The sequence below is a fragment of the Haliotis rubra genome, unplaced genomic scaffold (assembly GCF_003918875.1).
Source record: "Haliotis rubra isolate DU_JTF1 unplaced genomic scaffold, ASM391887v1 Scf698, whole genome shotgun sequence".
Lineage (NCBI taxonomy): Eukaryota > Metazoa > Mollusca > Gastropoda > Lepetellida > Haliotidae > Haliotis > Haliotis rubra.
Window position 1 is genome coordinate 381,928 of NW_025767410.1, and position 144,179 is coordinate 526,106.

The window sequence follows — 144,179 nt, forward strand, 5'->3', positions numbered from 1 at the left end:
CTTCACGCAGCTAACATCACTGGTGGAAACATTACGTTTATGTTTTACGACGGTTAAAATGTGTCATTTCGACTCACAAGTTTTCAGCGACACGGTAACGTTCGTAATGTTTACATTCCCACAATGCAATTGTGGAATGTCGCTTGACTACTCAACTTCCTCTGGATGTACTGATCTAAACTTACGTTGGTAGTAGAAATGCAACGTTCATATTGCCCCATATGGTTTACGTTAATGACAGATGTAATTAAAATAATTCAGAGAAGATATTTAATCCGAACGTAAACCGTCATCAAACTGTTATCATTTGTTTTTTTCTGGTAACGTTCGTCTTAACGTAGGGGGCAGACACAACAATAGAACAGCGCGCCAGTTAGCCCTGTGCGAGGATTCTTAATTTAGGTCACCGACACCGTCGTTTGTTTTCTGCCTTAAATTAATCGTAATTATCTTTAGAAAGTATTAGTAATACTACCGTTGTGTCAAGACGTTACCAGTGTTCAACGTTGCGAAAACGTTGTGTATTAGCTTAGCATGTATATTCATATCGACATAGTATTCTAGATAGTATTCTCAATTTTGTAAATGAGGAATAAATTGTCCTACTTCGTTCTACAAGGCCTTACTGTAGTGTGTGAACGGGGACTGTCCATTAGTATAGGACCCGCCGATGTTGGTCAATTGGGAAAGGCGTTGAAAAGGTGTATTGATTGGATACAACAGACGCCCGAGATAAGGAAATATCTGCATTCAGATGACGTATGGCGTTTGGTTCTGTCCTTATTGACACTCGGTTCCTAACTTCACCAAACTTGAAAAAGATTTCTTATTTGTGGGGACAAAACATATTTTGCTTGATGGACAATGGACCTTGTGGTATTTGTCAACTAATTCAAAATCGGCTTCTTTTAGTTTTTCTGTCAACTTATTGTCAAAACACATTCTGTATTCTGTTATGCCACCTTCTTGAGTTTTGATAGGAAAACATTTATAAACATCTTCATCATTCTGTCCTCATGATTACATTATTATTTACAATCTCATTAAAATCATATCCTTGTTTCGGCTTCCAATAAATATAGATCTGAGGACATCCCATTTCCGATCACATCGGAACGACCATAAATCTGACCAATCAGAGCGTCGCTTACACAGGAAACTGACAGTCGGAATGTGTTTTCTAATCATGTTATCTCGAATAGTTAAGACGACATATTCCGAACGACGGTGAAAATGACGGCTTATTCGTACGACCAGATCAGAAACTTCAGTAAAAATAATCGGCTATCTCCCGTCAGTAACTGTTGATTATTAAGCATTTGAAACGCAAGAGACTTTCAACAGCACGTGAGAAATATTGCCATAAAATATCGATGATCTATTGGACATTGCAGAATTTTCGTTTGTTTTCAAATTTCAAATCGATATGGCTAGTGAGTTTAGTTTTACACCGCACTCAGCAATATTCCAGGTATATGGTGGCGGTCTGTAAATAATCGAGTCTGGACCAGACAATCCAGTGATCAACAGCATGAGCATCTATCTGCGCAATTGGGAACCAATGACATGTGTCAACCAAGCCAGCGATCCTGACCACCCGATCCCGTTAGTCGCCTCTTACGACAAGCATGGGTTACTGAAGGTTCATTCTAACCCGGAGTTAGGAAAAGGTTGTTCTCACGTATCCCGGAATGAGATGTCTCCGGATCTTTGTTAAGTCACAACGAGGACTAAGACGTCTTTTTATTCAGACTGTATCACCTATTATAGTCCGTTTGATTTAATTTAAGACTGATGAATTTCTCACTAACACAAAATCCAATAAATGCAACGAGATCAAATTTTGCAGTCACATGAAATAGACAGACCAAATCTGATGATTTATCTCATAATTGTTGACACCCGAATAAAAAAGTTGTTTAACAAACGATCATTATTTCGTTGTCACTTTTCGCTATTTCTTACGAGGGGGACTATTTGCTGGTAGAACAGCCAGATGTGCGAGTTGTACATGTGAAATTGAAATTTCACTGCACACGCTTGTTGATTACCTGGCTGTTCTACCAGCAAGTTATCCCCCCTCGTAAGGAATAGCTAAAAGTGGCAACGAAATAATGATCGTTTGTTAAACAACATTTTTATTCGGGTTTAAAATAATGAGATAAATCATCAGATTTGGTCTGTTGATTTCATGTGATTGTTCAAAATTTGGTCTTGTTGCAATCATTAGATTTTGTGTTAGTGAGCAATTCATCGGTCTAAAATGAAATCAAACGGACTGTAGTCCGAACCTCTTCATGTATTCTTCGGGAAGATCGTGAACTTTTGTCAAATACATATGATGAGTTGAAACTGCGGTATATATGATCACATCTAATGGTTAAACTTCTGGTTTATTCTAATTCAGAGAAAAAGTCACCGTTACTGATACTCGAGGAATGCAAAGCCCAGAGGCAACCAGGTACTCGGATTAGTCGAACTATGCCTTGTAAACCATACACTGCTGAAACAAAACACGCATTTAAATATAGTTTTTATTTGAAAGCACCACTGGAGTAAGATCCATTGTTACTTTTCAAATGTTTTAATTGGTATGATGATGATATATGTTATTCTTTTAAGGTGGTGGGTTGAGACACTTTTGTAACTGGTTATATCATTTTCATGTCAAGACACGCCAATGCCAAATGCTTCGAGTCTTACAACTGCATCGTGTCGTACTTCTGAAAACTGTATTTTTTACATTTCAAACCACTGTTTTATCGTGTATACCCAGTGGAATCGGTTTGGGCTGATATTCGAGACTTATTTTATCATTATTTTTTTTTATTCCAGTCATGAGAAACCAAGGGCACCCTTTTAAGACCGAATTAATATTAATTTTTATATTGTCTGTGGAATGGGATATATATTGTGAAGAAATCAAAAACACTTAACCGAATCTCCACAAATGTATTTTTCGCTCACTACATCATGCTCTCTGCTTCTCGTTAGCACGCATGTACCTACCTGTAACACATTCCCTTTTATCTATATTTGTTTCTTTGTTTTGATGTAATTAGTGGTACATAGTGATTGTCGCACACGTCATTGGTTCTTTCTGTTTTCATTATCTTTTTTTACATCATCTGTCAATTTATTTTGTTTATTTGGTTCCTACTTTCACATTATGAGAGAGTACAAGTTAATATTGAAACAACCATCAATAAATGTATTCTTTGTTCTAAGAGGATAAGTAGTTTTAACCTTTAAAAAGTGCCGGTATCCGACAGATATAGACAGACACCGCTCTAGTAGTTTTTATAGGAACTGTATAAACACCAGTAGATACGAGTTTCATAACCCTTATGACCTTTGGATGAGTTTTAACCTCATGCTGACTATTCTACATTAATTTTGATATAAACAACAAGGGAGAGATCCAACAATATATCATCCAAAGCCGATCTTCTAACTTGACTGTAAAATGTATAGTAACAGAGAGATTACTAACGTCATTTGAATGTGGCGTCATGGTATCTATGACGTCACAAAGCAATGTGATGCGATATCACTTGATCTCTTGTGGAAGGTGGAACAGGATCTGTACACGGGGCTTCACATGGCGTTTGGTTGCTTCAAAGCAAACGATTAACGATAAACGATTAACATACAAATAAAATCGTAATCGACGAGGAAACAAACGATTTTGTTTAAAAGATAATAATTATACATATTAGTATCAGGATTTTGAATGATAATTTAATTTGAAATGACCACTTTGACTTTTCTGTTTTATACATTGATTGAGGATCTCTGTGTTAGGCCATTAAATGTTGATACATAGTGATTGGCAGGCAAATATATTTTTGAATCTTACAAGTCATATATTAGGTATAGATATACTAAAGTGCAAGCCTTTTTTGGTGAATAAAACATGGTTTTTATTCCCGATATATGAACACTCGGGGGTATTTATCGCCAAGACATATACGTTCATGTTTTAAAATAAATTTACAGTTAAGCCATAATTATATTCATAGTATAAGATGAAATAGGATAAAATTACGTTTAGAGTTTAGGATACACGGATTAATACTGCAATGTGCTAGCGCGTGCGTTTGTGTTTGTTTGTTTGTGTGTGTGTGTGTGCGTGCTTGTGCGTGCGTGCATGCGTGGGTGTGTGGCTGACAACTTAAACTAGTTCGGACGTCAGTCGACGTTATAATGCTAGCCCATTGAGATACTTTGTCACATATTTAAAAACGCGAATACCACCATAAGACATAGTATACTGACTGAGCCGAGAAATCCGAGTTAATTCTTTGTACATAACGGTCAGCAACAACTACATCTGTTGAACTCATTTCATAGCAGCAGGTAGGGATCGAACCAGCGACTTTCTGGGCAGACACTCTATCCACTAGACCAGGGAGGCGGTCTGTGGACTTTAGAAATCGCGCAGGAAAGCAACGGATGAGTAAACCATCTAACCTGTCACAGCGACAAATCACTTGTATCCATGTTTGTTTGTATATTGACCTCATTAACATATTTGTCCAATCGTAATATCTAGATCACCACACTGGTTGCTTTACATCGCTGACACTGTCCTCTGCACGATGTACTGATATCCAACGTTTGTTTTCAACCTACAGGCTCCAGCCTACACTGGTTTTAAGGGAAATCGGCGCGGTGAGAGATGATGATTATGATGAAGATAATCATGATGATTATGATGTCAGGATGGACAGTTTTTACACGGATTACCAATTTCTATGGATCATTTGTGGCGAAAGACATTGTGCGTCCACTCGATGCATGCCTCACTGCTGGAGCAGGTATTGTCCGTGCTAAATGTGCCTTGCCAAAATGATGGTACCTGACAGAAGACCGTGTCCGGTTCCAATTGATTGGTAACATACTGTTGCTTTTTTAGACTGAATCAAAATACATGCATTTGTGAAAGCGTGTTTAAATTAACCTGTGGTGTTTTTAATACAATTGGATCTGTTACTTGTGAAGTTTAATGTCAATTTGACGTCTCTTTGCCCTCTGCATATTCAGTTTCCATTTGTCCAGGAACGTCATCAGTCCAAGTACATCTGGCATCACATGCACCACCTTAAAGCCAACAAGCGATGGTAGTTGCAATGTTGTCTCTCCTACGAGCTACCATTTCCCGAACCAAATCAGACCTAAACTTGCTTTATTGTGTATCCTGTCGAATCAATCACGTTAACTCCAACATTGTGTATGCTGTCGCACAGACAGACAATCACTCATTCACAGTCTCTTGAACCAGATCAGACCTAATCTTGCTTTATCCCGAATCACGTTAACTCCAACATTGTGTATGCTGTCGCGCAGACAGACAATCACTCATTCACAGTCTCTTGAACCAGTTCAGACCTAATCTTGCTTTATCCTGAATCACGTTAACTCCAACATTGTGTATGCTGTCGCGCAGACAGACAATCACTCATTCACAGTCTCTTCGAAATGTCGGTTAAATTGTGTTCGCGGCAACGAAAAACGGGACGCAGCTATTCTCAGACTGTACTTACCAAATCGGTCTGTACAAGGTACAATCTGTACAAGGTAGGAATGCATATTTATTACTATCCATTTGCATAATTACTGGTTCGATTTGTATATGCAGTTTTCACATCCGACAGACACATACGAGCGAATCTTTTTGTATCATTTGAATGTTACTATGGCGATGTTGTTCAGCAAACAGAAACAAACGTTGTATTGAACATACTGAGTATATATTACATATACTGAGGGACAAAAATAAGGGATCACATGAAAGCACGTGTTCCTTTATTTTTTCCCAGATCTTCTTCACAAGCTTTGCACCGCGCAGCTTATGAAGAAATTGGGAAGAAATCAGGGAACACTTGAGCTTTCATGTGATCCCGTATTTTTTCCCTCGGTATATGATATGGTGTTAATCTTGCACTTTGTTTTTCAAGGCTTTGCCTGTTGTTTCTCGTTATGAAATATATATATATAATTTATATGGAGTTAACAGTTATCAGTTTCTGGTTACTGTAATTAAGTAATTTATTGAGGTCGATATTTGATACTTAAATGTTTGTGCTTTTGAAAGTTTTAATATAGATCATTATGCATTATAAATCCGTCTTTTATGAGTTTTTTGCAGCTTAGAGTTTATCGTTACCTACGATATGACGTTTTTCTTGCTGTTGATTGTTTAGATATTTATAACCTGTTTTTGATAACCGTTATTGCTATACTGCTGTATGTAACCTCCTGTACAAAAAGGTTTCGTTAATATTTCTTTAAAAATCTAATTCTCGTTTGTATGATTTGATATTTCAGTGTGTCATATTCTAGTTGTCAATCGACATTAATATTACCCGGATAAAACTTATCCGTGGTCATTATTTCCACGTCAAAATATGATCCTGTTTATATACGTCTCGATTAAAGTAATGTCTGTTCCTTATTCGTGCTTTCGTTGCTACAAATACACACGATCGATCTGTTTGGGTTCTTTTAAAATGCAAACACCTCCGGAATCCAAACTCAAATAATTATTCATCATTATATAAGCAATGGAATGTGACTTTTGGCACTGCGTGTGGTGTCCAAAGAGACGAAATGCATGTGGCGGATCGTCTGTGTATATGGTGTCTGAAATGAGGTACGCCATAGGATGAACCTTTCACGTGAGTGGTGTCTGAGATGAGGTACGCCAGAGGATGAACCTTTCACGTGAAATGAGGTACGCCAGAGGATGACCCTTTCACGGATGAACCCAGAGGATGAACCTTTCACGTTAGTGGTGTCTGAGAAAGGTGAGGTACGCTGATAGGGTATGAACCTTTCACGTGAGTGGTGTCTGAAATGAGGTACGCCATAGGATGAACCTTTCACGTGAGTGTGTCTGAAATGAGGTACGCAACAGGATGAACCTTTCACGTGAGTGGTGTCTGAAGTGAGGTACGCCATAGGATGAACCTTTCATGTGAGTGGTGTCTGAAATGAGGTACGCAATAGGATGAACATTTCACGTGTCTGAGAGGTCAACATGTCTGTCTGAAATGAGGTACGCCACAGGATGAACCGGTCATGCATGTGAGTGAGCACGGTTTTACGGCGCTTTTAGCAATGTTCCAGCAATATCATGGCGGGGACCACCAGGAACGGACTTCACACATTGTACCCATGAACCCAATCGAACCCTGGTCTTCGGCGTAACGAGCGAACGCTTTAACCACACCGCTACGTTTATGTGCATGAATGGTGTACAAAATGGGTCTGACACCACATGCAATCGTCCGTATGAAAGATGTCAATGTGGTGACTTACGCAAAATGGCTACGTCTTATGATAACTACGTTCTAAAGATATGCGGAACAATCGTCCGCATAACTACGTACGATTCAAAGCGGAACGAGATGTCAAAAGATGCAATGGAACGAATGACTTACGTACAACTTATTTGCGGAACAATGACTGACTGGCAATGCGGAGAATGACTTAGTTTTACGCCGCTTTTTAGCAATAGTCCAGCAATATCACGGCGGGGACACCAGAAATGGGCTTCACACATTGTGCCCATGTGGGGAATCGAACCCGGGTCTTCGGCGTGACGAGCTTATTTACAAAGAGATGTATGCGTTTGAGTAAGTGATTCATGTATATTTGTGTCAAAATGAGGAACGGTGGGGATCTGTATTCTGACCTCGATCCCAAAGCAATCCAAACAAATAAGGAAATCATGGTTGTGAGTGTCTTGAACAGAATCTGATCAAGGCACACCCGGCCCTTCAAACCCCTTTGCTTGGTATTGTGCTGACCAATCCCTTGCTGAAGACAGAGCACATACACGCACATGGCGTTCAACATGTTTTATTTGACAACATAATATACAGGTTTATATGTCTGTATTCAGATAGACCCTGTGTGCCCTTAGAGCACCTCATTGTGTTACCAGACAGCACGTCAAACCTCAAAACTTATTGATAAATATACATTACATTGTTTTTTTATCACATCATATCACATAATCTCACCCCGAGATACTTCGGGATATCCAATTTTTGAAGGTCCCCAATATTACTGATAACATATTTCTCGTCATCTTCAATCTTGTACTCATTTCGCAGAAAAACAAAATCTTAGCTCTTGGTAATCTTTCCAATTATTCTCATCACCTGACAGATCCTGAAATGACATAAATCCTATTTCACATGAAAAGCAAACATTGTAATAAGAATGCATTTTCTTCAATATCTGCGTTATTAAATTTCTGACATTACTTAAGCATTAAACAGGAAATGTTCTAACTCTACTTAATGAGAATATACAATTTTTGTGATATATATGCTGTAATTAAATACTAAATACTACTTCTTTATATATCTGGCAAAGAGCACCAGTAATTATTAAGCTGTGTTAGAATGGCCACTATCAACCTGATCGCAGCCTCACCAAGAAAGGTTCTTACAGTAAGCAAGCAGTGCTGGAGCTACTGCCAAATACGACAGTCTATAGTTTCAGTGGGCCCACAAACAAATTAAATCACACACCGACCGTTTAGGTAGCACTACATCATCTTTGTCAAGCACCCTGGCCTTGCATGTGGAAAACTCAGTAAGCCATGACTCAAGAAAGAAGAACGACTCACCAGTCGTCCTTGGAATCTTTTCACTAAAATATAGGAACTTAAATGCTCAACAACAATTAAGTTAAGAACCACCCCAATATTCAATATCTAAGTATTATATTGATCATGATATGAACAATTATATTCTTTTATTTTGAAAATGGGGTGGTCCATAACTATTTCTGTTGAGTATGTATAACCTACACATAGCATTAACATCTACCCGGGAACTTGAAGGCCAAGGAGCAAGGAAAGTCAATTTTCTTTGTGATATATCATTTATAAGTCGTTTAGTATCACTGTTAATAGACTTGACTTTAATTATTTAGTGTAGGGCTTTACTTCAAGAACACTGGCAATGAATCATAACCTGGTTGGTTACCATGGTTACAGTTTCAGTAGAGTAGACGTAGCAGTTCACATCATAAAAAACTCAATCAATCTACAGGGGTGGAAATAACCCATTGCCCGACGTCCGAGTCTAGTGTTTTTTTTCTGTCGGGAAAGCAAATTTGTATTTCACACTGTACTGGTGTCCAGTTGACTTTCCAATGTTAATTATGTTGTTTATTTAACAAATCAACAAGAAAACGGATGGTATAGTGGAAAAAGTATCAAGGCAAGTGATTTTACATATGCCACTGTACCGGAGTACACTAGCAATTTTAAAGTTATTTCCACCCCTGATCTACCTGTTAATTATCCTCCAAATTACAAAAGTATCCCTATTACGGAGAGCTTCAATTCTTGATATCATTGTAGCACTACGTTGAACAATTGTCATCATAATAGCCCAACAGATGGCTGCGACTGCCTTTTGCAAATGACGCCTGGGTCGTAACGTTACCAACGCTTTTTGGAATGGGAGCCCTGTATAATGACGAAATGGAGTAGTGCACTATATTGTAAAATTGGATGATTATTTTAATTACATGATCTTCAACATGTTTACAATTCTTGCAAATACATTGTAAAATCAACATTATTGTGCATCCCTTGTGATGCAACATATTCTTTTCTACATCATTCTATTCTACATTTCTCATACAGGAAGCACTACTCTGTATCATGTAAAGCCCTGGTATCCTTGTACCTTGTTATTTATTTATTTATTATTTATTATAGGATATTTATATAGCGCACATATCCACGCACTGGTGCATGCTCAAGGCGCTGGTATTTTTTCCCTCAATCATTGGATGTCAATCTCAACGGCACATCGCATTATCAATCTCAACTCCCTGGGGAGTATACAACACTTGCAGCCACTAGGCGCACCGAGTTATTGTGGCTTTCTCATCCTAACGAGGTTTCCGACACAAAAAAACAGCTCCACACAGAATAAACAGCCCTTTTCAGGTACTGCACTACATGAACACGTCAGGTCTAGGTGTGCTCAACTGGATTGGGTTTTAATAATTACGATGTATTTTTTGGCTTCTTTGTCCAGAAACTGTCTCCATAAAAAGGTCGAAATCTACACATCTGTTCCAAATATTACCCTTTAACCTGTTTCATATTGTGTGGTGTATCATGTAACCGCTACTTTTAACGTCACATAGGGCAGTCCGTATAAAACACCAATATACCTGCAGCCTGAATTAATCAATACTTGTTTGCGCCATCACCTGTGACAACATTATTACATGAACACATGACACCATCATATATAAAACTCTGCTGGACTCAACTGAACCAACATTTTACAACCTTGTAAACACACAACATTAAGTACAGTAAAAAGGACAAATAACTGGTAATTCTCTTCACCAAAACATACCTAATTCATAAAGCAATAAACATATTTCTACAGACTACATCAGCTGAGAGAGTGAGTGAGTGAGAGTGAGTTTAGTTTTACTCGGCGGCGTCTGTAAATAATCGAGTCAGACAATATTAACAGCATGAGCATCAATATGTCAGCTGGACCACCTTCTTACGACAAGGTAGGGCTGGGATGATACTCTTGTTTCCTAAACGGGTAAACTTTTTAAAAGAACAAAACAACACAAGATGCTAATGTTCACATTTAGTTTTGGATATGACCACATTCTTCCTGATCTTAGGACAAAGATAAGCTTAAGGTAATTTCAGTGCAAGCATGACCAGATCATTTTACACACCACCTAAATATGTTTGCTTGAGTAAAACAATCACCAATAAATTACTTCACACTAAACTCGTGAATGAGTGAGTGAGTTTGGTCACTCACCAGACTACCCCACCCCACACTCTTGAGACCAACAGCAGGTAATCGGGTGGGCTGGTACCCTGGTCTTAAATCTGGACCAATCCCATCCCTACTGAGAATAAAGCATTATTGTGAAAACAAGGTCCCTTTATGGAAGAACATCCAAACATCACTGTGTAGCCATTTCATTGACAAGCTTTAAACTTTTCGATAAAAAAGCACCTTTTGGGCCTTTTGTTACTTTCATAACATATTAATTACAAAGAAAGTTGACTCTGTGAGCCAGTCAGTTATTTCAGGTGTAAGATTAATGACTACACATAGAGTTAGAGCATCATTACATTTTATAATTACACACTAACCTAATGTTTATTGGGACTTGAATATATAACAAACACTATTGCTACACCATGTTGATATCATTCACAGGGGAAATAGTTAAATACAATCGCATATTTGTGACACAGAAGTGTATTGCTGTTGGAAGATATGTGACGTTCACTAAAATATTTTAGCTAAATGAGATCTATAAGTGAATGACCAGATGAAGTGAGGATGAGTGACTGAATGTTATTTTATGGCAATGACGGGACAATGACGTATAAACCAGCGCCATGTTCCAAACAACAGTCTTATAGCTAAGATTGTTGTAATAGCTCTGTTTGTGAGTGAGTGAGTCAGTGAATCAGTTTAGTTTTACACCACTTTTAACAGCGACAAATCACTTGTATCCATGTTTGTTTGTATATTGACCTCATTAACATATTTGTCCAATCGTAATATCTAGATCACCACATTGGTTGCTTAACATCGGTGACACTGTCCTCTGCACGATGTACTGATATCCAACGTTGTTTTCAACCTACAGGCTCCAGCCTACACTGGATTTAAGGGAAATCGGCGCGGTGAGAGATGATGATTATGATGAAGATAATCATGATGATTATGATGTCAGGATGGACAGTTTTTACACGGATTACCAATTTCTATGGATCATTTGTGGCGACAGACATTGCCCGCCCACCCGATGCATGCCTCACTGCTGGAGCAGGTATTGTCCGTGCTAAATGTGCCTTGCCAAAATGATGGTACCTGATAGAAGGCTGTGTCCAGTTCCAATTGATTGGTAACATACTGTTGCTTTTTTAGATTGAACCAAAATACATGCATTTGTGAAAGCGTGTTTAAATTAACCTGTGGTGTTTTTAATACAAATGGATCTGTTACTTGTGAAGTTTAATGTCAATTTGACGTCTCTTTGCCCTCTGCATATTCAGTGTCCATTTCCACCCCAGGAACATCATCCGTCCAAGTACATCTGGCATCATATGCACCACCTTAAAGCCAACAAGCGATGGTAGTTGCAATGATGTCTCTCCTACGAGCTACCATTTCTCGAACCAGATCAGACCTAAACTTGTTTTATCCTGAATCACGTTAACTCCAATATTGTGTATGCTGTCGCGCAGACAGACAATCACTCATTCACAGTCTCTTGAACCAGATCAGACCTAAACTTGCTTTATCTCGAATTACGTTAACTCCAACATTGTGTATGCTGTCGCGCAGACAGACAATCACTCATTCACAGTCTCTTGAACCAGATCAGACCTAAACTTGCTTTATCCTGAATCACGTTAACTCCAACATTGTGTATGCTGTCGCGCAGACAGACAATCACTCATTCAGTCTCTTGAACCAGATCAGACCTAAACTTGCTATATCCCGAATCACGTTAACTCCAACATTGTGTATGCTGTCGCGCAGACAGACAATCACTCATTCACAGTCTCTTGAACCAGATCAGACCTAAACTTGCTTTATCCCGAATCACGTTAACTCCACCATTGTGTATGCTGTCGCACAGACAGACAATCACTCATTCACAGTCTCTTGAACCAGTCGACCTAAACTGCTCCCGAATCACGTTAACTAACATTGTGTATGCTGTCGCGCAACAGACAATCACTCATTCACAGCTCTTCGAAATGTCGGTTAAATTGTACTACGGCAACGAAAAACGGTATTCTCAGACTGTATGTACCAAATCGGTCTGTACAATCTGTACAAGGTGGGAATGCATATTTATAACTATCCATTTGCATAATTACTGGTTCGATTTGTATATGCAGTTTTCACATCCGACAGACACATACAAGCGAATCTTTTTGTATCATTTGAATGTTACTATGGCGATGTTGTTCAGCAAACAGAAACAAACGTTGTATTGAACATACTGAGTATATATTACATATACTGAGGGACAAAAATAAGGGATCACATGAAAGCACGTGTTCCTCTATTTTTTCCCAGGTCTTCTTCACAAGCTTTGCACCGCACAGCTTGTGAAGAAATTGGGAAGAAATCAGGGAACACTTGAGCTTTCATGTGATCCCGTATTTTTCCCTCGGTATATGATATGGTGTTAATCTTGCACTTTGTTTTTCAGGGCTTTGCCTGTTGTTTCTCGTTATGACATATATATATATATAATTTATATGGAGTTAACAGTTATCAGTTTCTGGTTACTGTAATTAAGTAATTTATTGAGGTCGATATTTGATACTTAAATGTTTGTGCTTTTGAAAGTTTTAATATAGATCATTATGCATTATAAATCCGTCTTTTATGAGTTTTTTGCAGCTTAGAGTTTATCGTTACCTACGATATGACGTTTTTCTTGCTGTTGATTGTTTAGATATTTATAACCTGTTTTTGATAACCGTTATTGCTATACTGCTGTATGTAACCTCCTGTACAAAAGGGTTTCTTTAATATTTCTTTAAAAATCTAATTCTCGTTTGTATGATTTGATATTTCAGTGTGTCATATTCTAGTTGTCAATCGATATTAATATTACCCGGATAAAACTTATCCGTGGTCATTATTTCCATGTCAAAATATGATCCTGTTTATATACGTCTCGAGTAAAGTAATGTCTGTTCCTTATTCGTGCTTTCGTTGCTACAAATACACACATTCGATCTGTTTGGGTTTTTAAAATGCAAACACCTCCGGAATCCGAACTCAAATAATTATTCATCATTATATAAGCAATGGAATGTGACTTTTGGGACTGCGTGTGGTGTCCAAAGTGACGAAATGCATGTGGTGGATCGTCTGTGTATATGGTGTCCGAGATGAGGTACGCCATAGGATGAACCTTTCACGTGAGTGGTGTCTGAAATGAGGCACGCCATGGGATGAACCTTTCACGTTAGTGGTGTCTGAAATGAGGTACGCCATAGGATGAACCTTTCACGTGAGTGGTGTCTGAAATGAGGTACACCATGGGATGAACCTTTCACGTGAGTGGTGTCTGAAATGAGGTACGCCACAGGAGGAACCTTTCACGTGAGTGTCTGAAATGAGGTATGCCTTAGGATGAACCTTTCACGTGAGTGGTGTCTGAAATGAGGTACGCCATAGGATGAACCTTTCACGTGAGTGGTGTCTGAAATGAGGTACGCCACAGGAGGAACCTTTCACGTGAGTGTCTGAAATGAGGTATGCCTTAGGATGAACCTTTCACGTGAGTGGTGTCTGAAATGAGGTACGCCATAGGATGAACCTTTCACGTGAGTGTCTGAAATGAGGTATGCCTTAGGAGGAACCTTTCACGTGAGTGGTGTATGAAATGAGGTACGCCATAGGATGAACCTTTCACGTGAGTGGTGTCTGAAATGAGGTACGCCATAGGATGAACCTTTCACGTGAGTGGTGTCTGAAATGAGGTACGCCACAGGATGAACCTTTCACGTGAGTGGTGTCTGAAATGAGGTACGCCATAGGATGAACCTTTCACGTGAGTGGTGTCTGAAATGAGGTACGCCATAGGATGAACCTTTCACGTGAGTGGTGTCTGAAATGAGGTACATCATAGGATGAACATTTCACGTGAGAGTGGTGTCTGAAATGAGGTACGCCACAGGATGAACCGGTCATGCATGTGAGTGAGCACGGTTTTACGGCGCTTTTAGCAATGTTCCAGCAATATCATGGCGGGGACCACCAGGAACGGACTTCACACATTGTACCCATGAACCCAATCGAACCCTGGTCTTCGGCGTAACGAGCGAACGCTTTAACCACACCGCTACGTTTATGCATGTGGTGTATGTACCCTTATGAATAGTGTGGTGTACAAAATGGGTCTGACACCATATACAATCGTCCGTACGTTCTAAAGATGTCAATGCGGAACGAATGACTTACGTACAACTTATTTACAATGACTGACTGGCTGAGTTTAGTTTTACGCCGCTTTTAGCAATAGTCCAGCAATATCACGGCGGGGGACACCAGAAATGGGCTTCACACATTGTGCCCATGTGGGGAATCGAACCGGGGTCTTCGGCGTGACGAGCTTATTTACAAAGAGATGTACGCGTTTGAGTAAGTGATTCATGTATATTTGTGTGAAAATGAGGAACGGTGGGGATCTGTATTCTGACCTCGATCCCAAAGCAATCCAAACAAATAAGGGAAATCATGGTTGTGAGTGTCTTGAACAGAATCTGATCAAGACACATCCGGCCCTTCAAACCCCTTTGTTTGGTATTGTGCTGACCAATCCCTTGCTGAAGACAGAGCACATACACGCACATGGTGTTCAACATGTTTTATTTGACAACATAATATACAGGTTTAGATGTCTGTATTCAGATAGACCCTGTGTGCCCTTAGAGCACCTCATTGTGTTACCAGACAGCATGTCAAACCACAAACTGTTCAACTCTTCACACATCTCAAAACTTATTGATAAATATGCATTACATTGTTTTTTTATCACATCATATCACATAATCTCACCCCGAGATACTTCGGGATATCAAATTTTTGAAGGTCCCCAATATTACTGATAACATATTTCTCGTCATCTTCAATCTTGTACTCATTTGGCAGAAAAACAAAATCTTAGCTCTTGGTAATCTTTCCAATTATTCTCATCACCTGACTGGTGCAGCCTTAAGAAGACACTTTAACAGATCCTGAAATGACATAAATCCTATTTCACATGAAAAGCAAACATTGTAATAAGAATGCATTTTCTTCAATATCTGCGTTGTTAACTTTCTGACATTACTTAAGCATTAAACAGGAAATGTTCTAACTCTACTTAATGAGAATATACAATTTTTGTGATATATATGCTGTAATTAAATACTAAATACTACTTCTTTATATATCTGGCAAAGAGCACGAGTAATTATTAAGCTGTGTTAGAATGGCCACTATCAACCTGATCGCAGCCTCACCAAGATCGGTTCTTACAGTAAGCAAACAGTGCTGGAGCTACTGCCAAATACGACAGTCTATAGTTTCAGCGGGCCCACAAACAAATTAAATCACACACCAACCGTTTTGGTAGCACTACATCATCTTTGTCAAGCACCCTGGCCTTGCATGTGGAAAACTCAGTAAGCCATGACTCAAGAAAGAAGAACGACTCACCAGTCGTCCTTGGAATCTTATCACTAAAATGCTCAACAACAAAAGTTAAGAACCACCCCAATATTCAATACATGTATGTAAGTATTATATGGATCATAATATGAGCTATTAAATACTTTATATTGAAAATGAGGTGGTCCTTAACTATTTCTGTTGAGTATATATAACCTATACATAGCATTAACATCTACTCGGGAACTTGAAGGGCAAGGTGCAAGGAAAGTCAATTATCTTTGTGATATATCATTTATAAGTCGCTTTAGTATCACTGTTAATAGACTTGACTTTAATTATTTAGTGTAGGGCTTTACTTCAAGAACACTGGCAATAAATCATAACCTGGTTGGTTACCATGGTTACAGTTTCAGTAGAGTAGATGTAGCAGTTCACATCATAAAAAACTCAATCAATCTACAGGGGTGGAAATAACCCATTGCCCGACGTCCGAGTCCAGTGTTTTTTTCTGTCGGGAAAGCAAATTTGTATATCACACTGTACTGGTGTCCAGTTGACTTTCCAATGTTAATTATGTTGTTTATTTAACAAATCAACAAGAAAACGGATGGTATAGTGGAAAAAGTATCAGGGCAAGTGATTTTACATATGCCACTGTACCGGAGTACACCAGCAATTTTAAAGTTATTTCCACCCCTGATCTACCTGTTAATTATCCTCCAAATTACAAAAGTATCCCTATTACGGAATGGGGGAGCTTCAATTCTAGATATCATTGTAGCACTATAAGTCTACTTTGAACAATTGTTGTCAAAATAGTCTAACATATGGCTGTGACTGCCTTTTGCAAATGACGCCTGGGTCGTAACATTACGAACACTTTTTGAACACTTTTTGGATCGGAGCCCTATATAATGAGGAAATGGAGTAGTGCACTATATTGTAAAATTGGATGATTATTTTAATTACATGATCTTCAACATGTTTACAATTCTTGCAAATATATTGTACAATCAACATTACTGTGCATCCCTTGTGATGCAACATATTCTTTTCTACATCATTCTAGTCTACATTTCTCATACAGGAAGCACTAGTCTGTATCATGTAAAGCCCTGGTATCCGTGTACCTTGTTCCGACACAATAAACCAGCTCCATACAGAATACACAGCCCTTATCACGTACTGCACTACATGAACACGTCCGGAACACGTCAGGTCTAGGTGTGCTCAACTGGATTGGGTTTGAATAATTACGGCTTCTTTGTGCAGAAACTGTCTCCATAAAAAGGTCGAAATCTACACATCTGTTCCAAATATTACCCTGTAACTTGTTTCATATTGTGTGGTGTATCATGTAACCGCTACTTTTAACGTCACATAGGGCAGTCCGTATAAAACACCAATATACCTGCAGCCTGAATTAATCAATACTTGTTTGCGCCATCACCTGTGACAACATTATTACATGAACACATGACACCATCATATATAAAACTCTGCTGGACTCAACTGAACCAACATTTTACAACCTTGTAAATACACAACATTAAGTACAGTAAAAAGGACAAATAACTGGTAATTCTCTTCACCAAAACATACCTAATCCATAAAGCAATAAACATATTTCTACAGACTACATCAGCTGAGAGAGTGAGTGAGAGTGAGTTTAGTTTTACTCGGCACTCAGCAATATTATAGCTATATGGCGGCGGTCTGTAAATAATCGAGTCTGGACCAGACAATCCAGGGATCAACAGCATGAGCATCAATCTGCGCAATTGGCAGTCAGCGAGACCATCCGATTCTGTTTGCCGCCTCTTACGATAAGCATAGGTTGCTTGTCTTCATGGGTACCATCAGCTGAGCAGTTGGGCTGGGATGGTACTCTTGTTTCTTGGGACCTAAATGGTACCATCAGCTGAGAGGTAGGGCTGGGATGGTACTCTTGTTTCCTAAACGGATAAACTTTTTAAAAGAACAAAACAACACAAGACGCTAATGTTCACATTTAGTTCTGGATATGTCCACATTCTTCCCTATCTTAGGACAAAGATAAGCTTAAGTTAATTTCAGTGCAAGCATGACCAGATCATTTTACTCACCACCTAAATATGTATGCTTGAGTAAAACAATCACCAATAAATTACTTCATACCAAACTCGTGAATGAGTGAGTGAGTTTGGTCACTCACCAGACTACCCCACCCCACACTCTTGAGACCAACAGCAGGTAATCGGGTGGGCTGGTACCCTGGTCTTAAATCTGGACCAATCCCATCCCTACTGAGAATAAAGCATTATTGTGAAAACAAGGTCCCTTTATGGAAGAACATCCAAACATCACTGTGTAGCCATTTCATTGACAAGCTTTAAACTTTTCGATAAAAAAGCACCTTTTGGGCCTTTTGTTACTTTCATAACATATTAATTACAAAGAAAGTTGACTCTGTGAGCCAGTCAGTTATTTCAGGTGTAAGATTAATGACTACACATAGAGTTAGAGCATCATTACATTTTATAATTACACACTAACCTAATGTTTATTGGGACTTGAATATATAACAAACACTATTGCTACACCATGTTGATATCATTCACAGGGGAAATAGTTAAATACAATCGCATATTTGTGACACAGAAGTGTATTGCTGTTGGAAGATATGTGACGTTCACTAAAATATTTTAGCTAAATGAGATCTATAAGTGAATGACCAGATGAAGTGAGGATGAGTGAATGAATGTTATTTTATGGCAATGACGGGACAATGACGTATAAACCAGCGCCATGTTCCAAACAACAGTCTTATAGCTAAGATTGTTGTAATAGCTCTGTTTATGAGTGAGTGAGTCAGTGAATCAGTTTAGTTTTACACCACTTTTAACAATATTCCAGCAATATCATGGCGGGGGGACACCAGACATGGGCTTCACACATTGTACCCATGTGAGGAATCAAACCCAAGTCTTCAGCGTGACAAGCAAGTGCTTTAACCACTAGGCTACCCCTCCGCCTGTTTCGACACAGTCTGTGGTTGTTGCATTGACATCACCTCACAGAACAGGACACGGTGTAACTCTGTCACAAGCAAATCTCCCACAATAAGCTATATCACGGTGTGTTGGCTTAACGTGGGAAGACAGTGACGCAAGTGTCAGACATTGACCAGCACGGTGAAACCCAGGAGTTAGGTGCTGGCAAACCTACAATCAATCCCAGAGAATCTGGATCTGAACCTACAACCACAAGTTTTGGTGTGCCAAAGGGACACATCTCTGTACAACAAACTGTAGCACCTTTGACCACTGGGCCACCAGGAAACCGAATCCTACATGCCGAAGAGGCATAACTCTGAACGTGACGGTGAGTTTATTTTTTCACCGCCTTTGCAATATTCCAGCAATATCACGGTGGGGACACCCAAAATGAGCTTCACACATTGTACCCATGTGGGGAATCGAACCCAGGACTTTGGTGTGGCGAGCAAACGCTTTAACCACTAGGCTACCCCACTGCCCCAACTCTGAACGTGAAGACCTGTACACCACGTGTAAAGCTTGACTGGTTTACCATGACTATGATGATCCTACATGATAGCCTATAAGCGTAAAGGTCAAGGCAAGATCAAATGATTGGTTATATGTTTCATAAATATTACACACAAGCCAGAGACTAGAGCAAAATACCGTGCTTTTGTGGAAGCGTGTTGACTGGCATGTGTTCATCTTGTGCCGTGACCACTTAAAGTTCAATAGAAGAATGTCACAAAAATATGAATTCTGTAATCTGTGGAACACATTACAATAATCAGTAAACATAAACACAGTTCATTGGAATGAAGCAGATTAAGGACATTATTCCTTCATTTTAGGTTCACAGCTTCCGTTAATTAATTAACTTTCTATTGCTATGAGTACAGAATAAGTCATTTACATCATGGTGATGTTACCATGGTAACGAAAACAAACAAAAACAAGGTAACAACACTAAGCAAGACAGCGTAACAATGCTTTCTGTAACAAAGAAATAATTATGATGATAAATATCAATATGTACAGACTATGTTAAATATTGTCTCAAGTAGGTGATGACACTATGAGGTTACTATCTACATGTGTCATGACACAAGGAAGTGGCCATCAACACAATGTCATGACACAAGGAAGTGGCCATCAACACAATGTCATGACACAAGGAAGTGGCCATCAACACAATGTCATGACATGAGGAAGTGACCATCAACACAATGTCATGACACAAGGAAGTGGCCATCAACACAATGTCATGACACAAGGAAGTGGCCATCAACACAATGTCATGACATGAGGAAGTGACCATCAACACAATGTCATGACACAAGGAAGTGGCCATCAACACAATGTCATGACACAAGGAAGTGACCATGAACACAATGTCATGACACAAGGCAGTGGCCATCAACACAATGTCATGACATGAGGAAGTGGTCATCAACACAATGTCATGACACAAGGAAAAGGCCATCAACACAATATCACGACACAAACGGTGGCATCCAGAAATAAGTCAAGCCACCAGAAGATGAATGTCAACAGGCTATGACCCATGAGGTGGCTGTTGATCATGAGAAAGGTCATGACACAAGATGTGGCTGTCCACAAAGGTCATGACACAAGATGTGGCTGTCCACAAAGGTCATGACACAAGGATGTGACTGTTCACAAAGGTCATGACACAAGATGTGGCTGTCCACAAAGGTCATGACACAAGACGTGGTGGTTGTCACAAAGGTCATGACACAAGATGTGTCTGTCCACAAAGGTCATGACACAAGACGTGGTTGTCCACAAAGAAGTCATGACACAAGGTGTGACTGTTCACAAAGGTCATGACACAAGACGTGGTTGTTCACAAAGGTCATGACACAAGATGTGGCTGTCCACAAAGGTCATGACACAAGATGTGGCTGTCCACAAAGGTCAAGACACAAGACGTGGTTGTCCACACGAACTCAAGACACAAGCCTCAACATGCAACTGAACGTATGTGTCAAGACATTTGCATTCATTTGTAATGATTCATGACTGAAGACTAACGGTGAACTATCACAGTGCTGGCAAACAAGTTCCTCCTGACATTTTGAATAGCAATAATAATATTTACCCATGCAAACCTGGGTAATGGCTACTACAATCAACTCATATATGAACAGACTACACTGTGCAGACTGCATAGAAAGTGCAAGTGTTGAGGAGCATCTATCAGAATACTTGTCTGAATATATACAGCTAAAGTCAACCTTGTATCTCACATCACAGAAACTTGTGGAGATCTGACAACAAAGCAGCTGTGTCGAGTCTAGTTTTGAGTATTGAGTTATCTCTTCTCCCGTGTATGGCGTGCAATGTTCCGGGAAGACTTGTGTGATTTGTCCTGCTTGGTGTTCACAGGTGACTTCTTCTTGTAGAATCTCTCGAAAATACTGAGCAGCTGCGTCTCAACATCTCCCAGGTATGGCCTCATGGTTGAGTCTCTCTCCCAGCACTGCTGCATCAGGTTGGTACACGCCTCGTCAAACGTCGACAGCTTCTCAGGACGCAAGCCTGTAATACAGAACACCTCAAATAATGAAAGGCATCCAAATCTAAGGGAGATAACTTAGCACATAGAAGAAAATGAACAGAATCGTTTTCAACATTAAGTTCATCAAGGGAGGGACAGCAGGGTGAGGTGACGAGGTGGGGTGGGGTTAGGTGAGGTGGGGTGGGTGAGGTGAGGTGAGCTGGGGTGGGTGAGGTGAGGCGAGGTAAGATAGAGGGTGAGGTGGGGTGGGTGAGGTGGGGTGGGTTTGGGGCGAGGTGAAATAGGGTTCTAATAGGGAGCCATCGCTCCAATGACAATTCAATATACTCCTGACCCTTATATCACATAACTGACATTTTAACAGTAGTAATTTTACAGCATTTTTCCATCAGTATCAACCCTTGGCGAGACAACAGAGTGCTTCACACACTGTACTAAAACACAGAATCAGCCAAGTTCTTTTATATACAAAGCAACATTAAAAAAAACACAGCCAACACCTCTACCAAACCAGAAAAATCTCTACACAGTTCAGAAATGAAAACATCCACTTTGGAAGACTTCTATCGTGATTTGCTGTCTGAGATGACTGACCACTGTCCATCCTCACCTCCCCCATCCATCCCTTCAGATGTGACGTCCCTTGATGGACCATTTGGGAGGAACTGGGTATTGGATGTTACACGTACGAAGCCAAGAGTGAGTGAGTTAATTTTATGACGCTTTTATCAATATTCCAGCAATATCGTGGCAGAAGACACCAGAAATGGGCTTCACTCATTGTGGCCTTGTGGGGAATTGAACCAGATCTTCGTAGCGACAAGCAAAAGCTTTAACCGCTATCAAAGACAAGGTATTAACAAAGATAACGCATGAGTTGGGAAATGAGTTTAACCAGTTTGGAATCATTAACTGACATATGCTGCATCATAGATTATAGTATGATAATATTATTATTATTATTATTGATTCACATCAGACCTTTCGTAAATTGCCTACCTTTCTTGACTGACTGCCAGAGATGGTCTTTATTTGCACACTGCTCGAAGGCTGTGGGTAGTTTCACGTGACCAGCACAGATATACCAGAACAGGATACCAAACGCATACACGTCCACACTGTTGTCATAGCGACCAGTGAATAGTTCCGGCGCCATGTGTATAGGTGTGCCCACAATACTGCCACTCATCATGGCTTCAGGTTTACAGAAGCCGAGATCGGTGATCTTCCCACGGTTGTCACCGTCAAGCTGGGAAGAAAAATATCAATATTTGTTTGTTAGTTGTTTACCACCATGCACAGTAATATTCCAGCTGTACGTCTGTTTTAAGGAATAAAGTCTTGGTTCGACACTCCAGTAAGTCATATCAGGAGCATGAACTGACACAAATGGGATACAAAAAGTGTCTCTGAGTCTGACCACCTGATCATGTCAGTTGCATCATCTGATAAGCATGGGCTGCTGAAGATCAACTGGGAGTGAGGCAGTATTCCCCATTTATAAAATAAATGATAAGTCAAAAGAATTATGTCTGAACATTTAACACACCAAAACTGAAACAAAACAATAAACCCAAGGACAAATCCCCACACTGCACATTCACCTGTGAATGATAAGTAAACGTAATATTCCAGCTGTACGCCTGTTTGAAGGAATAAAGTCTTGGTCCGACACTCCAGTAAGTCATATCAGGAGCATGAACTGACACAAATGGGATACAAAGCTTGCCTCTGAGGCTGACCACGTGATCATGTCAGTTGCATGATCTGATAAGCATGGATTGCTGAAGATCAACACTAACATGGATCTTCATTAGAGTGATTCCCAACAGTCCACGCGAGTCAGTACCTAGAACCATTGATTGGGTATAAACTCAGCAGCTGTTCCTGGTCATTGATCAGTTGCTTATCACTTCGACAAGTCAGTGAGTGAGTGAGTATGGTTTTACGCCAATTCTACGCAATATTCCAGCAATATCACAGCGAGGAACACCAGAAATGGGCTTCACAAATTGTACCCATGTGGGGAATCAAACCCGGGTCTTTGGAGTGACAAGTGAACGCTTTAACCACTAGGCTACCCCACCGCCCCACTTCGACAAGTATTAAATGTATATCACATCATGTTGGAGACATGATGGAGGAAAGCCAAATGTGACTCAGATGTCGAAACTTTGTAATCTTGTGAAACCTGTGATCATAAGTAATATGGGTTCTAAACACCCACGTGACTCAAGGGATATAACTCTGCATCACTATGATTCATAGCATGTTCACATGACCATACGAACACCTGTACAATATCAAACATATGATGCACACACCTGATGTGACTGAGAGAGTGACTGAGAGAGTGAGTGAGTGAGTTGAGTTTAACGCCACACTCAGCAATAACCAGCTATATGGCGCAAGTCTGTAAAATAATCAAGTCTGGAACAGACAATCCAGTGATCATCATGAGCATCGATCTTCGCAACTGGGATACGATGACATATGTCAACCAAGTCAGCGAGCCTGACCACGGGATCCCGTTAGTCGCCTCTTATGACAAGCACGGGTTACTGAAGACCAATTCTAGCCCGGATCGCCATGGGTACAATGTGATTGAGTCTGGACCAGCCACACCAAGGGCTGAAAGCAAGAGCTACAGACCAGTGGCCTTGAATACATATAACATATGCAAGGAGTTTCCTGTATACTCACAAGCACATTCTTGAGTTTGATATCCCTGTGAACCAGTCCCTGGCTGTGAAGGAATCGGATCCCCTCCACCACATCAATGGCTATTTGTAACCTGGAAAACAAAACATCTTGTTGCAGAATAACCTGACTCACAATAAACATGGGAAGGAGAAGAGGGCTTACAAACATGTGTCTCACTCATCCCTGCTGATCCAGTCTAGTCGCTGTTTAATGGCGGTGTACAGATCTCAGTGTACAGATCTCACTCTACACATACCTGCTGATCCATTCAAGCTCCTGTTTAATTGCGGTGTACAGATCTCACTCTACACGTACCTCCTGATCCAGTCCAGACACTGTTTAATGGTGGCGTACTGATCTCAGTGTACAGATCTCACTCTACACGTACCTCCTGATCCAGTCCAGACACTGTTTAATGGTGGTGTACTGATCTCAGTGTACAGATCTCACTCTACACGTACCTCCTGATCCAGTCCAGACACTGTTTAATTGCGGTGTACAGATCTCACTCTACACGTACCTCCTGATCCAGTCCAGACACTGTTTAATGGTGGTGTACTGATCTCAGTGTACAGATCTCACTCTACACGTACCTCCTGATCCAGTCCAGACCCTGTTTAATGGTGGTGTACTGATCTCAGTGTACAGATCTCACTCTACACATACCTCCTGATCCAGTCCAGCCCCTGTTTAATGGTGGTGTACTGATCTCAGTGTACAGATCTCACTCTACACATACCTCCTGATCCAGTCCAGCCCCTGTTTAATGGTGGTGTACTGATCTCAGTGTAACGATCTCACTCTACACATACCTCCTGATCCAGTCCAGCCCCTGTTTAATGGTGGTGTACTGATCTCAGTGTACAGATCTCACTCTACACATACCTCCTGATCCAGTCCAGCCCCTATTTAATGGTGGTGTACAGATCTCAGTGTACAGATCTCACTCTACACATACCTCCTGATCCAGTCCAGCCCCTGTTTAATGGCGGTGTACAGATCTCCGTGTACAGATCTCACTCTAAACATACCTGCTGATCCAGTCCAGCCCCTGTTAATGGTGGTGCAGATCTCAGTGTACAGATCTCACTCTACACATACCTCCTGATCCAGTCCAGCCCCTGTTTAATGGCGGTGTACAGATCTCAGTGTACAGATCTCACTCTAAACATACCTGCTGATCCAGTCCAGCCCCTATTTAATGGTGGTGTACAGATCTCAGTGTACAGATCTCACTCTACACATACCTGCTGATCCAGTCCAGCCCCTGTTTAATGGCGGTGTACAGATCTCCGTGTACAGATCTCACTCTAAACATACCTGCTGATCCAGTCCAGCCCCTGTTTGATGGCAGTGTACAGATCCCGCTGGAGTCTGTCCATGACAAGCAGGACAGCAGGAGACATTCCTCCACCATACATGTAGTCAATCACAGAACCACGCAGAGACACAATCCGATCATGTTCTGGTATATTCCTGAAAGAGAAAAACAGACATTTCGTATTATATGTCAGTTACTGAGTGAGTGAGTTTAGTTTTACGCCCCACTCAGCAATATTCCAGCTATATGGTGGCGGTATGTAAATAGTCAAGTCTCGAGCAGACGATCCAGTGATCAACTGTCAGTTACTGAACACAAGAGCATCACATCATAGCACTCAATGACAACTGGAATGGTGTTGTCAATACATAATGCCTTTTAGAATGCAGTCAAATGAAAGATATCTTATACAATCATCCCTTGCAATAACGCCCTTTGTGATACCGCAGTTTCAGTTAAACCACTGAGTAATCTGTGGCTCCTATAAAAACATACCCAAAGTTCCTCAGCGATCACACACCTTTACGTCATCAGAAATAGCCAATCAACAAATCTGCGGTTGTGTCAAGTTAATCATGTATTTGGAATACACTTTCTCAGTTAAGTACAGATACTAGTACCTTGCATTTGAGTCCTATCTGATATTTGAACCCACACCCTCAGAGTAAGGCACTTAATTGTCAGTAATCCAACCCACACAGCTGCTGCAACTTCCACAAAAATGGAAATCTGGTAGTGTGTGGATCACGTCTCCTGTGTTCCCCTCTGACAGGTGTGAGATGGCAAGACACTACACAACAGGATAACACTACAATGTAGCTGTACAAACTCTCACTCATTGTTTTACAACCTGTGTTATACAGACATTGCCGAAGCTATCACTACACATCAGGAACACACTACAATGTAGCTGTACAAACTCTCACTCATTGTTTTACAACCTGTGTTATACAGACATTGCTCACTTTGTGTAGAAGAATTCCAAGGCCAGATCATTCCAGTGTTTGTCATCAGGGGGAACGACTGACTTGATGGCGCAGGGGGCGTGTCCTGCCCAGGAATCACATGCGTATACGACGCCATACTGGCCACGCCCAACCTCTCGCCCCATCTGAGGCATTCCTGTACATGAAGAACACAAACATAACTTCTGTGTCATTATGCTGTCATTAGACAAAAGCTTTAGCAGTATGTGAAACTTGACAATATATGATGTTCATCATTGTTCTTCCTATCATCAAAATATCAGTTTCTACCAAGAAGCCTTCCACATCTTTAGAGATCTGCACTCCACTCAGGGGAAACAACATCAACCATCTGCCATACGATAAAATGACCTTGACTCACGACACAACACACCATCATTGACTCACAACAGAACACAATATCTTGACACACAACACAATATCTTGACACACAACAACACAATATCGTTGACTCAACATAACACAACATCCTTGACTCAACATAACACAATATCTTTGACACAACATAACACAACATCCTTGACTCAACATCACACAATATCCTTGACACACAACACAATATCTTTGACACAACACAACATCCTTGACTCAACATAACACAATATCCTTGATGCACAACACAACATCCTTGACTCAACATAACACAATATCCTTGACACAACACAAAATCCTTGACACACAACAACACAATATCACTGACTCAACATAACACAATATCCTTGACACACAACACAATATCCTTGACTCAACATAACACAATATCCTTGACACACAACACAATATCCTTGACACACAACAACACAATATCCTTGACTCAACATAACACAATATCCTTGACACACAACACAATATCCTTGACACACAACAACACAGTATCCTTGACACACAACACAATATCTTTGACTCACCGTACAACACAAAATCTTTGACTCACCATACAACACAAAATCCTTGACTCACCATACAACACAAAATCCTTGACTCACCATACAACACAAAATCCTTGACTCACCATACAACACAAAAACCTTGACTCACCATACAACACAACATCCTTGAGCGAGGTGCTCTCCAGCGCTAGTTTGGCCACTTTGGGAGCATGCACCTTCCTCAGCTTCAGCCTCTGCTCCTCTATCTTGTCCAGACGCCCTGTGTGCTTCATCTCCAGTTGCTTCAACGCTGACAGAAACGCCTCATGTGACTTGTTCAAGCGGTCCTTTATCTGGGAGGAAATACTCTTTGCTAACCTGAAACATGTATAATATATTTACACAAACAGAATAAACACATACAATATGTGGGTAAGCTATTCATCACTTAAGGCAATATGCCAGCATATTCAGGAACAAAAGATAAACAGTCATTTTTACCCTTGGTACCAAAGAGGGCACATTAATCAGCATTGTGTATCATTGAGATTAAACTCTCCACATTTCACGCAATCAGATCTCTCATGTAACACAATCAATTCTCACCTGCCACGCAATCAACTCTCACCTGTCACACAATCAGATCTCACATGTAACACAATCAATTCCCACCTGTCAAAACATTCAACTCTCACCTGTCACACAATCAACTCCCACCCGTTAAAAATATCAACTCTCACCTGTCAAAACAATCAACTCTCACCTGTCAAATTATCAACTCTCACCTGTCACACAATCAACTCTCACCTGTCATACAATCAACTCTCACCTGTCACACTATCAACTCTCACCTGTCACACGATCAGCTCTCACCTGTCACACAATCAACTCTCATCCGTCAAAACAATCAACTCTCAACTGTCACACAATCAACTCTCACCTGTCACACAATCAACACCCACCCGTCAAAACAATCAACTCCCAACTGTCACACTATCAACTCTCACCTGTCACACTATCAACTCTCACCTGTCACACAATCAGCTCTCACCTGTCACACAATCAACTCTCACCCGTCAAAACAATCAACTCCCAACTGTCACACTATCAACTCTCACCTGTCACACTATCAACTCTCACCTGTCACACAATCAGCTCTCACCTGTCACACAATCAACTCCCACCCGTCAAAACAATCAACTCTCAACTGTCACACTATCAACTCTCACCTGTCACACAATCAGCTCTCACCTGTCACACAATCAGCTCTCACCTGTCACACAATCAACTCCCACCCGTCAAAACAATCAACTCTCAACTGTCACACTATCAACTCTCAACTCTCAACTGTCATACAATCAACTCTCACCTGTCACACAATCAGCTCTCACCTGTCACACAATCAACTCCCACCCGTCAAAACAATCAACTCTCAACTGTCCAACAATCAAACTCTCACCTGTCACACTATCAACTCTCACCTGTCACACTATCAACTCCCACCAGTCAAAACAATCAACTCTCAACTGTCCCACAATCAACTCTCACCTGTCACACTATCAACTCTCACCTGTCACACTATCAACTCTCACCTGTCACACAATCAGCTCTCACCTGTCACACAATCAACTCTCACCAGTCAAAACAATCAACTCTCACACAATCAACTCTCACCTGTCACACAATCAACTCTCACCTGCCACACAATCAACTCCCGTCTGTCACACAATCAGCTCTCACCTGTCACAGAATCAACTCACACCTGTCACACAATCACCTCTCACCTGCCACAGTCAGCTTTCATCTGTCAAACAATCAACTCTCACCTGTCACACAATCATCTCCCTCATCTGTCACACAATTAACTCCCACCTGTTACACATCTGCTCTCACCTGTCTCACAATCAGCTCTCACCTGTCACACAATCAACTCTCATCCGTCAAAACAATCAACTCTCAACTGTCACACAATCAACTCTCACCTGTCACACAATCAACTCCCACCCGTCAAAACAATCAACTCCCACCTGTCACACTATCAACTCTCACCTGTCACACTATCAACTCTCACCTATCATACAATCAACTCTCACCTGTCACACAATCAGCTCTCACCTGTCACACAATCAACTCCCACCCGTCAAAACAATCAACTCCCACCTGTCACACTATCAACTCTCACCTGTCACACTATCAACTCTCACCTGTCACACTATCAACTCTCACCTATCATACAATCAACTCTCACCTGTCACACAATCAACTCTCACCTGTCACACAATCAACTCCCACCCGTCAAAACAATCAACTCTCAACTGTCACACTATCAACTCTCACCTGTCACACAATCAACTCTCACCTGTCACACAATCAGCTCTCACCTGTCACACAATCAACTCCCACCAGTCAAAACAATCAACTCTCACCTGTCAAACTATCAACTCTCACCTGTCACACTATCAACTCTCACCTGTCCCACAATCAACTCTCACCTGTCACACAATCAGCTCTCACCTGTCACACAATCAACTCCCACCCGTCAAAACAATCAACTCTCAACTGTCACACAATCAACTCTCACCTGTCACACTATCAACTCTCACCTGTCACACTATCAACTCTCAACTGTCAAAACAATCAGCTCTCACCTGTCACACAATCAGCTCTCACCCGTCAAAACAATCAACTCTCACACAATCAACTCTCACCTGCCACACAGTCAGCTCTCATCTGTCACACAATCAACTCTCACCTGTCACACAATCAACTCCCACCTGTCACACAATCAGCTCTCACCTGTCACACAATCAACTCACACCTGTCACACAATCACCTCACCTGCCACACAGTCAGCTCTCATCTGTCAAACAATCAACTCTCACCTGTCACACAATCATCTCCCTCATCTGTCATACAATTAACTCCCACCTGTTACACATCTGCTCTCACCTGTCACACAATCAACTCTCACCTTTCACAAAATCAACTCTCACCTGTCACACAATCATCCCTCACCTGTCACACAATCAACTCTCACCTGTAACACCATCAGATCTCAAATGTAACACAATCAACTCTCACCTGTCACACAATCAACTCTCACCTGTAACACCATCAGATCTCAAATGTAACACAATAAACTCTCACCTGTCACACAATCAACTCTCACCTGGCCTCACTGAGACTCCCAAGCATGTCTGCTGCCACCTTCTTCTTCCAGTCAACATCAATCTTGGGAGGTGTCTTCCACGGCATTGACTGAACCATCTGCAGACAAACAAACCACCACAGTCATCAACATGTTCGGAACATGTAAATGTATGACAATTCTGTTGTCTTAGGCTTTCAGTTGGTACTCCAGCTTGATACAGTAATCTTTCTAGATTATCTCCAGAAACAGGTTCCATAAATGTGAGAATTGCTGTGAAATTTATATCAATGGATCACAGAAAATAAGTGACGACATCGGATACTTGCAAAAGGGTTAATCATGGTCAGTCGTCATTCGTTTACAGAACAACCTTCACAACCAGCAAACAACTGTACTTGAGTTGTAAATCCTTTAGAACATTAATACAGTAGAGTATTTAATTTAAAAATAACCCAAGCGAACAACCAAATATATATTTGGTCAATGATTGTTCATCCTTCCACTGATAACTTAACTCAGGGCACAAACTGGAGGGCACAAACTAGCAACAGACATATATCCAAGATGAAAGTTTCTAAAACACTTAGTGTCAAGAAAATAGGTGTGATCCTGAGTTCCCCTACCTGCTTCATCCTCTCCAGCAACACCTTGATCAGGGACGAACTGGACCTCACGGTGATCTCCACCTGATATGCCGCATTCAGAATCTGGCAACAAAACCACATAATCTTGTCATAATCCATCGGACATAATCCATCAAATCACAGCCAGTACATGAGTTGGATGGAGAATATAGACACTGCAAAAATCAATAAAGTCATTTCAAGCATCAATACATGCTCTTCATAACATACAGGATAGAGCCAGACGTACCTGTTTGAGAGCATCTGTCGTTTTGGCCCCTTCTGGGTTTTCCTTGTCCAAGCACTCTAAGCTCTCCAAACAACGGGTCAATGTCCCTGTTAATGTCCATGCATGAATCAGTGGTGGCATAAGATGTGGCAAAAACATTGGGTATGTTACAATGCACTCGTGTATTCAGTGACTCGAATCATATCAAATGTTTGATCAGCATTCTAGAAGTTGATGAGTCAATGAGAAAATATACAACTTAACGGGTAACAACTTCTTGTTCACTGCACAGAGTGAAGTTGCCGTGTAGATTCTTACACAGTTTTCAAGCTTTTCAAGAAGTTGTTATCCATAAAGTTGTCTGCTTTTCTATCTAATCGTATCCCTTCACAAATTCAATTTGTTTTTTGCAGTCATAAGAATCGAATATTCATGAAATATTATTAAAAAAGGAGTGTTTTTACTTCAAATTTAGTTTTCTTTGATGGGCATTTTAAAAGTTGAGTTGATGAAGAATAATGACAATTATTAAGGATATACAACTTCTTTTTTTCTGCCTATGTCGAAACGTCGCCTCCACAGAATAAAAGAAGGTGTATGTCCATAATAATTGTCATTATTCTTCAAATTTAGGGTTATTTATCAAACCTAGGTATGTAAAACAGTATATATCCAAGCCAGGCATGATAATAGTCAACACCGTCAAATGTTTAATTAGACAGTAATGCTGTCATTGGTTATTGCATTGTCATGATAAACGAACACTGTCAACACGGTTCAAAACATATCAAAGACATTTTTGGTAATTGTTTCACTCCATTATAATGCATAATACATCAACTGCTGGCGTCCACACCTTAACCACTAGACATTGTACCCACATGCCCTGGTTTTCGCATGAGAAATAACAGAACTTCAAAAGGCATAAGTTTAGCATGTGTTGATAAGAATAATAAGCAAACAGAATCTCAAATGGAGTTATATTCTGGAAACAGTATGTGATGGACAAACGGACAAGTGAACAGATTGACATTCCCCTATCCCCTTCCAACTTTATGGCATGGTGTAATAAGCAGGTGTCCACAGTGAAATGCATCTCATGTTTCAAAAGGACACACTATTTCTCATTCACAGGTTTAAATAAGTGGACATTTTAGTCAGTAAACTCATAAATAAAGTATATCAAAGAACATTGTATGATAGGCATTGTAATATGACGTACATTACATCTTCAAAATGGCCATTAACGCTAACACATGCTGTCTTGAGCCTTTAGGTTTTCATGTGTATATGTTTCAGTTTGTAAAGGTGCGCTACCACATAAAAAAAGTTCCCACATCAGAATGATAACTCTAGTATATCCAGTTTTCGACCTAGCTTACAGCAAAACAATCTGAATGAAGCCTTGTGCTGCATTGATGTCAGTGAACATGTCTATCGGAGTCGAAACTACATGACTTCAACACAGAATTAGCACATACGACAGGCTCAGCCTGATTTTGAGCATATATATGTTTGGTAATGTATGGTAATAGTAGCATATGGAGTTCCATCTCCTTTTTCTGTTATGAATAAAACAATGACTGACTGGCATGTAGACTCAGATTTGGACCAATTGCTTATATCTGTCAAATAAAGGTCTCTAATACAAAACATTTAATCTATCTCAAGTATAGAAATATATTTATCATCTTTAAACGTGAGAAAATATAGAACTACGTTGTTCATCTCATGATTTATTCATAGAAACAGGCAGACATTGGCATCAAAAGGGAATTTAGAATAAGTAAACTGTGTAATTTAACCTAATTGAAGATGAATATCATTTTCTCCTATGTTCAGCTTACGACTCTTTGAGAACCAAGTGTTTAAAAGCTATTGCTTCATAACATCTATAAATTTGTGCCTTTTGTTAAACCATTCAAGCCAACAATACTTTGAACGATTGTCTATGTACTTACATTATGTATTTTTTACACCGAAAATACCTACTTTGTTAAATGTCTACTGCCTAAATTACACTACAACTGTACTACAGGCCTGTGACCTTTACAGTGCAGAAAATATAGATGATAAACTCAGCGTCATGCTACTGGAAGTATGCCATATTTAGAAACAGCCACAACCTGTCGCTACAGGAAAACACTGTCGAGTAGAGAACAAACATTGATCTAACTGAACAAATGAAAACATGCAGCATGACGTGATCATGACACAGCACGACAGTACAATGTCAACATGTCCGGCACAGTAGCTGACTCTGTCACAGGTTGTAGTACCTATTAATAATGGTGTGTTAACTGTATATGCCTCATATGAGAGGAAAGGTCGCATTGACCCAGGTTTTGATTGGTGAAATTCACAACTGTGGGTATGGTGTTGATAATATAAGTAAAACTCGTCACTCCATCTAAATTTGCTAGGATTTGAACCTAGGACAGGCAGACACTTGCACAGGAGAGAGAAATGATTGTTTGTTTTTGTTTGTTTTTAAACACCACACACAGTAGTATTCCAACGATATAGCAACGGTCTGTAAATAATCAAGTCTAGACCATACAATCCAGCGATCAAACAAGTCAGTGAGCCTGACAACCCGATCCCATTAGTTGCCTCTTACAACAAGCATGGTTGCTGATTCCTAACCTGAATCTTCACTATGAATAGAAAGTTTATGTAATAAAGTAATTATGAATTATTTGGTTCCGAAAAGTACACTCATTACATTACATGACCCTCATATTTCCTGGCAGGATCCATGACATTAGTAACAGTGGGTCCTCTGGACTTCTAGTACTGTAGGGGCGGTGGGGTAGCCTAGTGGTTAAAGCATCTGCTCGTCATGCTGAAGACCCGGGTTCGATTCCCACATGGGTACAATGTGTGAAGCCCATATCTGGTGTCCCCCGCCGTCATATTGCTGGAATATTGCTAAAACCGGCGTAAAACCATCCTTACTCACTCACTCATTCCAGCTTTGTAGGTCAAGACAAAACCTGGTCGAAGCCCGCATGTAAAATTAGAATAAACTGAAACAATGGAGTACTGATAAACTAACATCATCAAGTCTGCACGTATCCTGTATGAAATGTGTGGCAGTGGATAGGCTACAGAGTAAGGCCCAAAAATAAATGTTGTGGTTCCGATTTCCTACATTTCAGAACTAGGGTAGGTAGGTAGGTTTTTTGTTGTTTTTTTGCAAAATATTTTTACATTACTCATGTGTCAGAAAATAAATTTAATTTATTATGTGGTGAGTAAAATTGTTAGGCTCAGAGGGAATATTTAGGGTCGGTCGGGAAATCGGAACCACAAGCTTTTTTTTTTAGGCCTAAGTGGCATGTCTAAGATGTCAAGTTTGTGTCTGCCGGGGGGAGAAGCAGGTAAGTCAACTTGTGGTGGGTTGAGTGGGAGGATAAGGTCAATGTTCAAGAAACAGTCACACCCACGTTACAGGTTTACCATGGAATACACTATCATCCACCAGCCGACAGCTTACCACAGCAGATCAGTCATGTGGAGCAAACACACAGGTCAAGGCCAGGCACCCTGCAGTGAACTCTAACCACTGTTAGCACACACTACAGGGAACCGCCCGAGGTAATGCTGTTGTCCCATACAAAACACTGCAAATCATGTAAATTAACTAACACATTCTTGTCATATCACCCTCATCTTTCATGCTTGGTTTCCTGTATGAAAATATCTAAAAAATGTCAAGTATGTATTCTGTATGAAGCTAGCACAGATTTATAACATCTATAACTGAAGTCTCAGGCAACAAGACAAATGTCAGAGAGGGGATATTAAAAGGATAAACTTTCCCAAGGTACCATTCACCTGTCCCAATGCCAGTCAACTGTACCAGTCTGGTGTCCCAATGTCCCAGTCAGGTGTCCAAATGTATCAGTCAGGTGTCCCAATATCCCAGTCAGGTGTCCCAATGTCCCAGTCAATGTACCAGTCCGGTGTCCCAATATCCCAGTCAGGTGTCCAAATGTATCAGTCAGGTGTCCCAATATCCCAGTCAGGTGTCCAAATGTATCAGTCAGGTGTCCCAATGTCCCAGTCAGTCATCCCAATGTCCCAGTCAATGTACCAGTCAGGTGTCCCAATGTCCCAGTCAGGTGTCCAAATGTATCAGTCAGGTGTCCCAATGTCCCAGTCAGGTGTCCAAATGTATCAGTCAGGTGTCCCAATATCCCAGTCAGGTGTCCCAATGTCCCAGTCAATGTACCAGTCCGGTGTCCCAATATCCCAGTCAGGTGTCCAAATAAATGTATCAGTCAGGTGTCCCAATGTCCCAGTCAGGTGTCCCAATGTCCCAGTCAACTGTACCAGTCCGGTGTCCCAATGTCCCAGTCAGGTGTCCAAATGTATCAGTCAGGTGTCCCAATGTCCCAGTCAACTGTACCAGTCCGGTGTCCCAATGTCCCAGTCAGGTGTCCAAATGTATCAGTCAGGTGTCCCAATATCCCAGTCAGGTGTCCCAATGTCCCAGTCAATGTACCAAATGTGTATCAGTCAGGTGTCCCAATATCCCATTCAGGTGTCCCAATGTCCCAGTCAACTGTACCAGTCCGGTGTCCCAATGTCCAAGTCAGGTGTCCAAATGTATCAGTCAGGTGTCCCAATATCCAAGTCAGGTGTCCAAATGTATCAGTCAGGTGTCCCAATGTTCCAATTTATTGTCCCATTCAATATTCACAATAATCTGGTCTGTCAATGTCCTATTTAACTGTCTATATGTCACAATGTTCTAATAAGATGTCCCAGTGTCCAAATCAACTGTCACTATGTGCCAATTAAGAGTCCCAATGTCCAAGTTAACTGTCCTTAAAAATGATCAAGTTCCACTAGGTGTCCCATTATCCTGAACAAGTATCCCCGAATCCCGATGAACTCAATTTGATGTCACAAGGAGCCAATCATCTGTCCCCATACCAATACTGAGAAAGTGTAATCCAGATATAACATTTGTTACATTCTAATCAAGTTTCACAATGAGCCAATCAGCTCTTGCCAAGTACCAATTAAGTGTCACAATGTCCCAATCACATGCTCTTGAAATTTTACTGTACAATGAGAAGTGTGACCACATACCTGTGGGGATGGTGAGGTAGCCTAGCGGTTAAAGCATTCCCTCGTCATGCTAAAGACCTGGGTTCAATTCCCCACATGGGTACCAGGGCTACAGATAAGGGGCGTACGGGCGTAATGTACGCCTCAAAATCAATTAAGTACGACATAATATAAGATTTCAAGCGTATATCGTAATGCACATAAATACCTTTGTACGCCTAACATTTAGTTTCCGTGCATATCGCGTGCAAATGTAAATCTATTTCGATAAATAGTTGTCAAGTTTATTTTGCCAAACACGATTTGACACATGAGGAAACCCCGACAGTAGGAATCACTTGTGTTGCCATGCAACAATATGCGTCACTATTTTTCGATTGGCTAAAAACTACACTGTTCCTATTTATATCGGACCTGACATTTCGCGCATCACACGGTCGCTCAGTTATTTCTCACGCGTCTTCAAATACAAATACATGGTTGGAAATAGTGATCAATGAATCGTCCAGACAAACCACATCACCAACTCGCTCACACAAAAACATGTCAGTACTCCTTCAAAATTCTCAGTACACCTCCACTTGCAATATGATGTGTAAGTACACTCGCACCCCCAAAAGTTATCTGGAGCCCTGGGTACAATGTGTGAAGATCGTTTCTGGTGTCAGCCGCCATGATATTGCTGGAAAATTGCTAAAAGAGACGTCAAACCATACTCACTCACTCACTGACGCACATACCTGTGTAGGAGTCCCGGAGGATGTCGATGGAGCTGATGAGTTTCCCGGCCACTGCATGATTGAGTCGACTGAGGACCAGTTCCTGGATTTGACCTGTACACATCTTCAGACCCTTGCTGGTCTGAATCTGACCGTTCTCATCAATGTCAACACCTGCAATATCCATGGCAATATCCATACAACATACTTCATGAATGTTAAAAAACACCCCTGGGTTTAAGCTCACATGTAAATGTCATATTCAGGATAAGGATTTCTTTAAAGCATGGATTGATATTATAACCAAACCTGATGCTCCGAGAACAAAAGATGTGAATACATTTGACATTGTGCATGAAGGGAGCACCCACAAAATCAATAATGTTGAAGCCAGCTTCAAAAGCAAGCAAACATATTATTGGTAAGACTGACAGGATTGCACCTGCACCAACCAAATTCCTCCTGCAACCAACCAGCTGTCAAAAGCAAAACAAACATATTATTGCACTGTCATCAACCAACTGACAGGCACTGTCATCACCCAACTAAACCCTCTTGCACTGTCATCACCCAACCAAATTCTTGCACTGTCATCACCAACCAAACAAATCCCTCTTGCACTGTCATCAACCAACTAAACCCCTCTTGCACTGTCACCAACCAACCAAACCCCTCTTGCACTGTCATCACCCAACCAACCAACCAAACCCCTCTTGCACTGTCACCAACCAACCAAACTTCTCTTGCACTGTCACCAACCAACCAAACCCCTCCTGCACTGTCACCAACCAACCAAACCCCTCTTGCACTGTCACCAACCAACCAAACCCCTCTTGCACTGTCACCAACCAACCAAACCCCACTTGCACTGTCATCACCCAACCAACCAAACCCCTCTTGCACTGTCATCAACCAACCAAACCCCTCTTGCACTGTCATCACCCAACTAAACCCCTCTTGCACTGTCATCAACCAACCAAACCCCTCTTGCACTGTCAACCAACCAACCAAGCTCATCTCCTGCACTGTCACCAAAACCAACCAAACCCTCCAAACCCCTCTTGCACTGTCACCAACCAACCAAACCACTCCTAATAACACTGTCACCAACCAACCAAATTCCCAACCAACCAAATCCTCTTGCACTGTCATCAACCAAACAAACCATCAACCAACTCTTTCACACTGTCAACTAAACCAACCAACCAAACCCTCTTACACTGTCATCACCAACCAACCAAACCCCTCTTGCTCATCAACCAACCAAACTGTCATCACCCAAAACCCCTCTTGCACCAAACCAACTCCTCTTGCACTGTCACCAACCAAAAACTCCTCCTGCACTGTCAAACTAAACCCTCCAAACTGTCACTAACCACACAAACTCCTCCTGCACTGTCATCAACCAACCAAACCCTCTTGCAAAACCAACCAAACCCTCTTGCACTGTCACCAACCAACCAAACTCCTCTTGCACTGTCACCAACCAACCAAACCCCTCTTGCACTGTCACCCAAACAAACTAATCTTGCACTGTCACCAACCAACCAAACCCCTCTTGCACTGTCACCAACCAACCAAACCCCTCTTGCACTGTCACCAACCAACCAAACCCCTCTTGCATGCACTGTCACTAACCATCCAAACCCTCATGCACTGTCACTGACCAACCAAACCCTCTCTTGCACTGTCACCAACAACCAAACCCCTCATACTCTAACAAAGTCATCCACTTAACCAATGCCCTCTAGCACTGGCTGCTTCCAAAACAACACCATTTGCAATGAACTCACTCATAAAGTCATATTCCCCAGCTTCTTCAACAAGCTCGTCTTTCATGTTAGAAATGGTCACTGATATCAGAGATTTGATCTCATCCAGTTTTGACACCGCCATCTTGAGGAGGGACTTGTAGAGCTCCTCCTCTTTCTCCTTGGCGAAGTCCAGCTTCTTTGGGGTGATGAGCATGTCGCGGGCCATGTCAAACGCGGACATGATGAACATATTAAGGCACCTGGTGTGAGACTGGTTCAACACTGTTGATGCATTGATCAGATAGCTCTGAAGTGTCCTTCTTGTAAATAGTGCAAACTTTTGGTTAATCTCTTGAAATCGTTCTATGTATTCACTTTCACCTTCATAGTAGTCCCGAGTTAAGGATTTTCTAACCGGCATCTTTCCCGCAACTATATCACTAAGGTATCCAAGCTTACACAGTTGCTGGTACGCCAAATTTGATGACACAAACGACATATTTTTAAAGCCTTGGGACAAGTCTTTGTTTCCTGGCCATTTTGAAGTACTTGTTTGAAGTTCATAGGAAGATGACAGTCTTATTTGATGGGTTGGCGAACCTGGAGCCCCATCAGGTGGGTCCGTATCAACTGTCCTTGACCCAGGGGGAGGAACTCGTACAAAGAACACAGGACGAAAATTTGTGACCTTCCCGAGTTCACTCAGTTCATTTATATCCTGAAAAAGCAGAAATGATGTTGGTTAGTTGAGATAGAGTTTTCAACAAGTAACTTACAGGGGGAAATAACTTTAAAATTGCTAGTGTACTCCGGTACAGTGGCACATGTAAAATCACTTGCCCTGATAATTTGTCCACTATACCGTCCGTTTTCTTGTTGATTTTAAAAAAAAAAAAAAAAATTTACATTGGAACATCAACTGGACACAGGTACAGTGTGATATACAAATTTGCTTGCCCGACAGAAAAAAACACTGGACTCGGACGTCGGGCAAAGGGTTATTTCCACCCCTGACTTATCTCGCATAAGTTGAGAATGATCTGGTTGGTTGGTTTGTTGTTTAACCTCACACTCAGCAATATTCCAGCTATATGACTGCGGTCTGTCAATGATCAAGTCTGGACCTGACAATCCAGTGATTCAACAGCATGAGCATCGATCTAACTCTAAGCAATTGGGATAAGATGACACGTGTCCACCAAGTCAGCAAGCATGGTCACATAATTCCGTTAGTTGCCTTTAACGACAAGCATTGGTTGTTGAAGATCAATCCTAATCCGGATCTTCACGGGTTACTTGAGAATGAGACAAAATATACAAAAATTATGCCAGGGAAGCCTGTACTTTTATTTAGAAGAGGCTGCACAGAAAATGCACAGAAAATGCTGTATCAAGTACTCCAGCAATGTATAGAGAACATTGTGTATATATATATGCTCACACACCTGGGGGTGCTGGTGTTTCCTCTGTTCTTCTCCAGGTTTCTTCACAGAACTATTGCACTGTGGGTGATATGCCAGGGAATATTAATAAATTGCTTCTAAGTATGTAACAGTTTAAACATGAAGTGTAAAACCTTTGTCAGCTTTGTGTGTATTTCAGTGTTGTTACTTTGAGACTCTTTCAGTGTTGTCACAACCCTAGTGTACAGTACACAACCCTGTGCACATGGAGAACAAATAGGTGCATGACCAGATGGTGGCCACAGGAATACGTGCAAACACCTACCCTGTGTACAGCAACGTGCAGTGTTCTTCTCAACGTGCTGGACTTCTGTCCCAGTACAAGCTGTGAATGGGTACCTCGTTAGGATGATATTCTGGCTCTAGTGGCTGCAAGAGATGTATACTCCCAGGGAGTTGAAATTGATAATACTTTCTGTGGCGTTGAGATTGACATCCAATGATCGAGGGAACAAATACCAGCGCCTTGAGCATGCACTAGTTGCCTGGATATGTGCGCTATATAAATATCCTATAATAAATAATAATGAAGTGGAAATTGAAGTATTACTTTTGAGAATGTATAGAGTGTTGAAAATATATAAAACATGTTTAACATGAAGTGGATACCTTTTATACCTTTTTGAAAATGAACTGTCTCATGTCAATTATATGCTCCGTAAGCACATTGTACTTATATTCCACTTGAATTCTAAAATGTTTCATGTGTATTTGTAAGCAAGCAATGATAATATTATTATGTTATGCTGAAATGACCCACGTACTTTACTCACACATACTGATGTCAAACTGATGTGTGGGTATGCAGGGGTAGCCTAGTGGTCAAAGTGTTCCCTCGTTATGCCAAGACCCGGGTTCAATTCCCAACATGGATACAATGTGTGAAGCCCATTTCTGGAGTCTCCCGCTCTGATTTTGCTAAAAGCGGTGCAAAAATAAAACCTCACTCACTCTGGGTATGCCTCTTTGCACTAGGAATGTATCTGGTGCTATTATTATTTCAACCATGCCACTCCACAAGACAAGCATTTTGTACCCAGTACATAATAGTCCGCTGTTACCTCCCCTTGCAAGTTGAACAACCTGACATAGTTTCCTACATTAATAATCTGGTTTAATCAAGATAACAATAACATAATTAGGAGCTGATGAGTACATGTCAATCAAATGAAACTTGATTCAAACAAAGGGACATCGTATATCTGTCTTCATATATCCATTTCCATTGTTGATGAATATTAAATGAAAATTTACAATATAGATGATGGTGGTACAGCTAAAACAATAGGTGAAGTGAGGTGAAATTGGGTTTAACGCCGTGCTTGAGAATATTTCGCTCATATGACGACGTGCATGCGTGTGTATGTGTATGTGCAGCTGCTTGTACTAGCCCAGACTAAAGCTGGTTTTATAGTGCTAGCTCACTGAGATACCATGCCGCAGTGAAGCATGAATACCCCACTCAGACACATTATACTGACTCCGAGCCGACCAGTCCTTGTTGTACCCATTAATGCCGGGCACCAGGAAGGGACCAACAAGTACCATATTTTAACGTCTTTTGGTATGACGCGGTCGGGGATCGAACCCGCGACCTTCCGCTCTCTGGGCGGACGCTCTAACCACTACACAAAGGAGGCGGTCTTGATGAATATTAAATGAAAATTTACAATATAAAGGATGGCGATACAGCTGAAACAATAGAGGTCTGCATTGTTTATTCCAATACACAGATACCAACAACAAAGGACTCAAAATAACCACATTGTTGTCAACATCATTGGCAATAGCAAACTACACAATGAGATATCTGGCCCACTTACATGACAAACGGTTACGCACTAGTTACAGCGTTTATGTAGTTCAACATCGACACAAACAGATCGCAGATATACAATCTATGAATGTGTGACATCAGTCACACACGGTGACTATCACTATAACAATGACAATAATCTCTACACCAGGGATTTACAGGACGTCCTATACTCATAAAATTTACAATGAACGCGACTGAATTTATTAGCGCGTCCACAGGGACTCAGAAAAAGTCCATATGCTTTTTGTAAAAATTCCAATCAAGTGACAGTAAGTTATCACTGAGTTTGCTACTAGCTGGGTTATGGTATTATTGGAATTTAATTACTGTAACAATGTGATGATCATGATACACAATACAATAACAGTATTGATAATAATATTTAAGTGTCTTGGATCCCCATTTTGTTGGCCAGGACCCCTGAATATTAAGAATATGAGTCCCAGGAACCCTCAAATACAGGAATCGAGGTAAATCACTGCTACAACTACTGCTACTTGGCACATTTCCAGTATTCTTTGATCATGGCTTCAATATATAAAAGCAAACTATTCACACAAAAAAAACCTACACAATTCCTCAACAGAAAGTTTTGAAATGCTGATGTAGATACATATCAAATTTACTGATGGAAACTGTGCAGCCAAGAAACTATGTAGCCAAGCGTAAAATTTCCATATTGGTTTTCTTCCTAAAATGGACATACACACACAGGGTTTTACCTCGACTCACAAAAATTATTAGCCTTAAGGGTCCTTCTGGCATTGTGAAGGTCCTGTGAAGTAACTGTGTAGAGAACTTTATGTTTTAATAATTTCTTTAGAGCTTGAAATGAACCATTGATCATGTGAACTGATGGGTGAAATGTTGCGTGCAACTGCTCTGAAAGAACAACCAAACACTAAGCAGAGTCATAGAGTGAGTGAGTGAGTGAGTTTAGTTTTACGCCGCTCTCAGCAATATTCCAGCTATGTGGCGGCGGTCTGTAAATAATTGAGTCTGGACCAGACAATCCAGTGATCAACAGCATGAGCATCGACCTAGGCAATTCAGAGTCATAGATGTGTTGGGGTACAGTGAATAATACTGTGCATCCCTCTGGACACAGTGAATCTTTTTCTGCGTCCATTCTCTACATTTGTGGGTACTGGACGCACATTTGCACGTCGCGTAAAACCATGACACATCTGCAATAGTTCAAATATGCTCTTACAAATCTACAACAAATAATGAACTCTAGGTTTCTGAAAATGACAAGATTCTCAGAATGTTCCTGGGCCATTTTTTCAAGACACCGTTAAAGGAATTAACAAACTTCAACTGTTTTGTCTGTGACCTTGACATGTTTTACATCTAATGTTCAAACTACTTCAGTTTGGTTTGTTGTTTAGCGCCGCTCTCAGCAAAATTCCAGCTACATGGCGGCAGTCAGAAAATACTCAAGTCCGGACCAGACAATCCAATGACTGACAACATGAGCATTGTTCTACGCAATTTGGCAAGTCGAAGTTAAAGCACTTTCTTTTTAGTGTATTTTCTTTTCTTTTAAAAACTTCCTTTTTTCATAAAATTTGTTTATTTCTGAGAGAAAGTCTCTGGTCTCTCTCTTTAATGTATTTTATTTTCATTTAAAAACTCTGTTTTTGTTAAATATGTTCACTTCCAAGACGAGATGTTAGGCCATATGTCTCCCTACGTTGAATTGTCAAGGGTCAACGTTACTCCCTGGATTGACATTCCAAGGTCAGCCATCAGCCTCGTATCACACAAATGACTCAATCTGACAGATTAATTGCAATCAGGATTGTGACTTTTGACCCTGGCCACACCATGGTCTCCTTTCTCAACTCACACAGAATCTGTGACAAGTGTATCCTTGGAAACAAATGTGCTGATATGAGCAAAAGAGCCACATGAAAACAAATTTACAGACATTGTGTCTCTTTACATGTGTACCATACAATATGTCTTCATGACAACATGTTGACAAGAATGTAACCTTGTCAAAAAAGAGATGGCTGCGGTTAGAATATAGGTCCCCGACCTGTAACATGAGGCCACAAAATGGATCAGGTGGGCAGACAAGATGACTTGTTAAATTACATCTCCCAACTGTATCGTACTGACCCATGCTCATGAGATCAATCACTGGACTATCTGGTCCAGATTCAAATTTCAATTATTTTCTGTTTGTTTACACACTGTTGTCATATATCTGAAATTTTATTTTAGGTACTGAGTGAGAGAGTGAGTGAGTTTAGTTTCACGCCGCACTCGGCAATATTCCAGCTATATGGCGGCGGTCTGTAAATAATCGAGTCTGGACCAGACAATCCAGTGATCAACAGCAAGAGCATCAATCTGCGCATTTGGGAACAGATGACATGTGTCAACCAAGTCAGCGAGCCTGACCACCCGATCCCGTTAGTCGCCTCTTACGACAAGCATAGTCGCCTTTTGTAGCAAGCATGGGTTGCTGAAGACCTATTCTACCCCGGATCTTCACGGATCTTTTAGGTGCTGAACAATACAACAAAGAACCAAATAGCAATATTCCAGCAACATCACGGCAGGGGACACCAGAAATAGGCTTCACACATTGTACCCATGCGGGGAATTGAAACCGGGTCTTCGGCATGACGAGCACACGCTTTAACTACTAGGCTACCTCAACGCCCCAACATAATTAGAAAAATACATGTGAATATAACTTGCGCAGACAAATTGCATTCAGGCTATATGGTTATATAACACAGTACAATATTTCTTTATGTAACATTAGCCACTGATAAGATTGATTAAAAATACTCTTTCAGGATTTTACTTGATGCATGAGAGTGCATCTTGTTCACATAAATGTATAGAGTAACGCAGAGAGAAATATATTGCATCACGAGGACACAGAATTATGTTCATTGTATTCAATTCTTGACAAGAGATATACGGTAAACGCCCTGTCATTATGAAATCTTCAGGTACAGTTCAGCACACTAGCTCATTACTTTGCACAACATCCATATGCTCTGTAGGGGGACCTTTGAAATTAATTTGGGGGGTCATCTGGAACCAAGGTCTTATAGGTCAAGGTCATTCTTTTTACAAAAATCATTAAAAAATGGAAATAAACATTTCAACAGATTCTAATGTCACTGTCAATGTCATTGTCAATCTATGTCAAAACATCACCTATACAGAATCAAGAAGTATATCCATAAAAAAACTGTCCTCATTCTTCATCTCCTCAACTTCTAAAATGCGAATCAAAGAACACATGCAAAGAGTTTGGGAAGCAATTTTCATTCCACCTGAAAGTATTTTCTTCATAAACATCACATAAAATGATTATCTGGGAAAATATTTTCAGATAATTCCCAAATTTCTGTATTATTTTTGTTTGCATGTATTTATTGTAGAATATGACAAAAATTGCATAAAATTAAACAGGATACAGATGAAAAATTTAGCTTTCGTCCCAAACATCCTTGTCTGTCAGATCCGGACATTGAGCCTTCCACAAGATAAAATCAGTGTTCTACATTCACTTGCCCTTCACAAGCCTTCATTTGTCCTGCAATGATTAGACTTATGTATAGTCTCTGAATATATAATTTTGATGCTAACAAATAATCCCATTTAAAATTAAAAGAAGCTTCAGTGAGATGGGATATTCAGAACCTGAGGAAATCTTGCTTCATTTAGGTTGGTTGCTTGGTTGGTTTGATGTTTAACCCCACACTCAGCAATATTACAGCTATATGGCAGTCTGTAAATAATCGACCGCCTCCGTGGTGTAGTGGTTAGAGCGTCCGCCCGGAGAGCGGAAGGTCGCGGGTTCGATCCCCGACCGCATCAAACAAAAGACGTTAAAATATGGTACTTGTTGGTCCCTCCCTGGCGCTTGGCATTAATGGGTACAAGGACTGGTCGGCTCGGAGTCAGTATAATGTGTCTGAGTGGGGTATTCATGCTTCACTGCGGTATGGTATCTCAGTGAGCTAGCACTATAAAACCAGCTTCAGTCTGGGCTAGTACAAGCAGCCGCACATACACATACACACGCATGCACGTCGTCATATGAGCGAAATATTCTGAAGTACGACGTTAAACCCAATTTCACCTCACCTCACCTGTAAATAATCAAATCTGGACCAGACAATCCAGAGATCAACAGCATGAGCATCGATCCACGCAAATGGGATACGATGACATATCAACCAAGACAGCAAGCCTGACCACCCGATCCTGTTAGTCACATCTTACAACTAGGCAGAAGGGAAAATAATAGGTTCAGGGACTGTAGGACAGACGACCAGACAGATATATGGTGAACAGGTTCAGACATACAGTGTGTTTGACAGCTGATGCAGTAGGATATATGATTCTGCTTCACACAGTGTACACCTGTCCATCCCTTGTCCTTCTTCACAGTTACAAATACTGGGGTCCACTTGACAAATCCATGAAACATGCTTCACTGAAAACCTGACTTGATCTGGCCTAACAGTCCTGAAGGGGTAAGTCCCATTATAGTGGTTGGGACTCACTGTCTGGGACAAAACAACGAACATTGAGAGCACACATGAAAGACAGATACTGTATTATATAACAAGCACAAAGGGCTCTTTGAGAAAACTGACAAGCGTGAGAAGGATGCAATTTAAACACAAGTGAGACACAGATGGGGTAGCTGTCGGGACGGGTAGACAGATATGTAGCCCAGTACATGTCTATACACAGATGGGGTAGATGTCGGGGTGGGTAGACAGATATGTACCCCAGTACATGTCTATACACAGAAACGTACCCTAGCCAAAATTAGAATACAGAAATGTACCCCAGAACGAGTCCATTCGGCATTGCACAATTTTCTTGAGTGGAACTTTCATACTGTATGAGATTTATTTGATTGCGTTATATAAGAAACGAGCATACACAATTTTGAATATTTCGCATTGCACAACATCACTCACAATCAGGCTGACTGACTGACTGAGTTTGGTTTTTTTCCGCTTTTAGCAATATTCCAGCAATATCACGGCGGGAGACACCAGAAATGGGCTTCACTCATTGTACCCATGTGGGGATTCGAACCCGGGTCTTCGGCGTGACGAGCCAACGCTTTAACCACTAGACTACCCCACCCCCACAATCAGGCGAAGGGGAAGTACAGCATGAACCGGTCTCAGTAAAGTATGTCTTCTAATAACATGGGAGCCATGCCAATTTACACCTGTCAGAGGGTAACACAAAGAATGTGATCTGTACTCTCAGTTGTCAGACTTCCATGTTTGTGGAAGCCACGGGGGCTGAGTGGGTTAGATCGCTGACGATTTGGTGCCTCACTCTCAGATTCAAACCAAAGAGTTCCAGAATCTGTACTTTACAAATAAGATCTGTTACATTTGACCACTTTCCAAAAGGTTATATTTTTTGTCAGAACGGTTACTAAGTGAACAAACTTAATCAAAATGTCTATGAAACTAAAATATTTTGCTAATAGTTACAAGTCATTTTTACATTACTTCTTTATTGATGTGATTTCTTTAAAAATGTCCAAATAAACAAGTAAATCCTGTGACACGTTTAAATATTAATTACATAAGAGTGTAGCAATTGTTCGGGAGCTTTTAATGCCACTTAATCCTGCGAACATGGTAATTTTACTGAATCTTCACAAAGTAGGTAAGTTGTATCTAGAGTATCTACTGTATTTTGTAATCTGTGACCTCTTATCATGACATCCCTGCCCATCAGAACAGCCCACCACCCTGTCCAAATACCCGAGAGATAACCTGAACTTGACCCTGTATGAAGTTAGCTACAAACCCCTTCACTTATCTTATAGTGCTTGCCATAGTACTTACTCCCAGAAACACAGCTCAAACAGGCAGAGATTGTATCAACATCATAATTCCTCCTTAAGCTTAAGCCGTTGTTAATCATTCATATAAAGACTTATCATCCAAGAATTCGTTACGGTAATATTCTGATAACTAGGGATGGGACTATCCAGGTATGAGATTTAGGTCTCAAAAATTGGATAACGGATAAGTTGGAGCCCAGGCAAAAAGGTATTTAGATACACATGGTGGTGTGTGGTCTTGTGCATAGTGTTAGGAATTGGTTGAAATCTCACAATTGATGATTGGTTCAATACCAACGACCAATCATCGAAAAAAAATTGGTTAACGTGATTTCTTAGATTTTCCTATTCAGGTTGTAATTGCAGATAAGAAAAAAGAAATTTGGTTCTCTGTTGTTGTTTTTAGAAACTGCAAAAATTACAGTTGCAGATTTCACCTCCAGTGTAAAATGATTCAGTTCCAGTGTAACATTAACTTCTCAACTTTTCAGAAAGTGAAGTGAGTTTTCTTAGAAATAAACACGTTTTCAGGCCCTGACAACGTCCTAGATATGTTCCATCATCAAGTATTTCAAACTCTATTACAGCGGTTCCAAAATCGTTTGTGTTCGATTATGAGAAAATGTGATCGATTGCTTGGTCGTTTGGCCACTGCGACCAATCTTCGATTATTTCAATTAATCAGACCACCACTACTTGTGCATGGAGCTCAGGTCACAAATCAGTTCAAGTTGAGTAATGTTGGTTCTGGCGTGTCCTTGGAAGGGTGACCATGTTTGGCCGCTGGATTCCTGAGTCTTTCCAGGACTTGTGTCCAGCCCCACAATAAAGCACATGGTGTCTCCACTTAGGCATGATTAGACTAAAGCTTAGTCTCTGATTATATATAATTTTCACTGTAACAAAAAAAAACATTTAAATTGAAAAGGAGCCCCAGGGTGACCAGAGATTCGAACCTGGGGAAATCTAGACTTGCTTCATTTAGGGCTTTCGCATTGTAGGGAGGGCAAGGTTGTTGGGAAAAACTGGTGGTTCAGGGACTGTGAGACACACTAAGACATGTTAGGCAAGTGCATTTGTTGAAAAGTGCCTCTGTTCACCCAAAAGAAATAGGTATCCGGTGGGATAAGTCATATTACTACTAACATTTTAGCACCTCACAGACAGCATGGGTTATCCAGGGTAATAATGTCAATTATGTTGCATGCACTTAGAGCATACCCATGCGGCGTGGAGTTCAGGCTATATATAAGTCGCCTTATTATCATCATATAATGAATACACTGAGTTTGACTGAAAGTAGTCTGTCTCACACATTATTTTCCCTCCCTGCCATGCTGAATTCCTAAGGCCAAAAATAAAAATATGTCTGTTTCCGGTAACCCGACCAACACTATCCTATGTTTTTTCTGAGACTAAACATTAGTCTAGATCAAAAGCTCTATCTTTACTTAAAAATAAAAGTCAGAAGGAATGCATGCACAATGAGAACAGTCTGCGAACATCAGTAGTGAGTGAGTGATGACGGTTTTACGCCGCTTTTAGCAATATTCCAGCAATATCACGACAGGGGGACACCAGAAATCAAACATTGTACCCATGTGGAGAATCGAACCCGGGTCTTCGGCGTGAGGAGCGAACGCTTTAACCACTCGGCTACACCACCGCCCCCGAACATAAGTAACTTTCACAGTAACCTGGATCCATCAGACCAGATTACCCACTCAACCCACTGACACACACAGCAACTATGTCTGATAGTGATTCTTTACCCGTAACAGATTTGTCATATCAACACCTTTGCGTAGACTTGCTCAAGTTTCCATGGTAATAATTGATAGTTCAAATAACAATTTCTAAAAAACATAAATAAAAAGAACCAATTGTCCCTCTGGCATCCTTACTGTCCGCTCATCTAGACCTGGCTCTTAAAGGATAGAATTACTATACATCCATGGGCTTAGCATTCAGTACAGCCTTGGAGCAAAGCTACACTTTTGGCTGCCAAGTTACTGTTATCAGCCATCAGACCCTTGGACATATGTGGGCTGGACGATACATGTGATAACCTCTATTACATGACGTTATAAGTCCCTGTTATCATCATCTTCAGACAATGTATCATGTCTTGCACAGACACTAAACCATGTTAACACAGGACAGAATTACTGAGAGGTTGTCACCGCTGAATAATTAATCAAATTTATACAACATCAGCGTTTTTGCAGCAAACTTCAAATTGGTTCCCAAAATTCGGGGTCAACAGGATGCAATTCCTTGACCATACTGACCATTACCAATACCATTTTATGTTCATTATTAGAAGGGCGGTAGGGTAGCCTTCTGATTAACATGTTTGCTTGTCACGCCAAAGACCCGGGTTTGATTCCCCACATGGGTACAGTGTGTGAAGCCCATTTCTAGTGTCCCCCTACCTTGATTGCTGGAACATTGCTAAAAGGGGCATACAGGGCTACAGATAAGGGGCGTATAGGCGTAATGTATGCCTCAAAATCAATTAAGTACGACATAATATATTGCGTATCGTGCAAATGTAAATCTATTTCGGATAAATACTTGTCAAGTTTCTTTTGCGAAACACGATTTTAAACATGAGGAAACCCCGACAGTAGGAATCCCTTGCATTGCCATGCAACGATATGCGTCACTATTTTTCGATTAGCTAAAAACTACACTGTTCCTATTTCTATCCAGTCGGACCTGACATTTCGCACATCACACGGTCGCTCAGTTATTTCTCACGCGTCTTCAAATACAAATACATGGTTGGAAATAGTGATTGATGTATCGTCCAGACAAACCACATCACCAACTCGCTCACACAAAAACATGTCAGTACTCCTTCAAAATTCTCAGTACACCTCCACTTGCAATATGATGTGTAAGTACACTCGCACTCCAAAAGTTATCTGGAGCCCTGGGCATACACTAAACTCACTCATTATTAGAGCAGACAAAAAAGATCCAACCAGCGTGATCTGCAAGACATTGACTCTGTCCATTGCTATGGTGGACGCTCTGGTGCGTAAAATGTTTAAAATGGATTCCATACAGGGAATGAAATAGTACTTAATTTGCATGCCATGGCACACTATAAATTGATAAGGCAACAAAGAACTATTTTCAATGTTCCTTGTGGCATGACTGATATTGTAAAAGATAACGGTGGCACTCTCAATCGCACAGATTAACATGGGCACGGACGTTTTTAATACCAATGCGCATAACAAGAAACCCTGTTATGGAAAATGACAATTTGTGGGATAGTTTATGGGTGCAGGACACCTGAAGCTGAAATATTCTGTCTTGATAGTGTTTAGGAAATCCAGCTCTCAAGTTTACAGCTTTACACGATGCTTACTGATTTATCAAATAATAAATTGAAATGACATAATTGTGATGTTTTAAGTTTAACTGGATCATCAAAAGGTATGGCCATACATATTTTCACAAAGGCACACATAAATTATCTGATTGTGCCCTATGGCACCTTCGAAAAAAGTGCATTTCTGACTGTCTATTTGCATGTGGATGTGACTATTACAATGTTGAAATATATTTTTCATTATTTTTCTTGCAGTGACAAATCAGTACAAAATGACATAATTGTGATGTTTTAAGTTTAACTGGATCATCAAAAGGTATGGCCATACATATTTTCACAAAGGCACACATAAATTATCTGATTGTGCCCTATGGCACCTTCGAAAAAAGTGCATTTCTGACTGTCTATTTGCATGTGGATGTGACTATTACAATGTTGAAATATATTTTTCATTATTTTTCTTGCAGTGACAAATCAGTACATTAAACTCAAAGCATTTTAGAACATTTTGCTTTCTATGCATTCAAACCTAATTTACTTGCATTACTTTCACTTTCAACAAATCTCAGGTATATACAGTTATGAGCTGAGCATACAAGATGAAACTGCATTTTGCGTGACACATTCTCGGACATGTGACAAATGTCCCAGACCAGTTGGGTGTAATACCACTCTGAGCAATATTCCCGATATATTCAGGGGTGGAAATAACTTTAAAATTGCTAATGTACTCTGGTACAGTGGCACATGTGAAATCACTTGCCCTGATAATTTTTCCACTATTACGACCGTTTTCTTGTTAGATATTTTAAATAAACAACATAATTAACATTGGTCAACTGGACGCCGGTATAGTGTGATATACGAATTTGCTTGCCCGACAGAAAAAAACACTGGACTCGGACGTCGGACAATGGGTAATTTCCATCCCTGATATTGAGTGTAAACTTGGTGTGAAAGGTATCCCAGCAGCATGATAAGCAATGCAGGTCAAAGGCGATGTCATCCTTGGTGGAAAAGAGATGTTGAAGACAGCCATCAAGTCACCAGAACAAGTACTCTGTGCGAGATGGAATCTTGATTTGGTACCCCATCCCTAGGGGTGGGTATTGCAGGGAATTTTCATACTGCGATATATTGCGATACGAAAGCATGTATTGCGATATGTATTGCAATATATTGCAAGAAGTTTATTTTAACAAAAAACTACTTATAGTCGAGTTAATGCTTCATTTATAAAGCCAAAACACAACAAAATCACAATGCTTGATTGGGCTTTAATAAAAACTTTTAATCATGACAAAATAAAAATGTCAATAATGTTTGGCACAAATGAAACAAGGAAAGGAACAATTTAAAAACGGAAATATCTGAAGATTTCTGAGTGTTACGAAGTTTTTCGATTGCATGTCAAAATACCGGTTTTCGATCAGCGTATCGCAATATGTATCGTTTTCATGTCTGAACCGGTAAATACCGGTAAACCGGTTATATTGCGCAGTCCTACCCATCCCCATCTCAGGGTTTCACCTTGACCAACAGAACTAGGTGGCATCTAGAAGTGATACAGATATTAGGGAGAGCGTTTTATGGATGCCAACTTCTTTATTATGAGGAACACAATATTTCTGAGCATATCCTTATTCCCTCAACAGGTGAATGTACTCTCTTCCTTAGAACTTGGGTCCAAACCATTAATCAAGGGTCCTTACAATGATCCTGTAAGGTAATGAAATGATGTAGCACTAGCAGACTGTACTGTAAGGTTTAATCATTATTTTATTACATTAACTTTATATTTCTTGTCACAAATTTTGAACAGTGACTGTTATTGTGCATCCCTGGGAACACAGTATATGTATTTTCCTGTTTCCATTCTATGATTCTACACATTTGTGCGCATTAGTTGCACATTTCTGCGTCACATAAAACCCTGCCATACCATCCGGGATGCAGAAATGTTTCTGACAACATTTCATAATGAGCATGAGAAATTGTAAACTTAGTAAACTTAAACTCCCACTGGCCTCTCATAATTATGTACCAGTTGTTATTCAATTACATGTTGTTGTTAATGATAATCTGCTGTTTGTCAAAACATAATATGTATATATACCCCTCATCATCTGGTTGTAGTCACTTTTAGTTTGATAACGATGTAAGAATCCACATCGAAATGTCGCTCTATGCAATAAATAGGTCTACTCCCATTTGCGAGAACTCCCAATTGTGAGACTCCCAGTTATGAGACAGTGGAGTAGGTAATTAACAAAGAAAACACACCATAGTCCCCTGTCTGATAGAATGGATTAACCCTATATAGCTGATTACTGATTTGCTATGTAACTGAATCTTGTGGAAGTCTTAATGAAACTTGATGAAAATTGATTAACATACTCAGGTAAATGTCTTTAAAAATTAAACACTTTGTGTAGGTAACTTTGTGATCATTTGAAAGAGAAATTAATATACCTACACAGATTTACATCCGTCTCCGAAACTACAAGATATAGTTTAAGAAATAACTCTAAAATACAAGTTTACAGTCGAACTCCCTCTTATGCCAAACCCTTTTTACCCGACACTACCCGTTATAACCTGGATACCATTTTGAAAGGAAACTTTATTTACTCCTTGTGTAAACCAGAAAATAGTTGAATCCGTCCACAATTATAGCAAGACACAACGCTTCAAATCTTCTCAGGAAAATACTTAAATTAACTCAACAACCTTCTCATGATTGATGTATATTTCTACAATGGCTTGTTAGACAGACAACTGTAACTCTCTAATTATGACTACTTAGAGAATAGTTGTATTTGATGTAATCTGTATATATATATATATGTACTTACACTGCTTGGCAACGGTATAAGAAGCTATACTGAAACGTCGCATCATAAGAAATAAAGAAGTTGTTATCCATAAAGTATTATACTTTTCTAATAATAAAATATGTTTAAACCAAAATGACTTTCAAACTTCATAATAGTCAATAAATATGTGTTATCATAATTACATATTCTTCTGAATAAATAAAATATTTAATGAACTATTTCTTCTGTGTAAATAGAATCTTTGATAATGTTTTTCATTAATCTACTCATCAATGACTCCTGTGGGTACGCTTCAACAACTGGGCTGATCCCACTTTCATTGTAGGGATGTGGAAACACCACCTATGTGCACTGAACCATTAATTAATGTGTCTCACAACTGGGAGTTCTCACAAATGGGAGGACACCCTCTAGAAGTTGTCATCCATAAAGTTGAATGTTTCATTGTTGAGTCACCAACTTCTAGAAAGCCCATCAAGCAATTAGTAAGGTCCTTTGATATTGTCAGGTATCATGTGTCCCAGTAGCCCTGATTGGTTGGAGTGTAAGAAGTTGACTACAGCAGTCTATTGTATGACTAGCCACCTCGGGACTGTGACCTGCTTGAGAATAACCAGCTGATCACCACACAACTGGCCGGCTCTCAGCAATATCACAGATCAGTAGTGACCTCCCCTTATGTAACAAGTGAATGCTGATAGGGTCACATGTACGCATCATTTTATTATGCATGTCAGTGCCATCAAACTAGCACAAAACATATTTACAAAAACATGAAACAATGATAATACAACAACTACAAAAGTTGACGGAATGATAACACAACAATTGTACACAAAATATATTACGTGGTAAATTTGATGAAAATGTTTTTAGAAGAAGAATTTATTTCAAGTTTCAGGCCACAGGCCCATAGAACATACATGTTTTTGAACTTCAGGTATTCAGCTTAGTGAGAGACATCGTTTGTCTGGCATACGTCTGCTCACAAGTTTTACACAAGCTCCATATGACATGGACTGTCTTGCAGGCCACTTCCGCAACTATTAATTGGGGACAAACAATGCAAATGTAACAAGTCTGAGACAGCGAAAACTACAGTGGCTTGTAATGGAATAAACTAGGATTAAAGTATATACTGACTGATGGGATCTTAGACCTTTATACTATCCTTTCATACTAGTGCTGAGACCCTGTCAGTGAAAATATATATAGCTTGAAGGCATTTTTTAGCGTTTCAAGCCTAGAAAGCAAAAACTATCATTCCTTATTCAACAAGATATATTACAGGACTTGTGCGGGTGTTGGAATGAAGATGTCACAAAGAGCATTTAGAAGGTAGGTGACACCAAAATTACAGGTCATCTTTGAGTCAATGTGAGAGCCTGTATCTAGGTTAAACTCCTTCATGGTAGGGGATAACACTACAAAGCCGACACTAGTCAAGATTTGTACAAGTGCCTGCCCCCACACGCACCCAACCCCCCATACTCCTCATAGCCACCCACACGTGTGCATGCATGTTGCCAAAAACCTTTAAAGGCACAATCTCACAGTCACACCACACTTCTCTAAAATAAATACATTTCTCTCAATAATACTAATTATCAGCCCTCAGGGAAGCTACCATGTAATTTATTCCAAAAAAGATTACGTATTTAGATTACAATATTAAATTAAAAAGTTCGAATGAATTAATGCAACGTTGCAATAAATCGACTGACGCGCCCTCTACCAGCCGAACATTATTTCAATGACCCCCATAGAGTTATGTCCTTTGGAGAGCTCTTTACGAATATCCTACGCACAACTTGTGACTGAAACCAGTTCGGCAAACACTGACAATGCTGCGTGCAACAGTTTTCGATGTACGGAGCAATTGTATACATTCCATATATGGCAAGTGTTCTCTCTTTGGAAGCTGTTAGCCTCGAAGTTTCAATTATTGATTTCAGGTAAGTCACAAGGGATAATAAGTCTTTTACTGCATCAATATGAAGTTAAAGTGAGTGCCTATGCCCCAATATATATAACATAGGCCAAAATAATGTTAAAAATGTGTGAAATTGTCTCCTTTAAACCCAATTCCACATATAGACAGTAATAGACAGACTCTTCTTCACTCCGTCCGGACACCTGGGCCCTGTTTCAGAAAGCTATCGTAGCGCTACAAGAGTCATATATCTATGTTACTGGTTACAGTATCGGACTATTAGGAGGTACGGCAGTTGTAGCCCTTCGATAGCTTTGTGAAAAGGGCCCTATTTTTATACCAACAGACATGTATTTGTAAGTAAACATGTACCAGGACAAAAACACAGATGCTAAGGGTGCTCCTCAGAAATAAAAAGTTGGATCTCAAAACTTCAATTTCATTGCAACATCAGCTTGATCTCTAGGCGCAGTAATTCATACAGTCTAAACAATTCGATATTTTTGAGATTTTGTTCTAAACTTAGTTTCAGGCATATTCACCGTCTTTCTTAAATACATCACCAGTGTAGTGCTAGAGCGATTGATCGAATAGTTTGCATAAGCAATTATCGAGGGGTTCAGGAGACTAATAGACATTCATAAAAAAGGAAACATCAAAGTAAACATTAGAAAGTATGTTTCTTATCATTATGTTTGTTAAATCAAGACATAAACAACTGATGCAGTTTCCTTACTTGTAAAACTGTGATGTAAACAACATTCTTGTGTGCGTGTCTCAACAGGAAGTATCCTCGATCGGTTTGATAGTAGTATTAATCGTGCCTGTTTCATTTGCACAATGTTATGACTGTGTCCCATTACTGCCCACGTGAGTTTTGTGGTGGGGTTTTACGATCACAATCGATTACTGAGCTCTGATTAAATATCTTCATATTGTAAGCAATAGTGAGTGGACCGCCTCTGTGGCGTAGTGGTTCGAGCGTCCGCCCGGAGAGCGGAAGGACTGGTCGGCTCGGAGTCAGTATAATGTGTCTGAGTGGGGTATTCATGCTTCACTGCGGCTTGGTATCTCAGTGGGCTAGCACTATAAAACCAGCTTCAGTCTGGGCTAGTACAAGTAGCCGCACCTACACATACACACGCATGCACGTCGTCATATGAGCGAAATATTCTCCAGCGCGACGTTAAACCCAATTTCACCTCACCTTAATAGTGAGTGAGTTTAGTTTTATGCCACACTCAGCAATATTCCAGTTATATGGCAGCAGTCTGTAAATAATTGAGTCTGGATCAGACAATCCAGTGATCAACATCATGAGCATCAATCTACGCAATTGGGATACGATGACATATGTCAACCAAGTCAGCGAGCCTGACCACCCGATCCCGTTAGTCAACTCTTACGACAATCATGGGTTACTGAAGATCAATTCTAACCCGGATCTTCATGAGTATTGTAACTTATTGTAAGCAATAACCAGCACTATCACAGTGTACGCTGATCAGAGAACAGCTAACGTTTTGACATAACTATTCTAAACTATCATGGCTGTCCGGTACTGCAATAGACCTCACTTCAATCTGGGACATTCTAAACATGTTTTGAGAGTATACTATTCACACCTTGCTAAGGATCAAACCATTGATTCAACAGAAACCTATGATGTGGGGTCTAATTTGGCTTAATTATCTAAGCTCATTGTAAGCATGAATCCTAGGTTTCAGTATGTCACTGCATCTTGTGGATCCCATACCTGCTATTCACAGGTGTTGTGTACTTGTCAATGACTCGTTCCATGATTTGCAAAATGGTTGATTGGCGCCATAAAAACCATTTTTAATTTTATGGTTACTCATGTATCGAGTGCATGAGGTTAGATTAAAGTGGCTGTTTGCCTAAAGAGGGGTTACCAAATCATTATTTATCTAGTTTTAAATGGATACAACTTCAAATTATAAATCTATGTGTAAGTAAATTTGGGAATTTTTGTAATCCTTAGCAAAGTGTGAGTACTGAGTAGTATATATCAAGACTGACTGACTGACTGAGTTTAGTTTTACGCCGCTTTTAGCAATATTCCAGCAATATCACGGCGGGGGACACCAGAAATGGGCTTAACACATTGTGCCCATGTGGGGAATCGAACCCGGGTCTTCGGCGTGACGAGCCAACGCTTTAACTACTAGGCTACCCCACCGCCCCAGTATATATCAAGACAAAAGTGCCCTTCAACACATGAAATTAAGAGGAATTCCGAAACATTTTCAACAAACATCATCCATCAATTCATCTCACCTTATCAAATAAGTGCTCTGTGACAAATCCATACACAAGAAGCGGAGTGGCGTTCTCCACACACTTCTTCAAGACTGCTTCCACGGAATCCCCATATTTGGATGGCGCCACAACCAACTGAGAACCAAACCTCAACAGTGGGTGATTAATAGTAACTTCCAACACTGCTGTTCCATTGGCAACATCTGCACCACTATCATCCAAAAGTTCAAGGTCATTTTTGGGAATTGTGTTCCAGGGTCCGTTGTAAGCCTCCAAGTTGTCCACCAAGTCATAATCATCTGGTAGAGACAGGCTGACTGACAGAGTGTCTCCACGGCGAAACCGAACCATTCGAAACTTGGAGTCATTGTCTCTTTCATCTAGTGATGGAAATATTGTTTTGTTGAAGATCTCATTGACAATACGTGACTTTGCGTAGGGCGTCTGGCCCAGCACAATGATCGTCTGTGGCTTCTCAATGACCGACAGCACCTCAGACTCTTCCTCCTTCAGAAGCTCGGCTGTCACAATCTGAGCTGGAACACGGAGACAAATATATTTTATTTAATTATTTCGCTTATAGAGATGTTAAATCACAATATTTCAAATCTGGAACACTTAAATTTTGTATATAATGTTTTTCTTAGGATGAAGACAGACTTCTGGCTGCTCTCATTGATACTAGATTAACAAGAAGACAAAGTCATCAATATCCCCCGCAATGGCAAATACTCTTCATGAATATGTCTACAAGTTATGATTATGTCAAATGTTTTGGTGTGTATATAGAAAAGTGGAAGGAGAGTATTGAAAGGTTTTAAAAGTTCTGCTCTAGAAAGGAGCACTACCACCAGTTTCAGTCTAAGTCAAACTTGTTGGCATGAAAATGCAAAGATATTTTATTCATAATTCCAAAACTACCAAAAGGCACCAGTACACCAACAGATGTATGTATGTGCCAAGTTTGGTGAAGAAACATTGAACAATTTTAGAGTTCTGCTCCGGAAAAGCGTACTACCACCAATTTCAGTCTAAGTCAAACTTGTTACCATGGAAAGGCCAAAAAATATTTAATTCAGAATACCAAAACTACCAAAAGGCACCAGTACACCACCAGACCAAACTATGCGCCAAGTTCGGTGAAGAAATAGCGAACGGTTTTAGAGTTCTGCTCCGGAAAAGAGCACTACCACCAATTTCAGTCTAAGTCAAACTAGTTGCCATGGAAACGCCAAAAATATTTTATTCAGAAATCCAAAACTACCAAAAGGCACCAGTACACCACCAGACCAATGTAAGTGCCAAGTTTGGTGAAGAAATAGTGAAGGGTTTTAGAGCTCTGCTCCGGAAAAGACAAATTTGGCGACAGACTCCATTTTAATATCCCCATAAAGCCTGCGTTGCGGGGAATAAAAATGCCACTTATATTACCAATACTTTCTTCAACCATGACTTATTTCTCTCAATACATTTTATTACGACACTTTTGGATTTTGGATGGTAAGATTTGACCTTGATATTGAACAAAAGTGCTATTTACCACTATTTTTAGGAGATGAATTATCAAAACAAACAATGTATTGATCTTTACTTTATTTATTTTTTCATTTGTTTGTTGTTTAACAATGCACTCAGCAATTTCCCAGCAATATGATGAGGTCTGTAAATAATCGAGTATGGACTAGACAATCCAGTGATTGACATCATGAGCATTGGTCGTCTCTTCTGACAAGCATTAGTCGCTGAAGACCCAATGTAACCCGGATCTTTACAAGACTTATGTTCATTTTAGCCAACAATAAATTATCAGATATGTCGTGGAAGTACAACATGAAACTTTGCTACATTCCATAAGGAAATGATAACGTGTTACTTCCGAGTACATACCCACTCAAACTTGAAACTTCCACTTCTTTAATAACTCACAGATTTCCATTAGTTTCAATCACTCATAATACTGTTTTGATGGCGATGAGAATGTTTCATCCATGGAGCATACCCTGAGTACCAAAGCGAGTTCCTCAAAGCGATCGTAGCACAAAGATGGTCGTAACTTCCATACTTTAACATAGACCTACGACTGTCGTAACGCTACGATCGCTTTGAGTGAGGAACGGGCCCAGAGGCACTGAAGCTCACCTTTATTCAATAATACAAACCTTGTGTTGAGATACTACCTTAATCGGGAAGCACTTGAACCCAACACTTTATTGTATTAACCTGAGCTTTCATTGCTATTTATATATATTCTCTGAACATTTCGTATTAATTGTAACAACTGTTTTGGTACCGTACACAGCGTGAAAGATTTTAACAGAGAGTCTGGGAGTTCTGACTTCAAACGTTACTGAAGAACATGATTACAATGATCAGATCATATTTTCTGAAACAATCTTTACAAGTAAAACCAAGTCTTCTAAATTCAACAGTATCCCTATTTTACATTTCTACAATACATTGTATAATTCATATTATTAACACATGTTGAGTAAACCTAATTCAAATGCGCCATAATGTTGTAATAATGATAAATATTAAAGGCATATAAAGACTGATTCAGCAGTTTTATGAAAGGCATCTACAGGGAACAATGGTATATGAATATATATCCCGAAATGTTTCATCACAATATAATAAAGAAGTTGTCATCCATAAACTATCCTGCCTATATTATTGTTACTATTGTTATCGATTTCTAAAACACTAATCAATGAGATCTCCAATGAAATGTTAAAGGGACACCTTCATTAATTGCATACTTCATACTCTTCCAAAAACATTAATCTGAATTTCTGCACATATATAAAGTGAATTGAGTGAGGTTACACACACAAAATTTAAAGCAACTATACATTCAAATTTCGTACTACTGGGCCCCATGTTTAATTATTATCCTGCAATAGAATTTTGTAACAAACGTTAAATATGACTTCCCAATCTGGAAAGCTGCAAGAGATTGACTTTTCCAAAGTACCTGTTCATATTTTATAGAAATCTCATATTATCATAACATTGGCTGTCATGTCAAAGGCATGCATAATGTTCTGTCAAAATGAATCTATCCAAATAATAATTCACATTTTGCAACTGGACACCTGCTACTTCAATCCATCATTTATCATTTTTATAGAACCTAAATGTATATATGATGGCATTCTATTTTGAATAGAAGGAATGATAATCGAATCAAAGTTTCAGCATTCATTACTCTTTCCCCACATAATCATGACGTCATGAACCAGCTGTGACCTTACAGTACTAACGGTTTAAACTGCCAGCAGGCAAAAGATGTCACAGGCAGATGTCACACAGAATCAGTCCATGTCCACTCTAAGCTAAGCAGGAAAGCTTTTGCAATGACTGACTGACTGAGTTTGGTTTTACGCCGCTTTTAGCAATATTCCAGCAATATCACGGCGGGGGACACCAGAAATGGGCTTAACACATTGTGCCCATGTGGGGAATCGAACCCGGGTCTTCGTGTGACGAGCCAACGCTTTAACCACTAGGCTACCCCACCGCCCCCTTTTGCAATGAGAGACTCTTAGTCTTGAATCAGTGCCTCTACATCGCAAATTCTACACTAAACATAAATCAGTAAACCTAAGAAAATCTGAGTGACCAGAACGTTTCAAGTCAGCTATCAGCAACCAGTTTTCACACAAGCTTGAAAATAAAATTAATAGCTTAAAAATAATGATTTGTGTTGAAAGTAATGAATCCTAAGTTTTTTAAAGTTTCAAATAAAACATCAAGCATGTTCAAATGTTCTCCATACAATGATACTGTAATATACATGCATTTCACATATTTTTTCACTGAATCAGTGAATGTTTTGAAACAAAAGTTGTGACATATTAAACAACAAAAACAACATGTTGAAGGGTGTGGCACAACTACACTGTCACCAAGTTAGTATTACAGACAAATCAGACGTGAAAAATACTAAATATAGTCATGAATTGATCAAATGACAGTTTGTTACTGTAGTCATTACTCACTTCCGTTGAACTGTCCACTGTTGTTGATGTCCTCGAAACATCGTTTAGTCTCATCCAAAATTTGACGAAGTCGCTGAGCATGCCCACAAAACTTGTGGAGCTCATTTGGCAGGTTGGCAGCCATTTTCATACCTTGGTTTTGCTTGACATTACCTAGTAATGCCCACCTGAACAAAGCCACATGACTACATGGCTGTATTTGAGCTACAAAGACTGACTGCCACAAACGAGAAGTCTACATCGACTGTCGGAAGTGTCTCTCGCTTTCGTTTGTGGTATAACACTCGTGACCAGTGTTTGCGGAAGAAGTGTTTGAAGCGAGCACATTGTTTGGAGTTATTTCCCTTGATTGAAATAGTAAACGCGCGCAATGTTTAAAATAGGGGAGCCCATGCTCTAAAACCTGAATCCATCTAATATTTCACCCTGGTTCTCATTGTTTACTGCCGAATCTCGTATATTTGCTATCACAAATCTCAAAAAGCCATGAGAAAAGAATGAGATTAAATTACTGACAAAATATCGAATAGGAGAGGGTTTAACCAGGAACCACATTATATATTAGTCTCTGGTTTAACACGTTTTATGGATAGACAACTTCTCTATTGCAACAGATGCGACGTTTCGGTGTCGATGCTAACACCGTTATCAAGGAAGTGATTAAAGAAATATCGAATATTTAAACATTACGAAGGAAATATTTATGGTTACACCATGTACTTTTGCAAAATGTTGATTTTGTACCAAAATACGATTTTATTCGCTTTCCAGCGTACCATACCGCCGAATTAAGTGGTTGTGAATGAAAACCGATAAAATAGATATTACCAGAGACCATATTATATGGTCTCTGATATTACATATTATAAGCTTACGTTTATCGAACAAACTTATCTGAACCTGACAGCTGTTATTTCTCTCAATCGTTTTACAAACAAATTTATCTTAGCGAGATTTAAGCTTCATGTACACACATATATGTACACACAGAACTTAGAAGGCTGACAGGGGTATGAGGAGGAGAACAGGCGCGTAGCAAGCCAATTTTTTCGTGTAAGCCCGATAGGTTGCAGGGGCGGATACAGCATTTTTAGAAAGGGAGGGTGCATACTATTGCATACATTTCATTTTCACCCGAGTTTCAATGGTCATCAAATAAAATTTCAGAACAAAGGGCGTGCACCCTGCACCCCTTCTGGATCCGCCTATGGGTTGCAAAGCTTTACATTTAGATAGTACTGAGGGCTTGTCCAACCTTTTTAGCAAAAATCATGTGTAAGCCCGGGCTTTTTCTTATAATGGTAGCTACGCCCCTGGAGAGTGCTGGCTGTCATACAGTCACACGGAGGTTACACTCGGTATTGACCTTGAATCGTGTAAGACATGCGAAATGACATTTTAAATGTCCACATTCACCAATAAATTCATCATTTAACATTCCAGGGTCATACATGTACAGACATGGTTTAAAAGTGTGTCTTTAAAAAATGAGCAATTATCATCATAAAATCACATGGATTCCAATAATTTTGTCGTTTGTTATGAGTCAGAGAATCATACGGGTCAGAAAAAAACTCATGTTTTTCCATCGATTCGTGGTCACCACGAGAAATTTGATGTACGTGTGGAAAACCTTTCACTGCAAAAATGCAGGGGGTGCTTAATTAAGTTCTTTGTGTATATAAGTGCACTCAGCATGCCTATATCTTGTGATAACACATGTCCCAAGGTTACCGCCCCGCTGTCATATATTCTTGTGTTTAGGGTTGACATTAAACAACAGAGATTAAGAAAAACAAACCGGGAAGAGATGGTGACAAACACTGTCTTGATAAGGTGATGTTGACTGTAGAACTTGATTTTGTTTAATCTCGGTGTAATCTTCGGTAATTAGCTATGTCCTATCCAGCTAATCTCAATGCCCTCAGGTGGGTAGTTTAGGCGTTCTCTCATCACGCCCAAGACCCGGGTTCGATTCACACCATGGGTACAATTTGTGAAGTGCCCTCCACCCCCACACAGAGATATCATGCATCACATAGGCGGATCCAGAGGGGGTGGGGGTGGGGGTTGTGTATGCTGGGAGACTATTGAAATGACCTGTGCTAACAACAACAACAACAACAACACCACCACCCCCCACACACTTTTCAAAAAGCTGTATTTGCCCCAGCCCCTGAGATAACCCCCCTCTCAGACACAGTATGCTGACACCGTGACCACCAGTCCTTGTCCTTTTCCCTTCAGCCGAGAACAAGGAACGGTAACAATAATTAAGTACCATACACATTACACTCTCCGGGAAGTCGCATTCACGAGCCCTCATATAATGTACTGAAAAAATGTCATCGAACCAGTTTTTTTAACAGAGCAACGAAATCTATACATTCTACAATGATGTTAACTTGAAATCCGATAGCCTGTCGTCTCTGAAATCTTTTTTGTTGTTTGCGGAAACGGGTTTTATCAGTCTTTTTGATAACCCGGTTCGAAAAGGCGAAAAAACAAAAGTACACTCGTATATCACGCTCGGCTCTCACCTGAGCTCAGTGTCACGGGCTGGTTGAATGTTAGCCGAGAGCCGCGATGCGAAAGTCAAGACATGACTCATCGTATATCACGCTGCATCGCTTCACCTATAGGACCGCATCAGTGTCTCGGCTATTTGGTTGAATGTCGAGATAGAACCTTACCGGCGTGACCTTGACATTCTCTGATTACTGCACTGTTTTGTCACACATTGTTACACATTCCTAGGCCAGACTGCTCATATTTTTTCTCGGTGGCTTTTCCGGTGTACAAAAATATAGTTATCGTAGGTTGTATATACGTGTATGTTATTATGTAACCAGAACCGTAAGTCTGTTTAATGCGTATGATATATGATATTTAAATAGATATATATTTCGAGTGATTTATTTCCAATTTAAATTTTATAGACAAACTTTATGGATAACAACTTCTTTTATTTTGTGAGTGCGACGTTTCGATAAAGATTCTTGCGCCGTTGTCTTTCCTGTTTGACAACGGTACAATCATCTGTACCGAAACGTCGCACTCAAAATATAAGAAGTTTGTCTATTCTGTACTTCCCAACTTTTAAAATGCCACTCAAAGAAATTTAATTTAAATTTGAAAACGCGAACAAATCACGTATGCATCTTCTTGATCGGGTATTCACCATCGTCGTGCGTTTTTACCTATCTCTGTACCTATAGAGAATGAGATTCATGTTATGTTTCGGTGTCATGTTTACCAAATCTTAGATCGCGTCCTCAGCAAAACATTGCACATAAGGTTATTACAATAATGTTATTGCCGAGCCATCTGTTACTAAAGCCATTAATAGCATATACAGTTTTATTTGAATTACTCTTTTCTCTTATCTCACTTTATTAGGTTTTTGGGGCGGTGGGGTAGCCTAATGGTTAAAGCGTTGGCTCGTCACGCCGAAGACCCGGGTTCGAATCCCCACATGGGCACAATGTGTGAAGCCCATTTCTGGTGTCCCCGCCGTGATGTTGCTGGAATATTGCTAAAAGCGGCGTAAAACCAAACTCAGTCAGTCAGTCAGTCAGTACTGTATTAGGTTTTAATACATATCTACTGCTACATTTTAGAGACAGTGTCTCATAATAATTTAGGCTGGTTGATATGTTATTCATTCGTTATTCTGCTAAATGATATATTATTACGGATGTGGCCTATATTGTGACACTGAAATAAACTCCTCCTGTCTGTCTGTCTATCAGTAACGGTACATTATGACAGTTATAGCAGGTGCTCCTGACTCACAAGTCCCGTTAAATCTGGAAGCTGACGCCACACAACTAATCTCCTTATACTTGGTGTTGTAAGTGATATGAACACGGACATCCATTTTAAGCGTTTGTCAGTTTCAAAACCATGAAATAACACTTTATATCAGAGTTGACTTCCATGTTTTTATTGCTTTCTGTATTTTATGTAAATTGTGCTGTATCAAACAGTGTGTTTTGTTCGGGATGTTTTACAAATATTATTTTCAAACACCTTTTGTCTCTCATTTTATATCACATTGTACATATAACGTTTTATATGTATAAGTCAGATGAAACAAAGATAAACAGTCTTCCTGTCTGTATTTGTTAGTGTGTTGTTGTTGTTTTTTTTGTTTTTGTGTAATGCAAACTTTGAAAGGGGTTGGGAAACATCAAAGAGATAAAAACAAGCATCGTATTGTAGCCTAGTGGTTAAAGCGTTCGCTCGTCACGCCGAAGACCCGGGTTCGATTCCCTATATGGATACAATGTGTGAAGCCCATTTCTGGTGTCCCCCGCCATGATATTGCTCTAATATTGCTAAAAGCGGAGTAAAAACAAAACTCACTCACTCACTATAAACAACAGGCGCAAAACAACACTCAACCATTCGGGCTCCCAATCCCTTGCCGATAAGGTTTATCGGTATATTGGGCTACATCTCTGATTAGATTGTCAAAACAACAACGTTATGAAATGTTTATACAAAATCGAAAACAATTGACAAGTAATTGAAATGTTGAGTCAGTTTACATTTTTTATAACACGGTAACAATATATGAGCCTGAAGATGTCACTGATTTACGTGATAGATTGGTTCATTGTACTGTTGACCCGTGAAGATCCGGGTTAGAATTGATCTTCAGTAACCCATGCTTGTCATAAGAGGCGACTAACGGGATCGGGTGGTCAGGCTCGCTGGCTTGGTTGACACATGTCATCGGTTCCCAATTGCGCAGATCGATGCTCACGCTGCTGATCACTGGGTTGTCTGGTCCAGAATATTGCTGAGGGCGGCGTAAAACTAAACTCACTCACTCATTGTACTGTTAGTAAAACAGGCTATATGGTATTTTTGTAAGTACGGCATTCCTTCCATCGGTTCACTACTCTTCAAGTATGTGATGCTAAAACAAATCTATAACCGTAATGGGTCAATAGCCTTGCCGAATCTTAGAGTGCAAGTGAGCGAACCTGTCCAGCCTGTCCAAGGTTCAAGGTCCGGACGACACTGTCACTCATCCACGTATCGCATTACAGATCTCTTAATACACTTCATGCGCTGGAGCTCGAGGTCCAGGTGTTTATAATCAATAATTATGGTTCTGCTGTTGGCAGACATAGCCCTTATAAAACATCCAATTATCCTATCTTTTGAATAATACAACCTAAAACATGATGCGGATGTATGGCCGGTCTTAATGCTGATAAATATTCATTTGCTAATTTCGTGGATGACTGCCCTCTTCGGCTGCCAGTCAAATCGCCCCAGCTACAAAATGCCCCAGCAAATTTGGTCAAAATGCCCCGGATGTGTTTGTCAAATTGCCCAAATGGGATATAGTCAAAATGCCCCAATTTATTTTAAATGATTGAATATAGGCCATAAATGCATAGTTTTTGTCAACTTCGACATTATATTTTTATGTAGTAATATGTCTGATGAATGTTCCATTAGTAAACTGAAAGGAGCGAAAGTAACATTCTTGTATAGACAACACTGTAATACCAATTATTTGCATGTTGTTAATTCTTTTGTAAAGAATGTAATGAAATGTTTATATAATGTGTTTATTATTATATGCATTATATCTTTAATCATAAATAAATTGGGGCATTTTGACCAAATTTGCTGGAGCATTTTGTAGCTGGGGCGATTTGACTGGCATCCTCCTCTTCACCTTGTCACTTGTCACAGTGTACATGTCACTCACAGTCAACATCCAACTAGTCAATAATTCATGATTCGAAATTTGACCATGGACTGTACACAAGTCACAACCTTGAGTTAAAACTGGCCTCCAGTAGCCCATGCTTGTCGTAAAAGGAGACTTACAGCATCGGATGGTCAAGCTCGCTGACTTGGTTGATACAGGTCATTGTATCCCAATTTTGTAGATCAATGCTCAATGATGTCAAGCACAAGATTGTCTGCTCCAGACTTGCTGAGCTCGGCATTAAGCAACAAACAAACGTGATATAACTGGATATATATATTGTTCAAAGCGGCATAAAACCTAACTCAGGCAAGGCATACCAAGGAAACGACATATACATGAAGCAGGCTGTGTGGAGTTACTTCCCCCTTAATTGCATAAAATCGTACATCGCTCACGCACAGACAAACTTCAGCACAAATAGGGTTGCGCAACACAGAGAAAAATGACCAGTCTTGCTATTTATTCGAGCGAAGAGAGCAAAGGTTGGCAACGTACTTCCGTCGCTTCGGTTCGGAAAATATTTTTGATGTCAAAATAAAAAAACTAACGGGATCGGGTGGTCAGGCTCGCAGGCGTGGTTGACACATGTCATCGTATTCGTACAAAGTGCGGCTTTAACTATCAGACCAACGTCCATCAACTATATAGACTAAACGCCCTTTCCCTGAATGTCATCACATGTCCATCGTCGATGAAACAAAAACATTTGTTTTCCGTAAAAGTGTCATGTTTAGTCATACATTTAACATCTTAAACATGTCAATTCACATAAATGAACTTGAAATAACAAACCTGGTTAGCTTCTTCAATTTATGACTGCAAGTTATAACTGAAAAACAACGATTTTCCCCAAATTCTTCATCCCTTAGAGGGGGTTCACATTTTGCATTGGTATGAAAATACTAATTTATACTAATCAACAACTAGAGGTTTGATAAATGAAAAACTATCCCCAGCAAGATGTTCCAAGTAAGAGGCAAGGGTGTCCTTTATCATGTCAAAGTCAAAGTATAGTTTTCCTTCTTGTCATGTCTACCTTCCTGCACTAAGATGGGGAACTTTTCACGCATGTATCAAGGAAGTACATGTATTCACGAGAATGTTCAAACAGATGGACATAGGCAAAATCAATATGAAGGAGGTCATCAATTCTCTATCTCTCAAATGCAGAGTTGAATGTACATCTTTGAAGATTCAGTTAAGTGAAATGCAAGTTTGCGTACCGGAACAGGCTACTTAATGAAAACAGCCATGTTGAAGAAGGCAATCAATAGAAATACCACAAAGAGGATGTACTCCATCTTCTGAGCATCCAAGTTGTGGAGTCTTCTTTCATCTTGGACACCTCTGTGGAGTTATCCCCCCCTGTCTTGTCTGCCACAGTTGAAACTCTCTTGTGATCTCCCTGGAGTTGGTTGTTCCTGATCCTGAGAGTTGTTGTGACAGCCAGGAGTGCCAGGAAGCTTTGAAGGAGGATACAGATGAGATAGATCATGATCTTTGGAACTCTGGTGGATGTCCTTGGCATGATGTCGTAGACAAAGTTGAGGAACACAGCATGTGACACAAAGATGGAAACCAGAAAGGATACTTTCTCTCCGGAATCTGCAGGAAGGATGAATACAAAAGCATTCATGGTGGAGGTTATGTCCATTGGAATAATTATGCTTAACACGTAGAAAAGACTTTGTCTCTCAAGGGTCAAGGTTATTGATTGAATTCTATCAATTCTAAGACCTTTGGCATCACTTGTCATTTGCGTAAGGGACCATTCAGACTCTGCCATAAGAAGGGAATCGTACAAATAGCTAGGTTGCGAAGCAATGGATAGGTTTATGTACCAATTTGGGGTAGTGAAGCTCAGGTGACAGTTTTGTTTGTCGAATGGTAACTGAAATGCATCAGTCACACATATTGTCATGAACTTGTCCACTGTAGTGGCATAAATGGTCCATTATGTTGTAAACTTATTTCAAATAGTCGAGAGACAGATAGATTAATATCACTTTCTTCATTCACAAAATAAATGGTCGGTGTCCACATTGCCTGTGGCTCAATATCAATCACATCAACACCCTGGTACGTTGACTTGTTCCAAGAGAGATTTGGATCAGCCCAGGAAAGTGTGAGAACTCCAGTGAATGTTAAAAGTTGTTCCACAGAATCGAGATCCAGTATAGCTGCAGGCGTCACAGTTATGGTCACGTGTATTGTCGAACTTCCTTCAGGAAATGGTGGCACCGTGGATCGTGTGTAGTTGATGGAATTGCGTATTTGAGTCCATGTCTCCCTAAGGTGTAGGCAGGCCACTAGATTTGTGAAAAATATCCAGGACAGATGTAAATACATTGTCACTGTCAACTGACTGTTCCTGAACAAAACAACTGTTTATGCGCGGCCAAAACTTCAAAGAATGAAAGCACTACAAAGTGGAAGATCCTAAGTACTGTAAAGATTGCTTTCCGACATTGGACATTGATCCTTATAAAATGTTTGATCATTAAGGATGTGGACAAATTGGGGCGTGTCAGTTTATGGACCGTCACTTGCTAGGACACCTGAGCCATTGTACACTGTCCCGAATATCTCCTCATTAGTTTGCTCCCTCACCATCGCCTCTAGAACCTCAAGGCCCAGGAAGCTACATATTGTACAATTAATCCCATCCATGGTGTCTCAATCTAATTCCAAACATTGCCACCATGGCTGCTTTATTGATAGTATTCATATCACGCGTTTTTCATGTATCATGATTGAAATATAATATGCCCATTGGAAAATGTTGACCAAACTTTCAGCAACTTTTAATGAGAAACTGGACTGAAAAAAAAATTAATGTGTGTAACATTCTCTCTGAGCATCAGACCAGAATGTTCAATTTCACTTAATATCATGTCTCCAAATGCAGTTTTATTTGAACTGTCATAGAGTTATGTCTAATTCTGGGGTTTTAGACTACCCTTACAGACCGCCTCCGTGGGGTAGTGGTTAGAGCGTCCGTCCGCCGGAGAGCGGAAGGTCGTGGGTTCGATCCCCGACCGCGTCATACCAAAAGACGTTAAAATATGGTACTTGTTGGTCCCTGCCTGGCGCTCGGCATTAATGGGTACAACGCGGACTGGTTGGCTCGGAGTCAGTATAATGTGTCTGAGTGGGGTATTCATGCTTCACTGCAGCATGGTATCTCAGTGGGCTAGCACTATAAAACCAGCTTCAGTCTGGGCTAGTACAAGCAGCCGCACGTACATATACACACGCATGCACGTCGTCATATGAGCGAAATATTCTCAAGCACGACGTTAAACCCAATTCCACCACAACCACTACGCTTACAAATCTTTATCTGTGCACGTAGTCGGAAACAGTTATCTCAGTGACCTTCACACCTGATATACTCATTAGTGGAAACGGAGTTAACTTGCAAAATGAGCCCCTCATGTTGACAGCCAGACTGATTACGTTTCATTTAAAGAATAAGGACCCAGCATCTTAATTACTCAAACAGATAGAATTATAAATACGGATTGCCACGTACATGTTCCACCTTAAAACTGCGAATTCTGAAAAGTTTATATTTATTTCCACCTTTAATTTGCCATGTCAGTTTACACTCGTCAGAGGGTTACGCAAGGTCTGTGGCCTAGACTACCGCAGTTTGTAGGTAGCCACGGTGGCCGAGTGGGTAAGATTGCTGACATTGTGTGCTGGCGATTAGGTGCCTCACAAGGTGAGGTGAGGTGAGGTGAAATTGGGTTTAACGTCGTGCTTGAGATTATTTCGCCATATGACGACGTGCATGCGTGTGTATGTGTATGTGCGGCTGCTTGTACTCAGCCCAGACTTAAGCTGGTTTTATAGTGCTAGCTCGCTGAGATACCATGCTACATGAATGAAGCATGAATACCCCACTCAGACACAGTATACTGACTCCGAGCCGACCAGTCCTTGTTTATTGGCATACGTTAATACCCATTAATGCCGAGAAATCAGGCAGGGACCAACAAGTACCATATTTTAACGTCTTTTGGTATGACGCGGTCGGGGATCGAACCCGCCACCTTCCGCTCTCCCGTGCCTCACAAGGAGAATCACGGAAGGGAAATAACTAAGTACAAGCATCTGTACGATGTGAAGCCCATTTCTGGTGCCCCCCGCCGTGTTATTGCTGGAATGTTGCTAAAAGCGTCGTAAAACCATACACACGCACGCACGCACGCACACACACACACACACACTAGCATCTGTACTTTACTGAGAGAAGGTAATCCCAAATATGACATTTGTTATTTGCGGCCTTTAAATAGTCGAAAACATCGCAACAAGGCAATAAGCCTGTTTTATTTTTATTTAGCGATCCGTTATTTGATTTATAAAACTTCGCTGGTAATAGTCACAACCAGGTGAGAATCGCCATGTAACATCTACACGGGCGACCAAACACTGTTAGTGTCATGAAGGCGTGCCATTGTTCTGCGTTGAGATTGCTCACTATATCAACCACGGGATTGTCTCGATTATTTACTGGCCGCTGTCATATTGGCGTTATATAGTAAATACGTACGTTGGAGGGTTTATTTTATCAATAAAAACAGAATGATTTATGGATTTCAAATTATTACTCTTCATCCACATGAAGGCGTTTTTCACGCACGCGCGCACGCACACGCACACACACCATGGGCGTAGCTTCCGTTGTAAAAAAATAAACAGGCTTAAAAAAACCCGGGTGGTGGTGGTAGTAGTAGCTGATTAATACATGATGACAGCGCAGGGGCGGATCCAGAGGGGGTGCATTTCCCCCTAACCTTTCTAATTCATGATATATGTGCACCCTGCAGTAGTATACATCAGTGGCAGTGTCGACATGTCTAAACGTCTGTGTCAAACCCATCAATGTCAGCACACCTGTCAGGTGAAGTGATGGGTGACGGGGGGGCATCTCAAAATACGTTCGTCACGTGGACACACTTTCATCAATAGATACTTTATGCAGTGTTATCAATGCAACAAACCAGAATTGATAATTTGGAGTCATGGTTTAATAAATATGTAAATGAGCTTCCCAGAAACGTTTTTTCAATCTTTAAACATCTATATTCCCAGATGCTTCATGAAATTTCCTTTGAGATGCTAAACTTACAGAACGATCGTTTTAGAATGACCAGCTATGATAAAGAAATTATGATTAACCCTCTCGTGCATCAGTACGTTGATACGATATTTTTTGTGAAAATAAATCAAGCCGTTATTTATATTCAAGGTTTTTTTATATTTACCATAACGAAACACGGGGCTAATAATTGCTATATGTGTCATATCTATTGTTTATTGAGTACGTCCAAGTAAACTGATATTGTCGCACTATTTTACCCAGTTACGATCTGGTTTTTTTTCGTAGTCTTTTTATACACGACCTATCAAACGCGATTGAATCAGGTTTCCTAAAGTTTAATTGCATTCAGTAGTATTTATTAAAAACGGCGAAACCATTGTTGCATGAGGCTGACTGTGATACCAGGCCTGCGTGTGGTAACTCAGGCTTTACCTACATTTCAGTTTCCGACTGCTTTTAGGGGTTGATCGGCTTACTTTACATTTCTTCCTTGATATTCCACGTTAAGAGTATTTTAGTCAAGGGTCTACATCAAGTACTCCTTATTTCATAAGACGCTTTATTTCTTGCAACTATTTTCAAATCTCATTTTTGCCACAATAATGCTTAGAGGTATGCATCACATGACAATGGGCAGAGTTATTGCCCTTGGGAATGGCGATTCCTCTTCTTCATCTTCGCCCCGAGATGGACATTATGCGAACTTTTACCCGAGTTTAAGGTATAATTAGTACTTATTTCAAATAAATGATGTTTGGTTTCCGATTACTATTGAAAAAACAATTGATGATGGGTAATTATTTTGTGATTATTTGTTGCTACAGACAGAAATTAACCAAAACATCGAAATCTGAAGCCGTGAACGAGACCAGCCTATCCCATTTTGGACGAAATCAGTTGTCTTGTTCAAATATATTAAATCAGTTCCAATGGGAATTTGCTGTCTATTGTTCAGCTCATACTTTTTCTGCTATTTCAACACCTGTTTCGAACCCTTTCATTTTCATAAGAAAAACTAACTTGCACCACATACAGTGATTATACACAACGGGCACTTGAACTGCACAATATTGTACACAGAGGGCAGTTAGGTAGGATGACCTCGCATATATTTTTGCTTGTCATTTGATATAATGATGATGTTTTGTTTGATTGTCACGTGTTGTTCTTACAGACCTCTCTTTGTATTTCATTGTCTAAAATTAAAGGTCAACTTCTAATCTGAAACAATGTAGAGAAAATGGTCACAGAGAACATGTTCAAAATACAATGTGTTCAGGAGAAAGACGTGAGAATAAGACATCATGTTTTTGAATTCAAACATTTAGTTTTAAGTCAACAGGAAGACAAATATAATGTTCAAGGACAGGGATAGTTGATACTGTGATATGTTATGTGCATATTGTCAACGCTTGTTAAAAGATGACATTCACTTACCATCTGGCATATTTTGTTATTTTGGGTGCTTTGACTTTTGCTTTTAAAGCAGTCTGTCTGTGACTGATTCAGAGCCAACAAGTCTTTTGTTTATCCCATTTATGCAAAAATAGTGCTAGACAAGGCAGCAAAAAGTACTCTATAAAGTATTATCTTTTAACCTCTATTGACCTCCCATTCTCTGGGCATCCACTAAGCCATGGAGGCGATCCCCATGTTTAATAGCATACTGTTGTGCAATATGTTTTGAGAAACTGCAAACTATTTTCTCTCGTTTTCATTTTCACTGCTAGAGGGTTAAATTTCATGCAATAGTTTGTTTTGTGGAGGCACACAGTCTTGTGAACAGCATCATAAATCAGGGGCAGTTCAGCACAGTGTTGGTTGTGGAGAGTGACCAGTTTCCTTGGCTTTTAATTTTGTCGGACACTAAAGCACATGTTGCTGAAGTATGTGTGGTGTCTCCTTTGGCAAGTGACTTTAGGTGAGCTAGTTGTACTTGTGAAATTGAAATTTCTATGCACACACTTGTTGATTACCTGGCTGTTCTACCAGCAAGTGGTCCCCCTCGTAAGAAATAGCGAGAAGTGACAACAAAATAATGATCATTTGTTAAACAACGTTTTTATTCGGGTGTCCGAAATTATGACACAAATCATCAGAGTTGGTCGTCGATTTCATGTGACTGTGCAAAGTTTGATTTTGTTGCATTTATTAGATTTTGTGTTAGTGAGCAATTCATCAGTCTGAAATGAAGTCAAACGGACTAATTTTAATACCTTTTTCCTACTTTGCTTTCAGCATAGCATGAAATCAGCAGTGAGAAAGAAAGTGTAACAGTATGGCCAAGAAGAGCAAGAGGAGAGGTTCTAGCAGCAGCAGCGCCACGACACCGTCACCATGATGGTACGGGGACTTCGACGACTCGTCATCAAGAAATTTGGAGGTGGGATATGATTAATTGAATATTGATTTTTTAAGTAGCTTGAAAACACAACGCTCTAACTCAGCACATTTGGTTCAATTTCAGATTTCTATAGTTTGCAGATATTCATTGTGAAACATCTCCATGATACTATAGAATTGGCACATTACTTGAAGAAAAACTTCTCAAGGCAAATGAGATTACAAAGACTTATCATGAACATGGAATAATCTCATTATGGATTAACTTAGCCATTTTCTATGAGCATTAAGCAATTATAGTGATAATTGTGATGGTATTTTGAACAGATTTCCTGCTGGAAATTGATGCAGAATGAATCATGAGTTAATGATTGGGTAGCTATTGTGAATATTGTATCGTCAAGTGTAAATTTGAATGCATAATGGCAGCTCTAATAATGCTGGTTATCACTCACAATATGCAGCTTGATAATCATAAACCCCACCACAAAACTGATGTGAGCAATAATCGGACAAGTTATAACATGATGCAAACAGGCATGATCAAGACGATCGAGGTACTTCCTGTTCAGACATGCACGCAAGTGCTGTTTACATTTTACAAATCAGGAAACTTTATCAGTTGTTTATGTCTTGATTTAACAAACATAACAATAAGAAACATACTTTCTAAAGTTAGGTTGATGTTTCATTGTTTAATGAATATCAATTAATCTCCGGAGCTGATAATTGCTGACACAAGCGAGATCGATTGATTGATCAACCGGTTATTCGATCAATCACTCCAGCACTAAACCCTAATGATTATCTGCTGTTTTCTGAGTGACCTTATCAATGTCTGTTTCAGGGATGAGGAGGTTTATGCTGATTGCTGTATGTGTGGTAGTCATTCTGTACTGTGTACAGGCAATACTGGCTGGATCAAGTAAGTTTATGTTCTTAATCACACTTGAAACAAGACGTGTTTGTTGTTTACAGTTATCTGTGAGTCATGGTTGATATGCAATTTCTCCATAACTTTGCTGATGTCCTGTAGTTCTAATTAATCTGACCGCCTCCGTGGTGTAGTGGTTAGAGTGTCCGCCTGGAGAGTGGAAGGTCGCGGGTTCGATCCCCGACCGCGTCATACCCAAAAGACGTTAAACTATGGTACTTGTTGGTCCCTCCCTGGCGCTCGGCATTAATGGGTACAACAAGGACTGGTCGGCTCGGAGTCAGTATAATGTGTCTGAGTGGGGTGTTCATGCTTCACTGCGGCATGGTATCTCAGTGGGCTAGCACTATAACACCAGCTTAAGTCTGGGCTAGTACAAGCAGCCGCACATACACATACACATGCATGCACGTCCTCATATGAGCGAAATATTCTCAAGCACGACGTTAAACCCAATTTCATCTCACCTCACCCAGTTGCATCAGTTTTACGTGCACAAATGTTCGTTATCCGTGAAAATCTGGGTTATATAGATGGTTGTGTTCAGCAACCCTTGCTTGTAAGAGGTGACAAAAGGGACTAGACTGAAACATCTCATCGCACCCCATTTGCATAGATCAATAATCATGTCTGGTCCAGACTCGAGTATTTACAGACGAGAGTCACATAGATGGAACATTGCTGAGTGTGGGGTTAAACTTCCCTTAAACTAAATGTGTGTTCAGAATCATATGTGAATAATGGCTTAGTATGGTGGTATCTTTCTATTTTCAGATCGGCAAATATGGGATGTTCGGGGCTCATGGAACCTGTCAGGTAATCACTTCATCAGATTATGGTGAATGGATAAACTATACATCTTTGGGAAAAAATTAACGCTGTTTGGTTTGTGTTCAGATTTTTCAGTAAATGAAAAACACACACGCTCATTGCTGTATTCGTCTCAGTTTCTAATAAAGATGCCATTCAAACATCACACCCAATTGGGGACACTGATGCTCTTGTTGTTGATCACAGGATTGTCTAGTTCAGACTCGATTGTTTACAGACCGCCTGGAATATTGCTGAATGCAGTGTTAAACTGAGAACAAACACATTTAATCACTCTGTGTAATATTTGTGCATATTTGTTTTATACAGCTTTGCCTGAACACATTATTGCATAATGTTTTTCTCCAGATTCACGATGTGGAGTGAAGTGTGAGAACAACCAACTTGCATTCTATGTGCGGACTGGAGATGGCAACAAGGCTGGGCCAACCATCTGCTTTGAGGGAGAAGTGTCAGTACACGTGATCTTACTCAGTTGCTTTTCTTACTTTGTTTAAGGGAGGTGGGATAGTCTAGTGGTTAAAGCGTATGCTTATCACATCGGAGATCAAAGTTCGATTCACTGCATGGGTACAATGTGTGAAACCCATTTCTGGTGTATCCGCCATGATACTGCTGGATAGTTGCTAAAAGTGGTGTAACACTATACTCAGTCATTTTGTTAAAGGTTGATTCAGGTCATTCTTTAGCATGATTTTATCTTATCTTTCTTACTTTCTTCAGCAACCCATTCTTGTCATAAAAGGCGACTATGCGTGTCGTAAAAGGCGACTAACGGGATCGGGTGGTCAGGCTCGCTGACTTGGTTGACACATGTCATCGGTTCCCAATTGTGCAGATCGATGCTCATGCTGTTGATCACTGAATTGTCTGGTCCAGACTCGATTATTTACAGACAGCCATATAGCTGGAATATTGCTGAGAGGGGCGTAAAACTAAACTCACTCATTCATTCACTCTTACTTTCATGGAGTTTTACATAAAACATGTTACTTGAGATTTGAGTGTCTTATGAGATGACATGACATGACATTTTTTGTTTTGTTTTTTGTTTGTTTGATTTTAAACAACAACATGCATCCTGTCAACCAATAGTTTGACTGACCCATTGTTTGTAGTCTCCTGTGATAAGTTTTAAACATTGCTGACACATACTGTGCCAATGATGTAAAATCAGACCCGTGAAGACCCGGGTTTGAATTGGTCTTCAGCAACCCATGCTTGTTGTAACTTAGATGCGACTAACGGGATCGGGTGGTCAAAGTCGATGGCTTATTTGACATGTGTGATCGTATCCCATTTGCTTAGATCAGTATTTCATGATGTTGATCAGTGGATTGTCTGGTCCATTAATTATTTACAGATTGCCGCCATATTGCTGAATGCGGCGTTAAACAAACAAACAAACAAACAAACAAAATGTTAATTCAGGATTCACTCCTGAAGTAAAATTGACTGACAAGGAAGCCATGTGTGTATGTTTATTATATTTCATATCTTCACAGGTTAATAAGCCCGGAAATGAAGAACTTTGGCCGGGGTTTGAACATCATCTCTATCAGTGGTAAGATTATATGATGTGAATAATGCTTTGTCTTTACCCAGTAAACTATCAGACTGGCCAGCCACCATCTTGGTACACCGTGTAAGTTAGCTTTGCTTGCATGGATATCATGACGTCATGTTTGAGGTGCCATTACGTGCATGTCATGTCATCACCATCTCATAATCCACCATTGTTTTGATTTCATGAAGATGGTAGATATTACCGAAGTATGTATCTGGAGCATTTTGTTGTCATCTTCTGGAGACTTTCAGGAATGATTTTGGGGGGTCGTACACATGTAGTGCACATAGTGCATTTCCCAAGCTGACTGCTGTACAGCAACAAATAACGTAGTATTTTCAACCATATGAAAATTATGGATGTGACTTTCTTGTTTGAAATAAACCATGTCCAAGATGTTGATTTAGATAAAAAGTTAGACATGGACAGCTCACTGCGAATAGCTGCAAAACTGCTGATGTGGCGTTAAACAATATTCGATCACTCACTCAGTATTCATGAATAGCGTCTGACCCTGACAAATCCAGAAGATTCGTCAACGGTCCAATAGAAGTCTACCACCCGTCGGTCCCAATGTCTGACTGTATATTTCACAATGACTTTGACTGAAGTTGTTATATGTGACATGTGACACTTGTTTGCTGTTTATAAATATTATGCTTGTTAATAATTTCAATGCCAATTATAAGAAATGTTAAATCTGAAATGTGTGTTTAATTTAATTCTATGGGTCCTGTGAATTTTCAATGGGTCAGACAGACATCTGAAACTTACAGGACTCTATGTCCTGTTACTTTGAAACAGCATTCGTGAACACTGCTCACTCAGACATGGACAGTGAAAGTTGACTCAGACATGGAGATGCTACCTGGTACGGTCAGAATTGAATTCTGTTTTATGATATCTTTACATGCCATGGGACCTGCAGTGCAACTTGTCCAAACTCATGTTGTATGTGTGGTATTTTGTGTCCGGTAAAATCTTGATGTCATAGACCCAGCAAAGAACAATACTTATATATATGCATTAGCTATGTACATATTTTGTTATATTTTTCAGAGAAAACATTTGATGTGACAGATATTAAAACATTTGACACCTATGTGGAAGGTTAGTTTTACTTTCTTTGTTATGTGCAGTATTAAAAATGTTGAAAATAATTGTGGGAGCATTCATTAAGTGAATGTTTAACCATGTGGCTTGTAACTGTCGTGGAATGAGGAGAATGATATAATTTAATCTTATCCATGTCCTGATGACGTATGTTGTCTGAGAAGGTAGGACAAAGCTGACAGATATTTAAGGTACGTTCTTGAACCTTTTTCAGACTCAGGGTTGATAAGATTCCTCAAGAAGATGCCAGCAGAGACAGTTGTAATCATGAGCAGTTACGATGAAGTCTCCTCAAGGTGAGTTGCCCTTGAGATGAGTCACAGTGGGTTGTCTTTTCATGGTGTGTTTGTCCTTGGAAGTAAGTTGGTCCTTTTAACAGACAGACAGACATTTTATTCCAGTATCAAGGCTGTTACAACCTTGGATTAACTTTCACAATCCACGCATAAATACACAATATAGAGTCCATGAATTATTCCATGCAAGAGTTGTCAGGCATATGGATTTACCTGTGATATGTACACTTATCACACGACCCTTTCACGTGTAAGGGCAATTCTAGGTTTATACACCTTAAGTAAGAACGGACCAATATCATAGACAACACTACATTTATCTGATGCCATAATATATATAACAGACTGATGTGATACTGATGTTACATGTTTGAAAATATATGTGCTTTTTATGGTTGCATATTGTTTACACACAAATAATACATGAGTTTTGAACTTACCTTACCATAGGTCTTATGCATATTACCTCAAGCTCCGCTTAAAAGAGATCAGACAGTCGTTGATTCGTCATTCTCTAGAATGGCTGCCTCAAGTATCGACGAGTGAACAGGAATGGAAGTGACATGATCTCCCCTCCCGCGCAGTCACTTTTACTTCAAGCGCACTTCGTGTCAGACATTTTTGATTTCGCTAGTTTGCTACCTGCTGATACTTTCAGATATTAAAGTTCTTGTTTGTTCTTGGTATGTATGCTTTTTATATCCTATATTCTTCTCTGTGTGGGTGACGAACATGATTAAAGTAAACTTCACTTACCTGGCTGCCTCGTGTCTCTCACTTCGGTGTGGGGTGTGTTCCCGAGTCGCGAGTGTCACTTCGCTAGGCATGTTTGGTGTATTGTATACTCCTATGTCTCTTTCACCATAATGTTCATGCTTGGTTTTGTGTATCTTGATATTATTGCCTAATTTGTGCTTGTTTCACACTCTTCTCGGCTCAGTGGGGGCAGCCATCTAGGTTGTTTACTTTACTGTTCCGCCTGCTTGGGCGTGCCCATTCTTGCTGCAGGGGGGTTTCCATTTTCTCTGCAGGTTTGTTTTTTTCTGTGTGTTTACGTATTGCTTACGTTTCACTTTTCCGCGTGTTACAGCTTTTGTGTGCATGACCTGTCAGTTTTGCCGCATCTGCAAGGTGCAGAAGTCTGCTAGGGATCCCCACCCTTGGTGCCCGGACTGCGTTTCAGTTTCCTGTTCGCTCGCTGAGCCTTGTCATTTTTGCACTCCGTTGTCCGTCGCTGATTTTAAGGCTTATACTGCCGCTAAGAAGAAACGGTTGTCACAACGTAAGAGGAAGATGTCTTCACCTGCTTCTTCTTTTGGGTCCTGATCTTCTCTTCCACGAACGCCGGACGGACACTCCTCTCCTTTAGCAGAACAGACGTCTACACCTGACCGTGAATGCTGACGCCTGAAGCCCAGTGTCCGTCTGACGCCTTCGTTGACTTATCTCGGCCGGACGCCTTATCTCATCCGGAGGTGCAGAAGCTTCTAAGGACGCTCCTCTTGCCTGCAGTAGTTGCAGCCCAAGCTAGCGCCGTTCCAGCGCTGACACCCTCGTTACCTAGCGCTGTCCCAGCGCTGACTTCTGCGTTTCCCAGTGCAGTTCCAGCGCCGCCGGCCATCTCACCTAGCTCTGACGTTGCTGGATTGTTGCATCAACCAGCACACCGATGCCGACGCCGTTATCAGACTACTGTATCCCCAAGAAGGCACCTGTTGTCTACGATGTCTGGAGAGGAGGATTTACAGCGTCAGTTTTTGGAAGAGTGTTCCCGACGCCAGGAAGCTGAGTGCTCCCATCGTTCTAAGCGATCTCGCTCTAGGTCTCCTCGATATCGTTCTAGGAGTCCTCGTCATAGTTCTGATGCTAATCATCGCCATCGTCGGTCTGATAGCAGGTCTCGCTCTCCCAGACGTTCCAATGATATGGAGAGGCGGTCCAGGTCACCGACTCGTGGGAGGCGCTACCGTTGGTCCCGTTCGAGGTTGCCTCCTTTTTGCCACTCGCTGCGACGACCACGTTCCCCTACAGTTATCTTTAGTGCTGTTTCTCAGCTGTCATCTGAGCACCCGACCCCTGCTGCTTCTGGCCAATGGTATAATGCTACTACCGTGTCCTGGGAGGACACTTAGGAGCGCTATTTTTCTCCCGATTATAACGAGGGGATGTTACAAGAGGAGGATGATGGGGGTACTTACCTCCCCATATCTGCTGTGTTTGACTGGATTGCCGACATGCTGCTGGATTGTCCTTCTCCCTCTTCAGGCTCTGACAACCCGAAAGCTATTCGGTCTTCTCCTGAGTTACTCCTCCCGCCTCACCCGATGGTGGCCGATGCTGTGTCCCCTTTGGATGCCGACTTTGCTAAACTGTCTCTCAATACTACTATTAAGGCTCCTAAGTCGCGCAAAGTGGACTACAAAATACATAGTTTGGATTTCAGTGATGGAGGCGCGGCTCATGATGAATCCCTCAAACGTTTATCGGGTTCTCCACAGTCTTCTTACCGAGTGCAGGACTCTAAGATGTTGGCTATTGACGCAGAGCTCAAGAGGGTAGTGGTTAGACTAGAGCATGTCATACCAAAAGTCGTTAAAATATGGTACTTGTTGGTCCCTGTCTGGCACTCAGCATTAATGGGTACAGCAAGGACTGGTCGCTTGGAGTTAGGTTCGATGGTATCTCAGTGGGCTAGCACTATAAAACCAGCTTCAGTCTGGGCTTGTACAAGCAGCCGCACATACCATGTCATATACCACAAAGTCCGCTAAAATATGACAAAAATTAGGGGAACCATTTGTTGGTACCCTCTGTCTGGCACTCAGCATTAACTGGGTACAGCTAAGGACTGATCCGACCATATACAAACAATCACACGGAGTGGTAATTAGCATGTGCTTTGACACCGGGCGTCAGGAGTAGGAACACAGGATTTAATTGAGACGATTTGAAATAACAGTAGAGCGAGCTGTATAAAATGTTTACAAACCGACATGAGTTTTCATCACAAGATGTTTGTATTCATGCTTACCCCTTGTAGAAGTTACGCCAATGATCAAGAAAGAAATCTCCTTTTGAAGAAAGACAAAACCCCAGACAGCACAACAAGAAGTATGCTGAGCAGAAGTTTGATGTGCTGAGATCAACTGACATCCTGAAGCGGTCTGCTTAGTGGTTGAGCCGCTCTCTACGACTGATTCCAATGCTTCAAGCTATCTGAGGTCTGGAACACTTTGCAAACATTTCTGACACACCACTTAGCGTGTTTGATGTTAATGACCATCAAAGACTTTTCAAGTTATAAATTATATATGTTATGATACACTTGATTGTACATTAGACGCCCACATGTTATTATGGAATTAGTTGTATGGAAACTGTAACATATTCAACATCCGGTCATAATGGCAGCTGATATGCGGTAAAACAAACGTGAGTTTTGTGCCAATGTGGTCATGAAATAGATGTGAAACTGTTTGCTTATGTGATTATATATGTATGTTATGCCATCTATGAATGTTAATAAATGAAACCAAGTATGTATTGTTAGTATTTCTTATTTCTGTGAATATTTTTACATAACGATGAAGATAACTAGATCTACCATTTCTAATGTATGCATGCAACAGTATGACGATCATGACATTTAGTAAACATTGATATTTTCACACAAATACATTAATCCGACATTTTCATTAATCCGACATTTTCGTTAATCCGACATATTTCTCTGCAACCACAAGTGTCGGATTAACGAGAGAGTTGACTGAAATATTCTCAAGCACGACGTAAAACCCAATTTCACCTCACCTCACCTCCTTGAGCCTTGCTCTTGCAAGGAAGAGTTAAAAAAAAGGCTTTTGAGAGCCCCTTTCGTGTCTCGCTTCCTCTTTGATGACCGGATTCCGGACGTTTATAAGGAGCACACGGAGCTTACTAATACTGAGGTGTCCCTGTCTACTTTGGAAACTATGAGTTCAGCCTTTCGTGGCAAGTCGTCTACAAGGGGTAGAGGGAAGCGCTGTTACGTCCCGAGAAGAGACTCCGTCCGTAGCGCCTTTGGCAGAGGACCTGGCAGGCCCGACCCCGATTTTCAGCGCCGTCAGCAGGACTGTCCCCGGGAGTCTGCTTCGACGCCCGCCCGGCAGGGGAAGCTCTTACTCAGGTCGCTGAAGTTTGGAACCGACACGAGCGGGAACTCCCGCCCCCAGCCGTGCCGGTTCATCCTACTCCAGTAGGCGGGAAACTGGGAATCTTCTGGCCCAATTGGACAGTCCTAGAAGATCCGTTTGTGACCAACATTCTCAAGACTGGTTACAAGCTGCCAATTGCCGTGTTGCCGCCTCTGACTACAACGCCCCAGTCACGCGTGTATGCTTCAGACCAACAGTTACTGCTAGCAGACAACATTCAGACTCTGTTAGACAAACAAGCTTGTCCGACTCGATTTCATCTGTACGGTTGGATCATCTGCAAAAGGCACTGAAGGCCAAGGGCTTCTCCACGGGTGTAGCCAAGGTTATTGCTCGTGCTCATCGAGTCGCCACAAGATCACTCTATGATGATAAGTGGACTTCCTTTGAGAAGTTTTGTTCACAGAAGTCCAAGGACCCGTTGAAAACTTCTCCTCAGTTTATAGCAGAGTTCCTACTTTTCCTTCGGAAGTCCCGGCGTCTCAAGGGCAACAATATAGGAACTTATTTATCGGCTCTTAACTCTGTTTTGGTGGTCAAGTGCCTGTACACTCTGTTCCTGTGCATTCGTCGATACTTGAGGCAGCCATTCTAGAGAATGGCGAATCAATGACTGTCTGATCTCTTTTAAGCGGAGCTTGAGGTAATATGCATAAGACCTATGGTAAGGTAAGTATTTAAATATCTAAAATATTTAGATTTTAATAATATTCATCTTCCACAAAAGATAATCCATCTTTAAAGCAAAAAGGGCAGAGTCGCTTTAAATATTCAGTACCATCGTAACGGCTTGTTTCTGCTGCTAGTCCATAATTACAACATCTAAATCTTGCGACAACAGACCTAATACAAATATGAAAATCTAATGATAGATACAATTCAACAGTTAGTCATGATTTAAACTGCTTAATACTTTTATACTATTTTGGTCCTCTTGAAGTAAGTTGGTGCTCTTGTGGTATGTTGGTCCTCAGAAGTAAGTTGGTCCTATTAAAGTTAGTTGATCATCTTGAAGTAAGTTGGTGTTCTTATAGTATGTTGATCCTCTTATGGTAAGTTGGTCTTCTTATAGAAAGATGGTCTTTTTGAAGTAAGTTCGTCCTCTTATAGTAAGTTGGTCTTCTTATAGAAAGTAAGTTGGTCATCTTGAGAAAGTTGGTCCTATTAAAGTTAGTTGTTCCTCAGGAAGTAAGTTGGTGCTCTTACACTAAGTTACAGTAAGTTGGTCCTATTGAAGTATGTTGGTCTTCTTATAGAAAGATGGTCATCTTGAAGTAATTTGGTCCTCTTGGAGTGAGTTGGTCCTCTTGGAGTGATTAGTCTTTTGAGCTCATTAGGCATCATCGATCATGTTGAAATAGCAGTCTGTCAGAGTGTGTAATGTTACAATGTCCCAGTTAGACATTTTGTTTTTTTGCAGCCTGAAGGAAGATGGGAAAAGATGGCTAAAATATTTTGGGAGTTCTGGAGCTGACAACTTGCAGTTCCGTGATGGCTTCCTAATGATTGGCCAGAAGGGGCTGAAGGAGGGCCATGCCATTGAATATGTGAGTTGGTGTACACTGATCTGTTGAATTTCTGGCTGGTACCTGTCAACAGGGTGGTCCAGTTATGTGAGCTGCTGCAGTTTGTCATTGCATCCCTTGGGGACCGCCTCCGCAGTGTAGTGGTTAGAGCGTCTGCCCGGAGAGCGGAAGGTCGCGGGTTTCGATCCCCAACCGCGTCATACCAAAAGACGTTAAAATATGGTACTTGTTGGCCCCTGCCTGGCGCTCGGCATTAATGGGTACATCAAGGACTGGTCGGCTGGGAGTCAGTATAATGTGTCTGAGTTGGGTATTCATGCTTCACTGCGGCATGGTATCTCAGTGGGCTAGCACTATAAAACCAGCTTCAGTCTGGGCTAGTACAAGCAGCCGCACATACACATGCATGCACGTCGTCATATGAGCGAAATATTCTCAAGCACGACGTTAAACCCAATTTCACCTCACCTCACCGCATCCCTTGGGCTTGCCAGAAATCCTTTATCGTGGGTTGGAATCTTCGTTCGCCCGAATCTGAGGCCTGTCAGCTTCATATCCATGATTGTGGGTTTCAGCAGAGGGGTACAGGCGGTGGTGTAGCCTAGTGGTTAAATCGTTCGCTCATCACGCCGAAGACACAGGTTCAGTTCCCCACATGATTACAATGTGTGAAGCCCATTTCCGGTGTCCCCCGCATGATATTGCTGGAATATTGCTAAAATATTGCTAAAAGCATCGTAAAAATGAACTCACTCACTTAGTCAGCAGAGTTGTAAATGTCTGAGACATCATCCTCCTCTCACTCATTAAGCTAACACACGGTGATATACCTGGAATACTGCTTTAAGCTGCATTAAGCCCCTTTACTCACCTGTCCACCAAGTTTCTCCAACTGTTTCATGACATGTCAAAAGCCCAGCTCACTGTTATCCCTATAGAGTGTATATGAAAGGCGGTATATCCCTTGCAGGTTGTGAAGAGAAAGAACAATCAAGACTTCTCGGATGTCATGGAGAAAGCAGGTTGTTTTTCTCTGCCAAGTAAGTGAACACCTTGATATGTTTATGTTAAACCTCTTCAGTTCTGTTCTGTTCTACTCAAGTGCTGGTACACAGTTCGTATGTCACTGAAAGGGCGGTAGGGTAGCTTAGTGGTTAAAGCGTTTGCTCGTCATGCCGAAGACCCGGGTTCGATTGCCAACATGGGTACAATGTGTGAAGCCCATTTCACGTTTTCCCTGTCGTGTTATTGCTGGAATATTGCCAAAATCGGCGTAAAACTAAAACTCACTATGTCACTGAAAACCTTCCACTCATTAGCTGTATTTAGAATACAGGATGGTCTTTGAAATTTGATCCTATAGTATTTGAATCTTGGGAACCTCAAATCTTTACCTTTTAATGTCAGGACGATGAAAAGGACCCCTTGATTGCCAGGCCTAATTTCTTATACTGATTGCTTGTGAAGATCCAGGTTACAATTGTTCAGCAGTCCATGCTTGTCGTTAAGAGGCGACTAACGGGATCGGGTGGTCAGGCTTGCTTACTTTGTTGACACATGTCATTGTGTCAAAGTTGTGTAGGTCGATGATCACGCTGTTGACCACTGGATATGTCTGGATTAATTTCATACTGTTGCTATTTAGCTGTAATATTGCTGAGTGTGGCGTTAAACAACAAACACGCAAACAAATACACTGGTTAATGAGCTAACAATGAAATGTCTGCAGAGTTGAATGAAACACAAAACATACCAGCTGACAGACATGAGATCACCAAAATACTGACAGAATGGCTATTAAGCCTACACCCACTAATCTGGGGGTTTATTTCACCCATGTGGTCAGCATCAGCCACATGCATCCATGTGGACTTTCCACATCATATGAGGGGCAGTGGAGTGGTAAAAGCATTTGCTCGTCACGCTGAAGACCCGGGTTTGATTCCCCACATGGGTACAATGTGTGAAGCCCATTTCTGGTGTCCCCTGTCATGATATTGCTGAAAAATTGCTAAAAGTGACGTAAAACCATACTCACTCACTCACTCACTCACTCCACATCAGGGACGGGGGGTAGCGTGAGTGGTTAAAGTTGCCTGCTTGTCAGGCTGAAGACCCGGGTTTGATTCCCCACATGGGTACAATGTGTGAAGCCCATTTCTGGTGTCCCCTGTCATGATATTGCTGAAAAATTGCTAAAAGTGACGTAAAAGCATTCTCACTCACTCCACATCATGTGTAACATGTCATATTTGGAACTACACCTCTTTCTAATCCCAGATGGAACCCTAGAATCTGAACTTTACTGTGAATATGTTATCCTAAGTTAACATATGTTACTTTTGACCACTTTCTAAATGGCATTGTGTATTTATTTACACCGATGTGACTGAAGCACTGTGTGTGTGATACCTGGTGGTTGCAGTGGGGCCTAAGCGAGACCTACAGCAGCTGTTGCCACAGGTGATTCACCAGAAGGAGATGCAGCTGGGTCCGTCCATCGCCAACTGTGGGGTGCCGGAGTCCTGCGGACCACACTCCTTCCCTGTCAGCGTCTTCTCGGGGGAGGGAAACAAGATTCAGCCAGAGATTTGCATCAGTGGCCATCTGTGAGTGTCAAGTCAGTAGAAGAGAACCCTCGCTTATAACAGACTGGAGGGGGCGGTGGGGTAGCCTAGTGGTTAAAGCGTTGGCTCGTCACGCCGAAGACCCGGGTTCGAATCCCCACATGAGTACAATGTGTGAAGCCCATTTCTGGTGTCCCCAACCGTGATATTGCTTGAATATTGCTAAAAGCGGCGTAAAACCAAACTCAGTCAGTCAGTAGAACAGACTGGAACTGAACTGTGTTAGATGTCACTGTCTGAGTCTTTGAATGATTCTTTGATCAGCATTCTCGGTTGGTGAACAAAAATGAAACATGCAACTTTATGGATGACAACTTCTTGTTTATTGCATAGAGCGACATTTTCGATGTAAATTCTTTCACCATTATTTAGCTAAAAGTGACTACAACCAAATGATGAGAAGTATATAAGCCCAGTGTGTTTGTTGTTCTTAGTCCCCATCTGGCCCCTCCTAATTATGTACCAGTTGTTATTCAAGTACATGTTGTTAATGTCAATCTGCTGTTTGTCAAAACATACTATGTATATATACTTCTCATCATTCACTCATCAGCTGAGCTGTAATTTTTCCAATTGCTGTCATAAATCTGTTGTTTTTGCCTTTTCTGATTGTGATATTTCAATGTTGAGTACAAAGTTCTTTTGATATATCTGTTCGTTCCAAGCACATGCCTATGTCATGTCTCATACAGATCTTGTTTTACTCCACCCGAAGGTCCGGGTTTAGAATATTTGTAAAACTAAACTCACTCACTCACTCACTCACTTCACTCACTCACTCACTCACTCACTCACTCACTCACTCACTCACTCACTCACTCACTCACTCACTCACTCACTCACTCACTCACTCACTCACTCACTCACTCACTCACTCACTCACTCACTCACTCACTCACTCACTCACTCACTCACTCACTCACTCACTCACTCACTCACTCACTCACTCACTCACTCACTTCCACGTTTTACTCCTGTTCCAAATCATGAAAGTTAAGGGACTGTTTATAATGTATGGCTACTGGGGGTGATGGAGAAGCATTTTTATGGAGAAGCATGTGCAATGTGAATGCCACCTGCTAAAATTTATTTTCGGAGTAAGTGACCCCCACTGCATGTCATGTACAAAAATCAATGGAACAACCCCCCACCCCTCCCATAATTTTTCAATATTTTTATGAACAAAATTAATGACCCCCCACTTAGTACATGTGTACAATGTGTACCCTACCTCCCAAGAACTAAATGGGTGACAAGACACACACACACACACACAATTCATCATCACCCCCCTAGCCCTAATAAGGACTGTTACTTCTGCAGGATGATGACAGAGAATCTGAACAATGGAGGCCGTGGGTTTAACGTCATCGTTGTTGACCCAGACACTGGTGTTCCTAAGATGATGTCACGAGTGGACACCTACACGTATGGTAAGATTTTTCTGTGGTTTCCATGGTTACAGGGTGAAGAGGGTCGCACTCAGATTGACCTAGATGCTTGTGGACTAGGATGTCTCATTTGTCATGATGAATTTGCTGGAAGTCACAATACAGTTAAAAGGACTGTATGTGAATGACTGTGGAGCACAGCGGTGTAGTGGTTAGCATGCTGGCCTCTCACGCCAAAGGCCTGGGTTCGAATCCCGGTGGAGACACCAAAATTTGTGACCTGGGTCTCATACTGTGTTGTGTCCTTGGGCAAGGCACTTCATCCACATTGCACGGACCTATACGGTCGCGCGAAGCGCTTAGTAGCAGCTTTGAAAGTACAATTCCGTCAGGGTAATAATGTAACGCCGGAGAGCAGCATCGTGCTGGATTCTAGGTGCAAAAATTAACATTATTATTATTATTATTATTATTAATGACTAGGGATTGAAATGAAATGGAATCATTCCAGTAATTTGAATCTAGGACCCCTGAACTTTTCAGAGGTGACAAGGTGAATTCATGCTGCTTATAAATCACATTGCAGAAAACATGATTTTGACCCTGGCCTCCATGCCTCCATGCCTCCATGCCTCCATGCCTGCCTTTGATGATACTTGTTCTGCTCCTCTTCCTTTTACTGCCTCCGTGGTGTAGTGGTTAGAGCATTCGTCCCCTGAGGGCGGAAGGTCGCGGGTTCGATCCCCGACCGCGTCATACCAAAAGATGTTAAAATAGGGCACTAGTTAGTCCCTGCCTGGTGCTAATTTAATGGGTACAAGGACTGGTCGGCTGGGAGTCAGTATAATGTGTCTGAGTGGGGTATTCATGCTTAGCTGCGACATGGTATCTTAGTGAGATAGCACTATAAATCAGCTTAAGTCTGGGCTAGTACAAGCAGCCACACATACACATGCATGCACGTCGTCATATTAGGGAAATATTCTTAAGTGTGACGTTAAACCCAATTTCACCTCACCTCACCTCCTCTTCCTTTTACAGACAGCACAGACTTGGAGATACTACTGGAATCACTGGCAGACAGGGATATCATCATCTCCCTTGTTGCAGACGACGGCGCTAAGAAGTAATAATCTTTACAAACCATCTATTTTACTGAATATTTTTATGATATGTAATCATATTAAGTGAAATCTTGCTTAGCGATTTTTAACCAGAGTCAGTCACTCACTCACTGTCTCATATGATATTCTGGGTCAGAAAAGGCTCCCACATCACTTGTCTCCCTAAGGCAGGAAAGACCCTTGCCTATCATGGTTGTTTTATACAGGAGAGAAGTTTACAGGTAGCCATGGACTGTTGCTGATGGCATCATACATCAGAAACTGTTTTTTTGTTGTTGTTTTTTGTTGTTGCTTGTTTAACGCTGCACTCAGCAATATTCCAGCTATATGGCGGCGGTCTGTAAATAATCGAGTCTGGACTACACAATCCAGTGATCAACAGCATGAGCATCGATCTGCGCAATTGGGAATCGATGACATGTGTCAACCAAGTCAGCGATCCTGACCCCCCGATCCCGATAGTTTGCCTCTTATGACAAGCATGGGTTACTGAAGATCAATTCTGACCCGGATCTTCAAGGGTCCATCAGAAACTCACTGATTCTCCTTGTTGCAGACTGGGTTATATGGCCAGGGAGTTGCTGAACCAGATGGGGAGCGGACTCATACAGAACCTCCGCTTCAGAGATGTCTGGTACTTTGTAGGACAGAAGGGCATTGAGGGATTCACCCAGCTGGAGCAGGTGAGCACCCAGACACTTGTAGCAGCCTGTTTTTCAGCATCACACTCTCTGCATACTCTGTCATTGGAAGGATTTGTTCTCTCTATGTTTATGTTTGTTTGTTGTTTAACACCGCACGCAGCAATACTCCAGCTATATGGTGGCAGTCTGTAAATAATCGAGTCTATACCAGACAATCCAGTGATCAACATCATGAGCATCGATCTACACTGTTGGGAACCGATGACATGTGTCAACCAAGTCAGCAAGCCTGACCACCTGATCCCGTTAGTTGCTTCTTACGACAAGCATGGGTTATTGAAGTCTAATTCTAACCCGAATCTTCACGGGTCAATATTGTAGAAACATTGCTAAATGGGACATAAAACAAGTTTGAACTATATTCCAGGTTGCTGTCCCAGTGTGAGTATGTGTTCATAGGTTTCTGATGATGAGTATTAACTCTGAAGTGGGCAATGGTCAGTTTGTTTTCAATGTTATCTGCTATTTTTATCGCCACAGTAATGTGGGGGGATATAGTCGACGCCTTATCCGTCTGTCTGTCTGTCCGTCTGTCCATTTTTATTTTGTTTCCGGAGCATAACTCGAAAACCGTTCAATATCTTTCTTCAAGACTTGGTAGATATATCAACCATAAGCTAAAGTGGTGCCTTTTGCTATTTACAGATTTTTGGCATTTTTATTTTTCTTGGTTTCCATGGAAACGAGTTGAACTTAATCCCAAAAGGGAGGGGTGGACTTCGTTTCCGGAGCACAACTCGAAAACTTCTAAATATCTTTCAGCAAAACTTGGCAGAGATGTGAGGCAGATCCTAAAGTGGTGCCTTTAGCTGTTTGCAGATTTTTGTCATTTTTATTTTTCCCGGTTTCCATGGAAACGATTCAGGCTAACCCCAAAAGGGAAATATGGCCTTCGTTTCCGGAGCACAACTCAAAAACTGATCAATATTTTTCAGCAAAAATTGGTAGTTATATCAAACAGAACCTAGAGTGATGCCTTTTGCTACTTGCAGGTATTTGCATTTACAATTTTTTTGGTTTCCATGGAAACGATTCAGACTTCGTCTCAAAAGGGAGAGGTGGGCTTCGTTTCCGGAGCACAACTCGAAAACCGTTCAATATCTTTCATCAGAACTTGGCAGATATATGAGACAGATCTTGAAGTGGTGCCTTTTGCTATTTGCAGATTTTTTGCCATTTTTATCGATATAGTCGACGCCTCATCCGTCTGTCCTTAATCATTTTGTTTCTGGAGCATAACTCAAAAACCGTTCAATATTTTTAAAAAAAAGACCTGGTAGATATATCAAACAAACCCTAAAGTAGTGCCTTTTGCTATTTACAGACTTTTGTGATTTTGTTACAATTTTTTTGGTTTCCATGGAAACGATTCGGACTTAGTCTCAAAAGGGAGAGGTGGGCTTCGTTTCGGAGCACAACTCGGAAACCGTTCAATATCTTTCTGCAAGACTTGGTAAATATATCAAACAGAACCTAAAGTAGTGCCTTTTGCTATTTGCAGGTTTTTGTCATTTTTATTTTTCTTGGTTTGCATGGAAATGATTCGGACTTAGTCTCAAAAGGGAGGGTGGGTTTCGTTTTGAAAACCGTTCAATATCTTTCTACAAGACTTGACAGATATATATAAAAAGATCTTGAATTATTGACTTTTGCTATTTGCAGGTTTTTGTCATTTTTATTTTTCTTGTCCCCAAAAAATCAAGTTAGACTTTAAGTAATTGTCAGTTGATTTGTATTTTCAAATTTATGGGGGCCGGGGAGATTTGTCATCTTCTGATGACTCTTGTTTGTTTTGTTATGCATTTAATCAGTTAAAATTTGAAGGTTAATTTTTACTGTTCGTTTTTCAATTTTCTCTCTTGGTTTCTTTGATCTAGCAAAGATGGATCATAAATAAATTGTAACTATGTTTTTATCATTTTGATGAGGGACAATGGAGTAGCCTAGTGGTTAAAGAGTTCGCTCATCATGCCAAAGAGCTGGGTTTGATTCCGCACATGTGTACAATGTGTGATGGTGTCCCCTGCCGTGATATTGCTGAAATATTGTAAAATCGGCGTAAAACCATACTCACTCATCCATTTTGATGAAGACGTGGTTCACATGGATTTCAACTTTGTTGAATTCATGATCTGTTTGACATGCCTCTTCATGAACTATCATTCCTTTCTTGTTTTTGAATTTATGTTATTACATTGTTTTCTATGGTCATGTTGAAAGGCTGTTGGAGTAGGGGTAGTAACATGATGCTCAAACAACTGGGGGTAGTAACGTGGTGCTCAAAACAACTGGGGGTAGTAACATGGTGCTCAAAACAACTGGGGGTAGTAACATGGTGCTAAAAACTATTGGGGGTAGTAACATGGTGCTCAAAACAACTGGAGTAGTTACATGGTGCTCAAAACAACTGGGGGTAGTAACATGGTGCTCAAAGCAACTGGGGGTAGTAACATGGTGCTCAAAACTACTGGGGGTAGTTACATGGTGCTCAAAACAACTGGTGGTAGTTACATGGTGCTCAAAGCAACTGGGGGTAGTAACATGGTGCTCAAAACTACTGGGGGTAGTTACATGGTGCTCAAAACAACTGGGGGTAGTAACATGGTGCTCAAAACTACTGGGGGTAGTTACAGTGTGCTCAAAACAACTGGGGGTAGTAACATGGTGCTCAAAACAACTGGTGGTAGTTACATGGTGCTCAAAACAACTGGGGGTCGTTACATGGTGCTCAAAACAACTGGTGGTAGTAACATGGTGCTCAAAGCTACTGGGGGTAGTTACGATGGTGCTCAAAACAACTTGGGGTAGTTACATGGTGCTCAAAACAACTGGGGATAGTTACATGGTGCTCAAAACTACTGGTGGTAGTTACATGGTGCTCAAAACAACTGGGGGTAGTAACATGATGCTCAAAACAACTGGGGGTAGTAACATGGTGCTCAAAACAACTGGTGGTAGTTACATGGTGCTCAAAACAACTGGGGGTAGTTACATGGTGCTCAAAACAACTGGTGGTAGTTACATGGTGCTCAAAACAACTGGGGTAGTAACATGGTGCTCAAAACTACTGGTGGTAGTTACATGGTGCTCAAAACAACTGGTGGTAGTTACATGGTGCTCAAAACAACTTGGGGTAGTTACATGGTGCTCAAAACTATTGGAGATAGTAACATGGTGCTCAAAACTACTGGGGGTAGTTATATGGTGCTCAAGACAACTGGGGGTAGTAACATGGTGCTCAAAACAACTGGGGGTAGTTACATGGTGCTCAAAACAACTTGGGGTAGTTACATGGTGCTCAAAACAACTTGGGGTAGTTACATGGTGCTCAAAACTATTGGAGATAGTAACATGGTGCTCAAAACTACAGGGGGTAGCTCAAAACTACTGGAAGCATGAATATCACCAGAAGTAGAGGATGCAATGTGTACGTGAGACAGGCTCCTGTTAGATGTGCAAATGACTACCTAACAGGGGTCACTCTCACTGTCCACACACCACCAAGTTTCTGCATGTTTTAATGCCGTTGGCTTATCCATCTACTATCTGTTCACTCATGATTAGAAAGTAGGCTTGACATGACCTATGGAGTTGTCTTCTGGATTTCCCGAAGAGTTATCTTACTGGAATAAAAAACCTGATTATAATGACGTAGATTAAAATCCCACCGAGTGTGTCCGCCTTATGATATATGTGATGTCTATTTTCAGATCAGCTATGCAGGATTTGAAGGTGAATGGCCAAGGGCTGTGAAGAAATCATTCTGTGTTCCCAGAAAACGTAAGATTTGAAGTCTTCTAGTCTATTATATTGACATGTTTACTAATATAGTGTTTGTGGTCATCATCTCCAGGTATGGTGAGGGGCGGTGGGGTAGCTGAGTGGTTAAAGCGCTTGCTCGGCACGCCAAAGACCCGAGTTTGATTCCCCACATGGGTACAACGTGTGAAACCTGTTTCTGGTGTCCCCTGCTGTGATGTTGCTGGAATACATTTGCGGCATAAAACCATACTTGATTGATGGCCATGGTATAAGGCTCATATGTTTTCTCTGACCCAGCGTGGATTATTTACAGATTGCTGTGATATAGCTGGCCTATTGCTTCCTACTGAGTAAAGAAATAACTCAGCAAATTCTGCTTGGATTACGGCTATGCCTGGTGGTGGATTGTGCTGTCTCCATGGAAACAACAACTTCTATTATAACCTTGTCTGCAGGGTGTCATTGTTGCCTTGGCTGATGGTTGCTCACATTATGCTTGGATTACGGCTATGCCTGGTGTGGGATTGTGCTGTCTCCATGGAAACAACAACTTCTATTATAACCTTGTCTGCAGGGTGTCATTGTTGACTTGGCTGATGGCTCACATTATGGACATTTAATTGTCTGGTTGATTGTGATGTGAATGTAATTCCTGTCAATACAATGCCTGGCTGCTGTTACCATATTCCAGCATACTTTCATTTGTGGATGGGATGGGTAGTCTAGTGGTTAAAGCTTTCGCTCGTCAAGCCGAAGACCCAGGTTCGATTCCCCACAAGGGTACAATGTGTGAAGCCCATTTCTGGTGTCCCCCGCTGTGATGTTGCTGGAATATTGCTAAAAGCAGCGTAGAACCTTACTCACTTTACTGCAGCCCATATCCTAGAGACCTCCTCTGATTTGTGTGTTATTTCCTCCAGTTAAAGGTCAGAAGATTGTCCCGGATCCTGATGTTTACCGAAATGATGGCAGGAGGGAGTTTTGTAAGAAATATGACGGATACCCAGAGTTCTGTGACCGTAAGTGGCCAACTATTGATGCATTGAAATCATAAAAATTTGTTGACAACATGTCAGTTTAATATTTTCACTGCAGGTCATATCACCCTCGGTATAAACAATTATCAGTGAAATGTTGGTTTAATGTGGTGAAGAATGCAGGTGTTATAACAACTTAATTATTGACTTGAGTTACCTCCCTTGCATTTTGTTTGGGTTTGTTACCTCCCTTCCATTATGTTTGGTGTATTGATTCTTCATGAATTCCAGATGTGTTATGAAATTCTGTGTGTGGATATTATAAGGGTAATGCTATTTTTGAGGGCATTATCATTTGCAGAAGCCCGAGGTCTTCCATTAACTGCCCGACGATGGAGGGCAGTTGTAAAAGACCGAGGGCTTCTGCAAATGATAATGTCCTTAAAAAATAGCATTACCGTTATTATTGCTAAAATACATGGAATTTGTGTTGAAAAGAAAAAGGAAACAATGAAGGAATTTGACTGTAAGTTCACTCAAAACCAACTTCTGACGGGGTTGACTGCCCGAATGCAATTACGTCATCAAACAATTCAAGTGACATCACAACAGAAAGTGACGATATTCGACGTTGGCCTTTGACAAGACCATAGCCTGCAACATGTCAAACTATGTCAGTGTTCGGTTTGGGTCCAACAACAATGTTAATAGTGCAATTGTTAAGGTTAGCACCAGCAAGAAAGCCAACATTACCGCTATTTAAAGCAGGAATTCGGGTTGCTTTGACTTGTTTGACCCAGAATATCTAAAGCCAATGTCGAAGGAACCGTAAGCTCACTCACCAACTATGACATCACTTGACAACAGAACTGATAGTGGCTGTCGTTAAGGTTGAGCAGTCCAATATCAGTTGCAGCGGCCCACTAATTTCTGATAATAGGAGGGCCGTTTCATAATAATTCCATGTATTTTGGCTATAATGGATGGTAATGACGATGGTTTTACGTTTTCTAGTATAAATTAACTGATGTTGAGTAGATGTTACTAGATGTCCAGTGTTGAATGTAAATATATGGGTGTTGTATGTTTTTGCAGTACATATCATTGGAATAAGTATTTTTCTTGCAGCTACCCATGTGGATGATTTCCTGAAGCCAGTAGGAGTTGTGGACAAAGCACTACAAAACCATCGCATCTTCTCCACACCCATTATTGTGGTGCCAGGTGGGTAACAGAACAACTTCTCCCTGTCATTTTGTTTTTTTAGATAAAATCTTGGTACAAAAAAAATCATTAAGATTTACTGGAAGGATTTACATATCACAAAATACATTTCAACCAAGCCAGAGGTTATTTGATGATGTATTATGTTCCCGCTTGACATAGGTGGACTACTTTGAAGATCCTGGTTAGAATTGATCTTCAGTAACCCATGCTTGTCGAAGAGGCAGCGTGGATCGGGTGGTCAGGCATCGCTAACTTCATACAACATGTCATTGTATCCCATGTGCATGGATTGATGCTCGTGCTTTTTTGATCACCAGATTATCTGGCCCAGACTCGATTATTTACAAACTGACGCCATATAGTTGGAATATTGCGATGTTAAACAACAAACAAAGAAGCACCAAATGTCCTAAACAACAAACAAAGAAACACAAAATGTCCTGTATGGTTCAACTTGGCCACGCTGAAACATTCGAATCCCCACATGGGTACTAGCCCATTGTTCATGTTCATTTTGAATATTGCTAAAAGCGGCGAAACCAAACTCAGTCAGTCATTTTGAAACAAAAGCCATACATTGTCCCATGTTCGCTGACACTAGCTGTTTGTTGTCAGGGTTGAACCACAATGCTCTGGTACGGACTCTGGAGACGACGCTGATGCAGCCGGGGATGAAACCAGACATGGTGGCTGTGAGTAGATCTACAGATTATAGCTCCTCACACAGATCTCTGGACAGTACATATAGTCTACATGGGTTTGAACTGATGATTGAAGGATTTGTTTGCTTTTAACATGTGACTAGTCTGTACATGGGTTTTAGCTCATGCTATCTATCACTGGTTCTTGTGGCGTGGATTCTGGACCACAAAGGGATTTCAAGTTGGCAGTAACACCCATTTTTTTGGACACAATTTTCAGACCACTTTTATATCATGACTGTTCTGTTCAAAATTAATGACAACTTTTAACAAGTTGAAACATTGCATGTGCGGCTTTTTGCCTTCAGGGTTGATTGATTGAAACATATTTTATTCAATTAAGAAACGGATTGGGCACAAGTTATCCAACTTAAATAAGCCCTCTCCACATAGTTACAAGTGTATATTATAAAAAAGTTCAACAAGAGGCAGACTTAGGGTATAGATATGTACAGACAGAGTTATTTAAGGGTTTGTAGGGAAGCATGGTGGTTAAATCGTCCACTCGTCACGTCATAGGCCAGGGTTCGATTCCCCATATGGGCTCAATGTGTGGAGCCCATTTCTGGTGTCCCCGGCCGTGATGTTGCTGGAATATTGCTAAAAGTGGCGTAGAACCCAACTCACTCACTCGCTCACTGTTTTGCCTGCAAGTGTAATTCATGATATGTTGGTGCAAGTAGTGCAAGTGTTGGCTGTATGTGTGCGTCCTCATCATCTTGACCATCTTGTTTCAGGTGATGTGGGATGAGAAATTTCCAGAACATGGAGATCTGGCTGATTTGTTTGGCTTCAGGAATGCCAGCTTGAAAAGCAGCGTGCAGTATTACGGTCAGTTTTACATTTTATTGATTAGTGAACATTCACCAGTAGATGTCCGCAAGTGCTGTCTCTCTGTAGTAAAAATATCAGACTGTGTTCCATGGGTCTTGAAATCCTGGTGCAAGTCTTGTTTTACAATGCAATTCAAATATTTATATGAATACACAATGTCATTTAGAAAGTGGTCGAATGTAACATATGTTATATGGAATACAGACAATTTGTAGTCTGGATCTCATACTTTGTGTACCCTATGGTGGGGCGGTGGGGTAGCTTAGTGGTTAAAGCGTTGGCTCGTCACACCGAAGATCTGGGTTCGAATCCCCACATGGGTACAATGTGTGAAGCCCATTTCTGGTGTCCCCCGACGTGATGTTGCTGGAATATTGCTAAAAGCGGCGTAAACCAAAACTCAGTCAGTCAGTACCCTGTGGTGGCTGACTTTGTGTGCTGGATGTTAGGTGCCTGACTCTTAGAGTGTGTGACCGAATCCCGGATAAGACTCACCCAACAAAAATACCAGACTTTTTACTTTACGGTGTATTCCTGACTATAACATATGTTACGGGTAATTATGGGTAAATAGAAAAATATTTATAAACAAGTACTTCCTTAATTGTTGTGCTATTTTAAGAAAGGATTTTCTATCATCAAATGATGGATATCAGTAATGACATATTAGATGTATTTCATCTCCAAGCGATATTTGTGTATTAAGAATTTGTACCTCCAGAAATAGAAAATCATCTTGATGTCAATTCTTTAAACAAATCAGTCGACAATAAATTCACAGGCACGTCTGAAAGGTCAATTATACCACATCAGTGAAAACGTTCATTGCAAATATACAACCCAAGCATCGCCCACTTCATTATTGGCCAGTTAGAAGACATTGCGAGCATTTGTGTGTGGACTACATTTCCTTTAGGTAAACAACAATACAAACAATACTGAACTGCAAATCAAATGTCACAAATGACTTGCATTTTGATAATTCATTTTTATTTGACCTTTTTTTGAAAATACTGTTATGTTTCCTTATCCTGACTCATGCTTATTATGCTTGTCTCCTCCTTCTATGCAAATGATAGTGGAAGACTTGAAATCCCTTGTAGTTCCCTTTAAAGCGGAAGTAAAAGTACACTCACCCACAAGTTGCCTCCCTTGCATAGTTTCCCGCCAAAACAGTCACATGACTAACTATGCTTGTCACTCTCTCCTCCTTCGCCCTGGTGGATGGTTTGTGGGAACTTGGGAGTCCCTATACGGCACTATATCCTTTTATATTTCGACCCTTTAGCCAAAATTTAGCTGTATACGGTTTTCGGTCTGTATTATTATTCAGTGTATATAGGAATTATGTCCAAATTTACGTAAATATTGTTGTTTTCATCACATGTATTTGTTGTTTACAGTTGATGAAATCGTGTTCTTTTTGCAGGCATGGGCTGTCTGCGGCTGATCCGCACCCCCTTTGTCCTTCTTGTACTAATCAATGCTCTGCCAGCTCTCTCTGTCAATATTGTATAAATTTATCTACGTTTCAATTTAATAACTATTTGTGCCTTGTTTAGACGTACTAAGGACAAGGTGTGTTGTCATCTGCAAATGAAACTAATGTTTCTAGTGATTTGCCCGGTTCGTCACAGGGGCAGGCTTCTGTTACGAGGAAGAGGGCAGCGTCGTCAGAGTTGGCTTCATTGCAGTCGTCATCTGTGAGTTCACAGAAGAAGAAGACGTCTGCGTCGAAATCATCTTCGAAGTCTTCCAGTTCTACTAGACCTGCTCATCAGACGTCATTCAACGAAGATATTGTTCCCCCGGCAGAGGTAGACAACTTTGACGACCCGCCGATTTTGCTGCCAGAAGTTACCTTAAGTCAGCAAAGTGTCAAAGCAACCGTCGTCGGCCAGATCTACATCTTCAGCCGCTTCATCAGCGCAGCAGATGATTAGAGATTGTCCGTCATCGTCGCAGACATCGGGTGCCAGAGAGAACATCAGCGTTTCTTCACTTCGTTCACAACGCAGACTAGAAGATGAGTCAGCGCAGAACTTTGACCCGGGTGCATTGATGAAGCAATTCACCCAACAGATGCTGTCCTCGATGGAACAGAGGTTCGACGAAGAGAAGAGGTTACAGCAAGCTTCGGCAATAGCAGTACCCAGAATGGAATCCACTCCACAGGATGCAGCACTCGTGGATCATCAGTCGGCGAACACAGCAGTCACGGATCATCATTTGACGAATGCAGTCACGACGCAGGATAACCAGCGTTCGAGAAGGTCTTCACCTACTGAGGATTCAACGTTCTGCAGTCGAGAGGGATCTGCAAATGTTAATGAGGAGGATACAGTTCGAGAACATCGCCGTTCTATCTCCAGGGAATCTCCTCCGAGGCGTGAACACACCACGTTAGTATCAAGCAGATCTTACAGTCATAGATCTACTTCACCATCCTAAAGGGAGGATCATTCGTGAACAAGAGACTCCAGCCGTGATGAGCATTCGCAAAAGGATCATTCGCGAAAGGCGGATCCTAGGAAGGACTCGCGATTGTAGCAAGCGCAAAGGGATTCGCAAAGACACACCTCGTCAGACAAGGATGAGGAGAGTGATGGGATCTTCTCTGATGCAGAGGTTACTTCATGGATCGCAAGTGGTCTCGATTTAGCCTCTCCATCCAAGGAACAGAATGAAGCACTCACTTACAGAATGGTTGATGATGACTTTGATTCCGTTGAATCTCCAAACATGGCAGCGCCTCAGGGCCGGATTTAACTCGCAGAGGAAGAATACAACTACATTCGTTGCAGCGATTTCTGAACGTTCACCTCAGCAATACAGAGTTGATAACTCTACCGGAGAGTCTACAACCAAGTCGAATGTTTGCGGAGGAACTTATTTAGAAGAGCCGGTTTGCGACACACATCTGTACCTGGATGCGTCGCTACAAGATGGGGAGCACTCCTCGAGAGCAAGGTAGCTGCAGGAAAGTGGTCGGAAAGGGAACGACATCTGCACATCAATCAACTAGAGATGAAAGCAGTCATCAGCGCCTTACAACATTGGTCGAAGTCTCTGATCAACGAAGTATTGACAGTGCACACGGACAACTCCACAGTGGCACTTTATATCAACAGACAAGGCTCAACAAGATCAGCAAGTCTGCTACATCTCATATTTCATCTGTTCGACATTGTGGACAAGCTGAACATCTGGATAAAGGCGTGTCACATTCCCGGAGCAAAGAACATCCTAGCAGATGCTCTGTCCTGGCCACAGCAACCATCCCTGACAGAATGGATGCTTCATCCGGAGGCGTTTCATCTCATCATAAGGACGCTAGGATCTTCACTTCTATATCTGTTCGCCACAAGGTTCAACAGACAGATACAGACGTTCGTCTCACCGGTACCAGACCCGCTAGCATTGACAATAGACACATTGAACATGTCGTGGGAAGGACTAAGCGCATACGTTTTCCACTGCCGGTTCTAATCCCGCAGGTACTCGAGAAAAAGAGGCAGACTACTGTCCTCCAACTGAATTTGGTTGCGCCCTTTTGGTCAGCGAGAGTGTGGTTTCCAGATCTCATTCAAGAACTAGGAAAGCCATCCCGGAAAGCCAACCTACCAGAATGGCCGAATCTACTAGTTCATCCACACACCAAGCAAGTTTACGGGAATCCGGCAGTGTTCCAGATTCACGCATGGACAGTATCAAAACTTGCCTGAGGAAGAGAGGCTACTGCCAGGTATTCTGCCAGAGCAGCGAAAGCGGTCACTGTAGCTTTTCGCAGATCTCCTTGCAACCTGTATGATGACAAATGGCAGAGGTTTCAACAATATGCTCGGCGCAAGGGTTTCACAGCAATGAGAGCATCTCATCCTCAAGTGGCGGGTTACTTATGTCATCTACGACAGACAAAGAGATTGAAAGGTCCGACCTTATCTGCGTATTTGGGGGCTGTTAGCACAGTACTGACCATGAAGACAGGCAGCAAATTGATGAAAGTACCAAATCTACTGGCCTTACAACGTTCTTTCAAGCTGGAGGATCAGCAAAAGAAATTCAAGGCACCTGCGTGGGATCTCAATGTAGTACTACAACATCTCACCAAGGATACCTACGAGACGTTAGAGCAAACGTCACTCAAACTACTTACGCAGAAAACACTGTTTCTACTCGCCTTATCCACGGCAGTCCGAGTATCAGAGATACGTGCGCTGGATTTTGGACGAACTCGGTTTTTACACAGGACATCGTGCCGTAGCACACTTAGGACTTAGATGGGATTTTGTGGCAAAGAATCAGCTACCTGGTCAACCAGATAGACAGTTCCATGTACCAGCATTATAAACAATCCTCAGGCAGGAGGATGTACAGGATTTATCTCTATGTCCGGTCAGAGCATTGAAAATTTACCTTAACCGGGACAAGAACAAGGAGACAAAAGTTCAAGCGCCTGTTCATCCCGTTGTCTACAGAGACATCCACAGAAGTCTCCAGAACAACAATATCCGTATGGATGAGAGCCGTTATACTAAGGGCCTACAAAGAAGCAGAACGGCCACCTCCGAGTGCATCCAACCCACACAAAGTCAGAGCTTTGGCGTCTACGCTCGCTCTGCATGGGAATTGCTTGATAACATCAATAATGGAGGGCTGCTTTTGGAAATCTGATACGGTGTTTGCCAACCACAACCTGAGAGACATTGCCACTGAAGACGTCCCCGGCATTCACAAGTTTGGGCCACTTGTTGTTGCACAACAACTAACGGATCCACAGAGGCGTTGAATTCAAAATCTCACCCTTTTATCACGTGACTTGCTGATAACCTTCGCTCTGGAGAGTCTTGGTTGAGAGTCCATGTTTACGTCTAGAACAGACCAACATGAGTCATTCAGACCCTGTACTTGTTGGGAAGTACTCGTACGCGAAAAGGGTCGCAACTCTTACGATTTGAAGATACTTCTTATATGAGTTGTTATAGATATCTAGCAAGGATACACTAGTATATCTTAAATCCACATGAATCGTAGATTCAATTGTCTTAAAAAAGACTGATAAGATGTGGTACCCCTGAGTTGGCAGATGGAAGTTGGAAGAACAGGGTTTTCGAGAAATGCCGTATGATAGTTCCCATGGGGGTAGATACAGGACGTATCTAGGACAGCCAATAAATCCCAGAAGGTGACCTGACCGACCACAAATCCGTCGGATTCGGGAAGCATAATAACCATGAGCCAGGATAAGGAAAAATATGTAATTTTCTGAATAAAATTGATATTTTATACTTATCCTGACTCATGATGTCAAGCCCTCCCAACCTTCCCACTGATGGCACTTCGGATTTCACGGTAAATCCATATGTCGGGCATATTATGGAGGAGAGTGACAAGCATGGTTAGTCATGTGACTGTTTTGGCGGGAAACTATGCAAGGGAGGCAACTCGTGGGTGAGTGTACTTTTACGTCCGCTTTAAAGGGAACTACAAGGGATTTCAAGTGTTCCACTATCATTCGCATAGAAGGAGGAGACAAGCATAATAAGCATGAGTCAGGATAAGTATAAAATATCAATTTTATGCAGAAAATAACATTTTGTTTTACAGAGCAAATGGCCAAAGCTATGAGAATGATAGATGTGGTCTATCCTGATTCTGTAAGTATTGCTTTTTAGGATAGACTAATCTTTATCAAATTTTTGTTGATAGTTCCCAGTATTGAATATTCACCATCCTTTCACAGTGGCTTCTAGATTTGTTCATTTTCTCTTCTTTGATGAAAACTATCAGTAAAATAATAAACATGGCCTTCCTTAATCGGAAAGATTTCTTTTGTCGTAAACCAAGACAAGAGGGTTTGCTTGGGTCTTCTTGTGGTTTAAGTGTTCTCGTCTCATCGCCCAAACTGTTTCTTTATTCTGTATGTGTGTAATGTTTTAAGAGTCGTTCCATCCACCATCATTTAATATCTCGGGGAGGATGGGGATTGGCAGAGATTGACAGGTTGGAATAGTTTTCAAAGAAATAACGAGTTCTGCAAAATAGATTGTTGTCCTGACTAGGGAAATATCCTCTCTCAAACCTTTGATTATCATGGAGCATGTTTTGCTTTCAGAGTCATGTGATCGTGCTGGAGGAAGAGCTGCTGTTGGCTCCCAACTTCCTCCATTTTATGTCCCACTTCCTCCCGGTGCTGGACGCTGACGACAGCCTCATGGGCGTCTCAGCCTGGAACTATAATGGTGGGTGGCAGTAAAGAATCTTTGAACAGCAGCTAGAAGTGATACACATAAAGAAACAAAACTAGGAAACAGATAGCTATATATGTACATGTGAAACAACAACAGTGATAAGATAACAATGGAAGCCCATAGCTCCAGATAAGCCTTTGGCCATGGGGGTATGATACCTATACTTTTTAAACTAAGTGGGTATTTCCAATTTCAAGTGGGTATCTATACTTTTTGATACCCACCATATTTTTAAGATTCGGGTATTCATTTTAAATAACAAGTGTAAGAGGTGTGCCTGACACACACTACAACGTCACCTCATAAGACCTTTTTTTATTCAAAATTAACCATGGAAATTTTCTTTTCCATGTAGCAACTTTTTTTTTTTCAAAACCTTGTTCCCATCATGTTGTTTCACATCCACGCCGAGAATAGCTAATGTTACAAGTTCATTTAAGATATCACCGGCAATTGATTCTGATTGTGAAACACAGCATAATATTAATTCATCTAGCAGTCCTCTAATGAAGTTGTTTTCTGATTGTAGCATAAGAAAGCTAGATATTTTACTTTGAGCATGTGGAAGCTTTTGACCATGTTTGTTTTGTTTACAGGACATGTACACAGGAAACAGCTATTTGATTGGTCGCTATTTATAGATTGGCCAACCAGTGAAGGTTTACAAACTATGACTTGTATTCTGTCTGTGTTGCGCATCTTAATTGTGTTTAGAATTATTCAAGAATATCTTAATCATGAATATTTGGAGATGGAAAAGTTTGTTTCGATTGGCTTGAATTGATACGATGCCAACATAATTTTGATGTATTGGGTAAATACGCATTCTTATTTTGACATAGTGTAAATGTAAATATTTAGTGTGTTTTCATACGCTGGCATTTAGTTTTCTTGCGTATTTCAACTTTTCTATCGCGTATTATAGACAAATACGCAGCTTATCTGGAGCTCTGGAAGCCAGTAGTTAGTTTGTGCTTAATTTGTACTGTGCATGGACAAATGGACGCCAGGGATTGTTAATCCAGGCATGAATGATCAGATAACAATGGTATCATTTAACAAGGGAAGTGACAATGAACTTGGAAGCTAGCAGTGATGTTTAAATTAAAAGTCCCAAGCATAAAGATATCTGATTCCTACTTTTTTCATTCACCTGATTAAGTAATAAAAATATACTCTGAAACATCGTGTTCCCCAAATAAAGAACCTGCCATCCAGAAATTCTCCTCACAGTCAATAATAATAATTAGAAGGTTAATAGTCGCATGACTTACCCACCGGGTACCCAGCTTCTGCTCGGTGAACAGAGGCAAGTTTGAACAAACTGACTTGCCTAAGCTGAGGCCACATGTATCACACATGCTTTGTTTGGGGCAGGACTGAAGTCCTGGAAACTCAGACATTACAGACAGTTGAATTACATTTGTGACGTCATTCCATTGTCTGCTCGCTCCATTACTTTTCAAGAATGGAGCGATGTGTACCAGTTTCAATTTAAAGCCTTCATTTTGACATTTAATTTTGATAACAGAAATATTCCCAATACTTTGAATATAATTTAAGTAGGGTAATATCCTCATAACTCTCCATTCCTTAAAAATAATGTGCCTCGGCTCCATTATTTTTAAGGAAAGGAGAGTTACTCGGACATTACCCTCTACGTACACTCAAGTGAGAGGATATGTTTCAGCAGTGGGTGTCATATTCAAGATACAGCTGAGGTTAGTCAACATCATTCCCAGCTACTAGAAACAATATACCCTCATGCCAACATCATCTCAAATATTTCAGACATTTTGTACGAAGATATTCCTCTTGTTTTCAGGTTTTGAGAAGTTGTCAGGAAACAAGAATCTCATCTACAGGGTGGAGGAGTTCCCTGGACTTGGATTTCTTCTGAAAAGCAAACCTTTCCTGAAAATACTCACGTCATCCATACACAAGTGTTGTAAAGACAGGTGAGATGGCATATGTTTACAGATCTATGTGGATATCACGGGTCGCAGGGATGCAGTCATCCAACAACTGACATTGTCATCAGCTTCTCTAAAGGGTTAACATCTTTAGTCATGTGGGGGCGGCGGGGTAGTCTAGTGGTTAAAGCGTTGGCTCGTCACGCCGAAGACCCGGGTTCGAATCCCCACATGGGTACAATGTGTGAAGCCCATTTCTGGTGTCCCCCGCCGTGATGTTGCTGGAATATTGCTGAAAGCGGCATAAAACCAAACTCAGTCAGTCAGTCAGTCAGTCTTTAGTCATGTGGACAAGGTGTCAGCTTTGCATTAGAAGGTCCTTGGTTTGAATTCCATCTTGGGACCTATGATATTTTATGCCTGCTACATTGACGGCCAATGGGGCAGAACATGCTTATTCTAAATAAAGACCAGTGTCCAACTATGTAGCCTGCCACTTGCTTTCTGTTGATTGGGGAGAATGTAGCAGGGTGTGGAGTCATCCCACAGATGTCATCCTTACCCTGTCAGCACTCAGAGGGGGTTAACCTCTTTGGTCATGTGAACTCCCAGTCCAACTTCAGATAAGAAAGTTTGTGGTTTGAATCCCATCACAGGAGTCCAAAATTCATCATGGGTGGGCCAGGAAGGTCCCATGTATAACTGGTTCTTTGAGGTAGCCTAGTGGTTAAAGCGTTCACTCATAACACCGAAGACTGGATTCGATTGCCCTCAGTACAATGTGTGAAGCCCATTTCTAGTTTCCCCTGCTGTGATATTGCTGGAATATTTCTGGCGCGGGGTAAAACTAAACTCACTCACTCACCTGTGTACCTATTGTCTGTGTGTGCAGAGCATGGGCGGGCTGGCGGCTGAGCGTGGACTACAATGGAGAGATCCTCGTCCCAGACATGTCTCGGGTCTTCAGACAGCCTTATCAAGGAGCAGATACAAGTAAAGAGCTGATAACACAGTTGTTTGGAAAACCCAGAACCACACTTCTGTAAGTATATTGTCTACACCAACACCAACTATAAAATGGCTCTTTAAACCAATTTGAAAATATCTTTCACCTGAAGAAGGAGATTTTCACCAATGCTAGATGACATTTAATTTATTAGAGCCGTGTATTGGCAAATAAATTGCATTGCAATATGTTGCAATTCTGGTACCTGTATTCCAGTATGAATTGTAAGATGTATTGTGATAAATTGGGAGCTTCAGTGTTTGACAGTGAGTGATATTGATTGTACAGGCACAGCCTTTTTTCTGCACACTAAAGCTCCAACAATAGATGTTATGGTCGGGATAACAGAAATCACAAATTTAGATTTGATTTTGAGGGATTGTATTTTTTTTTTATGCAACATTTATTGTATGTGAACTCTGCTGTTTTTTTTCAATAAATTACGATAAAAAGTTTCAGTGTGAATGAAAGTCTGTGTAGATTTTAACTTAACTTAAACCAAAGAGATAATCACAAAACTTCATATATTTTTATTGCCCAATGTACTGCTTCAGAAGAAAAAACAAATCGGAATATGTATCATTTGACAGGTGTATTGCGATATGTCGGTATTACTGTGCAGTCCTACTTTTTATGATTCATGTCAGCACAAAACAAATTCAGTAAGCCTACGTTAGCCCAGGAGCCATTCCCTTGGTTCTCACAAACTCAGATTATCCGCCCTTGATTTCCATCTGCCAAGTTGATTGACTGTTGTACTGGGTCTTGTGTACCAGTCAGAACCCATGGAGCCATTCCCCTGGTTCTCATAATCTCAGATCACCCTCGGGGCGGTGGGGTAGCTGAATGGTTAAAGCGTTGGCTCGTCGCGCCGAAGACCTGGGTTCGAATCCCCACATGGGTACAATGTGTGAAGCCCATTTCTGGTGTCCCCCGCTGTGATATTGCTGGAATATTGCTAAAAGCGGCGTAAAACCAAACTCAGTCAGTCAGATTACCCTCCCTTGATTTCCATTTGCCAATTTGATTGGCTGTTCTATTCGGTCTAGTGTACCAATCAGAATCACCAGCGTCAACATAAGGTCAATAGTATTGTCATCATAGTAGCCAGTCCATTTGATTATGATCGAATTGCGATAAAGCCATTATTAACTGATTGACATGCAAGTGGAAACCCTTCAAAATCTTTTTAATGAAAAAGGTGTAATCATGTTCATTAAAACCAGCACTGGCTTTGGTGTGTACGTAACCTAAGTACCGCCTGTACTTGTCCTCTCCCTTATGTGGATGTTTTATTGTCGTTAAAATGTTCATGAAAATCAAGGAAATTTGGGATGGTAAGAACCTCTGTGGTTAGTGTAGGTTTACGGAAATCAGAGCCCTGGAGATATTGAGGATGCAGCATTGCGGGAGGGAGCCATGGCATGATGAATCGTCAACCAAGTCAGCAAGCTTGGCCACCTGATCCAAAAAAGTCACTTTTTCTGACAAGTGGTAGAGTGCTGGGCACTGTTTTTAAACTTGGTCTCAAGGGGTGTGATTGATTACGCGGGAAATTGCTGTAGTTTTTACTGAAATGCGGTCTCAAATTACCGAACTGATTTTTTCATGTAAGTGAATGTGGACATGGTGAAAGTCAGAAGTCTTCACTGTTCTTCTGCTGTCAGTGCCAAGTGAAATACCGTTTCATGTAGGAGGGTTGTTACAGTGTGTCACAGAACCATGGTAATTCCTGTCTGCATGGTTTTTCAAGTGGAGAGTATTGAGTTTCCAATTAGAAGTCTGTCTGTGAGCTGACTCTTCACTCAGAGAAGAAGCTGTGAATATCTTCAGGCAAATAAAAACAAAGACTTAAGTCCGAGATGCCAAGTCATATGTGAACCTGCTTGTAGTGATTAATACTCCACTTAAAGATGCTGATATTTTTTGTTGGGATCCGAGCATCTTTGTCCAGTCTGACAAACTACCTCAGACTGCTAATCAGTTATGTGTTTTCAGATTTGGTTGTGTTATGAAACTTTAAGTGCTCTCCTTAATATGCTTCACGTCTGTGACACTAGACAGCTTGAAATGAAACTCCGTCAATTCTGATATGTTTTTGAAGTCTTTAATTTAAAATGTTATCTTTGAGGCATGTGGAAGTAAAGATATTTTTTTAAAGGATCACTTCCACGGTATGACATTTGATATGGATAAAGCAGTTTAGAAAACTAGTGCTCTCGGTTTTCAGTTTGTTCCAATCAAGTTATCATTTTATTTGTAACCTTGTCTGAAATTTGTAAAAAGATTTTATGAAACTAACTTGAAACTTTTGGCAAAGTGAAATGATGCCATGTTGTGAACAAAAAAATAATTAAAGAATGAGAACTATTTTTATGGATATGCAACTTTTTTATTCTGTATAGGCAACATTTCAACATAGATTTTAATGTTGTTGTCAAGCAAGAGCTAAAAATAGTCCTCATTCTTCATCTACTCAACATCTAGAATGCCAATCAAAGAAAAAAAACCCAAATTGTTATTAGAGCCTGTCAATTTGAAAATGAAGCATACGATTATGGATAACTGCTTGTTTATTGCATAGAGCCGCGTTTTGATGTAGATTCTTACACCGTTTTCAAGCTAAAAGTTGACAACTTGATAATGGTGTATGAATCTACATGAGAACATTGTTTTATGCAATAAACAAGAAAGTTGTTATACAGAATGTTCAGATGAAACAATAACCATTTTTAAATTTGAGGAGAAGTGTTGCTGGGTCCTGTCTCAAAAAATCAATTAGATGTGTTTGAATGAATATTATGGTTTCACTGGCTGAAGAATGTGAATGTGTGTTTTGTCTGATGGATTGTATAACCAGGATATTTAGAGTTGAAAACAGTATATGCTTCTTATAAATATTTAAGGAAAATTTGAAGTCAAGTTAAGAAGGGTAAACAAATTTTGAATGTTTTGGTTGAAATTATCATTGTTTGCAGAGATGGACCAACACCATTGACTGGGATGAGTAACTTGACGATGGTCTCGTATGAGCAGCAGCTGAAACACAACATAGCCAGCAGCGTCAGCTTCCCCATCACTGACCTTCAACTCTGTGTACAGAAGGTCAAGGACTTTGATGTGAAAATCTCCGCAGATGAAAAGTAGGTTGGCTAATTAAAAAGTATGAGTGTAAGGCATGAAAAGTTCCGATTCTAACAATAGATAAACCATGACAGGCAGACAGATTGATGTTTGAAACTTTAATAGAAATAGCCCAATACATTTTGGAGTGCTTATGCAGTCAGTAGGCGTCAGAAATGTAAATACACTATGCCATTTAGAAAGTGGTCAAATGTAACATGTTATATTTGGGATTACAGTTTCTTAGTAAAGTACAGATTCTGGAACTTTTCTTGGGTTGAGATAGTACTTTACCAAGAAAGTGTAATGCCAAATATAACACTTGTTAGTAATACAAACTTCACAAGCGTAGGTGGATATAGGTGTAGGTGACCTGTCATTTAAACTTCCTTCTTCTCTTAACTATATTTGAATCAGATAAATATGTTACAGTATTAATGTTACATCAGACAGTGGGATTTATGTGTTATAGTATGCGTTACTTCATGCACTTTGGGATCATTGGGGTAGCTTAATGGTTAAAGCTTTGGCTCGTCATGCCGAAGACCCAGGTTTGATTCCCCACATGGGCACAATGTGTGAAGCCCATTTCCGGTGTACCCTGCCGTGATATTGCTGGAATATTGCTAAAAGCGGCATAAAACTATACTCACTCACTCACTTGCTAAAAGCAGCATGCAACTTACTATACTCACTCACTCATATTAATGTGTTACCATAGGAACAGTCCTGCTTCCATTTTATTTTTTTTTTAAATGTGGTGAAATTGTTTTTTAACATGACTTAACTAATTTTGTGGTGACAATATATGTTTCTGTTACAGGCGCCCTCTGGTGGTATATTATATGCAGGATTCCCCCAGCGACTATTCCTTGTTACGGGAGCTGTGTCGCTGTTTTGGGTTGTTCGCTGCTGAGCACTACAAACCTCGCAACCTACACCGTGGGCTTCTACGGTATAATATATACTTCTAAAACATGATTTGCTAGCTTGGGACCCGTGAAGATCCAGGTTAGAATTGATCTTCAGTAACCCATGCTTGTCGTCAGAGGCGACTAATGGGTTGGGTAGTCAGGCTCGCTGACTTGGTTGACACATGTCATCGTATCCCAATTGCGTAGATTGATGCTCATGCTGTTGATCACTGGATTGTCAGGTCGAGACTCGATTATGTACAGACTGCCGCCATATATCTGGAATATTGCTGAGTGCGACATAAGAGTTACTCACTAACTCACTTTGACAGCTTGGACCAAATTGTGTCACGCCAAGACTTTTTGAGAAATGAATAAGATTGAAAGTAAATGATGTGTTTTTTGTAATCATGTCTTTTTGTCTTGGAAGTGAGTTATTTTTGCTGTGTTTAGAACAAGATGGGTAACAGTAGCTAGTCACAGATCATTTATAGTTGTTGTATGCAGCCTAACAAATCTGGTCAGATAGTGTATTTATTTGACAGATAGTGTATATATTTGACAGATAGTGTATATATTTGACAGATAGTGTATATATTTGACAGATAGTGTATATATTTGACAGTGTGCTGGGAGTTGTAAAGATATGTAAAAAAAGTTAAGTTTCATTCACAAGTTTTGCAATTCTGATTTTTTACTGTGCAATCGGTATGTAATTTCTCGGGATATCTTTCTCTCTGTGATTGGATGTATTTTCTATGGTGTTGAGAGCTATGTTTTTGTTTCCAGGTTCTTCTATGAAGGCCATGATGTCTACTTGGTCGGGTCTGCCACAGAGTACTTCAAACTCAAGCCAGCTCTTGTTTCAATGATTTCAAAGAATCTGCTTCAGAGATGATTAGCAGAACATGTTTGGCACCTCAGGTTTCCACAGAGTTCTTTTATACACGGTTTTCGATGTAAGGATAATATTTTTGCCACAACTAATATAAACCTTTTGAGATGTACAGCGTACTTTGAGGAATATCAAATTGTAAGAGAAGCAAAAATTGAATGAAAGCACAGATGCTCGGAGGCATCTACTGAGGAGATGTTGTTGAAGGTTTGTGATGGGTTGGTTGAAGGAGCTCCAGGATTGTCAGCCTTTGATCAGCAGTCGCTGGACACAGGGTGTGACTTGTCAGACATCTTATCTGTTGATCTTGGTGGATTAGCTGACTGGTTGTTGTTGTACAGAGACTGTCTTTCCTCTTGAGATGATGTGCTGTAAGATGTCTGTGTTTGTAGGGTTCACAACAATTGGGAGATGGACGCACAAGATGGTGTAAACACATTCTACATCTCAGACTCAAGTCTTTTTGAAGGCATGTTAGGGTGATGTGAGTGTTAAAGCTGCAATATGTTCAAGTGGAATTTCAAAACTGTTAGTGTTATATTAATTTAGGATTTACTCAAGGTTTTTGTTTCAGTTGTTGGTTTAAACATATTTTATTGTCCAAATGACAACGGGATTAGGCACAAGTGCACCACTTATGATCGCCTTCTCCCTTATTATCGCCTTCCGTTGTTCTTTTAATATATGTTTCCATACATGTGTTTGTGCATTTGTCATTAATTCAACTTTAAGAAAAAGATCAAAGATCTCCATTTTTAGATGTGTTTTACATATCCTTATCCATATGCCTGTAGTTGCTTATAACTGTCACACTGTTGGAATATTTTATGCAACATGGACACTTAATACACTGAATACGGTAATTTGCAAGATGCTTTTCCACATACTGAATGCATTAAACTAGGTAATCTATTATGTTTACAAGCTTATATTTATCTCTAGTTATCTCTGGAATATGTTTCAGTGGTGTAAGTCAGGCTAGTGAGTGGCACTTATCAAAGATGTTGAACCTCGTGTAGTAGGGTTATACTGGTCTTAAACTGGATATCTGTGGAAGGTTAGGGTGTTTCTGATGGTGCTGATGAAAGATCAGTCTGCTGTCTGTTACAGTTTTACCACTGATAAGCTAAATGCACATACAAAAAAGCATCCAAGATTAAAGAGATTAATCCATCATTGTTTGGGATGTTGTGCAGATCTGTTGCAGATGATAGGGAGGAAGAATCGGTGCAGCGACATATCACACAGTCTGTTTTTGTGTGTGATGCTTCGCCTGTGGACATATTGTAGCTGCTCACTCACGGTGAACTTTATACATGGTTCATCCTCTAGGGCAATGTTTCATTTTGTATGTATGTTCCTAATCATTCAGATCATGTTGATATTTAATGTTCTGCGATGTTCATGTGAAGGTTCAGAGTCTGATATCACCATCACAACTCAATTATTGATGTTAATATGAAAGTTCAGTCCTTGATCATGTTTATATGACTGAAAGTTCAATCCTTGGTAATTTTTATGTGACTGAACTTTCAATCCTTGATAGAGTTGCAATAAGAAAATGTTCAATCCTTGATCATGTAAATGTGACTGAAAGTTCAATCCTTTATCATATTGATATAATGTTCAGTCCTTGATCATTTTTTAAATGACTGAAAGTTCATTCCTTGATCATTTATAAAATGACTGAAAGTTCAGTCCTTGGTCATGTTGTAGAACTCAAAATGGTAGTAAAGCTACCATTGACAAAGTCATGTCTTCCTTGATGATACCGATGTTGATTTGTTTTGTATGAATATTGTATACATTGAATCAAAGTCATGTCCTTTAGCAGAACATGTTCGATAGAAGTCTTTCAGTTTAACCAAGGGTTCATTTTATTCTGTGATCAACTAATTGTAGCATTTTCAACGCAAATCAAAATGTGATGGCAAAAATGTGTTTTACAGCAAAATATGAAAAAGGTTCTAGAGTGGATCTAGATTCCCTGTTTCATGGTATACGTTTTAGAATGTGAAGAAAGTCATAATTTTTAGCGTAAACATTCCCTCTGGGTTGTGTTAGCCCTTTTCTCTTTACCTGATGATGTGTAACAGACTATCCTTAAGGTTAAAAATATTTTTTAAAGAAAAAAAGATCGTGCGTTGATTACCTGTAAGTAAACCGGAAGTACTCGGTTACCTCCCCTGATCTGGTCTACCCATAATCCTCCGGAAGTACTCTTCATATTTTCCTCTGTAACCACGGTGGAAACACGTGTTGAGACTGTCCTTTTGGTTTGCTTCACAAGGAGTGTTTTTTTGTCGACTTCTTGTGCCTTACTTGCTTCCTTGGACTTTGAGGTCAGTACCACTTGCATTTTTTGATAGGCAATCGTCTTTATTTGTTTTTTGTCGGAAAATTTTCTGCTATTATAACTTGTGACTTAGCTGTGTTTTTCCGTTAACTTTGCCATTATGTCACAACGTAAATGTGTGGGATGTCAAAAATTCCGCTCGGGAAAGGACCCTCATTCCTTGTGCATTTCATGTTCCCCGGACCCACCCTGTTCAATTACGTCTCAGTGTCTCTTATGCCAGGACCTTTCGGAGATAGATTGGAATTCTATGAATGAAGCTCGTCTCAAGGCCAAAAGACGTAAACTGACCATGCCATCTGAGACTGTTAAAAAAACCTAAAGTTGATAAAACCTCTACTCCTGAGAGTCTGTCGTCGTCTCAGGGGATTGATTTTTGTTTTTCAAACATGTTGACCTCCCTCAAGGATGACCTCAGTTCTTCTTTTGGATCAGCCTTAAAAGATTTGGACCAGCGAATCATGTCCAAGATGACGGAAATTTAACGTTCCTTAACTAGTAGTAGTACTCGTTTGGCTTCTCCACCTTTCCTTGGCTCTGAATCTGTAGTCCGTGCTCCCCATGGCGTTCGTCCTATGGCCACGGCTACTCAGTCTGTTGATCTGTCAGTGTCCATGGGACAAACACAGACACAGCTGGCTATACATACAACCGTCCCAGATGAGACCATGGGGTCAAGATCTGTGGGTCCGGTTCATACTGGCGTCAGGGATGATTCCACGGCTTCGGTCCATCCTGTCCCGCCACCCCCGTATGCTGGGAACCCTTCAGACATGGGTCTTCCAGCTGCAGACCTGCCGGCCGGGGCGCTCTTATTGATGTGGAGAATCCACCGATCATTCCTATTTTCACGGATCTCTCTGAGCCTGATCCTCAAGGTGTCTATCCCATTACAGATGCCAAATTAACTGTACATGAAGGCATTTTGACAGTTCCTTCCATGGACTTAGAGGCTGCCGATTTTGTCCCTGGATGGTCTTATTCGTAGAAAGTGGGGTTCATCCATCAACTCAATCCCTGTACAGTACCGCCTACGGCTACGGTGGACATGGATTTACCAGCCGAACTTGGATCCTCGGGTTCTCTGCGACCTCAACGCATACCGAGACTATCCCTACCACACTCTACGGTGGTTCGATCGGCGTTTAACACTTTTAGTGAGACTTTGGCTAAATCCTCTCTTCATCAATCCTTACCGAGAGTTGTTCCCAAGCTGTCTTATGTGATTCATGATTGCGTTTTTCCGTCGTCCGTCCCTGAATGGACAAAGATTTTGTATGCCTCGATCCTAAGGCCTCACGTACCATGTCCCTCAAGGTCCCTGTATCTCAATGTGAAATCAAAGATCTCGACCAAGCTGCCCGATCCTCTGTGGACTGTCTCTCTTACATTAACTGGTTTGCGGCAGGTGTCCGTCAACTACTCCCTCCGGTGTTTACCGATTATGTAGGTGTTAAGGAAGACACTATGGTGGCGATGTCTGCCCACGAGGCGGCTTTGGCACACTCATTTTTGGACATCATCTACCAAGCCGTTGCGGACGTTACGCAAGCGCAGGTATCCATTATGGGTAGACTTACAGCTCTGGAACTTACCCATTTGTTGTCTGGAGTTCGAAATATTCCAGACTCTTCCAAGGATGAGCTCTTTCAACAACTCGTGGATTCGTCGTCTATCTTCAATGGCAAATGTAATTAGGCAATCACATCTCAGGATGCACAGTTGTCACGCAATCTTAATCAACGACTTGCTTCTGCCTTGCTTGTGCAATCTCGACCGGCACGGCCTCCCCTCCGACCAAGAAGACAGCTGTCTCCTCCAGCCCCCCTCCTCCACGCTTTCAACGATCTGCCTTTGATAGAGCTTCATCTTCACCGGCTCCTCCACATTCTTCTTCCCAGCGTTGTAGCACTTCCGCACCATCCGGAGCTAGAGGTCAACGGAGTTTTCGAGCCTCCCGCTCGTTTTCTCGGAGATCTTGACTCATCCTATCACGGAATCACACCCTTCGTACCTTACGACCTGGATATATCCCTGGACGAGAATTTGATCATGGACTTCAACGTACCGATTGTGGCCTCTCATGTTGGGGGCAGGCTATCTCATTATCTGGACACCCGTACACCCGACCAAATCAGAGCTCGTCCCTGTGTCTCGAATAAAGTCGTAAAGTCAGACCCTTGTCGTTGGCTAACCATCAAGGACCGCATCCTTCTCCTCTTAGGCCTCCCGGCTGTCTCAATTCGAACCTGGATGTCGGTGTTAGGATCCCTAACATCCATGCAGGACTTTACTCAGTGGGGCCGTCTCAATCCTAGACATGTACAATGCTGGCTCAACCAGTACCGCTCTCTCGACCTCAATTCGGAAATATCAGTCATTCCCAAAGTCAGACGGGAACTCATCTGGATGTTCGGAAAATATGAAGAGTTCCTTCCGGAGGATTATTGGTAGAACAGATCAGGGGAGGTAACCGAGTACTTCCGGTTTACTTACAGGTAATCAACGTATGATCTTTTTTTCTTTAACAAATATTTTTAACCTTAAGGATAGTCTGTAACACATCACCAGGTGAAGAGAAAATGGCTAACACAACCCAGAGGTAAGTTTACTAATAATTACAGACAACATCTTGTTTGTTCGTTTTGCCATATTTGTAACTATGTGTAACACTGTTTCAATTATAATAATAATAATGATAATAGTGGACATTTATACAGTGCCTGTATTCAGGCACTAGTGCATGCTCAGCGCGCTACGACATGATGATGATATTGCTAAGGACATTCAGTTGTTTTTAAATTGCAGATTTATCTATCAATATACATAACATTCAGGTACGGAATATGATCTGATTAATGACAGTGATGTTACAGCTGTATTGTTTGCTTCTCGTAACAATAACTAATTTAAACAGTCTAAGTAAATTTAGGCTCAGTATGATTCGTTACGCTGCTATACTGAGACTAACAAACCCTAGTAGAAGGTTGCAAAGGAAGCTAACCTTTCAGCTACCTATGATCGTCCAATCAAACGTGAGACGGCCGAACAGATTTGACCAATCCGATAACGGCTACTATGTCGTTTTGTCTGGGGCAACACAGTTTTCAAGTTGAATTGCATATATTGTTACATTGGCCCATGCTTTGCCATGCTGGCTGTTGAGATTAGTCATGGAATTATAACTGGACTATGATAACATTGTGTTGGAGACAGTGACACAATGACTAAGCAGTGACAGCTATATAATGTATCATACACAGGTCACAAATGGTCATTGTAAAACAGGGGCGTTGGGGTAGCCTAGAGGTTAAAGCATTCGCTCGTCGCGGCGAAGACCCAGGTTTGATTCTCCACGTGGGTACAATGTGTGAAGCCCATTTCTGGTGTCCCCTGCCATGATATTGGTGGAATATTGCTAATATTGCGGTGTAAAACCATACTCACTCACTCACTCATTCATTGTAAAACAGTTCTGTACTGATTCATACAATACTTGTGAACCTAATTTTCCAGTGTCACTCTTGCCATGAATACGTTTTAATGAGATTGCTGTTCAAGTTGAGTCATGGAGCTTTTTGTTTTATTTATTCACAGATTTTATGTTGTGTTTACATGTTGTTACTGTGGTTTGTTTATGGAATCCAGCGTGTCCTCGCCTGACTTTTTACAGTGGAAGTCACTGATGTTTGTGTACATGGATTGACAATAATAATAATAATAATCAGTGACTATTGATGCTGGTTACATAATGATGTGTATTTGAAATTTGAAATATGTCAGCAGTGGTTTTATGTGGTTGCTTGTTGAACAGAAAGTGTTTTATTTCCTTTTTACAATGTAAACAGTCTGGGCGTGGGAAGATGATTCATCAGTTCCTAACCTGCTAATCATTTATCTAGTCACGGATGTTCTGACTGATGTATGGACAGACTTTCTAATGTACTGACTGATGTATTGACAGGCTTTCTACTGTACTGACTGATGTACTGTTATGATGTACTGACCAATGATGAACTAATGAATGTATTAATATAAAGACTGTGCTGACTGTACTGACCATACCAACTGATATACTAAATGATGTACTGACAGATGTGCTAAATGATGTACTACCTAATATACCAACTGATGTACTAAATGAATACTAAGTGATCTACCAACTGATGTACTAATTAATATAGAGACTGTTGACAGTACTGACCATACTGAAGAATGTACTGGTTGATGTATTGACAGATAATGAACTGATATACTAATTAATATAAACACTGATTGTTCTGTACTGTACTGAATGATGTATGGATTCATGTACTAATTGATGCACCGACTGATGTACTGCCTGATGTATTCAGATGTATTGGTCCACCATCAGTCAGAATCCCATATCCAGCCATCCTGCCAACTGTCATTAATCAAAACTACATTTTAATCAATTCAGTCAGATCATGTATCATGTTTCATCGTGTTCAATATCTCGCATTTAAGATCTGATAACTTCATCTGAACTTTCTAGTCAGCCAGTCAGTGTTGAGAGCAGAGAATTCAGACCAGCATATGTGATTTATGTGTCTTGAGAACTAAATTAACTGGTAATTTCAGAATGTAAACAATTAAGGCTGTTACAATATTTTGTTGCAGACATGTTATAAACCGTGTTGTTTCCATTGTATCGACAACCTGAAGGGAGTATTATCAGAGTAATATTTGTGTTCTGTGTCCTGTCTTTTGTAAAAATAATACAATTGGAATCAAGGAGGTAAAGAACGGAAGCTAAATCATTGTGAAATAGTGACATCTGATTGGCTCAAGAACCAACACATGCTTATTTCATTGGTTAGTCAGTGTTTGGTTTCAGGGGATCTTTTATCAATCAAAATACAGAATTTATACATCAAAGTGTACTATTGGAGGAGGTGTTTTGATGAGAATAGTGTTCCTATATTATGCAGCATTATATCAAACAAGAAAAGGTTACAACTGCCATGATGAACTGGATGTTCTGAATTTTTCCCAGTGTGATGTAGAGCCGAACACACATATGTTTCTTCTCTGATTTATCAGTTATTTAAAGTATTTCTGCACTTTTTTTCATTTCCAGTAGTTTAATTTTTTCAGATATTGTGAGCTTTTATAATTTCCAGAAGATGTAAAGGTTGGTTACCCCAGAAGAGAATTTCATCCAAAATGTTTGAACAGGTCTGAAATTTCTCAGAATACATCGTATTGCAGGACAGTATATTGTCTCTGTTCAATGGATAACTGATGCCTGTTGTTAGCTGTTTCTATTCTTGAAGGTAGGAATTTAATCTCCAATGACTAACTATCCTTTTTGCTTTTTACTACTTAGTGTTATTAACACAACTATCTTTGATTAAGTCTATCTCTTCACTTTTGCTTACATTTTCAGTTTGACATGTTTTGTTTTTTCAAATTTACCTCAAATCACTAACCATATTTTCGCTTCTTGCTACTTAGCATTGTTAACAGAACTCACATTAATTAACACAAACAAGTCAGCCAGAAACGCGATGAGGGTATTTCTTGATTGGTGCTGTTTTCATTCCAGACTTGTGTTTAGAAAGCATAATACCTCTAGTCACATATTTTTTGCTTGTGAAGGGAAGACACTTTATGTGAAATCCAGCTTGTCTTCAGTCTTATGGCAATTTTCTTTTGGGTAAAACTTACCTAACTAACTATTTTTCTAGTCTGGTCTATGGGTATTTTATATAACGCTTTTGCTGTTGCAGGGTAAAAAATATTTTCCCCGTTTTGAAATGAAGTGTTCAGATCCTGATGTCAGTATGAGTCAATATGTTTGTGGGATGAAGATGTATGTGGCAAATTGAATTCAAACTGTGTACATTTTCAAAATGCACAGATTGTTGCAGTAGCAAATGAAAATCAGTGTAAGATTAACAATAAACACTGTGAATGATATGCTTTGATTTTACAGACAATACCTTTGGTGTATGTTTGATTTCTTACCCCAACATGTAACATTAAAAAATGTCATTTCATCAGATGTTGTTTTTGTGTTTTTTGTACATCAGACATCATGTTTTCACCATGGATTTGTTTAATTAGATGCATATTTATAACATGTTATATTTAGAATTAAACTTTCTCAGTAAAGTATATATTCTAGTACTTTTGTTGGGTTGAGTCCCATCTGGGATTCGAACCCCTACTCTTAGAGTCAGGCTCCTAATTGTCAGCATACAAAGTCAGCCATCTAACCCACACAGCTTATTCCACTAGATACAGTACAACCAGAAATTGAGAATTTAAGATTGTAATTTTGTAAAAAAAAATCACTCATTACTCAGGTATTCAATGTGAATATTAGCAGAACATAACTCCAGATTCAAAGACAGGTGAACAGTTAGCATTTTGTCAAGTTACCATGGGCAGCAATGCAGGCTTCAATGCGGGGGGGCATACTACTGATCAAAGAAGTTAGAAAGTCGTGGTCCATGTTGTCCCAATATCGGACCACCTCTTCTTTCATTTTAGCAATATTTGTCAGATTTTTCTCATTGACATTCAGTTAAGCAGTGGAAAATTAAACTAAAACTACATAAATTTTGACTTACCTTTCAATCAACTAAATGTGAAATCCCCTTATAATCAACTAAACGTGAAATCCCCTTATAATCAACTAAACGTGAAATCCCCTTTTTAACGCAATGAGAAATGTGAAATAAACTAATAAATCATGAAGTTTAAACTTAATATGAGGAAACTGTCCATCTAGCAACTGTCAAAATGTTAATGGATAATTCTCTCGACTATGTATATTTCTATTTCTATTTAATCTATACTTTTCTTGCTAGTTCAACATCTATCACGTGGAGAGAGTTACCCATTAACAACCGTCACTAGCGCCTAAAACTGAAAGTTTTAACATCTGTATCATACGCGGTCGACCTTCGCACAGAATCTCGTGCAGCATGAAAAGCTAATGCCCTTGCCGCGCGTGTATTTGTGCTATCAAGTACTGTGTCCGAGAACATCAGTTCTTCACGGACCCTTCAGAACACTTTCCTTCATAAGTCCCCAAACATTTTCTATTGGATTTAGGTCAAGGCTATAGCTTGGCCAATCTAATAATGTCATATTTTGGGTCTGAAACCAAGCCTGTGAATGCTTTGAACGATGTTTTGGGTCGTTGTCCTGCTGGAAAATCCAAACATTTCCATAGAACACGTGAGCAGATGGAAGTAAATGTCCCTCGAGAATATCTGTGTACCGCTCACTGTTCATATTCCCTTCAAATACACAGAGGGGCGTTGCCCCTAACACAGATATGCCACCCCACACGTTAAATTTCGGACTGTACTTTGGGCGCTGATACAAAGGTTTTTCAGTTTGTTTGGTACAGAATTTCTGTGTATTAGGAAACAGCCACACAGAACTTTCATCTGAGAAAATCACATTGTCCCAGTAAGAATCAGTTCAACCTTCGCTCCTTTTGTTCAGGTTTCATGATCGGTGATGGAATTCCTCGACCTTTCTGCCAACCCATTGCATGCAGCTCAGTTCTAATTGTCTCCTTACAGACAGTCACAGTTCCTCTATCAATCATATCCAGCCTTACGTTTTCTAAACTCTTTCGTTTGTTTTTAGAAACAAGAATACCAAGCCGCCTCCTGTCACCGACAGTCAATTTTCTGGGCCTACCTGCGCCTCCCTGGTGCTCAATGCCATATCCATTTGCAATATTTTTCAAAACCCGATAAACAGTGGACAAAGGGATGCCTGTTCTACTTGAAATCACTTTAGTTGATCTGATGTCCTTGTTATAATACTCTAAAATCAACTTCCTTTTCTCTAAATCATCCATACTGAGGATCACTGAAAATGTCGTCTGCTAGCAAGTAAACAAAGGGGGATAACTCTAATGAAAAAGGATGAACGGAGTTGTCTCTCTTGAATGAAACCAAGCACTTGAAAGATGGTCAAGATTGTTTATACCAGAAATCCAATTAAACATATTCCTAAAATTCACAATAATTTCTGGTCATACTATACACATTTACCTGATATGGAGTGTTTGTGTATTGTGGAAGGACAGGGAAAATAGCTATGCTTCATGAAAGTTACAGTGTCACGCTGAAGACCCGGGTTTGATGCCCCACATGGTTACAATGTGTGAAGCCCATTTTTGATGTCCCCTGCCGTGATATTGCTGGAATACTCCCCACTTAATGCCAACTGCTCCACATTATGACATGTTGGTTTTACCCAGAGCATTGTGGACAACTTAGTCTGAGCTGAGCAACAGAATGACATGCTCAGGTCTACATCGATGGTCCCTCAGTGGTTGTGGTTGGCAATTTGCAGTAGATCTGCCTGTATCTATATATTTGGTTTCAGATAATACTGGAAGATAATAAAGAAGTCCATTTTCCTATATTTCATTTCTTGTTTTCAAAATTAGATTTTTTTTTCACATCTCTGATTATGACCATTTCAATAACCAAATCGCATGTGTTAATATTCCACACACATTCAGGGCGGTGGGGTAGCCCAGTGGTTAAAGCATTTGCTTGTCACGTCAAAGACCCGGGTTCCATTCCCCACATGGGTATAATGTGTGAAGTCTCATTTCTGGTGTCCCTTGCTGTGATATTGCTGGAATATTGTAAAAATCGGTATAAAACCCAACTCACTCTCACTCACTCACTCCACAATTCTTACTGTGAATCATTACACATACATAACAATAGAAATGTTATAATGTTAAAATAGTTAAAATATTAATCAGACATTTGTAAATTCTTATCTGAAATGACATGTAAAATACTCCCTTTTGTCATGCACAGCATGAGAGGTTGTGATTCTGGTTGACCCCAGATTTGTAAGTAAAATATAGCCCTAGAGTTGTTTTGGTTAATAAAAGAATATGGTTAGTTAAAATGTTTTAGATAATGCAGCAGATAACTCTCATGAGAGGACCGCCTCCGTAGTGTAGTGGTTAGAGCGTCCGCCCGGAGAGCGGAAGGTCGTGGTCTCGATCCCCGACAGCGTATTTGTTAAGATATGGTCCCTGCCTGGCGCTCGGCATTAATGGGTACAAGGACTGGTCGGCTCGGAGTCAGTATAATGTGTCTGAGTGGGGTATTCGTGCTTCACTGTGGCATGGTATCTCAGTGGGCTAGCCCTATAAAACCAGCTTCAGTCTGGGCTAGTACAAGCAGCCGCACATACACATACACACGCATGCACGTCGTCATATGAGCGAAATATTCTCAAGCACGACGTTAAACCCAATTTCACCTCACCTCACCTCACGTCATGAGAGAGGGTTGAGTTGAACATGACAAAGATTTCAGCTTGCTCATGAGACATCAGAAACGCTCCAGGATAATCATCCCCGGTGAGAATATAGGTCGTTTCGAATCAGATCCCGGTGGTTTTGAAACCATGAGTGAAGCATGGGTCACTGGTATCAGATTAGACAATAGTTAAATCAGTGGAAACATCTGACGTAGCTGGAAAAGACTTCCATTATCTGTCCACATGGTGGCTTCGGTGGTCGGGGATTCCTAAGGAATCCTGCTGGTGAATTGCATTCCCAAAGGTTACACTAGTGAAAGGCAATTCCATGCTTATATGCTTTGACGACTGTGTAAGAACATCAAGGTTAAAACGTCTTAGATAACACGCCAGTCTTGTGTCGGCATGACTGTATTGCATGACCGTGGCTTTGAACTTATTGGACATCATGTGAATTAACCAAATTTGGCCCCGTTAGATTTCCACCTTTTTCCAAAACAAGCAACATGATGCAAATGATCATGACGATATTTCTACTCTGGACTTTTTACGTCACTTAAATATGGTACTTGTTGGTCCCTGCCTGGCGCTCGGCATTAATGGGCACAACAAGGACTAGTCGGCTCGGAGTCAGTATAATGTGTCTGAGTGGAATATTCATGCTTCACTGCGGCATGATATCTCAGTGGGCTAGCACTATACAACCAGCTTAAGTCTGGGCTAGTACAAGCAGCCGCACATACACATACAAAACGCATGCACGTCGTCATATGAGCGAAATATTCTCAAGCACGACGTTAAACACAATTTCACCTCACCTTATGTCACTTAAAACCCGTGAAGGCTTCCTTTAGAATGGGTCTTCAGCAAGCCCATGCTTGACGTTAAGTCTGGGTGGTCGGGCTGGGATGGGACTCTTTGACACATGTCATCGTATCCCAGTTGCGTATATCGATGCTCATGATGTTCATCACTGGATTGTCTCGTCCAGACTCGTTCATTGACAGACTGCCGTCATGTATTGGAATATTATTGAGTGCGGCGTAAAACAACAAATAAAGTTTTAACAAATCAAGACAATATCAGTTGATCTCTTGTCAAAACATTTAAGCATTTTAGCTTCTAAACTGACGGGCAAAGTTAGTATATGACGTTTTGAACGTCCTGTAACAAAGACATACACCGAAATTGCCCAAAAATATTTAATGCATCATAATAAAAAAAACACTTGAGCTGTAAATCACAAAAAAATCAACAATTTCATTCAAGGAGTTTGTGAGCCGCTGTCAAGTAAACACGCAAGGGTGGAATTTTGCATAAATCGATTATCACAATCTGAGTTTATGGAGTCAGTAGCAGGGGCATTCCTTGAATACGGGATCTTGTGCACATCAGTATCGTGTGTGACCCCTGCTGCGTCAATGCATGCCCTCACACGTCTCCCCTCATTGACGTCGTCAAACGTCGAATGACGTCATTGGGAATGCGGTTCCATTCTTCTCTGAGTGCTTGCTCTAGCTGTTGCTCTGTTCTGTGGAACTTGTTGCCGACCTCTGATCTTCCTGTCCAGATGATCCCAGAGGTGCTCGATCGGGTTCATATCCGGTGAGCACGCTGGCCAGGGCAGGACGTCAACATTGTTCTGTTGCAGAAAGTAGCGAGTCTCTCTGGCAGTGTGAGGTCTCGCGTTGTCATGTTGTAGGAGTACACCCCGGGGTTGATTCTGTAGGAAGGGTACCACAACTGGCTGTAGGATCTGTCCGATGTACCCCCGTGCATTGAGATTGCCCTGCACTACAACCAGACGGGTCTTCTGGTCTCCACAGATACCGCCCCAAACCATGACTCCACCCTCGCCGAATGGATGAACTTCTCTGATGCATGGCCTTGCTAAACGTTCCCTCGTCGACGATATACCCGTTCTTTGCCATCACACTTGTAAAGGGTGAAACGGCTTTCATCGGAAAAGAGAACACGTCGCCAATCTCGGACTTGCCACCTGTATACTTGCCTTGCCCACCGCTGTCTGTTTTGGCGATGTCTGAGGGTCAGGACCATTCCGCGGAAAGGCCGGTAAGCCCTTATACCAGCTAATCTCAATCTTCGGGTCACTGTGCGACGACTGATACGATGCCCGAGTGCCGTAGCCGCCGTCGACGTTGCCGTCACGAACCTGTTCCGGAGATGGATAGTCCGGATGTAGCGGTCTTCTATGGGTGTAGTGACCCGTGGCCGTCCACTTCTCGGCCTGTCTTGAGTGCTACCAGTATTCCGGTAACGTGTGAACAGCCTGGAGATTGTTGCTGGGGTACAGCCGAACGTTCTGGCAAGATGAGCTTGGGTAGCTCCCATATCGCGCATTCCAATGGCTCGCTCTCGCTGAATTTGTGTCAGCTTCGGCATTTTTGCATGTGCTTTCAGTTACTGTGATATGCCAGCGTGTATCCATCCCATTTCTACCCGACTGGTGCACGTGCATGTTCGTGATTTTCAAAGATTACATGTTATACCTTTTTCTCGTGCTAGGGTCACGTGACTACATCTACTGACATCACTACCATTCTGCAATATTCTCGTGACTTAGACAATGTTTGCTTTGGATGTTTCATTGGAATTTAGACATGCTCAAATTCCCCAAACCAAATTGAAAACGTTATACTAACTTTTGCCCGTCAGTTTACTTAAATCAAGTTGTTTTTTAAAATTAAAATAGTTCTAATAAACTATTTAAATCGTATTCAAATGATAAATAATTCAGGAACAGACCATTTAAAGGTCACATGCAACCAAAAATCAAACATAATTAAAACACAATTATCACTTCTTCATGACATATAATATGCATTGCTGATTATGAAAAACAAATAAACAAAATTATAAGCGTATAATCGCAAATCAAAAGTGCAATATTTTGTACTTGGGGGTTTACCTCCCTCGAAACGAAGCAGCCGGGATACCGAACCCAGTCAGAGCGGGTGGGTGTGCACTCAAGTGTAACGGCTGGTTCATTAGCAGATGCCGCCTTCACGGCTCATTGTGTGTGTATATATAGAAAGTTGGGTTTTGTAAATACATGCTCATTTTTTGTGTATAACATTTTGCAATCAACAGACATCATAACATGTCATGTGTTCAAGTATCACACCTGCCTGTCTGTGTAATTACATAATGTGACAGAGACCGAACTCGGGCCATAAATCAATGCGTTTTGTTTATGGTGTATAGCCTGATTGGTGTTAAGTTCAAATTGCATGTGGTCAGTGATCGCAGTTGTGTATTGAATATTGTCATTAGCAGACAGGCAGGCAGACACACAGGTGTCAATAAACAAGACATTGAGTTTTGTCTGTGACAGCGACATATCTATATCACAGTTAGAAATTGTGTCAACTCTAAATAATGACATTGCTTTTGGCATCGAACTGAGAAAGTGACTCGGTAAGAAGAACGTGTGGTGAAATAGACAAATGAAATTATATAAACAGTTTATTTACTGTCATAACATACAAAAGCTCGCGCCTGTGAGATATCAACAAAACATTATGAAAATAGCTCACACCAAAGCCTTCACCGAGTATTCACCAGACAGCCCGCTTCCAAGTTGCGCGAACCTATTTCACTGCGCACGTGCTATGAGCGCAGCCCAGCTGTTGAAATCCCGTATTCCCAGAAAAGTCTGGGGAAAATTAGTGAAACGTTTGAACTCCGATTTCGCGCGTTTTTTCATCGCGTTATTTTTCAACTTTATAAGTTGAATTTGCATTTTGACGCTTTGTTTCGGTAAGTCCATACCGAAAGGTATCAGAATCTGCAAAGTTGTGTTTTACGTTGCATGTGACCTTTCCTGATAACGATGTAAGGAATTATGTCCAAAGGTTGCTAAATGGAATAGGCAAGTTATTTCTAGCAGCCATACAGTCAGTTTGTTTCCCTGTTACATCACGACTTTCAGCATTACAGTGAATCAGAAACTATTCACGTTTGAGCAAATTCTCAAAAACAGCCAGAAAAATACACTTTATATAGATGTTTATGAACTGACGATATTTAAAGACGCGACATAATCTCAAGAGCTGTCTTAGAATTGAACTTGATGTAATCCTGTCATGTTGTGGCATCCAAGGCAAGGAATGCAAGACCTTCAATGTCAGAACTTTCAACAAACAGCAACAAAGGCAACCTCTATCCCTGGTGTTACATGGGATAATGTTTCAACATCTAAAATAGAGAAAAGACACTTGCAGTAACACCTTCAGTTATTTCTGGTCATCAGAAAGTATGTTAAGTTGAAAGGAATTCTAAAAATATGTATTGCTGGAAAAAAACATCTGAGGGATATCTCTGTATATATCTGATGTATATCCAGGCTTATCTTTGCCGGGAGTTATGGGAATTATACCGTATAATGTGAGGAATTGGTTAGCTCTCAGATGTATCTGAACCTTGGTGTTTTTCAGTTCTTGACTTTTGTGTGCAGAGGTGTCCAAGCCATCAATGGAGCTATTAGAAGTTAAAGAGTGGCGAATGTAGATGGTTCAGTTGAATTGGCAGTGAGAACCTAATTCATTGCTTTTGAGGTAATCTTCAAACCGAGTCAAAGTAAGCGGACGTGGTGGCGGTTTGACCATTAGACAGATGTACTGCTGCTATTTGTTGAAGAATACATGGACCCGCGTTATGAATGCGCCCCGATCAGGATCATTGGTCAGCGCCATTACTCTGCTTGTGTGTCCTCCAAGCTATGGAAACATCCCCGCCCTAATACGTCCTGGATAACCTCATACATTGTTCCGTCATATCATGAAGTCAATAACGGCTTAAAGCACACAAGCAACAGCTAATGATTGGTAATTGCACTTTCTTCATTTTACTTTGTAAGATATATAATTTCTTGTGGCAATGATTATAAATGCTGCCCTAAAGGAACAGTTCAAAAGACTGATGTCAGATCAGAACCCCATTGATTAAGACTCTTGAAACCAATTTGTAAACATGTTGACAACGCCGTCTTTGTTGTGGTGTGTGTACATATTTGACACTTTGTATTTAATAGGGGTGGGTATTGCAGAGAATTTTCACATTGCGATATGTGAATGCAGATTTTGTTTTCAATGCTAATTGCAAATTGTTTTATAATTTTTTTCTTTCCCAAAAGTAGTTTTCTGTCATTTAAATTATATTTCAATTATATTCTAACAAGTTACCAAAAAGCAAAAGTAATTTTGGTCTTTTCATGAAATCAGTTTTCATAAGAGCCTAGCAGTAAGTCTAAAGAGGTGCTTGGGCATTGTGCGGTCATGTGACCCAGGGGCGGTGGGGTAGTCTAGTGGTTAAAGCGTTGGCTGGTCACGCAGAAGACCCTGGTTCGAATCCCCACATGAGTACAATGTGTGAACCCATGGTGTCCCCGCCGTGATGTAGCTGGAATAGTGCTAAAAGCGGCGTAAAACCAAACTCAGTCAGTCAGTCAGTCATGTGACCCAAAGCATGTGCAGTTCATGCAATCCAGCCCAATGGCATAACAGTGGAAGGCCTCATGGTGTACAGATGTGTGAATGACAAGAGTGTTGGAACACAAATGTAAGTTTATTTCATGTATATTTGAGTTTATCTGTCAATTCTGAAGGTTTGAGTAATGACTTATGTTGAGTATAGTATTTAATCATGCTTATGGTTATTGAGTAGGAATTTGGATTCTAAAGTAATGTTTGCATTTCATTGCAGAAATAATTCGATTCTCAATTCATGTTTCATTTGAATTATTATTCAGCCAATGTTACTACTAACATAGCAGTAATTATGCCTTAAAGTGATGCTGCTGTAAGTAATTTGTTTGAGAAACTGTTTTATGGTACCTTTTGTCAAAGCATATTTAGTAAGGTATGATTTGTTTCTTTTTAGTTTCTGAACCTCGCCATTTAATGAACCTCGACATTTAATGAACCTCGACATTTAATGAACAATGGTCTATCTAAAGGCTAATGGAAGAGACCAGCTTTAATGTTACCATAACTCATGGATTTGTGTAGTATTGTGCCGACAGTTTCTAACCGTCCCTTGACATGTGGACTTCAATGTCGTCAAGGTTATATTGCTAAATTGTCACCAGTACAACCAAATGCCACAACGTTAATAAATGACGAATATGCTTTAGTGAATAAACTTTGTTAAATGGTGTGAGTTTTTCGGATTTGTAGTTCTTGCGTCAACACGATATATTGCGATGCGAAAGCATATATTGCGATATGTTGCAATATATCGTATGACGGTTTTTTAAAACAAAAAACTAATAATAATCGAGATAATGCTTGATTTAAAAAGCACAAACACAACAAAATCACTATGCTTGATTAAATTCAATAAAAACTTTTAGTTATGACAAAATTAATGTAAATAATATTTGGCACAAATGAAAAAGGAACAGAACAATTTAAAAACGGAAATATCCGAAGATTTCCGAGTGTTATAAAGTTTCATGTCAAAATACCGATTTTCGATCAGCGTATCGCAATACGTATCGTTTTCTGAACCGGCAAATACCGATAAACCGGTTATATTGTGCATTTAATACACATATATAGAAGTCAAAATCAACAAATTGCACATGAAATACACCTTTAACATATTGAAAACGTTATTAAGTAATAAAAGCGTTACATAAAATACCAATGAATAACAATACAAGAAACTAACAAGAGCTCGTTGAGGATGTTTCACAGAAGATGGAAACATTTATAAATGTATTTACATCGAGTCACCGAATTCGGATTTACTATATCTGTTGCGAGGAACTGTTATATTTATCTGAAACAAATCGATATTTTCACAGACTGGAATAACATGTTTTTCCACTGACTGAATTCAAGCTTGCTGCCGGAATTTCTCCCTATCCCTGTCGATATTTTTACCCACTACGATAAGTAAGGATATATATATCCTAAGGCTTTTGTCGTCAAATAACATGCTATTTGTATCATTATTGCGTAATGTTATAATTTGCTCATTCGGGAAACTATCAAACCCGTTGGTGAAATAAACAATTCTTTGACGAAATTTGATTATTTTCTGAGGTTATTATTTTGTGACTAAATTCAATGTTCAAAAAAAGTTTGAAAATCAATATTTCCGTGGAGTATTCAAAACGTTCAATAAGTCATCTATCCCTGTTACGCATGCCGAAAAGATCTCATTTTATTTGCGTCTTTTCTGCAGTGTACCCACAATTAAACTCAATATATTCTGGAACGCAAAGGCTGACAAACTCATGATATCCTATATTTGATCAACTAATATGTCCGTGTTTTGCATTGATTGGAATGTGGGCGGTGGCCTGAGTGGTTAAAGCGTTCGCTCGTCACGCTCATCGCCCGGGTTCGATTCCCCACATGGGTACAATGTATGAAGCCCATTTCCGCTGGTCCCTTCGTGATATTGCTGGAAAATCGGCGAAAAGCTAAACTTACTCACTGGATTTGAACTCCTCTAAAATCCTAACGTCATCCCTCAGGGTCATCAACAAAGTACGCATTTAGGTTGATCTGCACTTGAACCAGTTTAAGGATGTTTAGATTGCACCTGGGCCACATGACTTCAGAGTGAGTGAGTAAGTGAGTGAGTTTAGTTGTACGCCGCTTTTATCAATGTTCCAGAATATCACGGCGGGGGACACCAGAAATGGGCTTCACACATTGTACCCATGTAGGGAATCGAACACGGGTCTTCGACGTGACGACCGAACGCTTTAACTCATTGGAATGAACCTTTGATGGTCAATTATGAAAAAGCCGTGACAAATCCCATTCATCCACATAATGTTTGTTGTTTACAATATTATACATATTTCGAAACTCAAACTGGATGTCTGGAAATATGTCAATCATGATGTCCTTTAGCGGCATTTAGAAGTTGTATATAGATGTCCAGGATATTTTTATGGATTAAACTTCTTGTTTATTTCACCCACAACGTTTCGGGACCATTACAGTTTCCTTCATCAGTTCACCGTTTCGGGACCATTACAGATTCCTTCATCAGTTCACCGTTTCTGGGACCATTACAGATCCCTTCATCAGTTCACCATTACAGATTTCTTCATCAGTTCACCGGGACCATTACATATTCCTTCATCAGTTCACCGTTTCGGGACCATTACAGATTCCTTCATCAGTTCACCGTTTCGGGACCATTACAGATTTCTTCATCAGTTCACCGTTTCAAGGACCATTACAGATTTCTTCATCACCGTTTCGGGACATTATTCCTTCATCAGTTCACCGTTTCGGGACCATTACAGTTCCTCCGTTTCGGGACCATTACAGATTCCTTCATCAGTTCACCGTTTCGGGACCATTACAGATTCCTTCATCAGTTCACCGTTTCGGGACCATTACAGATTCCTTCATCAGTTCACCGTTTCGGGACCATTACAGATTCCTTCATCAGTTCACCGTTTCGGGACCATTACAGATCCCTTCATCAGTTCACCGTTTCGGGACCATTACATATCCCTTCATCAGTTCACCGTTTCGGGACCATTACAGATCCCTTCATCAGTTCACCGTTTAGGAACCATTACAGATTCCTTCATCAGTTCACCTAATGAAGGGATCTTCTGGAATGGTCCCGAAACGTTGTGAGGGAAATAAAAAAGAAGTTGAATGCACAAAAAATATCTTACATATATCTTGTCCATGCAGATGGTATGAGTAAGGGGTGGTCAGTGTTGGTGACTTGTTCCACTATATGTCTTCACACTCCGACTTCATGGGGCCTCGGTCAAATGTAGCCCTTGATGGATACATTTTATTAAAAACTTAGCTAACAACGAAATGTTTCTTTCCATGAATTGAAAACGGTAAACATCTTCCTGAGGAAACCCGAAAAATCCATCGTACAAATTCCAACGTTCTTACTTGGCGTTTAAGCTGTTTAGTGTCGGGATACCGAGTGTATTAAATTCAGTATGCAAAGGGTGGAACCACAGCGTCAAACACAGGGTATAGGTTTAGAACAAGGAATGGATTGAAACCAGTGTTGTTCATGTTGATTTAAACATGCCTGTGTTGATAACAATTTATGTCAATATTGTTTGTACATTATATTTGTTTGCTATTGTAACTAAGACACAATGCTATGACAGCGCCGTTTTGATGCCTCGCATCAAAGTGTTCTTGTCACTCGTCTATGTAGTAGAAATCCATACACTGTAACCCACGATAAAAGCGGAATCTTAGAAGAGTTTCCTATACTTGTAAAAATGGCTTTGTAACTTTTTATTGTGAGTGAGTGAGGGTTTTATGCCACTCTGAAATATGGCTGCGCATCAATAGGAACCTAAAGCAGTGCATATGCCCCAATATATATAATATAGGCCAAAATATTGTCGAAAATGTGTGAAACTGCCTTTAAGATTGCAATACCGAAAAACCAAACTCAGTGACCTGTTATGGACAAAGAAATGTACCGAAACCTACATACCAACATACCAAGGACCAGTGAGAGCAATTCAGAGCAGATGCTGAAGTGGCTGAAGTGACTTAAAGTGGCACCTTGAAGTGATCTGTACTAAGATTTTATAGCTGCCACGCGCCACCTTATTAATCAATCTTCTGAAGCTGAATGCATGTTTTCTTGTCTGTTTTTTAGAATATATATGTCACAAAAATAAGGCCTTTCCTTCTACTGATCCCCTGATAATTACCAGATGTGGTTTTATTCCCTGAAGCTGTGGTATAGAAGTCTGTACACAAAGACAAACAGTCCCTCGAGGAGAGTTCTGATGACATGTTCAACATTTTGACTTCCTGTTGGTGAAGAGGTGAGTGAACGCTAGATCCTCCTCAGCTACAGAAAAAAACCCACTGATTTCGATCGCATCAAGTCAACAGATATCATCGAGAGGTTCTAGATGTTTGCTGCTGCTGTTAGTACTACTACTACAGCTGCTACTACTACTACTACCGCTGCTACTACTACTGCTGCTACCACTACTGCTACTGCTGCTGCTGCTGCTACTACTACTACTACAGCTGCTGCTGCTACTACTACTACTACTACTGCTGCTGCTACTACTACTGCTACCACCACTGCTGCTGCTGCTGCTGCTACTGCTACTACTGCTACTTCTACTACAGCTGCTGCTGCTACTACTACTACTACTGCTACTTACTACTACTACTGCTACCACAGCTACTACTACAGCTGCTGCTGCTGCTACAACTACTGTTACCTACAGTACTGCTACTACTAGCTGCTACTACTACTACTGCTACTACTACTACATCTGCTGCTACTACTACCGCTACTACTACTACAGCTGCTGCTACTACTACTACTACTACTACTACTACTATCACTACTGCAGATATATAGGACATTTCATGTTATAAGTTAAATATGACGTACGCCACTCGTGAAAACAGAACTTTTGTCAGATACATCACTACGCACATGAAATATTTTATTTATTATATGCTTCCAGTTTTGTTTAAACAGTTATTCCGAGAAAATTCGATTAACGAAATTAAATTCTCCGAATACAGATAAGACATCTTTCGGTATTCGAAAATGCAATTAAATCGATATAACACATATCTGCGTAGCTGCTATCTTTTTATTTATTGTCACTGGTTGAATAAGTCAATACTAACCTCAATCAAAAGTGTTTAGCCTCTGTTTAGTCTGAATAATCTAAATATAAAGAGAATACCTAAAACAGTATTCCAATCTACTACATCAAGAAGAACAAGTACATAATCAATTTAACATGTTTATGTACAAATCTTTGGAAATCTACAGAAAATCGTCACGGAACGATGTCACTAAATAGTGGCATTACAACTTAAAGGTCACATGCAACCAAAAATCAAACATAATTAAAAACACAATTATCACTTATTCATGACATATAATATACATTGCAGGTTATGAAAAAACATATAAACAAAATTATAAGGGTACAATCGCAAATCAAAGTGCATTATTGTGTACTTCGGTTTACTACCCAAGAAACGAAGCAGCCGGGATACCGAACCCAATCAGAGCAGATGGGTGTGCACTCAAGTGTAACGACTGGTTCATTTGCAGATGCCCCTCACGGGTCATTGTGTGTGTATATATAGAGATGTTGGGTTTTGTAAATACATGCTCATTTTTTGTGTATAACATTTTGCAATCAACAGACATCATAACATGTCATGTTTTCAAGTGTCACGCCTGCCTGTCTGTGTAATTACATAATGTGACAGAGACCGAACTCGGGCCATAAATCAATGCATTTTGTTTCCCTGGTGTATAGCCCCAGATTGGTGTTAAGTTCAAATTGCATGTGGTCAGTGATAGCAGCTGTGTATTTGAATATTGTCATTAGCAGACAGGCAGGCAGACAACACAGATGTCAATAAAACAAGACATTGAGTTTAGTCTGTGACAACGACATATCTATATCACAGTGGGAAATTGTGTCAACGCTAAATAATGGCATTGCTTTTAAGAATAGAACTGAGAAAGTGACTCGGTAATAAGAACGTGTGGTGAAATAGAAAATGAAATTATTTAAACTGTTAATTTACTGTCATAACATATATAAAAGCTCGCGCCTGTGAGATATCAACAAAACATTAGAAAAATAGCTCACACCCAAAGCCTTCACCGAGTATTCACCGGACAACCTCGCTTCCAAGCTGCGCGAACCTATTTCACTGCGCACGTGCTATAAGCGCAGCCCAGCTGTTGAACCCGTTTTCCCAGAAAAGTCTGGGGAAAATTAGTGAAACGTTTGAACTCCGATTTCGCGCGGTTTTTTCATCGCGTTATTTTTCAACTTTATAAGTTGAATTTGCATTTTGACGATTTGTTTCGGTAAGTCCATACCGAAAGGTATCAGAATCTGCCAGTTCGATTCCCACATGGGTACAATGTGTGAAGCCCATTTTTGGTGTCCCCTGCCGTGATATTGCTGGAATATTGCTAAAAGCGGCGTAAAACTAAACTTACTACAACTCTTTTGAACAAGTATGTTTAAGTTAAAGCTTTCCAAAAGTGTCGGGGTATACTTCTAAAGGTCGCTTCCAAATCGTAAGTTGAACGGGGGAGATATCTGGTTGATAAGTTTAACAGTTTCGTTTTCGTCTCACAAACATCTAAGATAAGTATGAGGCCATCACACAGCAAGCTGAGATCATGGCAGGTAAACAAATGGTTCAACTGTAGACAACTCGTTTCCCCATGGACAAACATTTGCTAACATAGACGACAGACATATATGCTATCACCATGGACCAACATTTGATAAGACCATAGTTAAAGCAGTGATACCAAGGGCGCCTGTGATTACTTAACAAATGCCAAGTGCAGATCGTTCAAAGCCTTGCAGGCAGTCTGTAAGGCATGTTAACTTTCTAGGATTCAGTTTAAGCTTATGTCAACATACTCCCCATCACGCCACGTCACTTCCTTGCAAGTTAGAGATTGTACCCATCGCCACCGCTTAACACCGTCTCGCCACCATTATGAACTCGTAAACCTAATGCTGAAGACGTAAAATCGATACAGTAATGGTCATCTCAACCATCCCGGCTGCTGTGTAAAGAAACTGGACACATCTCTGTTGGGTCCACCATTTACTTAACCCTGAGATTCCGTTATGAACTGCCTGGTTGAAGCAAAAAGGTTTGACGATAGGATATAGACAAAAATGTGACGTCGTGGCCGACCCTCACAGACTGTCTGAGATTATGTTTACTGACAGGCTACGTGAGGTTGTGCTTTGAAGTTTCCATCTCTTTGGATTATTGAACAGATTGTTACATACTCCTTCTATCTAATCCTCTGTAATGCGAGCGAGCCTGTGACATTTTAACAGATGCCTGACAAACATTTGTCATCCTGTGGTATCATGATTGGAGTGGTCATGAGAGTGTATTCATCTGGAGTGAAACTACTTCTTTGAGTTCTTGGCTTCCTTGCTTTCTCCAAGAATATACAGTTTAAATTAAATCGCAAAACAAATAAAATAAGGTCACTCATTACATTTTGGTTTCTAATTATTGATTTCTTTTGATCCATTCATATAATTGTTTTACCTCTCCTTCAAATAGGTTCTGACAGATAATGTTATTATTCTCTGGCTTAGACGTTGTACATACACTTAACTTTATTCACGTGTCTAACTGAAAAGAACAGCCAGTCTGACCAGCTATCTGTGAATAATGATGACTGTATTTAATTTCAATAGGGTTTGAGAAGGTATTTGTAATGTGACATACTTTCTGCACTGAACCAGTTTAATGCATTTCCTTCATACACAAGGCTGTTGCCTTTTGCCTGAGTCTGATAGCACGAGAGGTGTCTGATTTGAAATGTGAGTAGTGTCAGCTTTTTATCAATACCTTGATTAACAGCCTCTCAAAGTACATAACTCTATGTGCTTACTGAATGGTGACATGGTATGATATGACAATGACCAAAGGCAATGTGTAAGAAATTAATTCTTAAATATTACAAACCATGTTTGAAAAAATATCTTTCATCAAAATTTTCTGGCAACGGTCTAAGAGTCCAACGAAGATTCGAGTTTCATTCCCCACATTTCCCGTGAATGACAACCATTGAGTTGTCAGTCATATTTACAGAAAAACATCTTGAACATTTTAGTGCCAGGTTAAACAAGAACGATCGAACTACTGCAAAGTACATCAATAATAATGTGACAGACTGTAGTAAGTGCTAGACAGGAAAATTGTTAAACAAACTTCACATTTTGCACAAACTAAACAGAAAATAGGTCTCTAAATTCAATAATTGATGTATGTTTATCTTAAGGGTGTGTCAAACGACTTATTCACTAAAAAATCTTGACCTGGGAACATATCGCTACTTGAAAAAAAAGGAGAGATTTATGACAAAATACAGATCATTCATCACCTCGTTAGGAATCATCTTTAATTTAGTTACGGCTTCTATGGGAATACATAAAACCGTAAGTGATAGCAAAAAGTATTACCCAGTTTGTCACTATCAATGGTACGTCTCGTACTCCACGAACAAAGTGAAATGAACAATGAACAAACACATGATATCCTCACTGTTTCAGCAGAGATGGACGTCTGATGGATATGGAAAGGGTTTTGTCTCATCTATTTGAGAAAATGCTGGTACACATTACAGTGACCCCTAACTTTTGACATGGTCAGGTCTATGGTTTTTACAACAACATATCGCCATCTGCGTGGTGTAGTGGTTAGAGCGTCCGCCCGGAGAGCGGAAGGTCGCGGGTTCGATCCCCGACCGCGTCATACCAAAAGACGTTAAAATATGGTAATTTGTTGGTCCCTGCCTGGCGCTCGGCATTAATGGGTACAACAAGGACTGGTCGGCTCGGAGTCAGTATAATGTGTCTGAGTGGGTATTCATGCTTCACTGCGGCATGGTATCTCAGTGGGCTAGCACTATAAAACCAGCTTCAGTCTGGGCTAGTACAAGCAGCCGCACATACACATACACACGCATGCATCGTCGTCATATGAGCGAAATATTCTCAAGCACGACGTTAAACCTAATTTCACCTCACCTCACCTTGTTCACAAAATTCAAACTATCAAAAGTCAGATATCAAGGAGAAATGGAGATCGCCAATCATGATTAGGTAAGCTAATGTGCATAAACTGATCATCAAACTTACTATACATACGGCTTTTAAACTAAGTGCTACTGTAAATATATTTCACATAAGTTTTATTTGTATTATATTGTGATAAACAACAAGACGTGGCCATTATACAACTCTTGAATATAAATCTTGTAATCTAAGGGCCTATTCGATTATGCTAAACCGGTTTTGGTTTCTGGAAAACCATGCACTCGTTTATGTCGAAACCTAAAACTGGGTTCTGAAACTTCGAAACCATCTCCGAGGCAGGTTTCGCAGTTTCTGGTTTTGCGTTCTCTCACAACAAACATGGCGGAAAAGATATTGGTGGCAAAATAGGAGCAGCAGTTTCTGTAACCAAAATAATAAAAAAAATCAACTGAGAACTAGGAAAATATTATTTAAAACCCCAGCCTATTGAACATGGCTATTTTATGTTACTTGTATACATATAATTACTTGTAACAGTATAATTACATATACGCAAATATTTACTTCCAAAAGCATCTCATCTCTTTATTATTTGTTAATTCCCTAATAAAATGACCCAAAATATTACCTTTGGCAATGCTGTCATTCAATTCGTTCCTCATATATACCCAGCAGCAAAAACAACAACACGTCAGTACGAGAATTAAAAATTAGAGAGGCACTGTAATCAAACCATTACAAAATGGACATAATAAGCGGATCAGTTTTTTGTGTGTCCAATATCATGACACATCAATAAATAACTCGGCACAATTTCAAGACATTACGTGAACGTTTGCAGTCCATTCAGACTCTTGACTTCAGTATCTAGTGTGACCACCACGAGCGGCAATAACTGCAGCACAGCGTCTATGCATGGAGTGCACCAATCGATTGATGAAGGCCATTGGCACCTGGAACCACACTCTGAGAAAGACATGGCGCATTAAATCGGCTGTGTTCGGCCTTGGTATGACATTATTCAGTCTCCTCTGAATTTCATCCCAAAGATGTTCAACTGGGTTTAAATCAGGACTAAGGGGCTGACCACTGCATAATCACTGATAATGACACCGTTCTGCTGTAGGAAGTCCCGTGTAGCTCTGGCAGTATGGGCCCGGGCGTTATCATGCTGGAAAATGTTGTTCCGGTGACGTGTGAAATGTGGTATGACGTGGGGTCTGAGAGCTTGGTCGATGTAGCGCACCGCTGTGATGCCGCCTCTCTCTCTGGACCAAGGTTCTGGAACACCACAGGACCCACTCTCTGGTTCAGGCCTATTCCACCCCATACCATGATGCTTGCACCTCCCCATGAGTCTCTTTCCATAACACATTGGTCTGAGTAACGCTGGCCACGTCGTCGCCATATTCTTGTTCTGCCATCTGCAGTTGATACGCAGTACCGACTCTCATCTGTGAACAGAACAGTTCTCCATTGCCTGTATCGCCAGTTTTGGTGTTGTAGGGCAAACTGTAGACGTTCACGCCGATGACGAGGGGTGAGGATAGGTCCACGGTAAGGTCTACGGCAGTGGAGGTTCCCGCTGTTAAGACGTCGGCGTACTGTATCAGTACTGATTGGTCTTCCGTGTGTTCCCACTGTCTGGCGTGCTGTTTCGGATGCCTGCATGAAGGGATTCTGTACATGCTGTCGCACAACATGGCGGTCTTGTCGTTTTGTGGTCACCCTTGGTCTGCCAGTACGGGGACGATCATTTGTGGTGTTGGTGGCCCGGAAACGTTGCTGCAGCCTGTAGATGGTCCGAACGTTGACCTGGAAGTGATTGGCAACGGCTTTGTGCAGTGTGGCCAGCTTCAAGTCTTCCTAGCGCATGGTTCCTCTGAGCTGTCGTGAGAAGGGGCATCCTGCTGACGTTGTAATGTGAATGTTTCAACCAGGTTTGGGGGTGCATTTTATAGGGCTGGTCCTTGTGAACAGCACGTGCAGCATGAGTTGCATGAAAACATGGAGAACACCGTACCATCTCCGAGATCAGGTTGCGTTTTTGAGGCCATTTCCTGGGTTCCATTCTGAGTTTGGGAAGGAATGTCTTTGCTCAGGTAAAGTTGGAGATGTTGTCAAAAATATACAATCAAAACATTAAATGAGTTTACAGTTATCCGTTTCTGCGAAGGAAAATTCCAAACTCACGTTTCTTTTGCTGCTTAGTATATTATGCAGCTGAGACATTTAGTTTGTATCGATTTTGAAACCGGATGGTGAAACCATCCACTCGTTTATAAACTAGAAACTAGTTTCACTTTGAAACCATATATCCGAAACTAGACACTCGTTTATAACAGGAGAAACCAGTTTCAGAAACCAAAACCAGTTTCGCAATAATCGAACAGGCCCTATGTAACCTTCTTCGCCAAGTTCATTCATTATTTAAATTACAGACAGTACAGAAGCACAGTAAAACTTTATCCAAACTGAAATCACGTTACTTGCTTAGTTCTTTCCATAACTTTAGATCCATGAAACTGTCTTACCTGAGTAGCCCTGCTGGTGTGTGATGAAATGTAAAGTGTCGCTGGACAATCGTGCACGTTTCAATCACGCCACTAACAAATGTCCGTCATGTCATGTGCTTCTTGGGAGCTCGGATGATTGCGCCAATATTACTTCTGGAACCTGTGGACAGTCAGTGTCAAACATATGTTACTCTTGTGTGCATTCCTTTGGAAATGAGGTCACGTAGATTACACAGACGTCCTTCAGCACCCACCAAATGTTTAAAGCGTATAAAGGAAGGGCATCTCCTTCACTCAGTTACTACAATTGAATAGGTCCATTCATTTTAAAACCCTTTGATGACACTGGGTGTACATGTTGTTTATCTTATGGTGGTCACGAAGATTACATCCTTAAAAAACCTCTTCCGCTTTAAACCTGTGGAAGCATCGTGGTGGGAAATCGGCTGAAATAGAGTAGCTATGAGATTGATATTGTATTGTCCCAATATACAACTCAGTAACAACTGTAAATAAGGCATACTATCTAATGAATACATATATTATTTTAAATAAGTATATGGTCATTGTCATGGGATAACGTAATAGTAATAGTAATAGTAATAGTAATAGTAATAGTCCGCTTATATGGCGCCTTCATATCAAGGCACATTGCCTGCTCACGGCGCTACGTTCATTACTATCCCCGGTCATAGGACACTATCGTCGTTTCTCAATACTTTTCAACCCCTGAGAACATATGCAGCCATGTTGCCTGTTAGGCGCAATGAATTTAACTCTCACATTGAGACAATGTGGATCTAAGTATCTTGTCCACGGATACTACGCAAATGTGGCCACCTCGGAACCCGAACCTAGCTTCCTCCACCGGGGATTACACGTGACTCAGATATCTATGGTGGCTCATTCGGGCCATCGCTTTATCGCCCTGTAGAAATCTAGGCGATATCGCGACAAAGCGATAGCACGACACGATATTGCGATATGGCGACACGATATAGCGATATTGCGATACAGACAAAAACGAAATAGCGATATCACGACACGACATGACGATAACAAGACACGATATAGCGATAACAAGACACGAAATGGCAACAACTCGACACGACATTGCGATAACACGACACGAAATGGCGATAATACGACACGAAATGGCGATAACACGACACAAAATGGCGATAAAAAGACGCGACATTGCGATATGGCGATAACGCGAAATGGCGATATTGCGATATGGCGACGCGATATTGCGATACAGCGACATTGCGATATGGCGATACAGCGACATTGCGATATGGCGATATGTGGAAAAGCGGGTAAGTTGATTCATTCTTAGGATTCGATAATAAGATAGCGGGAAGTATGTGAGATAAAGATGCACTTGATGCCTGGCATAAATATATAAAGGGATGTGTAGTGAATCACATCAACATAAACGAAATTGTTATGCAACCTCTCTGGTTATATCACCAGTTTCGCAACACATATTTGATAATCAATAACTGGTTCAAACAAGGAATTGTTAATATTAAAGACATTTTCAATGACTAAGAGGTACTCTCATTTGAAGAA

At 40.6% G+C, this 144,179-nt stretch overlaps 2 protein-coding genes and 2 long non-coding RNA genes across 4 annotated transcripts; 1 reads left to right on the forward strand and 3 right to left on the reverse strand.

The window, feature by feature from the left end:
• Positions 1-9,642: 9,642 nt before the first annotated feature.
• On the reverse strand, positions 9,643-20,903 carry LOC124258562. The gene is made up of 2 exons (XR_006893618.1): positions 17,354-20,903; positions 9,643-9,716 (listed from the first exon to the last, which is right to left on the reverse strand). It is a non-coding gene; the product is annotated as an uncharacterized LOC124258562 (long non-coding RNA).
• Positions 20,904-21,088: 185 nt separating this feature from the next.
• On the reverse strand, positions 21,089-63,052 carry LOC124258560 (dual serine/threonine and tyrosine protein kinase-like). Its single transcript, XM_046692624.1, has 13 exons — positions 62,765-63,052; positions 58,782-59,299; positions 39,262-39,940; positions 37,490-37,642; positions 31,689-31,774; positions 31,439-31,522; positions 30,834-30,931; positions 27,834-28,042; positions 26,775-26,931; positions 25,809-25,964; positions 24,489-24,579; positions 22,785-23,034; positions 21,089-21,805 (listed from the first exon to the last, which is right to left on the reverse strand). Exons 1-13 carry the CDS (start codon positions 62,892-62,894, stop codon positions 21,579-21,581), a joined length of 2,838 nt encoding a protein of 945 aa, XP_046548580.1. The 5' UTR covers positions 62,895-63,052; the 3' UTR covers positions 21,089-21,578.
• Positions 63,053-74,255: 11,203 nt separating this feature from the next.
• On the forward strand, positions 74,256-114,028 carry LOC124258549 (protein O-linked-mannose beta-1,2-N-acetylglucosaminyltransferase 1-like). Its single transcript, XM_046692617.1, has 26 exons — positions 74,256-74,338; positions 75,856-76,000; positions 76,808-76,885; positions 77,669-77,710; positions 78,074-78,176; positions 79,231-79,289; positions 80,352-80,402; positions 80,620-80,701; positions 86,315-86,441; positions 87,391-87,460; positions 88,846-89,029; positions 90,371-90,480; positions 91,480-91,564; positions 92,119-92,245; positions 95,977-96,046; positions 96,949-97,047; positions 98,134-98,229; positions 98,848-98,924; positions 99,671-99,764; positions 105,375-105,424; positions 105,883-106,009; positions 107,844-107,976; positions 108,824-108,973; positions 111,916-112,080; positions 112,884-113,015; positions 113,764-114,028. Exons 2-26 carry the CDS (start codon positions 75,955-75,957, stop codon positions 113,870-113,872), a joined length of 2,466 nt encoding a protein of 821 aa, XP_046548573.1. The 5' UTR covers positions 74,256-74,338; positions 75,856-75,954; the 3' UTR covers positions 113,873-114,028.
• LOC124258551 lies at positions 100,198-112,378 on the reverse strand. Its single transcript, XR_006893613.1, has 3 exons — positions 112,350-112,378; positions 102,686-102,693; positions 100,198-100,279 (listed from the first exon to the last, which is right to left on the reverse strand). It is a non-coding gene; the product is annotated as an uncharacterized LOC124258551 (long non-coding RNA).
• Positions 114,029-144,179: the final 30,151 nt, after the last annotated feature.

Bases quoted from the DNA above. Each gene is read 5' to 3' on its own strand.
- LOC124258560 (XM_046692624.1), bottom strand. From the start codon at position 62,894: ATGAAAATGGCTGCCAACCTGCCAAATGAGCTCCACAAGTTTTGTGGG. The intron at 26,932-27,833 runs GTGAGTCAAGGT...CTTCATGTACAG, and splicing joins CAAGGATGTTGTGTTGTATG to GAATGCCTCAGATGGGGCGA. The intron at 24,580-25,808 runs GTATGTTTAGAG...TTTGTTTTCCAG, and splicing joins GGGCTGGACTGGATCAGCAG to GTTACAAATAGCCATTGATG.
- LOC124258549 (XM_046692617.1), top strand. From the start codon at position 75,955: ATGATGGTACGGGGACTTCGACGACTCGTCATCAAGAAATTTGGAG. The intron at 87,461-88,845 runs GTAAGTGAACAC...TGGTGGTTGCAG, and splicing joins AGGTTGTTTTTCTCTGCCAA to TGGGGCCTAAGCGAGACCTA. The intron at 98,925-99,670 runs GTGAGTAGATCT...ATCTTGTTTCAG, and splicing joins TGAAACCAGACATGGTGGCT to GTGATGTGGGATGAGAAATT.